This window comes from Barbus barbus (genome assembly GCF_936440315.1).
Source record: "Barbus barbus genome assembly, chromosome: 25".
In the NCBI taxonomy this organism is placed as follows: Eukaryota; Metazoa; Chordata; class Actinopteri; order Cypriniformes; family Cyprinidae; genus Barbus; species Barbus barbus.
The window spans coordinates 20,913,910-21,031,438 of NC_136753.1; the positions used below are offsets into that span (position 1 = coordinate 20,913,910).

The window sequence follows — 117,529 nt, forward strand, 5'->3', positions numbered from 1 at the left end:
TTAAGTAGGGCTCTAAAAGTTAAATAAATACAATTCATTCATTCATTCTAGAATATGCACTATATATTCCATTGCATTGTATCATGGCACATTCATTGTGAGTAACGTACAGCCTAACAAATGCTGTTATCATCTGAAACCATTATTGTACCACATTTTGTCTAAAATCTCGTTTACACCAAGGATGATAACTATGGTAACTATAAAGTTTTAATAGTAGGCTAGTTCAGATTGTGTGGGGATAGGGAACTATACACATATGGACATTTATTATTTTTATTTTTTTTACAGCTGAATGATAAAATTCTGACAGCCAATCATAAAACAGCTGTTCACACCAAAAAGGACAATTAAAACTTAATATTTAGTAATTGTATGAAGATATGGAATAATAACGATAACAACAGTGATATCGCTGGAATCACTTCCAGAACGATATTTGACAGCAAATCAGAAACCGCTGGTTCTGTTGGTGTAAACGCAAATAAGCTTTTATTCTTGGTGAACGAGTTGTAATAACTTTTATCAGAGTTCATTTTTGTTTATCAATAGATACCCATTAGCTAGAGGCCACGCAAACATTATTTTCTGCCATAAAAGAAACCGTATGGCAGACCAGAGCCACGGCTCGTTTATGAAAGCTATCAGGGATGACAAAAACATTTTGCTCATCAAATCTGATTCGTAACAAAACCAGAGTGTTTATAATTGTCATTGCGCTGCAGTATTTCTATGTGTAGACATTAGCAATGCATTTACGAGTATTAAGGATTATCGGTAAGAGAAAATGCCAGATTAGACAACTCTTTTCTCTTTCACTAAAACATTTTGATAATATTTATGCACTGTAGTAGCTCTGAAAGGATAAAACTGCATACAAATCAGGCAAGAGGGGTTCAGTTAGGACAGCTGGGAAAACATTAATAGCACAATATGACCACACAAAGAATGCAACAAACTCCCACCCTATAGAATGGGCTGTAAAATCCATCCAATAAAGCAGTCATGGGAAAAACACCTTGAGAAACACAAAACTCAAAATCGTTCAAAGCTTAAGAGAAAACGGTTCAAAAATGTAACAAAACCAATTTTCTCCTGGCACACATACAGCCACTATAGTCCAACTGTGGATTTTCATGCAGTCAGATTGTTCTGATTAGTTTAATAATATAGTCCTTGGGAAGCAAAAGCATTAGGGTTCTTGGACAGCTTTTCAATGCCCAGTCACCAAGGGACTGGGAGGATTTGCACAGCCTCAGTGTTGGACCATTACATTGGTTTGAAAGCACTTTGAGGGAGTTCACTATCCTGTCCTGAGAACATAATGCTACACAGGTTTGAAATGAATGGATGAACAAAGTAAGATAGCAGAAACCTTGAGTTTCAGTCTGAAGGATTTGAGTGGAAAGCCTATCCTTTTTGCATAAGCCTCAGTTCTGAGAGTTTTTCTGCTAACCACAAACTCTTCAATGCAACATTGTTTATGGCATTCAAACACAATACTGAGCATTATGAGTGAACAAATACATAAAGTCCATTAAAAAGCTACTACGCATCATATCGCAATTGCTGACTGAATTAACCAAAAAAGTAATTCAGAGACATGTTACAGTATCTTACATTTTTTTTATTATAACAATGACTTTCAAATTAACAATGATTTTCAAATGTCTACATGTGTGAAGGCATTTGTCTACATACTGCACTGATTTGTTTTATTTAATTTTTAATTAAAATGGGCCAATTTTAGGAATACCAGAATAATTTTCCATAAACGTGACAGAGAACAGTATTGTGGGTACCTTGGCCATCATCCCTTAAGATATGCCACTCCCTCAGCATGAGGAAACTCTAATTTAACCCCTCATTCAGTTGCTCTTTTCTTCTGTTCGGTGTTTCTGAAGTTAGTTGATCCTTGCTAATTGTTCATTCCTCTCCATCATCTTCTCCCTGGTCTCCATCCATTAGTAGGGCAGCATACTTGCTTGCGGAGCTGAATTGCTGTAGGGACAAAAAGAAAGTTTATAACCTCAATGTTTGTGATGACCAAGTAAGAGTGGTAGGAAGAAAACAAATTTTCTGATATTTCTTTCTGAGCAAGAAGTTCTACACACCAGTGGGCTGAACAACTACACTAATATGTAAGTTTCTACAATCGATCATTTTCAGGGTCTAATTTTTCTTGTAATGTTGACTACATCTGCTCAGTGAGGTGTCAGGTCCAGATGAAGTACTCACAGGAGGAACGCTCTCTTCATATTTCTTTGGTTCTGAGGCTATTCTGGGATCTTGTTCCCGTCTAACCTCAGTCCTGTCAATTAAAATCCAAGATAGGATTTAAGAATAGGTAAACAATAATATACTGAGATCACAATAAAATTAGTCGATAGTGATAAGCTCTGGATATTTCCACTTATTATGGATTAATCTAACAGTCTATCACACAGCAGAAACAAACATGACAACAGCCAGTCAGTTCATGCTGCTAATAATGTTTGCCTGTTCTACGTGTCTTTGTGTGAATGAATGGTGCGGTTTCATCTACTACAAAAACTCAAATGTGATGCTTTTGACGCTCAGTGTTTTCAGCATCTGCATCTCAATATATGAGGACATGAATGCATCAACATCTCCAGAGCTGCTCTGAGTCACTTTTTAGTTTCATTTGAGGAAAACCAGTCAAATACAAACTAAAACTCACAGATCTTCATGACAACCCACAGTTGTTCAGTTTAACTTGAAGTTATGACAGAAATATATTACTACTATGTACTAAAGTGTACTTCTCTAATTAATAAATATAATTTTTAAGCAGTCATTCAACCAAGATTTTTTTCTTCCATGTTTTAATTAATACAGTTCTGTTGTGCAGCATCATATTTGACAAATTAAAATGCAATGTTTTACAATACATTTGTTATTTTTATTGGATTACATTTTAAAAGACTTTAAATTAAACTTTAAATTAAATTGTTAAAGTTGCATTAATTCATTTCATTAGAAAAAACACATAATTTGGGGAAAAGTTAAATTAATTTCATGGGGCCCTAAATAAAGTAACTACTAAAAAAAAAACTTGTAAGATCTATTTTTATAGTTCCCATTCACTTTCAATATACAGAAAAGTCATTTAGATTCAGACACTGCTTTATAGTCAATGTCATGACTACAAATTCATTTAGTACAAAAAAATAAATAAAAATTCACATCAGTGAGGGCAGCCTCACCTGTCTGCAGGTTCTCCCCATTTGTCTTTGTCTGGGCAGTCAACTCCTCTTCCCTGTCCCCCTCCTCTCCCAATTCCTCCTCCTCTTCCCTGAGGCACAACTTTATCCCTTCGAACACCATCAACCCGGTTTTCATCTAGCAAATAGTACAACAGACAAGTGAAACTGTATATATTACAGTATATGTATACATTTTTTTTTTTTTAAGTGTTATTGTGGAGACTTTTACCTTTACCCAATACTCTCTCTTCGGGTGACCTAGAAAGACAAAAAACACACGAGTGTTATTTGTGCTTCATCATTGTGTGTTTTATATTTGTCTTTCCATAACTTGTGAGAGAAACCACACCTGTTGGGTTTAAGAGTGCTTTTACTGCTAAGGGCAGCTGAGGGTGGTCCTTCCCTCTCATTAGCACCACCGCCTGTGCTGCGTTTAGCCCAGGCATTCTCTTTAGGTGGAGGAGCTGGCATTACTTTCAGTGGAAGCCCTCCCTGATTGGAAGAGGGTGATGAACATGCAGGAGAGATCGGCTCATCCTCTTGTCCACTGAAGACTTCATTCTCTGAATGTTCACCATCTTGACTCCTAGATCCTGAACATCACAGATACAGAAGTATTTAACACTTTGTTAACTACTGTCAGGACCTTTTTCTTTTGCTTGAAAAAAAAAAAAAAGTTTTAAATGGATATGCATTCTTAGTATTATTTGTAGACCTCTTCAAACCATTGTTATTTTAGTATTATTTATATACTAATATAGTATTTATTAATATCTTGAAATTAACTTATTTGTACATTTTCACAATTTGATTAAATATTCAACAATTTCATGTTTAACATTATTAGTTTTTCTTTTAAATATTTCTATTTACCTTTCATTTGTATTTATTTCATTTTGTATTTTATTTATTATATAAAATAAAAAATCTTATTGTATAAGATTTTTATTAGTTTTAGTTAATACTGCTTCAAACACTCTGTCATTCATTCAATGCAATTAAAAGAAAAGCTACTATAGCCCTTCTACAAGGTTTCTTTACGACTGATTTTAAATACCCGTTATAAAATGTGTCAAACTGCCTCATTTATCCTTTATTAGCCATAATATGAAAGCTATAATTAATCAGGATAGTAATATTAGAGTATACCTAATACACATGCTTTGATAATTATAATTTAGTGTCATTCCAGCTACCACAGATATAATCATTGGAAGAAACAAAGTAAATAAAACAGTTTATAAATAAACAGCACACACTTTATAAAAATAATCTTTGATTAAACAACAACAAAAAAAACATATCTGGTCTCATTTCATTAAAAATCATAAGAATCAACCAAATAGTAAAGAGAAAGAGTTAACACATGCAGAAATGTATTACCTTTAGGTTGCGAGGATTCACTTCCTGTGCGTCGACGCTCTTTAGATGGCTCTTCATTCCTCCAACTCGAGTCTCTGGGGGGAAAAAACAAAAACAAAATCAACCACAAATTCTCTAAATACTCTTTCATTACAATTTAAAAGTTATGTTTTCAGAGAAAAGCGCTTTTATATCAACCCATCTATTCTCCCATTCTCACCGGTCTCGAGGTCGTCTCTCCGAGGCCCTGTTCTTATCCTCTTCCAATTGTTTCTGGAGTCGTTCTTGTTCTTTCTTCAGCCTCTCCTCCACCTCTCTTTCCTTGGCGGCTGTGTCGACAGGTTTGGCTGCCCCAAATATAGAGGAAGCCCGGCTGGAATTAGCAGTGTTACTCTGCGGAGACAAGCTTCCACTCTGTTCCTCCTCTTTTGGGATGCTCCTTGGCTTCAGGTTTAACTTGGGCCTCTGTGGAGGGCCTAGAATGAAATCTCATTCGATTAGAGACAACATCCCTGATATTAAACTTGTAACTTTAAAGCTGAAGCATGTAATTTCTGCATTAACATCATCTAATGTACCTCTCTCATCTCGCCCATCATCCCTCCTGTCTAAACGCTCTTCTCGATCTCCAAAGCGATCTCCATCATAGTCTCGCCTGAAGCCACTGCTGAATCCTCGTCGTCCTCCACCACCACGTGAGTCAAAACCTAAGACAATCACAACCTCAGCATTACTTACAAAGCAAACTGCAATTAATAACCCACCAAAAACCCAAAGAGAAATTAACTTGCACTAGCATTTACATTCATTTTGGCTATCATATGAGAAATTAAGCAATGTGAAATCCATGGACGAAACGCTACAAACCTCCACGATCATAGTCTCTGCTACCTCTGTCATCGTAGCGATCCCTACCACTGAAGCGATCACGACCACTGTCATAACGATCATCACGCCTCGGAGCATCTCTGAATCGGTCCGACTCATAGCGGTCACGTGACTCTGCAAAAATATACCACAATGAGTTACACAAAAAAAGTAAAGACAACAGAATGTTAACATAGTCAAACCAGATTTAAGATTAAATCTATTTAACCTTGACTTCCGAAAACAGCAGCATAAAGTTTCTTATAATTAGGGATGCATGATTTGGTGGGAATAAAATTCTATCACTAAAGCTAAATCAAATTTCTGTCAAAATTAACGCTGGTTTAAGCATGATATAGAGTTTGGATGTGTGGTTAACTTACTGTCACCATATCCATCATCTCTGCGCGGTCCATCATCCTGGTCCCCGCTCGGCCGTGCCCTCCAATCAGAATCTGTCTTATCAGGGCCACCGTCCATCCCACGACCACGATCTCTATCCCTGTCTCGGCCCATCATTGTCCCACTGTCCCTCTCTGGAAGAAATATAAGAAAATATAAATTATAATAATAGAAATACATTTTCACAGAGGCAAAGACAACATGAAGGAGTTTGTATATCTTCAGTTCACCTTTGTCATTGGATTGATCTGCTATATCCACCCGGATCCGTCTGTTTCCAAGATTCTACACAAATTTAATGCAATGTTAACTCAAAACAGAAAACAAAGGCAATGGACTGAGGTCAGTATTTTACTGACGACCCACCTCCTCATTTAGAGTGAGCGCACGCAAGATGGATTCAACATCATCAAATTCTGCATAACCAAAACCCTTAAGCCTCTCTGGGTTATTAGGCTCCCGTGGCAAACGTACTGCACTGATCTGAGAATACACACAAAACACATCCAGTTACACATAGCCTGTCAAGCAGCTAAGAGTAATATTTCCTGATAGGAAAGACTCCAAATGTACACTTGGAGATCCCAACTGACCGCAAGGCCCCTGAAGAAGTCTTTGATGGATTCCTCGCTGACATCGTAGGGAAGGTTACCGAGGAAGGCGGTGTAGGGTGGGCCGCGTGGCAGCCGAGAGCGGTCAATGTTTGGTTCCCGTGCTGCACGAGGCGCAGTTGGCAGGATGGAGCGGTCGATGGGAGGAGCTCGATACGTATCCTCCACAGTATGCCAGGAAGTTGAGACTAAAGAGGAGGAGAATAGAACTTGAGCAGCACAGAATATGATTTTATTGCCTGAATCGCAAAGTGCATCGGATCTTACATTGCACCAAGCCTTGCATTTTGCCTTCTTAAGGCTGGAATACACTTGATTTTTGACACAAATGTTGCCCCAATTTACAGTCTGGAGGAGACGAGGCAACAGACTTTTTATTTTAGAGTGAAATAAGTATTATTTCATTCAATTTTATTCAATAGTTTATATTTTTAATTAAAATAATAAATTTGTATTACTTCATAAAAAATGTGCAGCCCTACAAACATCCTACAACAAACCAGAAATGTATTGTTAATCATATTTTAAAATACAAAATCTCTCTTTTTTTTTTATAATAATAAATAAAAAAACTACTGGATTTTTGCCCCAAATCATGCAGCCCTACTTCAGACCATGATTCCATCCAGTCAGAGGATATTAAACATATTTGATATTTTGAGCCGATCTTAGAAGACATATTGTTTTCATTTGTCATGAGTCTCCTAGTAACGGGGCTTTTCAGATTTTTAAGTCATGTAGTCTGGAATGCACTACATGACTTTTCAAATCTGAAAAGCCTTACTTACCATCTCCATCCAAGTCATCAGTCTCATCTGCCCAGCTGGTGGTCTTTGTGCTGGGGTAACTGGGGGGTACACTGCCACTGCTATCATTCGCAAGGAAGTCATTCAGGGTCAGGGTCTTGCCCTTCTTCTTATTCTTCTTAGCTAATAAAGAAAAACAGATGCAATCAGAATGCCAAAACTGAGGTTTTTCGTTATTTGATAAATATGTTGAACCAACTAGATGACAGTAGTTTGGAACAACTTGAGGATGAGTAAATGATGACAAATGTTATTTTATTATGACAATTTTTGGTTGAACTACACTTTGAAAGGACAAAATCACTGGAGAAGTTCAGCATACTTCACCAGAGACAAATCCGTAATTTCACCAGAAGATCGGGTCAGAGTTATGTATGGAAGCAGAATAATGACAATAGTTTTTGAAAAAGCATGCTGAATTCCAAAAATCGAAAAAAAAAAAAAAAGATGCATTGCAATTAACAGTGCTTGCATTTTAATGCCTTGTATTTCCAGGGCTTGCATTTTTAGGTCCTGAAATTTAACAGTTGTTTAAGGTGTGAATATTTCAATTCAAAATATTTCACACACATTTTCATAATTAAAAATTCAATAATTCATATTCACCTTACAGAATTCACTTCCAAAATATTCAATCTGTTTAAAAATACGATGTATAATATTCGACCGGCAAATTTCCGTCTTTTTATTTCACTTTCCAAATTCGCTGCCACAAATTCAGTGGTTAAAATTCAGCAGAAAATTCAGCGGTGCACATCTGGGACCCGCAGGAATAGCAGTAGAGCACCGATGCACACCGATGCTATGTTAAATTTCAGGACCTTAAAATGCAAGCCCTGGAAAGACAAGGCATTAAAATGCAAGCACTGTTAATTGCAATGCATCTTTTTTTTTTCGATTTGTGGAATTCAGCATGCTTTATGTTTCAAAAACTATTGTCATTATTCTGCTTCCATAGTTATGAAATTTTGATCAAGTATTTTGAAGTCAAAACAAAGAAGCACATGCACGGATGAAAAGTTTACAATAAGATGCATTTGGAAAACAGCTAGGGTCAATTTTAATTTCATGCCACCATTAAAATTCAGAAGAATCTTTTAACTTTCCTACCCTACATGGGCCACATGGTGACAGATAACAGACATAGCACGACTATGCAAAAAACAGAGGCTTATTCAAAAGACATCATCTCGCCATTTGTTTATTCACTAATATCTGCTTGTTTTAACAGTGAAATGTCACTGTACTTGTAGAGGATTTTCTGGTAAAACCTCTCAACACCCATCACTAAATTGCATGAAACCCAGAACAGATGCTAGCAGCTTTCACATCAGTGAGGAATGTCACACCTTGTGCAAAAGATGCATTGACAACGCCTTGAAAGGTGACATAAGGCACACTCACAATTATGTTTGTTTACTCTAGATCTTATATATGCATTAGCTGGACCAACTTGGAAAAGCGCAGAAGCACAATTTATGATACCACTGGTGTCAAATGTTTCTATTGATTTGAAATGTCATTCAAATGTATCATTAACAAACGGTTTCAGATAATTCAATCTTTCCCCATTAAAAAAGATAAGAGCTGTACTTGCATAAGTTCACATCTAGCTGGTTGTACAAGGCTTGGAAACACTTGTTAACTTACTGAGGTATTATTTTATGTATACAGAATCATACGAAATGTTTTGGTCATGAATGACTCGATTTTAATCGAATTAATTAGTAAACTATTCAATGACTGGACAAAAAATACACTTGCCACCTACAGAACGATGTAACTGCACTGAATAAATCCGTAAACAAATCTTTTTAGTGAACACAAACTCAAAAAAACAAGCCACTGAAATGAATAAAAATCACCAACCCAACCGCCGTTCTTTAAAATATATAAAAAAAGACGAGATAAAGTCTATTTCAGCTCTATATCCACGGTTCCACGCACGTGGTGACCTCTCCGGCCCCTCCTCTGGATCGTACTGCGCATGTGCGCAAAGCACGGGTTATTAGCACTGAACTTCAGGCACTATAATTTACCATAATATCACATTTTTCCCTGCATTAACCTTAAAAATTACCACGTACATTAAAACACCCGAACGTCCGTTTGCGAAATTTCGTCCCTTCCTAAAACTCAAGATGAGAACAAGACAGACGAAGCACATGATTTGGCCGCTAGCAAACTGGCTAATTCATTTGAGCATAAGGCTTCCCCAATACAGCTAATCCTTCGTGTTTCCGTGTATTTTTCCAGTATATTTAGCAGTGCGGTTTTCAAAAAACGCACACACTGGATGCCATAACCATTACGCTTGAACCCAAGAGTGATCTACAAACTTGTTTAGAGCTGTTCCGCAAAGAAGCCTACAAATGAAGGCAGACCGCGAGAGCGCAGTATTCTTACCTGACGCCGCCATGTTGGAGAGTGGTGGTCTGGTTGAAGAGTCCCGGATGAAGGCGTCAGGGATTTGTCACGGGGGCAGGCAGACATCACACCCTCCCTCACAAGCACGAGAACATGTTTTAGAAGTTGCACTTTGTGAGGATGTGAAAACTAATAGTAATCATTTTTGGAAACAGAAATCAGAAGGCAAGAACCAACCCGGAAAACAGAAATCCTAAAGATAATGGAATAAATATTTTATACAGGCTTATTCAACTTTTCTGTTTATCTTGTTATCGTCTTGTAGTAATGTTATCATAACAGCTTTTTATTTGACTAGAAATGTATTTATGGTTTATGCTTGTCTTTTGTAACATAAGATATACAAGCAAGAAGTAGGTAGGCAAATTTACACACCATGATGTTTGTTCAGGTTCATTGTGTTTTGGAAATGGGCCTCTCTGTTTACCTTGAGGTAATTTTCAGAAAACTGTCCTACAGTTATTTACTGCGGCCAGCCCCCACTTTGAAAAACACGGTCATTCTAGCCGCCATGTTATTTTGTGGTGCGCGCATATAGCTTGTAAAAAATCAGATTTCCACAGAAATTGAGTCCGTTGCACGCCATCTGCGCTTTGGAGAAGCGCGGTCACGCCTTCTACGCCAAAAATTTAGTTGCGCGTCTATATGGCGTTGCGTGGTAGTGATTGCCGTGAAGCTTCCAAACCTTTGCAAATCTTTTTTTTTTTTTTTTTTTTTTTTTTTTTAAAGAGTGGGTCGGGATCAGGTGTCAAACTGAAGCCCAGTCTGGATAACAATAAGCTGATTAAAAAACACATTATACGAGCACTTATTATTTAATGGACTTTTATTGTTTAATCGTATTCATAATGTATTACATTTTCAATAAAACATTTCAAATGTGTTTCTAAAATGTTTTTGTTTGGAAAAAATTCATTAAAAATTCATAATTGCACCAAAGTCATGACAAATGCTATTTATTACCTCACTGTATCACATATTTAAAAAAATCATAACAAAATAAAATAAAATTGTTTTCTGCAAACTCCACCAGATTCTTGTTCTGCATCTCCCCAAGTACCACTGTGGTGATTTTCGTGTTGTTTTACTGTATCATTGTTTAATAATTGCCTACTAAAGTCATGACAAATGCTATTTATTACCTCACTGTATCACATATTTCAAAAATTCATAAAAAAATAAAATCAAATTGTTTTCTGCAAACTCCACCAGATTCTTGTTCTGCATCTCCACAAGTACCACTGTGGTGATTTTCATGTTGTATTACTGTATCGTTTTTTAATAATTGCATACCAAAGTCATGACAAATGGTATTTATTACCTCACTGTATCACATATTTTAAAAATTCATAAAAAAATAAAATCAAATTGTTTTTTGCAAACTCCACCAGATTCTTGTTTTTACACGTTGTAAAAAACGTTACAGTAAAACAACATGAAAATCACCACAGTGGTACTTGTGGAGATGCAGAACAAGAATCTGGTGGAGTTTGCAGAAAACAATTTGATTTGATTTTTTTATGAATTTTTTAAATATGTCTATACAGCAATATAAATAGCATTTGTCATGACTTTGGTATGCAATTATTAAAAAACGATACAGTAATACAACACGAAAATCACCACAGTGGTACTTGTGGAGATGCAGAACAAGAATCTGGTGGAGTTTGCAGAAAACAATCTGATTTTATTTTTTTATGAATTTTTTAAATATGTGATACAGTGAGGTAATAAATAGCATTTGTCATGACTTTAGTAGGCAATTATTAAACAATGATACAGTAAAACAACACGAAAATCACCACAGTGGTACTTGGGGAGATGCAGAACAAGAATCTGGTGGAGTTTGCAGAAAACAATTTGATTTTATTTTGTTATGATTTTTTAAAATATGTGATACAGTGAGGTAATAAATAGCATTTGTCATGACTTTGGTGCAATTATGAATTTTTAATGAATTTTTTCCAAACAAAAACATTTTAGAAACACATTTGAAATGTTTTATTGAAAATGTAATACATTATGAATACGATTAAACAATAAAAGTCCATTAAATAATAAGTGCTCGTATAATGTGTTTTTTAATCAGCTTATTGTTATCCAGACTGGGCTTCAGTTTGATACGTGATCCGACCCACTCTTAAAAAAAAAAAAAAATAAAAAATAAGATTTGCAAAGGTTTGGAAGCTTCACGGCAATCACTACCACGCAACGCCATATAGACGCGCAACTAAATTTTTGGCGTAGATGGCGTGACCGCGCTTCTCCAAAGCGCAGATGGCGTGACTGCAACGAGCTACTGCATTACATAATAAACGCCCTCCAAATCTCACATTATACCTGTTCTGCCTGTGATTTTGTATAGCTCTAAAAAGGAAACTCCCTGTTTCCACAGACCAGTTTCAATTCAGATTAATAGTCCACTGCCTCAGGGTGTCACTCAACGAGTTTCAAGACGATCTGATGTTGCATTACATAATAAAAGCCCTCCAAATCTCAAATTCAAGTTTATTTGTATAGCGCTTTTTACGATAGAAATCGCTGCAAAGCAGCTCTACAATTAAGTTTCCACAATATATTTCTATATTGCCTTAATATATTTAATTTATGGCAAAATTTGTTAATTCTGTATGTTGTCTGAGCTTTGGCATCCTCTGAGGTCCTCTGAGGGGTTGTCATTATGTTTTCTCAGGTGTTCGGTCATCTCAGATCTTTTAAGGGTTGGATCCAGACTGAAGCTTCTGTTGATGTTAATCCCGTGGCAGAAACAGAGAAACAAATAGAGACATAATTAGCGTAGCTGCTGTTCCATCTAAGCAAAAATTATTTGTTCAACCCAAGCTATAGAATAATAATAATGTACATTTGATCAGATATAACTGCAGTACAAGATTATAAGATGCATTATGTGAATGCTTGGCTAAAGAGATGTGTCTTTAATCTAGATTTAAACAGAGAGAGTGTGTCTGAACCCCGAACGTTATCAGGAAAGCTATTCCAGAGTTTGGGAGCCAAATGTGAAAAAGCTCTACCTCCTTTAGTGGACTTTGCTATAGGTACTACCAAAAGTCCAGAGTTTTGCGACCTTAGGGAGCGGGTTGGATTGTAGCGTGGTAGAAGACAAGTTAGGTACGCAGGAGCTAACCCATTTAGGGCCTTATAGGCAAGTAATAATATTTTGTAAATTAATAGGTAGCCTTAATAAACTTAATAAAACTTAATAGGTAGCCAGTGCAGAGACTGTAAAATTGGGGTAATATGATCATATTTTCTTGACCTGGTAAGAACTCTAGCCGCTGCATTTTGGACTATCTGAAGCTTGTTTATTGAAGATGCAGGACAACCACCTAGCAGTGCATTACAATAGTCCAGTCTAGAGGTCATGAATGCATGAAGCTTTTCTGCATCAGAAACAGGTAGCATGTTTCGAAGCTTGGCAATGTTTCTAAGATGGAAGAATGCTGTTTTTGTAACATGGGAAATATAATTTTCAAAGGACAAGTTGCTGTCTAATATAACTCTGATATTGTCCTATAGTTGTAAAGCACTGCAGTTTTTCTTTGGGTGAACCGAAACAATGGTAATGTGTGTGAATAGAGTATTAGCAATGTAAGCAAGATTAGCGGCAGCCGCACTGTAAATGCTAACGGGCTATAAGCTAATAGCAGACTTGAGAAATCAAAATAAAACTAGTGATAACAAGGCGCTCTGATTGGTTTTGTTTTAGAATGCTATAGGGGTAATATTCACACGTTATAGAAACGAAAATTATAGTGTGTAAAATTATTGTTAAGATAGAAAATAGACGGTAAACAATCAACTTGATGGAGCTCAAACTCAAAACACACAGTCACAAATCTCATATTATACTTGTTCTGCCTGTGATTTTGGATATCTCCAAAAAGGAAAACTCCCTGTTTACACAAACCATTTTCACTTTATATTGATAGTACACCACCCCAGAGTATCACTCAGCCAATGCTGATACTGTCTGATGTTTCATTATAATAAAATCCATAATAAATCTCATATATAACCTGTTTTGTCTTTGATTTTGGATAGCTCTAAAAAGGAAACCGTACTCGGTTACTGTCGTAACCTCAGTTCCCTGAGATACTCCACTTCGTACTGCATCTTGTCTAAAGACGCTATGGGAACACAGTTCAATCACGCTGTGCTGATAGAGGAACAACTCAATTTATACCTCCTCAAGCATCAATGCTTACGGGAAGCATAACAATAACTCCAAGGCTAAAGCAGGCTAAACTCAAAGAGGTCACGCCCGGCCTGGATAATCGTTCCAGAACTTCTTGCATTTCGGCACCCTGGGCCGAAACATACAAGTAACCAATCAGAGAGCTTGAGCGCCGTGCGGCCAAGAGTTCTCCGTCAGAAAGTTCCCATGTAAAAAATGTGCCATTAAGCAGAGAGGACCCTGGCCTGTAAGGCCGGTATGTCCAGATTATAAATCCTAGCAAATGTGGACGGCGAGGCACAGCCGGCCGCCCCACAGATCTCTGTAATAGACACACCACTAGACAACGCCCACGATAAGGTGATGCCTCTTGTGGAATGGGCTCGTACTTTGATGGGGCATTGTAGGCCCAAGGACGAGTGCGCTAGCATTACGGTATCCACTATCCATCTGGAGAGCCTCTGCTTCGTAACCGGACGCCCTCTGGCGTGGTTACCGAAGCTAACATAGAGTTGTTCCGACTTCCTAAAGGGGGCGGAACGCTCAAAGTAGATTCTCAAGGCTCTGACAGGGCAGAGCAAGGGTAACTCTCGGTCCTCATCAGAGGGAGGAAGCGCGGAGAGCGTGATGACCTGAGCTCTGAATGGAGTGGAAAGCACTTTGGGCACATAACCCTGCCTTGGTTTCAGGACGACCTTGGAGTCATTAGGCCCAAATTCCAGGCAGGCAGGGCTAATGGAGAGCACCTGCAAGTCTCCTACTCACTTGACCGACGCTAGTGCTAAGAGCAGAGCAGTCTTTAGCGACAGTGACCGAAGGGTAGTGGACGGTAGCAGCTCAAAGGGAGGGCCCTTCAGGCCCTCAAGAAGCGGACAACCGAAGTGTTCCTGCCTGGCCTGCTATAGGGGCGTGTGAGGCCGCTATAGCTGCTACGTAGACCTTGAGTGTGGATGGGGAACGTCCTTTATCCAGCAATTCTTGCAGGAAGGACAGAATCACCGATAAGTCAGATGTAGACGGGTTTTCACCACGGTCTAGGCACCACGTGGCGAACACAGACCATTTAAGGGCATAGAGGCATCTTGTAGACTGTGTTCTAGCCTCAGAAATGGTATTTAGCACACTCTCTGAGAAGCTCACGGGCTCCCGTCGAGCGGCCAAAGGTGCAGGGCCCACAGATTGGGCAGAGGGTGCCAAATTGTCCCGTTCGCTTGAGACAGGAGGCCCCGTCTCAGAGGAATGGGCCACGGGGCTGCTATGAGCAGCTGAGTCAGGTTGATTCTTCCACAGGGGGACCACCAAGAGGACCTTGTATCCCCACTCCCTGATTCACCTGATAACCTGTGGAATCAGGTCGATCAGGGGGAACGCTTAAAGGAGGAGTTTGGGCCATTCGTGGGCCAACGCATCCTTGATCTTTAAATAACAAGTCAGGTAGTGAGAGTTGGCTCTTGAGGCTAAGAGGTCTACCTCGGCCTCGCTAAAGATCTGCGGATGGAGCGTCCACTCCTCTGAGGGAACATTGCTCCGAGATAACTTATACACTCCTTGGTTCAATTTGCCCGGAATGTGCGCCGCTCTCAGCGAGTGCAGATGGGGTTGAGCCCATTCCAGAAGATGTTTTGCCAGTAGGCAAAGGCACTTCGAGGAGAGGCCTCCTTGGTGATTTATGTAGGACACCACAGACATGCTGTCCGAGCGGATTAGCATGTGGTGTTCCTTCGGGTCTGGCAGGAGGAACTGGCAGGCACGACATACTTCTAGCATTTTCAAGCAGTTGATGTGGACCAGTGGCCGAAAGTCGGTTTGCCTTCGCACAGCGCCCCCCAACCTGTGTTGAAGGCATCTGCCATGACAACCTTTCCCCTGCAATCCATTCCCATGGCCATGCCCTTTTCCATCCAGTGAGGGTTTTTCCAGGGGGCTAGGGCTGTTACACATGCCTGTCTCACCCTGATACACGTTCTGGCGTGACTATGGCTCTCATTTAAGTCGAGTTGAGAACTGTTCCCAGGAACGATATTCGTTGGCTGGGAGACGGTATGCTTTTGGTGAAGTTCACCCTGAGTCTCAGGGGCTCTAGGTGGCTGAGGAGGAGGGTTCTGTGCAATAAAAGCTCCACCTCTGACTGGGCCAGAACGAGCCAGTAATCGAGGTAGTTGAGAATGCAGACTCCCATCTGTCTCAGAGGGGAAAGAGTCCATGCACCTCGTCTCGGGGGCTCTAGGTGGCTGAGGAGGAGGGTTCGGTGCAATAAAAGCTGCACCTCTGACTGGGCCAGAACAAGCCAGTTGTCGAGGTAGTTGAGAATGCGGACTCCCAACTGGTACACTCATTTTCTGAATGTATTAGACATGGACTTCTGCAATTCAAGCTGCTTCATAGGCTCCATTTGTCTAGGAGCAAGCCGGCTAAGATGTATCTGGGGTCAGACCCATCTTGCCCCAGATGTGGCTTGGAACCAGCAGACCTGAGTCATATGTTTTGTGGATACCCCAGATTAAAAAGTTTTTGGATAGACATCTTCAGAACATTTTCATCTATATGTGACAAAGACATGGACCCTAATCCTTTGACTTCCATTTTCGGTGTAGTGCCGGAAGAAGTGCGCCTATCAGCTAATCAGGTAGAAATTATTGCCTTTTCCTCATTATTGGCTAGGCGCCTAATTCTTCTCAGTTGGAAAAAGAGACAGCCAGAGCCAGAGACAGTGTACTGATAAGCCACTCCCTCGAAGGAGAATCTCAAGAATCGTCTGTGATGGGGGGCTATCTGGACTTGGAAGTATGCGTCTTTCTGGTCCAGAGAAAATAACTAGTCCACTGGCCGAATCTGCGAGAGGATCTGTTTCAGTGTGATCAGCCTGAACAACCTCTTCATGAGGGCACAATTTAGGCGTCTGAGATCGAGGATGGGCCGGCGGCCGCCATCCTTCTTGGGGACGAGGAAGTAACGGCTGTAGAAGCCTGACTTGCTCTGAGCTGGAGGAACTCTTTCTATTGCTCCTCTTTCTATTGCCCTGGCACTTAGGAAAGGGGTGGCATCTGGCTGAAAGGAATCTCCCTCGCGTCTGCTGCGTCTTGGCAGGCTGAGCCACGGGGGTGGCAGGCTTCGCTGGCTGCTGAGTCGGCATAGGCTTAAGATGACTGGAAGCAGCTACGGAGCTGGAGCACTTGGACATGGCCTGGGACGACTTCTGTGCCTCAGTGAAACGTTCAGCAAACCCTTCGACCGCCGGTCCAAAGAGGTCGCTGGGAGAAATCGGGGCATCAAGGAAGGGAACTTTGTCTGCGTCCTTGATCTCTGTCAGCAATCGGGCACCACTAGGCTGGCCATGGACCTCCCGATCGCCTGGGCGGTGGTCTTGGTGGCGCGCAGTGCCAGGTCTGTAGCACTTCTCAGCTCCTTGAGAGTCGCAGGATCAGGCTCAGACTCGTCCATGGAAGAGAGGAGTTTGGCCTGAAAGACCTGGAGGACCGCCATAGAGTGGAGCGCTGAAGCCGCCTGTCCAGCCGAAGTTTAAGAGCATCCAGCAAGCACTGCAGTGGTCCTGCACGGCTTAGACGGGTGGGTGGCCTTTGCCTTCCAGCCGATAGCAGAGGCCACTTATTCGTCTAGAGGAGGCATCTTCTCGTGCCCTTTTTCTTCAGCGCCATCGACTGTGGTGAGGGCGGATGAAGTGGAAGTTACGGAGGCGAGCGGAGTAGGGGGCTCATCTTGTGAGGTCATCGTGAACTTCAGGGAAGAACGGCGACGATCGCTGACGAGGGGCCTGATGGCGCCCCGGCAGGAACCACTCATCCAGACGGCTGCGAGATGGCTCTTCCGGTGGAGACCACTCCAGACCCAGCTCTTCCACCGCTTTTGAGAGGATGCAGAGAAGTTCGGCATCCATCCCAGCCTTGGTGGCGCTGGGAACGGACGAAGGCAGGAGGGCGGGGTCAGCTGCAGAGCCTGACAGCTCCTCTGCATCTGAAGCTGCTAATGATATGCTTTCATCATTCAGCTCTTCGTCACTCCCCCCAAACGAGACCAGCTCACTTGCGCTAGCAGAGGGACGGTGGTCAGGCTGAGAAAAGAGGATGGGAGAAACCTCTTTGTGTGGCGAGAGGCACGCAGGGTCTGAGCCGACGTGAACTCGCTTGCGATGAGATCCTCTGCCCCGCTGTTTTTTCCTCACAGGTCCTTGTAAGGAAGAAAACGGGAGGGCGCAAGGGGCGGTGTCGCTCTCTGAAAAGAAAGCTATCTGCGAGCACAGAGAGGCGAGACTGATGTTCTCGCAGTGAGAACAATCAGATCCAGCAAGTGTGGCATCTGCATGGGATTTCCCCAAATAGGACACGCACTCGCTGTGGCCGTCATCGGCGTGCAGGGGGGACCTGCACGAACTGCAGTAACGGCGCGGTATTTGCAACAACGCCGTTTGCTCTTTTAGAAAAGAATGCGTGACCTTCGCCGAATGGCTGCAGGGGAGTGGGACCAGAAACTGCTGCAGTGCTGATGGCACTGAGAAGGCGGTGGATTCAGCCGAGCAGAGGACGCTGGTTCCAGCTGCGAGGCGTTTCAACGGCGAGCAGGCTTCCTGGATCAGTGAGAGACGAAGTCGTTGTTGTCGTTGCTGAAGGAGAAGACATCTGAGTTCCTATGGCGAAACGACCGCTTATATAGCCAGATGGCTCTGTTTTTAACACACTGCACGAACCAATGCTTCAGTCAGAAGGAAAAAAGGCTTTTCCCATAGTGTCTTTATACAAGACGCAGTACGAAGTGGAGTATCGACAGGGAATCCTTGTTTCCACAGACCAATTTCAATTTAAATCGACAGTCTACCACCCCAGGGTGTCACTAGGCCAATGCCAGGACGGTCTGATATTGCATTACAAAATAAAAGCCCTCCGCAAACTTGCATATAACCTATATTTCCCTTATTTTCAGATAGCTCTAAAAAGAAACGTCCCTGTTTCCATAGACTGTTGTTACTTCAGATTGATAGCAAACCACCCCAAAATGTCACTTATGCAATTTCAGAACTATATGATGTGTAATTCCAAAATTAAAGCCTTCCAAAAAATCTAATAAATTCGGTTTTGTGTGTGATTTCAGATTGGTATAAAAAAGAAACTTCTGATTTCCACAGACTAGTTTCCCCTCAGATTAACAGTACACTTTCTCACATTGTCACTTACACCCATTTCAGGACTGTCTGATGTTGAATTCCAAAATAAGAGCCCGCCAAAACTTTTATATACGCTGTTTTGTCTACAGAGTCCTAAAGTAGTGTAAATGATACTATGAGAAGGCATACTATCAATCTGATGTGAATGTAGTCTGTGTAAACAAGGAGGTACTCTTTTCTACTTATCTGAATCATTAGAAAGTCCTGACATTGTGTGAGTGATATTCTGAGGTGATCAGTCTGAAGTGAAAATGGTTTGGGGAAACAGAGTTTCCATTTTATACAAATCTAAACTGTTATACAAAACATCTTATTAGTTTTTGAAGGACTTCAACTTGTAATATTGCACCAGATAATCCTGACATTGTGGTAGCGACACTGAGGAGGTGTACTGGTTATCTGAAGTGAAAGTGGTCTATGGAAACAGGGAGTTTCCTTTTTAAACCAATCCAAATAGATACACTCTAAAAAAATGCTGGCTTAAATATAACCCAGCGCTGGGTAAAATATGGACGAATCCAGCGATTGGGTTGTTTAGACCCAGCGGTTGGGTTACTGCCCAGAATGTTGGGTTAAACATTTAACCCAGTTGTTGGTTGAAAACAACCAAGTATGTGTTCTGTCTAATAATCCAGCACTGGGTTGTATTTAACCCAGCATTTTTTTTTTAGAGTGTAGACAAAGCAGTGTAAATATGAGCTTTTAGGGGTCTTATTTTGGAATTATACATAAAATAGTCCTGGCAATGAGTGAGCGACTCTCTGAGCAGGTGTACTCTCACTCCGAAGTGAAAGTGGTCTGTGAAAACAGGGAGTTTCATTTTATACCAATCAGAATTGACAGACAAAACACTATTTGGAGGGCTTTTATTATGTAATGCAACATCAGGACGTCTTGAAATCGGTTGAGTGACACCCTGTGCTAGTGGACTATTAATCTGAATTGAAACTGGTCTGTGGAAACAGGGAGTGTCCTTTTTTGAGCTATCCAAATTCATAGGCTGAACACATAGAATATGAGTTTTTGGAGGGCTTTAATTTTGTAATGCAACATCAGATCGTCTTGAAACTGGCTGAGTAACACCCTGGGGTAGTGGTCTGTCAATCTGAATTGAAATTGTTCCGTGGAAACATGGAGTTTCCTTTTTAGAGCTACCTAAAATCAAAGACAAAACTGGTCATATATGAGATTTTGGAGGGCTTTTATTTTGTAATAGAAAAACAGACTGTCCTGACATTGGGCAAATGACATTCTGGAGTGGTGTACTGTTAATCAAAAGTTAAACTTTTTTGTGGAAACAGGGGGTTTTCTTTTTATAACTATGTGAATATTTTGTTATTTCTCATCAGTTATTTTCATATTATTTGGAAATTCTACATTTAATATTACTCAACATTTGAAGTCATTTTCATTTTATCAGACCGTTTTTTAAACATTTGTATTATTTAAAATGTATTTATTTATTCGTTAATTCATTCATTCATTTATTTATTCATTATTGACGGAGAAACTGGCTTAATAAATGAATGACAGAGATCGCTTTTCCTTTGATCTGAGTTTTTACACGCTATTACCGCAACGCCTGGTATATATGGAGGACCAAACCTGCAAAAACAATAAATAAATAAATACGCAAATAAATAAATAAATACATAAATAAATCCACAAAATAATACATAAATAGATAAATAAATAAATAAATGTGCAAATAAATACATAAATAAATATATAAATCCACATATTCCTGTATAAATAAATATATAAATAATTAAATGTGCGAGAAAATAATTAATTAAATAAATTAAACGAATGTTGGGGGAAATACGCTCCCCCCCCCCCCCCCATCAAATGTTTATTCATTTTTGAATGTAGTTCTGTATTTATTTTTCCTCAGCTCAACATGCTAATGAGAGGGTGTCATCAAGCATCAGAGAAGGCGGTCTTTATGCCACCATTGGTTGATTGTTATAAAAGTTCTGCATTCGATTGTTTGCCTGCGCAATGCCAGTTAACGTAAAGGCAACTGACAAGCATCGATTCAGCATTGTGTTTTAGAGAGATGGTTGAAGTCATCATGCTAACAGTTGCCAGAGACTTGTGAAGGCTAGCTGACACTGTTCAAATTAGTAGTATGCTATCTGCTGATTATATTCTCTTCAGAGTAGATTAATCTATACACTCTTTAGGTCAGTTAGCAGCTACATTTGATGTGGCTGTAGATCCTTTTGTCCTCGAAAAGCTGGAACAGGTTACTCTCATTTTAAGACATACGGGTGTCAACAGAAATGTAACTGGACGTCCTTTACTCCCTATTCCAGCAAGTGCAATTGAGTCTTATTTATTATCAGGCTTAAACAGGGTGCGAACTACTGGGGAGCTAGGGGGAGCTCGGCTCCCCTTAATAAGACATGGGCTCCCCTGAAAACGTGATTTGTGAAATTTTGGGGGGGTCTCAAAAAATATTGACAATGTGTTATTTTTACGTGCAATTTCAGTTTTGTGTAATGTGATCATCTTGGATTATTATATGTGTAAAATCGCAAAAATATTCATTCATGCATGACGGCGATTTAAACCTAATTCACTTCAATAAAGATAACTATACATGCTATTCTTGTCATGAGCATCAAGGTGTGGGGGCGCTGCGGTGCAAATTCATGTTTTAATGATCACTCGTGTTTAATACGTTAACTCAAAGATTCGTAGGAAAAATATAAACGTTGGATTCAACATTGGCCGTAGATCTGTGCCCGCAGTCCTTGACATTCTGCAGTTAGCATTATAGCATCATACAGCCACCATGGCAAAAAGAACACAAGGCAGTTTAATGGCACGACCGAACCACCTGCTGCAAGCCCTGTTAGCACACCTCCTCCGGGATGACAACGCAAGAAGTAAGTCATTGTAGAGCCCTGCATTTCTGCCCGGGCCCGATGGGCCCCGACTTTTTTACGCCTCTAGGGCCAGGCTTCGGGCCAATTTCCACGTCATAGTTCAGACGCGGGCCGGGCATCGGGCCTGTTTTGGGTTTCTCATTATTTTTATATTGTAGACATCCATCGATTAGTGATGAAAAAAATTGGCAGGCTGGTGGAAACAACACGAGACCGGGACTGAGAGCAGCTCGATGGTGTTTAGTGTCCCGCAGCAGCGCAGCTGAATAGTTCTGCATTCAAATGCATGCAATAGGCTAAAGCTTGCTGCAAAACCCCAGCAAACATAACCATGAATGTGTCTGCGGGAAATAGTAAGGAGATATTTGAATTATTTACTAATAAACTAATGTTTTCTGAGTCTGTGTCGCAAGGATGAAGTTGCTGATCCTGACTCGCCGTCTCCTCATTAGACGCGCCTTAGAGAGAAAGCATCTTTATTGATTATGATTAAGATTATAATAAAGTAGTTTTTGATTTCGTATTTTTTTATTTCGTTAAGTAATAATTTTAAGCTTTCTATAGATATATTTATCATGTCTGTGAGGCATGTATTCGCTCAGCTTCGGTTCATTTTTGTGAAGCGCTCCTGTTCAAGACGGCAGAAAGCGCATCATGTTTGTTTTCTTTGTTTTATAAAAGAACTACCTTTTGTTGGTATTGTGAGTGCACACAAATACAAGTAGACCCTTTACAGTTCTGAATGATGTATTACTCTTACCTTTATCAAAAAAAGAAAGAAAAAATGACGGCACAGGCTATTTTAATTTGTTTCCACTGAAATAAATCCAAGTGTTTGCAGGTGCCTCCATGTCCTGCAGAGCGCGCTTTAGCTCCACTCGCCGCACAAACTGAGATATAGGCTAGCGCACATTATTATTATAGCGCAGGTTTAACGTTTAAACATTGTTATATACTTGAACTGTTTTAATATATCTATAGATTTTATTTTAGGCAAGTCGTGATGATATGAGAAGGCTAAATTGATCAAACATAGGCTATGATCAGCTGATGCAGCTGGCCGCTTGGTTGTTACTTTAAAAAAAAAAAACTTATAGGCTATTTAACGAACAAAAATGCTCCAAACGTTTTTCTAAATTAACTTCATAAAAAAACAAAACGAAATATAATAATTTTGGCATTACACACAAAACTGAACTATTTTAATAGCCGAAACAGTAGTATAAGTAGGCTAGGGCCTAAATTTGAACCCCGTGCAGGGCTCTAAATCATTCTAAGTCCACGATCCCATAGACCCCCATAGAAGCAGCCCCCCACCCCGTAAAAAAAAAAAAAAAAGGTAGGCTCCCCCAAACTCCACGGTATAGTTCGAACACTGGGCTTAAGAGCACTTGAAATGGCAGAGCTATTTGGAGTTTGCGAGAGGACAATTCTGGCACAAAATGGTTTAAGGTAGGTTGAGGCTCTTTACGGTACTTGATATTACAAATTTAGTTTCTGTGTTTACATATAAGTTTATCAATGAGTCAAAAGGGATTTATCTCATTTTGCAAGTACATTTTGTGCAGTCGTGGCCTAATGGTTAGTGAGTTCGACTGTTAACTCAAAGCTTGCTGGTTCGATTCCAGTATCGGTGTGCGGCAGGAAATGACTGAGGTTCCCTTGAGCAAGACACCTAACCCCCAATCGCTCCCCGGGCGCCACAGTATAATGGCTGCCCAGCAGGGGCGTGTCTACGTGGTGGCCAGGGGTGGCACCGGCCCCCCCCTGAAATTTGGCTGGCCACCCCAGGTGCCCCCCCTACCAGATGTCTTGCGATAGGCTTGTTTTTAGTTAATTTCTAACTGCATCTGGCGTATCTTGGCATGTGTAGGCAGCTGCCTAGGATCGCTTTCTTCTCTTCTTTATTAATTTTAGGCATTTTAGCGTGATCTAAATGACAGATGTCGAGAGCGCATAATGTTACGCGATCATGTAATGCGCAAGCACGAATCTCTCCACTCGCAAGCGGATTTCCTTCACTCGCACAAAACTGGACGTGTGCTTTTAAATCTACATTGTTCTTTTATGAATTGGCTCGGGTCTCACTCAGATATTGTGTATATGCTCAAACGTTATCCTCGCATCACTGAAGACCAGAAAAGCTTTTTTTTCTAATTCAAGTGAAGAGTAGGCTTTTCTCACTAAATGGAAGCAAGCTGAATATAGTTAGCGTTCTCTAGTTATTAATTTTATTAATACTTATTTTAGTTAAGTGCCTAAATTGTAAATATGCATTTATTAAATTATTTTATGTAGTACATTTGTATTTTGTTGTTTTTGTATATAGTTATAGAAGCATATCAACCAGGTTCCAGAAATAATCACTAAGGCTGCTTCTGAAATAAGTGGGGGTGCTCTCTTAATGCACATTTTCACATATTTTGTCCCTTCTATTGCTATCAATATGCTGCTACTTCGAGAGCGAATCCCGCATAAATATGCAGACGTCATTCCCAAAACTTTGCAATGTGTGTGTGGGCAAAAAACAAAGTTCTACATTTTAAATGGATTGCTTAGAAAGCTCGCAAAGAGTGCTCATAACCAATAAAGCTGTCACTCTTTGTTCATCGCGATCTCAAAAAGTTCTGTGAGGACCAATGAATCTCACACTTTGCAATTAATAGCCTATATAATATAGGCCTATTAACATCGTGTATCCTATTGTACAGTAAAATAGCAATTTGTACATATGATTTACAGTAGATTTGAATAAATATCAAAAATGTAAAAGGTGTGCATTATAACTGACACGTAGATGAACAGTTTACAGTTAATTTTATGACTGCAATTAATTCTGCTGAAATGCTATTGAGCTTTAAATTATGGCATATTTTGAGTTTGAGCCCATTCGGAAGTGAAAAATAGCAATTTTTACATATGATTTACAGTAGATTTTAATAAATAAAAAAAATGTAAAAGGTGTGCATTATAGCTGACACCTAGATGAACAGTTTACAGTTGTTTTATGACTGCAAGTCATTCTGCTGAAATGCTATTTAACTTTAAATTTGCGTTTGAGCCCATTCGGTACAGAAAAATAGAATTTTTTTGCATATGATTTACAGTAGATTTTAATAAATATCAAAAATGTAAAAAGTGTGCATTATAGTTGACACCTAGATGAGCAGTGTAGAGTTGTTTTATGACTGTAAGTCATTCTGCTCATATGCTATTGAAGTTAGAAAAATGTATACCAATATCGCATGTAACAGACGGTCCCTAAATATGCGAATATCGAACGTCCAACGTCAAGCCAACTTTATGCCAGTTGACACCCGTATGTCTTAAAATGAGAGTAACCTGTTCCAGCTTTTCGAGGACAGAAGGATCTACAGCCACATCAAATGTAGCTGCTAACTGACCTAAAGAGTGTATAGATGAATCTACTCTGAAGAGAATATAATCAGCAGATAGCATACTACTAATTTGAACAGTGTCAGCTAGCCTTCACAAGTCTCTGGCAACTGTTAGCATGATGACTTCAACCATCTCTCTAAAACACAATGCTGAATCGATGCTTGTCAGTTGCCTTTACGTTAACTGGCATTGCGCAGGCAAACAATCGAACGCAGAACTTTTATAACAATCAACCAATGGTGGCATAAAGACCGCCTTCTCTGATGCTTGATAGACACCCTCTCATTAGCATGTTGAGCTGAGGAAAAATAAATACAGAACTACATTCAAAAATGAATAAACATTTGATGGGGGGGGGGGGGGGGGGGGGCTTATTTCCCCCAACATTCGTTTAATTTATTTAATTAATTATTTTCTCGCACATTTAATTATTTATATATTTATTTATACAGGAATATGTGGATTTATATATTTATTTATGTATTTATTTGCACATTTATTTATTTATTTATTTATTTATTTATCTATTTATGTATTATTTTGTGGATTTATTTATGTATTTATTTATTTATTTGCGTATTTATTTATTTATTGTTTTTGCAGGTTTGGTCCTCCATAGGTATATGCGCGCACCACAAAATTACGTGGCGGCTAGAATGACCGTGTTGCATTGCATTGAAACAATGCATTTTATCAGTCCACACATTTCCTTGACATTTCCTTGAGTTGCTAGTGCTGTGCTAAAAATCTTTCTCTTCACATGTCTCTATATCTATACCCTAGAATCTAGGGCCTAGATCCAGTTTTTTACACAGTGGATAAATCTTTGAGAGGCCAGGATGACCTCCACAAAATTGGTGAGGGAAAATATGGGTTGGTTTTCTCTGTGTGGAAGCTCAGTGTGGCTCTCGGATGGTACTGCAACTTGCAGTTCTACATATCAATTTTACACATCCAAATCCATAACAGTCTGATTTTAAAAATTAAATCTACTTTTTAGATGAGCATTGAGCAGTGTGTTTCATCACCTTATTATTTGTGCATCCTTGTCGTAGCTGAACAAAGGCATGCATTTTGTCCCATGAATCTACAAACACCTTTCATCCTCCCCCGTTGGTGTGATTTATAACAGAAAAGACATTACAAGCCAGATGATGCAAAGTATTTATTTAGTCATTTATATAATACAGATTACAAACAAGACCCAAATGATATTATCAAGTTATGCTATTACATATTCTGCTTGTATGATTTTGTATGCTCCATAAAATGAATTTTGAATTATTTAGGTACAATTTTGACACAACCAAACACAATAAATAAATCATTAGTCTGAAGAGGGAAAATTAGACTGTCATTACACATACATTTTGAAGAAATTAATTTCAAATGAACTGATTCTTTGTTGACTTAAAGAAATATTTTGTTGTATAACCTGTACTTGATACATAAAATTGTTGTACGGAATGTATAAACAAATAAACATATAGTGCAAGTGAGCCATTCAGAGGATCGTGCCAGCCAAGAGTTATCTACAAATACCCTGTAGAGACACAAAAATAAACAAAGCTGAAGATTCTAGACTAAAGAATTCAGAATTTGAATCATGTTTGGTTTGTGTTTCAGAATTATGAGCACTTGTTTGTGTGTGTATTTGGACTTACTGCATAGCTTTCTATAATCTGAGCAGCAGTTTATGCGGCAGCGAAGATTACAGTTGCAGAGGTTGCGGAGGTCAACTTTCTCACCACATCTCCCTTGACAAGAGGTTGAGGCTACAGCAAAAAGATGTTGTCAAGCATTATGCAGAGACGTAAGTAGTGTTAATGAGAATTCAGAAAAGAAAGATATTTTGTGTATGGACAAAAAAAATAAAAATAAATACAACGGAAGTCAATGGTAACCAAAACTATTTAGGTAACAAAATTCTTCAAAACATCTTTTCTTACAGAAAAAGTAAATGCATTCAGGTTTGGAACGACATAAATGGGGAGTAAGTGATGACAGAATTTTCATTTTTGGGTGGACTGTCCCTTTCAGGATATATGTATAAGTGTGTAGCGTATGTGAAAGAGTTACCGTAACTCGAAAGAGTAGTAGTTGCTGGTCTTAAGGTAGTAGAAGTGTTTGGGGGGCTTGTAGTTGGAGATTTAGTTGTAGTAGTAGTAGTAGCTGGGATAGTTGTAGAAGTAGTTGTTGAAGTAGAAGCAGGTGAGACTGTAGAAACAGACTGGCATGTGCTTGTAGGGTTGAAGGTGATAAAGCCTGGCTGGTTCTGGCCAACGTTGCTTGAGATCCAGCTCTGATACTGTGACACACGGGTGTAAACACCAGGTGCGTTGGGATCGGCACAGCCATAACCCCAGCTGGTGATACCAGACTGAACCCACACCAAACACTGCTTGCTCACCATTGGACCTCCAGAGTCTCCCTACAGAAAAAAAAGAGAGGAGAAGTTTTCCTTTGAGCAATATATTAAAGAAACTAATGGACATTCAGATATGAAGCATGTTTTGATGTGCTTTATCTGGTTGGTTGTTGTACCTGGCAGGTGTCTTTGCCTCCCTCTATTAAACCAGCACACATCATGTTGGTGGTAACAGATCCAGAACCCAAAAGAGTATTACATTGATCATTAGCCACCACTGGAACCATAGTCTCCTGCAGGATCCCAGGATCAGGTAAACTCACTGAACACCAAAAACACACACAACCATTAAATAGTGATGTTAGGAGTAATTGCATACGTGAATTAATGGGTTAGCATGTGGTTGTACCTCCAGACTGAACATCTCCCCAGCCTGTGATCCAGCTGCTGGTGCCAGAAGGGAAGACACTACTCTGGGCCGCCAGACAAACAGGTTTAATATAGTCATTAAAGGTGACTGTGGCAGACAGTCGGAGCAGAGCAATGTCATTGTTGTTTGTGGTACTGTCGTAGGAGGGGTGAACAATGATCGTAGTGACGTTTCTGCTGATTTCATTGGCATTGACTCCTTGCTGTGTCCTCCTTCCCAAATATACACACAGACTGGATGCACTGACACTAAACACAGTCAGAGGTACGTGAGAAAACAAAAATGTACATCTAACAATCAAAACAAAACAAGTGGATTTGTGTATTCAAGTAAATCTTACTCAGGTAAACAGTGAGCTGCTGTCAGCACCCATTCATTGTTGATGAGGGAGCCTCCGCAAAAATGATGTCCAGAAGTGTGCAGACTGACCTGCCACAGCCATGAACCCTCAGGTGCGTTCACACCACCCACAATACGGGTGTTTAGAGGGGCTTGTCCACAAACTATGAGAGAAATAGACAGATGTGCAATTCTGTAAAACTATATGATTCATATGAACATATGAAAAACAGGACAAACTCTTACCATTCAGCTGAGAAAGTGAACCTGTAGCGGAAGAGATAGAGCAGCACACATTAAATAGGAAAGATTTCATGGACATCTAGATATGTGTGACATCCTCTGATGAAGTCTCTACCTTAAGCAAGTAAAAGTCCTTACCTTGAACACATAAGAACAGGGCCAAACCGATGCAAGTTATCCTCCACATCTTCACAAACCGTCTCTTCTCTTGTAGAATGGAGTTGGTGAATTTGGTTCTCTTTGCTCTTACAAGCCCTTTATATATCCATTTCTCCAGTCTCTGCTCGCCATTTGTCTAATTACTTTAATGACGCACTAATCCATTTCTAATATCATTTTCTGCTCCTCGCCCTGTTTTCATAATGCTAATCTGTTAAACATGCGTTTTAGAACTAAATTTTCTTCTTAACATATTACATGCAAAGTTTTTTTCCAGACATTTTATTAATCTCTATAAATCAGGCTGGATGTTCACGTTATATAATAATTTATTGCTGTTTGATCTTGCTGAGAATAGTTAGTCTAATGAGGATGTGTACTCTACATCCAGGTAATTATAACATTAAAGATTATATAGTTATAATAAATCACATCACTTATATCAATATATTTTCAAAGAACACTTTTTTAAACATAACATATATTTACTAGACAGACATAGATAGATAGATAGATAGATAGATAGATAGATAGATAGATAGATAGATAGATAGATAGATAGATTATATTTAGAAATTCAAATGAATGTCGTGTTGAAAAAAATGATGATTAGCTAATATGTGTTGTTTTTCTTACTTGTTTTCTGAGATTATTAAACACCTAAAAGAATGATAGTTATTGCTTGAACTTCATGATTTATTTTTAAAAATGAAATTGCTGGAAGGCTACAGTTGCAGCATTGATTCACCTGCCCTCTGTTACACTTTTTCAATGACACTGTAAAATGTCTGATTGCCACATGCTGCCTTTAAGTCATAATTAGTCTCATTAGTGTCTCAAACTAAGTCATTTTTGTACTTATGTGTTTCGCCAACACCTTTTTTTGTGCCTGTCTGTCACAAATCCAGATAAACTTAGCTTAGCTTAATTGCTGTGTGGTGATGGATGTCTCCTCTAAATAATCAGCTCACATTCTCTCACATTGCTCTGCTTTCCCTTGTGAAAAGAAGTGCACTTAAGTGTACTTTTATAAAGTGTACTTATTGCAGAAATAATATACTTTAAAAGAACACACATAAATGCAAATTAAATATGTTATTTTCGATGCTTAAATACATTGTTATTGTTTAAAATGTTATTATACATTTTAAAGTGATATTAAATGTAATAAGTTGAACTTTTGAGTGATTTTTTTAAACCACTTAAGTGGTAGTTTTTAGTACATCTTTATATGTACTATCATAATTGTTTCTAGTGTCTTTAAAATATGGTTAAAGTGTACTACTAATTTACTAACAAGCAATTAATGTTAACTAATGTATACTTTAATGTCAGTTAACAATACACTTAAGCATGAATTAAATGTAATATTTTCGACCACCTAAATGCATGTTATTTGTAATTGATTGCAAATATATTACAGTTTAAAATTACATTAAATGCAATTAGTTGAACTTTTGAGTGATAGTTTTGAACCACTTAAGTGGGAATTTAGTATATTTTATATGTACTTTGAAATATGGTAAATATGTACTTCTCAATAAGCAATTAATGTGAACTAAAATATACTTCAATGTCATTTCAATATACTTCAATGTTATATATCTCTGGCAAGGAAGTTGAAATTTAGTATAGACTATTTAAAATTTTATTTAGAAAAAACTCTTAATTATCACAATCAACACAAACACAAAAATGAAAACTCACTACATTTATTGACAAAACAGTCTCTAAAACAAATACACAAAAATGCTTTTTGCTTATGCACAAGACAAACCCAACACTATACACACAGCTGCAACACTTTAACTAACTTATTAGAAAGAGTCTGGAGAACAATGCAAAATCACTTACATATGTACAAAAGTACCTAATCTCGCCATCATAGAAAATTTGTTTAAATGTGTAGAATCCACATAAGCTCGTTTTTCATCAACCGGTTAAAATTAACAGCAGGTCATGCAAATTCTTTCCGTTTTTTGGCCAGACAGAAACTGCACACAGGCTGAATGTAAATAAGTGTCTGTAAATCCACTCTCTGACAGCAGGTGGCGCTTTATATGGAAAAGCTGAATTACAGCTGATTCCCGTGAACAAAGCAGTATTGTGTTTAAGGACACTTCCTTTAGGTATTAAGTTACATGGAGCTAAGATGAAAACAAAATGCCATCGAATCGTTTCTGAACACAGTCAGAACCTTCAGAGGTACATTCATAATTAATTCATCTGTAGCTATAATTCCCTCAGCACTCTTAAAACCTCCCACCTTTTCCGCAGTTTTCACTCAGAATGAAACTACTCTGCTGCTGTGCGCACGTGAGACTGTTACTTAACACTGCTTTATGCTGGACGGTATTTATTTATCGTGAGTTGTTCAGATCGTGGTAATCAAATACGGTTTTAATGATAATTAAAATATGAAACGGTAATACTAACCGTGGGGAATTTCATCATGATATATCGTCAAATCGTACTGGTTACATCCCTAAATTGCACACTAGTAGCCTAATGTTTTTTTTTCTAAGGCATGTTAATGAAAATGACTTAAATGTCCTAATTGAACTATGGTCTAATCTTGGCTTGGTCTAAGCCCTGTCTGTGAAACCAGGCCACACATTCTCAAACCTTTACTAGCACCAACCTTAAACAGGACCAAAAGGTTTCTTCTAAAGTCTTACTCCAGCATTAGTGAATGCAAGTTTGACTAAATAAATAAAGTCCCAAATGAACTTGCTGGGAAGTGGTGTTTGTCAGTGTCCCAGAAGCTCTTCATCGCCAGTAAACTTAAAGTAAAGTAAAGTCGTGACGTATTGTCAAGTATGGTGACCCATACTCGAAATTGGTGCTCTGCGTTTAATCCATCCAAGTGCACACACACAGCAGTGAGTAGTGAACAAATCCACACACACACACACACCGTGAACACACGCAGTGGGCAGCCATGCTGCAGCGCCCGGGGAGCAATTGGGGGTTCGGTGCCTTGCTCAAGGGCACCTCAGTCGTGGTATTGAGGGTGGAGAGAGCGCTGGACATTCCCTCCCCCCACCTACAATTCCTGCCGGCCGGGGGCTCGAACTCGCAACCTTTCGATTACGAGTCCGACTCTCTAACCATTAGGCCACGACTTCCCCCAACTTCAAATGTCATGAAGATGCACACCATCTCTCCACAGTCTCTGTGAACGGAAATGTTCCAAAGAGGCAGGAAAGTCAGAAAAAAATTCCTTGAGGATAGAAAGAAGAACAATTGTTATAAAACATATTCAGTCATTATAAATGGTTCAGTTGAGTGAAAGCAATAGACACAGTTGAGGTCCAAAGTTTATATACACCTTGCTGTATCTGCAAAATGTTAATAATTTAAGCAGTAAGAGGGTAGAGGGGTAGAATCATTAAAAAAATTCAATTTTTGATCTGATGAAGCAGTTTATTCTGCAAGGTGTATGTAAACGTTTGACCACATCTGCATCACCTAAGAGGTGAATTACCTCAATCATCAGGGCAACATCGTAGTAGAATGCTGGGAGATGTTCCTTCAGATTTCCTGATCACACCATCTTCACTGACGCTGGGCTTTAAAAATAAATTAAAAATGTATTCCTACTACACAGGGAATAAAACTTAACTTATAATTTTCAAATAAAATTCAAAGCATTAAAATTAATTTTGTTTAGATCTGTTAAACTTTTGCTTGCAATTAAATGTGTGTTTAAGTGAGAACAACATAATGATATTGAAAGTATTCTGTACACAGATGTAAAGTACAGTACTATTACATATAAATACAGTACTCTCATGAATGACATTGTATCAAATGTTATGTCGAAAATTAAACTTCATAGAGTTAATAGCGCAAGAGCTGGTGATGAAAATCTCAACAATACGTTTTATTGGAGTATACTGTATAAGAAAGTGTATTTAAGTTTAGAAGAAAAATAAATTTCAAGTGCATTAATGCACATAGTATATATAATATGTATTATATATATATATATTATACATAAATGTAATTTTGAAGAACACACTAAAGTTGAAATTAAAATCAATTATTTTACATGTGCTTTAGTATACTGATAAATATATCTAAATAAGTGTACTTATTTAAAACACAATAAAATCATAATTATGTCAAATGTATGTTTAAGTAATACTTAATCAGACATTATTATAAAGTGCATTTTTAAAAAGTTCACTTAAATATGTTAAGACCTATTGTCATTAAAGTGTACTCTCTTTAAGTACACTTAAGTGGCCTTTAATTTAGATTATATTATGTTATCTGCAAGTGCACTTTTTAAAAAGTATACTTTTAATAATTGAAGTACAACAAAAGTACACTTTTACTGCAATTAAGCACAATTCTTTTTCACAAGGGTTTTCATGTCTGAAATCAAACTGATGTCAAATCAAATGTGTATTTTGGATCATTCAAGAATTACACACACAAAAAAAGTTAATGTAAAGGAAAAAAACAGAATATTTGATCACTTTCACTGGAATTTAAATGTAATTGTTTTGTTACAAAGCATGGCTATTTGCTTCAATTTCTAGTATAATCTTTTGCCATTCATTCTTTATATTTTATTTTAAATCTCAAAAAAGTTTCCACTGTTCTTAAAGGAATAGTTCACCCAAAAACTGAAAATTATATTTTGTCCTTTTTTTCCCATGCAGTGAATGGTGAAATGAGAATGGTGACTGCTGTGTCATTCCTAACATCTGCTTTTCTGTTCCACTGTTTGAAGTCAAATAGGTTTGTAACAACATGAGGGTGAGTAAATAACACATTTTTGGCTGAACCATGAACACCCTGTTCGAATTAGACTGAGATTAACAAAACTGATCATCTCTGAAAACAAAACTTGCATATTTAGTTCTAGAAAGCATGTTTAACAGGCTTCCATTATGAAAACAGGGCGAGGAGCAAAAAATAATGGATTAGTGCGACATTAGAGCGATTAGACGAGTGACAAGCAGAGACTGGAGAAGTGAATATACTGTAAAAAGGATTTGTGAGCAAAGAGAAGCAAATTCACCATCTCCATCCATTCTGCAAGAGAAGAGACGGCTTGTGAAGATGTAGAGGTTATGTGTGTCAGTTTGGCCCTGCTCTTATGTGTTCAAGGTAGGTCTTAGACTTGACACTTAAGGTAACCTCATCAGCTCTACATATTTCTGCCATTGTCCTTAGGGATAATTTAATCAAATTAATTTGTTGGAGGATGTCTATGAAATCTTTCCTCTTTAATGTGTGCTACTCTGTCTCTTCCACTACAGGTTCACTTTCTCAATTGAATGGTAAGAGCTTGTCTCATTCTTAAGATGTTAGTTTTTTTTTTAACAGAAATGCACATGTGAACAATCTCCCTCTCTTTCTGTCTCACAGCTTGCGGACAGGCTCCTCTAAACACCCGTATTGTGGGCAGTGTGGATGCATTTGAGGGTTCATGGCCGTGGCAGGTCAGTCTGCACAGCTCCAACTTGGGAGGTCATTTTTGCGGAGGCTCTCTCATCAACAGTGAATGGGTGCTGACGGCAGCTCATTGTTTACCTGGGTAAGATTCACATCAGTATTCAACTATTCATCCAAACCACTGGCTCTGAGGCTGTTTTTACACTATTGATTGATTCTTTTCTTTTCTTCACCTTCATCTGTTTTCAGTGTCAGCGCATCCAATCTGCTTGTATACCTAGGAAAGGAGACACAGCAAGGAGTCAATACCTATGAAATCAGTAGAAATGTCATCTCCATCATCATCCACCCCTCCTACAACAGTCAAACCAGCGACAATGACATCGCTCTGCTCCGTCTCTCCTCCACAGTCACTTTTAATAACTATATTAGACCCGTGTGTCTGGCGGCCCAGAGTAGCGTCTTTCCTTCTGGCACCAGCAGCTGGATCACAGGCTGGGGCAATATTCAGTCTGGAGGTACAAACGTGTATAAATTAATTAATTCACCTGTACATCTCCCCCTAACATCACTAATAGAAGGTTGTGTGTGTTTTTGGTGTTCAGTGAGTTTACCTGATCCTGGGATCCTGCAGGAGACTATGGTTCCAGTGGTGGCTAATGATCAATGTAATACTCTTTTGGGTTCTGGATCTGTTACCACCAACATGATGTGTGCTGGTTTAATAGAGGGAGGCAAAGACACCTGCCAGGTACAACAACCAATCAGATTATTACATGTGTACCTTAAACATGCTGCGTATCTGAAATTCCACTGGGTTCTTCTAATATGTCTTTCTGTAGGGAGACTCTGATTCTGGAAGTATATCTGAAAGTCCATTGGGTTGTTCTAACTGTATATCTTAACATAAACATCTATCTATGCTGCATTTGTATATATGTATGTGATTTTCCATTTACATTCAGGCCATGTTTGATGTCCCAAAAATCCAAAACTCCTCTCTGTCTTTGTGTAGGGAGACTCTGGAGGTCCAATGGTGAGCAAGCAGTGTTTGGTGTGGGTTCAGTCTGGTATCGCCAGCTGGGGTTATGGCTGTGCCGAACCCAACGCACCTGGTGTTTACACCCGTGTGTCACAGTATCAGAGCTGGATCTCAAGCAACGTTGGCCAGAACCTTCCAGGATTCGTAATTTTCAACCCCTTCAAGCACATGCCAGTCTGTTTCTACGGCCTCACCTGCTTCTACTACATCACCTATTTCTGCTGCCACAACTGCTTCTACTGCATTGCCTGTTTCTACTACCTCACGAGTTTCTGCTACCTCAAAAACAACTACTACTTTTAGACCTCCACCCAATCAGTGTAACTCTCTTTCACACACATGTACACATTAATGTCTTCTTATTACCACTCAATTCTCTGCATAATGCTTGTTTAAATGTTTTTTTTTGTTGTAGCCTCAATTTCTTGTCGTAGAAGATGTGGTGAGAGATTTGACATCCGCAACCGCTGCAACTGCAATCCTCGCTGCCACAAAAACTGCTGTAGAGATTATGAAAGGCAATGCAGTAAGTCCAAATACAACTGATTGACATGTTTATAGTTTTGAAATAATACTCAAGTACCTGAGACAGTAAATTACTCCAGCAGTATCTTAAAAGACCAGAAGTCCTTCAGCTCTGTTTGTTTTTGTGTTTTTGCAGGGTATCACAGGGGGTAATTTTTGGTTGGCCTAAGCTTCTACACGGCTCACCTTCTTTCTCTCTCTATATATAAATATATATGTTTCAGTTTCTTCAAACATTCTATAAGCTATGCAAGTACAGCTATTACAACAAATGTATAAATATTTCTTTAAATCAGCCCCAAATTACCAACATTTAAATGAATTTTCCTATTGAGACTGAAGATTTTTTTAAATTCATATTTGTGTCAAATAAAAAATAAAGATTTAAATTCATTTAATGTAGAAAGTATACAAAATAATGATATATTTAGATTACGTAATATCTAGCATTACTAGCATTAAGTGATAATATAATTTGTGTCTTGGTTGTAATCTGGATCTGTGTAAATGATTAAATAAATACTTTGTTTGCATCATCTGACTTGTGAAGTCTCTTGCTGTAATAAATTACACCAACAGGGGACGTTGTTTTACCTTTGCCATGTTCAAAACACACTTTATCACACACATACTGTACAACGTTTTGTGAAACCTTTTCTGAAAAAAAGGTTGTTTTTCCAAGTATGAAAAATTCAGCCAAGCCTATAATGAACACCAATGTTAAACTCATTTCTAAAATCTCAAAGATCGTATTAGTTTAGTAGAAACAAATCCTGGTGTATTACAATGCTAAATACATGTTAAAGTCATTGTGGAATATTAATAAACATGTACAAATTTTTCTGGGGAATGAGTGAGCTTTTTTGTTTAAGGCTTTAAAAAAAACACGCTAACCCTTTATTTTAAGGTGTCCTTGTTACACATGTTCCATGTACTTACTATTATAATAACAATTAATTATGCATAATTACATGCAAGTAACCCTAAACCAAACCCTCAGCCTAACCCTAACCATAAAGTAAATACATGTAGTTAATTAATAATACTCAGTACTAAAATGTATAACAAGGACACCTTAAAATAAAGTACAACCAAAAACACATTTTACATCTGTGAGGAGGTATAAGTGACATTACTACTTGATTTTTTACACTCAACATCTTCCAACAAAAATTTTCACAATTTAAAATAATAAAAATGTTTAGGAAATAATGTTGTGTAGTCCTAACATCCTTAAAAATGTCATAAAACATGAGCTTATTCAAAAACTAAACTTCATCCGTAAATACTGCTGCTGTATTAAATTTCAAGGTAACTAGGAACAAGGAAATAATAAATCATCACTACAACAGCTCATACATGTAAAATCTCACTAACAATAAACCTGCAAACAAAAGGACAGCTACCAGCAGGACTTTTCACTACAATAGCTGTTAAAGTTTGGGGGAAAAGGTAAATGACTTACTTAGAAAGGGAGGTGCTTTTTGAAAGGCAGTACATGATTCAGGATGAGGTCATGATCTATAAAGCAAGCATCTCAATGGAAAAATTAAGTCTGGCATTCAGGCGACACTGTTGACTCAGTACCAGGATTTGTAAAGCTTCACAAGCTATGGTGATAAAATGTTAGAATTTTTAGAGGGAATATAATCAGTGTAACATGAAGCATTATTTTTTTTCCACTGTGTGAGTATTTTGACCTCCAAAAACTGCCAATACATAACACCTGCAACAGAAAAGATTGGATCCTGCATGGAGTTAAAGGGATAGTTCACTCAAAATTAAGAAAAAATCTGTCATCATTTATTCACCCTCAAGTTGTGTGAGTTTCTATCTGCTGCTGAACACAAAAGAAGATATTGTGAAGAATGTTGGTAAACAAACCATTAACTTCCATAGTATTTTTTCCCCCAAGTCAACTGTTTGGTTACCAGCATTCTTCATAATATCTTATTTGTGTTCAGCTATAGAAAGAAACCCAGTAGAAGGGACCTACTTGTTTGGTGCGCCTGCACCATCTTGGGTCTCAGATATCAAATGTAGGAACAAAAAAAAAACTGCCTCAGAAAACTTCTGTATTAATAATACAGTAGGCCTAAATATTGTTGCAGTGTTTGTCTTGTTGCTAGGTCAATTGTTTTCATATTGTAATCAGTGCTGGGTAGTAACTGATTACATGTAATCTGGATTAAGTAAACGGATTCCAAAAATTAAGTACCATTAATTATAATTAGAGTATATTAAATTTTAAAATGCTCATAATCAGATTACAGTTACATTTTACTACAGACTACATGATTACATATTATTCACACAATGACAGTAAATTATTCAAAATTTATTGATTCTCCTTATTATTTTTTTCTCTTTTAAAAATTCCTTTCTAAAAATCCTACTGTGTGTCATTTATCCTTGACTGTATTCACATATAAATTTGCAAACCATACTTCTGAATTTGGGGGAGAAAAGTACTGTACTTCTCAAGTTATCAGACCATCAGACGATGTATGATGCATGATCCCCTCAATATAAAGGTGAGGGGGCACAGGGACTGATATCTCTTTGCTTTTTATAACAATATAGCATGTTTAATGATGTTTACAACAAGTTAGCTAAAAAGTAATCTAAAAAAAAACCTAAAAAGTAGTCAGTATACATTACCCAAAATTAGTTAGATTATGTTACTAACTAATCTCATGGGTCTACAATTTGTAAGTAATCTACCCAACGATCGTAATGACTTTTTTTCATACCAGAAACTTTTGGTGATGTGTGTATGTGTTCTCAGTGTTCAGCAGTAAGTTACATGTAATGGAATAACAATTTAATTACAAAATAAGGTTACACTTTATTTTAAGGTGTCCTTGTTACACATCTTTCATGTACTTGCTATTATAATAACAATACATTATGGAAATTAAGCCAAACCATATTCCTAACCCTAACCATATAGTAAGCACATGTAGTTAATTAATATTCCTCAGCACTTAAATGTATTATTACATTGTAATAAGCACACCTTTAAATAAAGTGTAAGCCAAAACAAATGTAACTGTAACCAGTTACAGTTACTGAGAAAAACATTTACTTATAAAAGTTATTTATGAAAATATTAACTGCATTAATTGAATTGACTGCTCTAAAATATGAGACATCCTATTTGGGTTTATGCATATGCTCTATTTTTAAAGATTAACTGTTTTTTTTCAAGGCATTATTAGATGCCAGTGTTTCCTATCACAGCTATGCAAAGATTTAATTTCAAAAACAGTATCATAACAATTAAACTATATCTTATGATCTTAAATCTGTATTTAACTTCAGAACAACATCAAAGATTATGTGCTAAAGTCTGATTTTGTGGTGGCTCTGCTTTAAAATTAAATTATAATCTTAATTCAAGTGTTAACCCTGCGTGCTTTAAATATTTCAAAATGATTAACAGTTGAAAAGATTTGTTAGAGATTTAGAAATGTAATCAACAATTAATCAAATGTAATTAGTTACATTAATAAAGTAATTGAAATAGTTTCATTACTTATTACATTTTTAATAGGGCAATTTGTAATCTGTAACCTATTACATTTCCAAAGTAACCTTCCCAACACTGTGTGTTCTGAAATGGCTTTAAGGGTAATATATTACAGTCAGTGCAAGTGCAAATGATTCATGACTAAATGCTTCAAAACCATGAAGCGCTCACTCTTCTGTCCGAAGAGTGTTTCGTGTCATTTATCTGACATCACAAAGCAACATTTCCATGGTACAATGAACGCTTTAATCACAACAGATCAAGATTTTACAAAAGATCACCACTCTATTACACAACACATCATGACATTTCAATCTTATGACCCCAACCGAACATTAGTATAAACACTGCTTAACAAAGCTCTAACCTTTTCTCAAATAGATTCCGGTTTGTACACTTGACTATGCATATTTACATGGTACATGATTACACTGTGATGTTGCATAAGCACAGTCTTAATATGTTTGTAATGTCTTATCGTGTTTCTTTGCACATCCTTGTCGTTGCATTGTCTGTCACGGCAAAGCAAGGACAGGAAGCAAGGATGCAGGCAGCCAGTTTATTGGGGAGGATATAGATGTAGACACAAAGTACAGCTCGATCTCCCGGATGGGTAGGTGACGCAGAGACAAGACGGTCAGCGTGAGATGCAGAGGTGAAGGTAATCCGATGAGGGGGTGATCCAGCTGAGGTAATCCAAGGTGAAGACAAGACATAGACCAGGAACCAGGAGAAACACGGAAGACACTCGGACGACATCAAACAACGATCTGACAAACAGGAAAGAGAGTGATGAGACTTTATAGAGTGGTGAATTGACAGCAGCTGGTGCAGGGAGTGAGATCAGCTGGCGCGCTGATGAGCGATGACGTAACACACGCCCACACACACACATACAAACACCAATACACGAGACATGAAGAACACAGTGAATTCATGAACCGTGACAGTACCCTCCCTCCTAGGAACACCTCCTGGCGTTCCCAGACTCCCTTACCTGTCGATTGTAATCATCAATAAGGGAGTGATCCAGGATGTCTCTAGCCGGTACCCAACTTCTCTCCTCCGGACCGTAACCTTCCCAGTCCACCAAGTACTGGAATCCGCGTCCCCTCCGCCTAGAGTCCAGAATACGATTGACCGAATAAGCGGGTTCCCCTTCTACGAGTCGCGGCGGTGGGGGAACCGGGGCTGGCGGATTTATGTGTGCATAAAACACAGGTTTAATTTTGGACACATGGAAAACGGGATGAATCCTCCTGTACACTGGAGGGAGTTTGAGGCGGACTGTCACCGGACTAATGATCTTGGTGACAGCGAACGGGCCAATGAATTTAGGAGCAAGTTTATTAGACACGGAGCGGAGAGGAATGTTCTTAGTAGAAAGCCACACTTTTGAACCGACGACGTATACGGGAGGTCTAGACCGGTGGCGATCGGCCTTGGCCTTGGTGCGCGCTCCCACCAGGAGTAGAGTCTCGCGGGCTCTAGTCCAAGTGCGATGACACCTCTGGACAAAGGCGTGGGCGGAGGGAACCGCGACTTCGGATTCCAGACTAGGAAAAATTGGTGGCTGGTAACCTATACTACATTCAAACGGAGACAGGCCCGTAGATGACACTGGTAACGAATTGTGGGCGTACTCCACCATTGACAGTTGTTGGCTCCATGAGGAAGGATTCTTGGAGACCAGACATCGCAACGTTCTCTCCAAATCCTGGTTGGCTCTCTCAGTTTGACCATTGCTCTGGGGATGAAACCCTGAGGACAGACTAACAGTAGCACCCAGCAACTTACAAAACTCTCGCCAAAATTTGGACACAAATTGGGGACCTCTGTCGGAAACCACGTCCGTCGGGAGGCCATGTAACCGAAAGACGTGGTCAACGACTGTTACCGCTGTCTCCTTGGCTGAGGGTAATTTGGGCAAGGGAATAAAGTGGGCCGCCTTTGAGAATCGGTCCACCACGGTTAAAACTACCGTGTTACCCTGAGAGGGTGGGAGGGCGGTGACAAAATCTAGAGCGATATGGGACCAGGGTCTCGAAGGGACCGGCAGCGGTTGAAGGAGCCCATCTGGGGGTCTATTGGAAGTCTTACCAGTGGCACAAACTGAGCAAGCCAAAACAAAACTGTGAACATCACGAGCCATAAGTGGCCACCAAAATCGTTGTTTGACTAAAGATGTAGTGCGACTGACTCCTGGATGACAAGCCACATTGGAACAATGACCCCACTGAATAACGTTGGACCGTAATCCCTCCGGCACAAATAACCGGTTTGGTGGGCAGCCGACCGGAGGCGTTACCCCTTGTAAGGCTGTTTTGACCTTCGATTCGACCTCCCATGTGAGTGTGGAGACAATTAGTGTCTCTGGAAAAATGCACTCGGGAGTAGACGGGCGATCGGAATGGTCAAAAATACGTGATAAGGAATCGGGTTTGATGTTCTTGGAACCCGGGCGGTACGAGAGAGTGAAATCAAAACGTCCGAAAAAAAGTGCCCACCGAGCCTGCCTGGAGTTCAATCTTTTGGCAGTTCTAATGTATTCCAAGTTCTTATGATCGGTCCATACGATAAAAGGTACCCCCGACCCTTCTAACCAGTGACGCCATTCCTCCAATGCTAACTTGACTGCCAACAACTCTCGGTTACCAATGTCATAATTACTCTCGGCAGGGGACAAACGATGGGACAAAAACGCGCATGGATGCATTCTGTCGTCCGCCGGAGAGCGCTGGGATAGCACTGCACCTACCCCCACCTCTGACGCATCGACCTCCACCACGAACTGACGTGATGGATCAGGGGTGACTAAGATGGGGGCTGAAACAAAGCGGCCCTTCAGTTTGGCAAACGCAGCCTCAGCTGCGTCTGACCACCTGAACGTAGTCCTGGGGGAGGTCAAGGCGGTCAGAGGCGCGGCTAGTTGGCTGAAATTGCGAATAAAACGCCGGTAGAAGTTGGCGAAGCCCAGAAACCTCTGTAGGGCCTTACGGGAATCTGGACTTGGCCACTCCCCCACAGCCTTAACCTTGTCAGGATCCATGCGCACTCCCTCGGACGACACAATGTACCCTAGAAAAGGAACAGACTGTGCATGAAAAGCGCATTTCTCCGCCTTGACAAAAAGCCCATTCTCTAGCAGCCTCTGAAGCACTCGCCGGACGTGCTGCACATGTTCCTGGAGAGATGAAGAAAAAATCAGTATGTCATCCAGGTAAACATATATGAACTGATCTACCATAACTCGCAGCACGTCATTGACGAGTGCCTGGAAGACCGCTGGGGAGTTGGACAGCCCGAAGGGCATGACCAAGTATTCAAAGTGCCCCCTAGGGGTGTTAAAAGCAGTCTTCCACTCATCCCCCTTCCTAATGCGGACCAAATGATAAGCATTACGTAAATCCAATTTCGTGAAAATAGACGCTCCCTGCAATCTCTCGAAGGCTGAAGACATTAACGGCAAAGGATAAGTATTCTTTACCGTGATGTTGTTCAGTCTCCGGTAATCAATACAAGGTCGCAGGGATCCGTCCTTCTTCCCCACAAAAAAGAACCCCGCCCCCGCTGGAGAAGAGGAGGGGCGGATGAACCCCGCTGCTAGAGAATCAGAAATATATTTCTCCATAGCCTCTCTCTCTGGAACAGAAAGTGAATATAACTTGCCCTTAGGCGGAGACGTACCTGGCAGTAACTCTATAGCACAGTCATAGGGACGATGTGGAGGGAGAGAAGCAGCACGAGACTTACTGAACACCTCCTTCAGGTCTAGATACTCCGTGGGCACGTTAGACAAATCCACTGCCTCCTCCTGTGACACAGAAACAGAGACAGACGGACAAGCAGACACAAGACAGGATTCATAACATTTCTTGCTCCACTCAGACACAGATTTCAGCTGCCAGTCAACTCTGGGGTTATGTTCGGTGAGCCAGGGGTGACCTAAAACAATAGGTGCGAGGGGGGAGTCCAGGATGTAAAAGGAGATGGTCTCTGTGTGGTTACCGGATACAGTGAGTGTGATGGGTTCGGTGGCAAAAGAAATGATAGGCAAGGTCTGGCCATTGAGAGCGTGGACTGCTATGGTGTGGGTGAGGGGTAGGAGGGGAACTTGAATGCTGTGTGCAAATCTGTTGTCCATAAAGTTCCCCTCTGCCCCAGAGTCCAGAAGGGCGTGGCAGTCGTGAGAGTGGGCTGACCATCTTAGTCTTACCGGAAGGAGTGTGGAGGTCGATCTAGATGAAGTCCTTTCCGCGGAGATCCCACCCGACAGTAGCCTCAGACTTCCTGCCGGGCTTGCCCCCTTAACCGGACAGTCATGGGCGAAATGTCCCGCCGTACCGCAGTACAGGCACAAGCCCTGGGATCTCCGCCTCTCCTTCTCCTCCCGAGAAAGCAGAGCTCGCCCAACCTGCATGGGTTCGGGATCGTAGACGGGACTGACCGCGTCTTTGTCGCTGGCTCGCGGTGTAGACGTTTCCCCTGGAGGCCGAGTGGGTGGCCTCCGTCGCTCCACCCGAGAGAGTCGGGAGTCTACCCGCAGAGCCAGATCGACAAGCCCGTTCAGGGTGGGGGGCAGGTCCAGGGCATAGATCTCATTCTGGACGCGATCAGCCAGCCCATGCAGGAATATATCCCACTGCGCCTCCTCGTTCCACTGACACTCCGCCGCCAAGGTCCTGAACTCGATGGAGTAGTCGGAGGCGGATCTCTCCCCCTGTTTGAGATCCGCCAGGATCCGCGCGGCCTCTCTCCCTGCAACCGCGCGGTCGAAAACTCTCCTCATCTCGGCGGCGAGTAGCTGAAACGAGGCGCAGCATGGATCTTGGTTCTCCCACACCGCTGTTCCCCATAGCGCTGCTCTCCCAGTCAGAAGGGTGAGCACAAATGCCACCTTGATCTGCTCGTTGGCAAAGGTCCTCGGCTGTAATGAAAAGTGCATAGCACAACGAGTCAGAAATGCGCGACAAAAGTTGGGCTCACCGTCGTATGCCTCCGGCACAGGTAGGCGGGGCTCTGACTGGGAGACATAGTCCGATGGTACGAGGGAAGCTGGCGGTGTGGGTGGCGCAGCGGGAATCTGCCGATGTTGAACTTGCTGGGTGAGCTCGGACACCTGCGCCACCAGAGCTCGAATAGCCTGCCCAGACTCCTTCAAGCTATTCTCCTGGGCATCCATCCGAGAGACGCTGGCTCGAACGAATTCCTCCCACGGAAAAAAGGCTGCACTTGCTGCTTCCATTAATGGTCAGATCGTTCTGTCACGGCAAAGCAAGGACAGGAAGCAAGGATGCAGGCAGCCAGTTTATTGGGGAGGATATAGATGTAGACACAAAGTACAGCTCGATCTCCCGGATGGGTAGGTGACGCAGAGACAAGACGGTCAGCGTGAGATGCAGAGGTGAAGGTAATCCGATGAGGGGGTGATCCAGCTGAGGTAATCCAAGGTGAAGACAAGACATAGACCAGGAACCAGGAGAAACACGGAAGACACTCGGACGACATCAAACAACGATCTGACAAACAGGAAAGAGAGTGATGAGACTTTATAGAGTGGTGAATTGACAGCAGCTGGTGCAGGGAGTGAGATCAGCTGGCGCGCTGATGAGCGATGACGTAACACACGCCCACACACACACATACAAACACCAATACACGAGACATGAAGAACACAGTGAATTCATGAACCGTGACATTGTCTTGATGTTCTTGAGATAATCGTTTAAGGGATTTTTTCCACATGATGACTTGCTATTTTGAAATTCTGGTCAAATTCCATTGTGTCACTGTAACTGCTTCCAACTTGCGTCATCGCAAATGTACCACAGTGACATGAGTACAGTACATATGGCTTAGAAAAGTGCTTCTGAACTGAATTTAGGAGTTTTGTATAGGTTTTAAGCCTTAATATTTTAAACTTACTATGTACCTAATACATTACAACATTTATTTTTGTAAGAATTGCAAATAAATGAATGCAGAGAATTTTAATTACCAGTATTTTGTTGGTACCTGCTAGTAATTACAATGATTACCATTTGGAGTTGTGTTGTTGTATACTGTACTTTATAGAGACACAAGACATTCTTCTCTGGATCTGGTGTGTATTTCCTTCTGCATTAAACTGAACTATCCTGCAGTGGATCCTACATAATAAATGGATGCCATTCATGCTCTAGTTGCTAAGAAAGTAGTAATTAAAGCAGATGCTTTTATCAAAAGCAATTTACAGTATTCTTGACATTAGAAAATCCCCCTGCAGCAACCACTAGGTGCCTTGCTCTAGGACATGATCGTTCCTTCACCCAGCAGCCTTCTGATCACCAGCCCTTAGCCACTAGATCACACCTGCCCTAGTTTGAAAATGAATTTAGTTTTGGGACACAAAAAATACATCTTCCAATTCGATTTAAAAGTCTTGGTTTATGCTTGAATGAATACTGTATTACTGCTGCTTTATCATGTTGTGCTGCTATATGCAGGCAAATTACAATGTTTGTTTTTGTATTTGCAGTTTTTTGATGGCATTGGAGCAATTTTATCAAGCAAGACTACATTTTCTGAACTCTAAGTCACACAACAGATCATAAAAATGCACCTTTTTCCAAACATTTCAGCATACTTATAATCATGTTTGTATAAAACACAAATTATCCTTTTCACTACACAAAATGTGTTTCATCATCTGCTTTTCATAATGCATAATTTATTTCACATAACCAAAATGTTCATAAAGTGTGTGCGTGTGTGGTTCAGGTATAACCTATGTTATGACGGCAACAGTTTTTTTGAAAATCTAAAATAGACAGTTTCGTGTGAGGTAGGGGTAGGGTAAAAGGATAGAAAATAAAGTTTGTACAGTATGAAACATGGAAACCCCAGCAACGTATGTGTATGTGTGTGTGTGAGAGAGAGAGAGAGAGAGAGTAATTTGTGAACACAGAGCAATATAGAGATGAAACAATGTCTATGTGACCATCAGACTGATCAGAAATGCATCAGAAGGGAACCGTATAGCCTGTATTACTAAACATTTAGCAACAAGAGTGATTAGAAATGTGTGCCTTGTATTATTTGCTATTTAAATAACTGATCATTGAATAGAAAGAAGATTATTGGTTCTAGTGATTAAACCAGATGTCCTCAGTAGATTGTTTTTTAAACAATGATTATGAGGAAAGAAAATATGTGTAAGAAAGCATGACATCATGTTTTGAAAGAATGACTAGCTGTGTTACTAAGATTAGAAGAACCTCAGACACTTTGATCTTCTGAAATATGGGCAATATACCCCCACACAGTGTATTAACATAAAGGCATATGTTTCCATGTCTCACTAACTTTGCGGACTGAAAAGACCGAACAGCTAGATTTTAAAATAACTTATCATAAGAGACCAAAGAGTGTAAAGTCATCAAGCTAAAATCCTGTTTTGTCCTTGTGCCCTTGAAGAAAGAACTTAAATAAAGGTAGCTCTGATTCACAAACAATAATGAATTCTCTGTTTGATGTGTCCTATATTTAGTGTAGTTGGCTCTGACTTCAGATCTCTGATTAATAGCCCATTTAAACACAATTTGATGTTACGCTGACAAAAGGCGTATTCCAAGGTCAACTTTCAGGATTCTGTATTCTTTATTTTGCCGGATCTTTAGATCTGAGATGTTGCGACGTCATAATTATGTTAGAGGTGAGAGAAGTGAAGCGAAACCTGAGAGCCAGACTGATCACGTCTACACAGCCACTAAACAATCACATTACACAAAACATCAAAGAGATCATAGACATTGTAAAGGTCAAACATAAGAACAATATGCTGTAAATCTAAAACAAATATTCTTAAGCACACAACTGGTGTCCCTATGCAAAAGATACATAGCAAGTTTTACAGCTTGAGTTTAATCTTTGGCTGACTTCAACTGTCTTGCAATATTTCGATTTTGTGCCTTCAGGTAAAACTCCCAAAATTTCAATAAAATGAAAAATAAATACACACACTGACTCACCTCTCCTGGATATGGCTTTTATGCGGAGTAATTTGGCTGCCATCTGACAATAAGTTGTCATTCGTATCGCATTGTCTCTGTCTTGGTTTCTAAAGGGTATTATATTTATCACGCCCTATATATGTATTATGTGCTCTCTTTGTGTGTGTGTGTGTGTGTGTGTGTTACAAGAAATGAAGCAAGCAGGAAAGACAGTCAGATTAAAAGAAAAAAAGGACTGAAAAAAGGAAAGAGTTGTCATGGTGTCAAAGATATTTGTCATGCTTGACATTGAAATGCAATGTGAAAACTTTTGACATTAAAGACATTTAAGTTTCAATTTCTTCTGCCATTCCACCTTTTTTCTTAATTGTTCCTTGTAAATTAACTTCTGAAAAAAAAGATCCAAATACCATGGGATCAAATGAGTAAAAAAGCTATCAATTCACTTTTTACTACAATTTAATACATGCAACTTTCCTAACAATGGCCTTACAAATGTTTGCATTTATCATGACCCTACAAACATACCTGCAATTAATTAACAATGACTAATTGCCAAATTACGAAAATGTTCTCAGTGAAGTACATGTGCTTGACAGCTGTGTATTCTAAAAAGAATTTGAAGAGGATGACAAAAAAGGAGGAGGAGAATATGAGAAAAGAAGTGGGCAGGTGAGTGACAGACGAGAAGAGCAACTTGAGAAGCTTATAGAACTATATAAAAGGGATTGTAAGAGTCTCAGAGGACCAAATTAAACACCTGCATCCAATCTGCTCATGAACACAGGGACAGTGTGAAGATGTGGAGATTAACGTGCGTCACTTTGACCCTGCTCATGTGTGCCAAAGGTAAGGTCTCATGGTACTTCTATTAAAGTGGGGATGACTGTGAGCAAACACATTATATAGAAAAACAGAGAATATGTTTTGCTTTCTTTGTGGCACAGTGCATAAGAATAGCCTAAGGCCTTTGTTAAAATAATCATGCATTAACATAAAAGTTGCAGATTAGTGTGTTGATTCATATGAACGATTCATTTGACTGGTAACTCCTGGGATGGTGAGTCATTTTAAACGTTTTATCAAAAAGCTGACTCATAAGAATCATTTGTTCATCAATCAGACTAAACAGGTTGCTGTGTGTAATCTTCAGCAGCCAGTACTCCAGTATTCAGTGTCACAAGATCTTTCAGAAGCATAAGAGCATAAGAAAAAACAATCCAAACTTTTATGGCAATGTCCATAAATACAAGTTATGCCAACCAACTAACTTGGTAACTGCTAGTTATTAACTAACCATTGTTAGTGTAATAATGTTTCACAGGGTCGTTATTCAGTGAAAAATTAAGATGAAATTGTTCTAACGTGTGCTTTATTTCTGCCCTTGCAGGTTCACTTTCTCAGTTGAATGGTAAGAGCTCCTTTCATACTAAAGACATCAGCATCAAGTCAAATAGTAAAAATGTAGAAATTCTTATGTGAACCATCTCTTTCTCTCATAGTTTGTGGACAGGCTCCTCTAAACACCCGTATTGTGGGTGGTGTGAACGCACCTGATGGTTCGTGGCCGTGGCAAGTCAGTCTGCACACTTCTGGACGTCATTTTTGCGGAGGCTCACTCATCAACAATGTATGGGTGCTGACAGCAGCTCACTGTTTACCTGGGTAAGATTCACCTAAATACACAAATGCACTTGTTTTTTTTTATTATTAGTAAAAAGGCCGAAAGAAAAAAATGTTGTCATCAAGATATTTTGTCATTGACATCCAAACACAATGTGGCAAAGACACGTATAGGTTTCAATTCCACATTTTTTACCAAATACCAAAAATACCATGTGATATCAAATGAGAAGAATTAAATTCTATCCTATATTACAAAATACTGTATTTTTGTCTCTTTTCTCATGTTCACATTCTCTGATTGTTTTCAGTGTCAGCGCATCCAGTCTGCGTGTGTATTTGGGAAGGAGGAACCAGCAAGGAGTCAATACCCATGAAATCAGTAGAAATGTGAGAACGATAATCGTTCACCCCTCTTATGACAGCAACACAAACAACAATGACATCGCTCTGCTCCGGCTGTCCTCCACCGTCACTTTTAATGACTATATTAGACCCGTGTGTCTGGCGGCCCAGAACAGCGCCTTCATTTCTGGCACCAGCAGCTGGATCACAGGCTGGGGAGATGTTCAAGCTGGAGGTACAAACACAAGCTAACCCATTAATTCATGTATGCATTTACTCCTAACACCACTAATTAATAATTACATGTGTGTTTTCCTGTTTAGTGAGCTTACCATCTCCTGGGATCCTGCAGGAGACTATGGTTCCAGTGGTGGACAATGTTCGATGTAATACTCTTCTGGGTTCTGGATCTGTTACCAGCAACATGATGTGTGCTGGTTTAACACAGGGAGGCAAAGACACCTGCCAGGTACAACGAACAAACTGATTTTTAATCCGAGCATGTACAGCTACTGTATAACACACTTAAATATCTTAATGTCTATTTAGGATAAATGTAGCTCCATTTAAGTAGCTCCAGTAATGTAAATATACACTACAAAACAAATCAGTGATTAAGAAGGTGACTAGGTGCACACTATCACGGTAACATACATGACACTAAGATAATGCAATAAACATTAATTTAACAACGTACGATGTAACAGAAATCATCTTTCTCTTTCCTCTTGTCCTTTCTGTAGGGGGATTCTGGTGGTCCAATGGTGAGCAGGCAGTGTTCAGTGTGGGTTCAGTCTGGTATCACCAGCTGGGGTTATGGCTGTGCTGATCCCAACGCTCCTGGTGTCTACACCCGCGTGTCTCGATATCAGAGTTGGATCACCAACAGAATTGGTCAGAACCTGCCAGGATTTGTCACCTTCAAGCCCCCGACCTCATGCTCCTCTGCAAGCCTAAGTAAAAACCTCTCTCAAACACCTACACCACGAATACCTATGGAGCAAATCTTGTGCCAATATTCATCAAACAAATCCAAGAAAAACTCGACTTTCAAACAAACGCAATTATTTTTTTTAATAATAATCAATGACCTCTTGGGTGATATTACTATATCTGATACTAAATTGACTAATCTTTTTTTTTTTTTTTTATTATGCAAAAAAACATACTATTTACAGGTGACAAATCAAATACAAAACAACCAAGGTCAACAAAACATACATGACAGCCAACATGTTTTGTGTGAGTGAGTATGTGTGTGTGTGTGTGTGTAAGTGTGACTGGGTGTTGGGGTGGAAGTATATAAGCAAAAGAAAAAAAAGTACAACAGACATAACAATAGTAAAAATCATATTAGTAATGATAACAGTAATAATAATAATAATAATAATAATAGCATTAATAACAAAACTTTGAGGATGGAGGGTGTGGAAGGTGATAAGTAATAATAGTAATAGTACCAGCAATAATATTAATAAATAAATAGTAAATAAATAATAATAGTAATAATAACAATAGTAATTAACTCAATTAATCATAAATGATGGGAAAGCTGGAGGGTGAGGAGGATGACAAATATCAATAATAATTGTATTAAATAGTAATTAGTAATAGTAGCAACAATAACGATAATAAACTTATTCATCAGAGACAAGGGGTGGTTGGAGGATCAGGAAGAGGACAAATAGTAATAAAAATAATAATAATAATAAAAATAATAATGGTAGTAATAGTAGTAGTAATGGAGAAATAATAATAATAATAATAATAATAATAAAGCTATAAATAGTAAGATATTGTAAGGCTGCCTCTGGGCCCTCCGTGAGCAAGGCATAAATTAGGCCCAAGACGAGAAAGAGAAAAGAGAGGAATTTTTTATTTTTATTTTTGGTACTCAATATTGTCGCTATCCATAATAAATTTGCATTTTGTTATTACAATATATCGTGACACAATATATTGTTATACCCCTGCATAGTTTTGTCTTTGCAAAGAAGATTGTGTTTATTTGCAAAACGCTGAATTTGTTTGATGAATATTGGCACAAGATTCACCCCACATATACCCACTTAAGAGAACATACTTGTTTGACTAATGCATAATGATTTGTATGTGCAGCCTCAACCTCCTGTAGGGGGAGATGCAATGAGAAGTACAACCGTAGCTTCCGCTGCAACTGCAATACTAACTGCAGTATAAACTGCTGCACAGATTACAGACAGCGTTGTGCCAGTAAGTTCAGTTATCATTTCAGTAATACTTAATTCACACTTAAAAATGTTGTTGCATTAGAAGCAAAATATCACATTATTTGGCATCTGCAAACAAATGATGCTAGTCATTTTTCTCAGCTTACTTCAATTTTTTGAGCAATTTTTGCAATTATGTTTAATTGGCTTGTCTAAAGGTGATTGTTAATTCATACGTAGTCAATGTTTTTTAATGTGTTACAGTTCTTTTTGTGAAATGTCTTACTTGAAAAGTGTTTCTTTAAAATCAATGCCACTTGCTTTGATATTTTGATAAATGACACAGGCATACAAATCTGCATATATTTTACACAGCCAATACCTAATTTTTAATTACTGCACTCATAATAAATTAAACATATACTTTGCATGACTTATATTTTTGTTTTTGTGTCTTTGCAGTGTGAGGTATGTCATACTTCCATGGATTACGTATGATCACAGGCTTATAATCACGTCACTTGCACCTAAACTGAATGATTTTTATCTGCTTGTTCGGAGAGGAGATTTTACTTGAGTGCTGCTTTGGATGTGTTGCACAGTCAGAAATGAACACAGTCAAAGAGCTGCTGCACTGACTCATACTCAGAGGTGTAAATGCATATAGTTCATGTTCAGCAAACTGTATGTTTAACAACAGTACTTGCCTCACTCCATTAGTAGAATCCTTTTCTCTTTTGCTTTTCTTTTTCTAGCTCTAGCATTAATTGTAGGCACACACAACTTTTTCCCTTTCCTTTAGCATTTGCATTTTTCTTATATAAAAATGCAATATAATTATATAATATTTAAAATAGATTTTCTATTTTGTGATTTCTGCTGACAAATAAGTGGGCACTCTTTAAGTTTTATTTCACACAATACTTCATTGCATTGTCTGTCTTTTAATGGCTTTTCCTCTAATAAATCTATCCAACATTAGTGTACTGCATCATAATGTAGCACAAACCACATATTTCGGTGGCAACAATGATGGTCTTATGTAACTGGCCCACTTTGCATTTTATTCAGGCATCATACAATTTTATATTTTTTATAACAGTAACGGTAATAACAGTTAACTGATAAAACTGGTCATGTCAAAATCAATAGTAACATAATGATCAGAAAAACTATTAGTAATATATTGGAATCCATAATGAATTATTATCTGTGGTCACACTTTATTTTAAGGGCGAATTCTTGCTATTAACAAACTATTAAATATGACTTTGGCCTCAATAAACTCATAATTTGATGCTTATTAATAGTTCAAATTAAGTATGTATAGTTTAATAGTTTAGGTATTGGGTAGGATTGGGGACGTAGAATATGGTCATGCAGAATATGTGCTTTATAAGTACTAATAAACAGCCAAAATATTAATAATAGCCATGCTAATAAGCAACTAGTTAAAAGAACCTAAAGGTTGATCTGAATCACAAACAACAAGTAATTCTCTGTTTGATGTGTCCTATATTTAGTGTTCTAGTTAGCTCTGACACCTTCTGATCACTGATTAATAAGCTAATTTAAAGACAATGCGATGTTAGGCAGACAAAAGGCGTATTCTAATGCCAACTTTCAGGATTCTGTATTCTTTATTTTACCAGATCTCTAGATTTGTGATGTTGTGATGTTAGAGGTGAGAGAAGTGGAGCGAAACCTGAGAGACACGTCTACACAGCCACTAAACAATCACAAAAAACATCAAAGAGAGACACTGTAAAGGGCCAACATAAGAACAATATAAATCTTACACAAATATTCTTAAGCACAAAATTGATGTCCCTGTGTTAAAGAAACATAGCAAGTTTTACGGCTTAAGTTTCTTTGGCTGACTAAAATTATGTTATTATTATAAATGAGGTTGGCAGTATAAGCCAAATGTAGAAAAATATTTAATCTTGTACCTTCAGGTAAGACCCCCCCCCCCCCCACCCCACCCACACACACACACACACACACACACACACACACACACACACACACACACACACACACACACACACAAACTGACTCACCTGTCCTGTGTATGGAATTTATGAGTAATTGTGGCTGTCACCTAACAATAAGTTGTCATACGTAATCAGCAACTCCATGGTCCATTGACTGTCTGTGTGTGTAGTATTATCGTCATGCCTTTTATGTGTAATGTTTTTCCTGTATTCATTACAAGAAATAAATCAAGCAGAAAAGAAGACAAACTAAACGAAAAATAGAAAGTGTTGACATGATGTCTTAAGATATTTGCTTAAATCGAAATGGAATGTGAAAACTTTTGACATTTAAGTTGCAATTTTTTCTTTATTTTTTATCTTTCTGACCCCCCCCCAAATGGGTAGTGTAGTGGATATGTGCTTGACAGCTGTGGATATAAAAAAAAATGTGAAGAATGAAAAAGAACAACAAACAATGGAGGAGGAGCACAAAGAGAAAAGAAGTGGGCAGGAGAGTGACAGACGAGAAGAGAAACCTGAGAAGCTTATAGAACTATATAAAGGGGATTTTAAGAGGCACAGTGAACCAGATTACATCAGCATCCATTTTGCTAGCAAACAGAGGGACTGTGTGAAGATGTGGAGATTAACGTGCATCACTTTGACCCTGCTCATGTGCGCCAAAGGTAAGGTCTTATGATAACCAGGAAAAAAATGCATTATATAGAAAAGAGAGAATATGTTTTTTGTGGCACAGCGCATAAGAGCAGTCTAAGGGCTTTGTTAAAATAATGATGCATTGATATGAAACTTGGAGTTCATATTCATATGACGGGTAACTCCTGGGTTAGCGAGTCTCGTTTTATCAAAGATCTGACTCATAAGAATCATTTGTATATCAAATAGACTAAACGGGTTGCTGTGGAATCCGATTCACAAATAAATGACTCTTATGAGTCGGTTCTTGTATCTGCATGATGCGTGTGAAGAGTAGCGGTGCAAGAAATACAGCGGTGATATGTCATGTCTGAAATAAGCCTACATTATTGTCAAAACTTTGGAACAATTAAGAATTTTAATCTTTTGAAAAAAGCCTAATGCTCACCAAGGCTGCATTTATTTAATGAAAAACACAGTTAAAACAGAAATACAAGCTTTGCCCACCAACAATCTTGTTAACTGAACTTGTACAGATTGAACACACTGTTTAAATAAATAGTTAAATTACACATTGTAAGAACTATTCTTACATAATGCACAGATTTCTGAATTGTAATGATCCAGTGAGATCATCTATGTAAATACTCTTTCTAGATCACATTCTTTTTTTATAATGACTTATTCTTTCTTTTTTACTGTTACCGAACCCTATAAATGTTTTACATTGTGAGCCACACCTGCTGGGCATAGAATGTACTTGCAGGACATGGGGCCAATGTCATTGTTGAATGATTAGGGGAAAGAAAGCTGCTAGTTTTGCATATTGTGCGCATTTAAACCGGTTTGCCCAGAAATGTTTTCCGCATTTTCAGTTATGTAAAGTAATGGTATAACAAATCTACCATTATCGGTGCAGTGAACTCTGGCAGGGTCATTATTAAGGGAAACTTGAAGATGAAATTGTTCTAACGTGCGCTTTATTTCTGCCCTTGCAGGTTCACTTTCACAGTTGAATGGTAAGAGCTCCTTTCATACTAAAGACATCAGCATCAAGTCAAATAGTTTATGCAGAAATACTTATTTGAGCAATCTCTCTTTCTCTTAGTTTGTGGACAGGCTCCTCTAAACACCCGCATTGTGGGTGGCGTGAACGCACCCGATGGGTCGTGGCCGTGGCAGGTCAGTCTGCATAGCACTCTCTATGAAGGTCATTTTTGCGGAGGCTCGCTCATCAACAATGAATGGGTGCTGACAGCAGCTCATTGTTTACCTGAGTAAGATTCACCTAAACACACATATGCACCTGTTTTGTTTTAAAAGGTAAAAAGAATGAAAGAAAGAAAGGTTGTCGTTGTTTTACATATGAATGCAATGAGAAAACCTTTGGCACTTAGACATTTAGGTTTCAGTTTGTTCTGCCTTTCCACATTTTTTTAAATTAACTTGTTGGGCCAGTTTGAAATTCTTAAAATTTACTATTACTTTACTATAAAACAAAATAAAAAAGTACTTAGCTGTTTTTTGTTGTTAGTTGTGTTTTGTTGTTTCTATTTCCTTCTTTTTTCTCATGTTCACATTCTCTGATTGTTTTCAGTGTCAGCGCATCCAGTCTGCTTGTGTATTTGGGAAGGAGGAACCAGCAAGGAGTCAATACCCATGAAATCAGTAGAAATGTGAGAACGATAATCGTTCACCCCTCTTATGACAGCAACACAAACAACAATGACATCGCTCTGCTCCAGCTGTCCTCCACCGTCACTTTTAATGACTATATTAGACCCGTGTGTCTGGCGGCCCAGAACAGCGCCTTCATTTCTGGCACCAGCAGCTGGATCACAGGCTGGGGAGATGTTCAAGCTGGAGGTACAAACACAAGCTAACCCATTAATTCATGTATGCATTTACTCCTAACACCACTAATTAATAATTACATGTGTGTTTTCCTGTTTAGTGAGCTTACCATCTCCTGGGATCCTGCAGGAGACTATGGTTCCAGTGGTGGACAATGTTCGATGTAATACTCTTCTGGGTTCTGGATCTGTTACCAGCAACATGATGTGTGCTGGTTTAACACAGGGAGGCAAAGACACCTGCCAGGTACAACAATTATATTTGATATGTTTTTGCATTCACATTGTCTATTTAGGATAAATGCTTAAACTTATACCTGTACATAATACCTGTACATACAAAACTGTCTATTGTATTGCACTTGTACATACAACTGTCAATTTGTATAGTGTTACTCTATATTTACTTGTTATATTTTTTATTCTTTTATTATCTGTGTTTTTTGTTCTGTCATTGTCATCCTGTTGCACTGCGGAAGCTTCTGTCATGAAAACAAATTCCTCGTATTTGCAAACATACACTCTATTGCCAAAAGTATTGGGTCACCGCCTTCTAATAAACATGTTTCACTACTTTAGTAATTTCTATGAGTACAAATCTTAATGTTAAAGCATATAATGATATTTTAGGGAACTGTGTGCTTCTAATTTTATAGCAACAGTTTGGACAGGGCCCTTTTCTATTCTAACATGACAGTGCCTCTGTGTATAAGGCACGGTTCAAAAAGACATGATTGATTCAGTCAGTGTGGAAGAACTTGACTGGTCTGCAGAAAGCCAAGTCCTGATCCTAGCTGAACTCCTCTGGTGTGACTTTAAATGCAGACCTTGAGCCAAAAACTCCTCACCAAAGAGATTTGTACTCATAGAAATTACTAAAGTAGTCAAACATGTTCATTAGAAGGGGGTGACCCAATACTTTTGGCAATATAGTGTACCTGGCAATAAAGCTCATTCTGATTCTGATTCTGAAATTAAGTAGCTTCAGTACTGTAAACATACACTCTGTTACCAAAAAAGAACTAAAATTTGTTTTGTACCTTTATAACACACTGACAATCACCAAAAAACCCACAGGTGAAATACAAAACACCATTAAGGTAACTCTAAAATACTGCAATAAATATTTATTTGACAACATAAGATGTAAAATGAAACCGTGATGTACAACAAAAACTAACACGATACAGTTATTTCAATGAAAAAAACTGAGAAAGTGTCACACAGGGAATTCTGGACATGCCTTCACTGTAAATTGTAGGATAACTTATTGTTTCCTTACAAAACTGTAATTTTAATTTTTACTGTATAGAGGTTTTAAGTGTAGCATTTTTATAGCCTTTTACTGTTAAAATGACACATTCTGTATATGAAAAACATGGGCTTCATTGCTTCTGTGGGGCAAAGGCTGAAGTAGAGAGAGCTGTCTTGATAAGAAGAATAAGAATCTCCTTTTTCTTTCCTCTTGTCCTCTCTGTAGGGGGATTCTGGTGGTCCAATGGTGAGCAGGCAGTGTTCAGTGTGGGTTCAGTCTGGTATCACCAGCTGGGGTTATGGCTGTGCTGATCCCAACGCTCCTGGTGTCTACACCCGCGTGTCTCGATATCAGAGTTGGATCACCAACAGAATTGGTCAGAACCTGCCAGGATTTGTCGCCTTCAACCCCCCGACCTCATGCTCCTCTGCAAGCCTAAGTAAAAACCTCTCTCAAATACCTACACAGCGTATACCCACTTAACAGAGCATACTTGTTTGACTAATGCAAAATGATTTGTATGTGCAGCCTCAACCTCCTGTAGGGGGAGATGCAATGAAAATTACAACAGTGGCTTTCGCTGCAACTGCAATACTAACTGCATTTTAAAATGCTGCAAAGATTACATACAGCGCTGTGCCAGTAAGTTCAAACACATTTGTTTCAGTAAAAAAAAAACAAACAAACACAAATGCACTTTTAGAAAACTTATTTCACACCTTTAATTGAAGGTGATTGTTAATGGGTGTATAAAGACAATGTTTTTATTTTCAAGATCTTTGGTAACACTTTACAATAAGATTCCATTTGTGAACAATAGTTGTATCTTTTATTATAATATAATGGATCTGAGCTAACACGAACCAACAATGGACAGTTGTGCTTTAACTTAAATAGAATTGTTGTAACGTGTTACCAGTTCATTTTATTAAATGTCCTGAAAAGGGTTTACTTTTTTTTTTTCTTTTTCATAAATGCCACTTGCTCTGATATATTTTGATACATTTTACATAACCAAAAAAAAAAGAAAAGTCATATTTTTATTACACACCATAAAATGCCTTAAACACACATTCTGCATATATATAAAAAGTAAAGTAAAAAGTAACTCTCTCTTGCTTAATCTCACAATTTATATTTTTGTGTCTCTGCAGTGTGAGGTATGTCATATTCCATGGATTATATGAAAAACAGGCAGGATGATCTTTACCTGCTTGTTCTGAGATTTCATTTCATTGCTGCTTTGGATGCGCTGCACAGTCAGAAATGAACACCAATGCAAACACAGTCAAAGAACTGCTGCACTGACTTCACTCAGAGGTGTAAATATTATGTTCAACATCTGTTAACAGAACACTTAGCTCAGTCCATTAGTAGAATCCTTTTGTTTCTCTCTTTCTAAATCTTTTCTAAATCTCTTTTCTAAATGTGTGTGTGGGGGTGGGTTGAGATTAAGTGCTTGCAGAAGTAATTTCTGATGACAAATGTATTTCTTTAAGTTTAACTTTATTTTTATGTCACACACTATATGTAGTTTTTGTATTATGTCATGTAAGTGTAATGATATGCCATAACATGTATCAGAATCATTAAATCAAAACACTGTTTTTTAATTGCTTTTGCTGTAATAAATCCCTCCAACAGGGGACGATGTGAGCACACGAAAACGTGTAAGGAGTACATAGCATAAACCACACACTTCACTGACCCTAGTAAGACACTGATAGTAATGCAGCAGGACTTCAGTATAAATTTCTGTTAGCATAAAGTCTTATCAGATTCTAGGGCATATCTGTAATAATGAAAGGGGGTGATGACAACGCAAAGTATTATAATATGTCCTAGTATCCACTTCCTATGTTGAAGTGATCCATTTACGCATTTGTCGGGCATAAACAAACCTGTCTTTCTTTACTCAGTGTGCCTTGCAAAACATTGAGTAATAATCTTACAACCTTGCCTAGACCAACATATTTGCACATTATTTGCACATTTGGCTCAATATTCATGATATAAACACGTTTTAGATCATGAACATGTCAAAATTTCAACAGGTTTACAATGAATCCAGACAAGTTACCACGATACCGCCACCAAATATAATGTATCTACTTTATAACACACTTATTTAGTGCCTGTTATATATAGGCTACTCTAAAAAATCATACTTTACTGTATTGATATGAAGGAATGTTCTGTATTGATTTATTTTAACAGGTGTCTTACCTTATTTCGAATTTCGCACTAACTTAAAATGAAAGGATAATATCCCGGGACTATTTATTTATTTTTCTATTTATTTTTCAGTGTAGCTCGTAACGTAGGTTAATGTGACAAACGTGCATCAACTAAAACGGTCCTTAACTAAAATGTTGCTATATTATTGTAATATTAATGCTCAAAAGCCAATATATTTGTGATTTTTTTTTTTAAATAGTCTATTCTATTTCCTCTTTAAAATCCATTTTCAAATTTGTCTTGGAGACAGAATAGTCCGGCTGAGCAGGTATGGTTGAGTTTATTTTGTTATTGATTATTAGAAGCAGGTAAAACTGATAACACAAATAATAACTGGCATTCCAAATAGCACAGCATGTCTAGTCTCCATGAATGATTTACAAAATAAATGTAAAATATTGCAGATTTAGATTTCTGTCCAAAGTAATAGGCAATAAATAGGTCCTTGTAAGATGACTTTGTGAACTGATCAAATTTGCCATGTCAGCCCAATAACATGCTTCTCAAGCATAAAAAGTCTTTTTTTGCACAAAACCGCCTCTGGTGTAACTCACAAAACACCAGTCACAAATGTGTTCATGTCATGTTGGAATTAGCAGAATTACAAGCTGAATCAGTTTTAGCTGTTCTATTCTGTACTACTTAAAAAAAAAAAAACATTTAAAAAAACTGGACGTCAGAGAACATTTGGAAATAATGTTTTCATAACTTAATAGGAAGGTTAGTAAAACATTCTTAGAACATACTTTGATGAATTACTTTTGCTTCTCTGTCGTAAGTCGCTTTGAATAAAAGCATCAGCTAAATGCTCAAATGTAAATGGCTGCCTATCTATCTAGCTTAGATCAGTTAGGCTGATTAAGTTGTAAATCATGCTTATCTGGAGCTTATCTTGAGCAAATACAGCTGTGCCATTATGATTTTAAGATTTTTTTTTTTGACCAAACTTTGTATAAAGATGATTCTCAACTATGTTATAACAAAATGATTCAATATACCTTTTTTCTTTATGCAAAATGTGTGTTTTCTCATTATATGATTATATAATATCTCATCTATAAACTAAATCTAATTTGCATATTAATGTGTTTTTGGGGCAACATGTAATGAAAAAAGAAGTGTAATAATGGGAGTAATAATTGACCAGATTGTCATAACAATATATAATATTTCATAGAATATTGAAATGTAAGTTCTTTCCCTATTCATTTGTTATGTCTCCCAAAATGCGTAATAAACATGCTTTTAGTCCCGGTGTCCTCATATGAGGACATGTATGAAATCAACATCCTGTTTCGTATCAGAAGGTCATATTTTGATTTGAAACACCATAACATTTTCCTGAGATGTTAATTTATGACACACAATTTAAAAATTAGACAATTTAAATGATAATTACAAAATATTATCATATTTCCATAAGAGTGTCACTAAATTAATGTCAGACATTTTTGAAGACCAAGGTGAGGGAGTGGTCATGGTGAAACATCCAAACATTTAGTATCTTTGAAAAGCCCTGAAAATATAATGTCCTCATATGAGGCCGCAGAGTCTTAAGAGGTTAAAGGATGATATAAATTTAGATTTATACAATAGTTCCAGTTCTCTAATTTGATTAGTCAAGCAAGCTGCTTTCCACAAGTGACAAAAATCTAAATATTAACCTAAACGAATCAACAAAGTTCAACAGCAAGATGTTGGCAGATGTTTCTTTTCTTTCTTTCTTTCTTTCTTGCTCTACTGGCAAAATACCGTTACTGTGTAAATTTCTTCCAGGATTGTGCAACAGAGTTGGCTCACAGTGACGTCTCAAGCACACGCACACATAATGTGTTGTGGTAAAACATCAGTACCAGTTATGAGGTTAAAGGAGACTCTGGAGGCGTGGCTGGACCGTATATTTGACAAAAAAGAGAAAATATATATGTACGCAGAGACAAATTGTACTAAAAAGGGAACAAACTAGATCAAGGAGAAAACAGAACTAGAGAATAGAGTAAAGGATGGACACCACCGCTGTTGCAAGGTAAGCCACTGACAGCCAGAAATATCTTGACTAATATCTTGACTACAATATTCTTTGACTAATGAATTCTTTCTGTGCTTTATGAGTTTAACTGTGTTGTTAATTTTTTATTTTTTACTAAAATATATTATACTTCATGTCATAGATAATTGCTGGTGAAAATTACCCTTAAATACATGTAGCATAAAATGGCCCTGTGTTAATAGCCTGTGCTTATATTTTGCAAATGTGCTGACAGACAGCTTAAAGGGATAGTTGAAAAATCCGTCATCATATAAAGTCATTCTAAACTAATTTCTTTCTTCTGTGGAACATTAAAAAAATAATAATTTTTGTAAGAAATGTCTAGATGTTTGTCCATACAGTGGAAGTCAGTGGTAACCAAAACTGTGTGGTTCATCATATCTTCTTTTGTGTAAATGGAAGTCATACAGGTTTGAAGCAAAATGAGTGAAGTAAATGATGAGAATTTTCATTTGAGGGTGAACTATCTCTTTAATTCATTATGAACTGAATTAATTTTAATTTCAAAATAATCTATACAATGCACTTCCATTTAATGATATATAACTATAGGATAAATTACTGTACAATGTAGCTACTAAGCAGTACCGCATTAGAAATATTCGTAATCACAGATGTAGTGATATTTAGATTAGTATGGAAGCAAATGTTACTCACCTTATTTTTCCCGTGTAGCGTTCCCCTTTGTAAATTTTATGTGCTAGGCCTCCGGTCTCATCTGCATTCAGCTAGATGTACAAAACCATATAGGCTATGTACAAAACAGCTCGTTTTGCTGCTTGGTATTGCAAACTGGTGTATCTTACCGTATTATTTGAATGTATTATCTTAATTATGAACAAAGTGGTTTGTAGTACAAACAGTTTTACAGTTTACTGAACTTTTATTCTTCTCGCTATTTCCCTACTGCTGCTAATGAATCATAAGTCTTGCACATACACAGAAAACAGCTTACTTCCGCGTTGAAAAATAAGTTGGATATTGCAGCTCGCTAGAAAATAAGTTAAATTGAGTAACCTACATTTTAAACAAGATCTAGGTTATTTTTCCTTTTCCAAACGAAGCCAGCGCAGAATTAGTCTCACATCTCCGAGCGACACACGATTGTTGAGTTTTGTTTCTGAGTGAATCGGTTGAAGGAGTCATTGAAGATTTGTCACTTGTCACCTATTGGTGTAACAAAAAACTAATTTGACGACTATAACTTTTGTTGTTTTCAATCAGTCTAACAAAATGAACTCTATTGCCAGTAAAGAATTTTTTGTTTGTTTGTTAATAATAATTGTAAGCAAGTAAAAAATAAATACAAAAATTGTCAATTATTTTATAAATAGGCTATAAATTGTAGATCTTTAAAAAAAATAGTTTAAAATGTAATTATGTGTGATCTCGGTTTGTATTAAGAAGAAAAGATAGTCTTAAGATAGTCCATAATGCTTGTTGTCTGTATTGCTCACACTGTTATGGGGAACAAAAACCCAAAGGTGAGATATTCAGAGGTGCTTTAACAGGATGTGGTTTGTAGTGACCATAAACTGTGGCATTCAATTTCAGAAAAATGAAACCAGCAGCTCTTAAAGTGACATGTGGACAATAAAACATGCACACCGCATGTTTGTGCTTATATAAGCACAAAAAAAAAATATATATATATGTCCTAGCCTATTTATAAGGACCTCAAAGATGTTACATTGACTTTGATGAGCTTACTGTTTTGTCTTCTCAGGATGTGGAACGGCACAGCTCTTCTAAGAAATGATACCTTTTCTTGTGCGTCCCCATCTGTGGAAGGCTACCGTTACTTCGGCGTCCTCTTGGGATCGGCTGTGACCATAGTAGGAACCATAGGGAATATTCTGACTGTCCTCGCCTTTGCTACTGATGCCAGCCTGAGGACACGTTTCAATGTTCTCATAGTAAACCTTGCCCTCACTGACCTTCTTTACTGCACGATCCTCCAACCGGTCAGCGTTGACTCATACCTGCACTTGCACTGGAGAGGTGGAGCCACGTGGTGCCGTATGTTTGGATTCCTCCTGTTCCTGTCCAACAGCGTGTCCATTATTACATTATGCCTCATTGCTATGAGCCGTTACTTGGTTGTTGCGCATCGCACCTCTCGCTGTGCCCGTCTGCTCCTGTCCCACCGTGGAGTGGCGGTGCTCCTCATCTCATCCTGGCTACTGGGGGTAGCCAGTTTCGCCCCACTTTGGCCCGTCTACGTATTTGCCCCACAAGTGTGCACCTGCAGTTTTCACCGCACTAAAGGGCGGCCTTACACCACCGTGGTGCTCTTCCTGTACTTCTTCTTGGGCCTGGGTTGTGTGGGCCTTTTTTACTTTCTGGTCTATCGTAAGGTGCGTGTAGCCTCTAAGGCTTTTCTGAAGTACAGGCCCAGTCGTCGCTCATCAAAACGCAAGAAGGCTGAATCCGAAGTGACGGCGGATGACAGTGGGATCAGTGCTGGAGCTTCAACAACTCAAAGCTGTGAGATCAGTCATGATGAGTCACGAGTGGAGCAGAATAAGAACAAAGCGCAAGAGAAATCTGAGGGCCACACAAGCACACAAGAACCAAAAAACTCCATTCAAGATGCCTCAAAAGACACAGAAACATCTTCTAAACCAACTGCGATAAAAATCCAAACCACTCCAGCTGCCAACTCGGGAGAAGACAGTGAATTTAAGCGTGTAACTCGAATGTGCTTTACAGTTTTCTTGTGTTTTGTTGGCTGTTTTGTGCCATTTCTGCTGCTGAATGTCGCTGATAAGGCGAACCGTGTGCCACAGGTCATTCATATGTTTTGTGCAAACCTCACTTGGTTAAATAGTTGCATTAACCCTTTGTTGTACGCAGCCATGAACCGGCAGTTTAACCAGGCCTACAAAGACATACTACGCAAAGCTGTACATCCATTAACCTGGATATGGAGAACCCGTCGGTTCACAATAAGATAAGTGATAACGAAGAATGTTATCCGAGTCATTTCAATCTGAAAGTGATCTTGTGCTGTAGATATTAAGTGACTTCACATATTAAGCATAATTAAACATGGAGCTGCACTCCATTCATTCTGTGGAGAACATCACAGTTCTCAAGTTTATCTTTATTCACCTCTATAAGCTGCATATAAAGCACAATTAAAGCAATACAACCAAATCTAACTCAAAATTACATGCCATATACATTTTATGTATTATGCACTGTTTTGTTTTTCATTCACTTTCTATATTATTAAATGGCTTGTACTTCTTTATTTAGCTCATCTTTGACTATAATGGTCTGTAGGCATTTCTTTCTCAAGCGGTGGGATTTTCCAGTTCCATCAAAGATCGGAAAGAAAACGTGTCATGTGGCTTTTCACCTCAAACGCACAAACTTTCTCTGTTTCATTTCCTCATTTTTCTGATTGCACATATGCTCTAATCATGCGTGCCACCACATAAGGATTCATAATGACATTAAGAACATTTGTAACCTTACGCACAAATGAACACAAGAGTTTGAAGCTGGGCGATGGAGTAAACAAAAACAGATAAGCCTCACTGCTTCGTTTATTACCTCGCATAGGAAACCACAAGAGTTTCTTAAGTCCTCTTTTGCTTGTTGTTTCCATTTTGATTTATCTACTGTTTAAGTTGGACCTCCAGAATATGAGATAACTTGTATGATTTTATTATTACTAAGAGTTATTTGCAGAATTCCTCGAAATGTAGGTGGATCTGTAACGTGTGTGTATTGCAAATCATATCAGTGTTCTATAATTAAAATACGATTCAAAATGATAACATATGTATTATAATTTCTTTCTGAATTGCTTCTTTTAAAATAAAGTAACAAATAAAATCTAAAGTCAGCAAAAATGCTTTTCCTGTTAAAGTTGTGGCACAGAACGTATATGCTTGCTTCTGTTATAATGGAGAGTAAAGTTTGTTTGAATCTGTCCAAATCCCATTTTTATTATCTATTTGAATTTCATTATGCGTTTTTATATTACCATCTGAAGTCAGCGTCCAGCTTTTTCAGAGCTAGACACAAAACCAAGCATTTCGCAAGCCCAGACAAGTGTTCCTGACTGCGTAATCTGTCAAAATTCTTAACATTGCAACAAAGGAAGAGCCATATCACAAATGATGCCAAAGATAAGGTCTCATTGCATTTGGAAATTTAAGGTCATCAAACAAAATCCCGGGTATAATGCTCATGGATCTTAGAATGGCCACAAGAGTCAGTTATTATATTATTTGTGAAATTAGTGTTTAATAACTCACGCCAATTCCAAATCCAGTTTGTAAGTCTATATATGAAATGCGTGTGTGAACACTGGACAAATCCAATTTTGTCCCTGTGTAAGGGAACAGATGGTAACCTAACTGGTTTTAACTTAATATTTTGCTTGATCAGGTAAGTGTCTTGGTTTTCAATTAGAAGGACATCATGACAGACTTTTCTCTCATTAGATGTTTTATTGGAGAATATTGTACCATTGTTAACACTCAGGTATTTCAAATATACAATGTCTTGTTCTCAGATACAAAACACATTACAGTAAGGTTGACAGTGCTTATTTACAACAAATCAGAGTTATGGAAATCATTATACGGCTTGAGATTTAGCCAACCACATGGGTCATGGTTTTGTGTTAAATGGATGAAACTCAGGGGGTCAACGGTATGTTGGGATAGCCAATGTCTTGAAAACCAGGATCAAGGACAAAGTCATCTGACTCCTCCGGCAGCATTCGAATGCCATTTAGGAAGTTTGGACAGTTTAAAAAGTCAAGCAATGTGACATCAATGTCTGGAGAGAGTGCGTCTGCAAGGATATCCACAGGGCTCTCTGAAAAGTGGAGTTGGAGGCATGATGGTGAAGTGTGGGGGGCAGTTGGAGAAAATGCATCTGGAACAGTGCACTTGCTATCACGGTCCAAAATACTGTTAAGCATATTTTCATCAATGGTAGCGCTGGAGAGCATTGGAGACTTCTCAAAAACTTGGAGCAACAAGTTATCATCACCGGCGTCAGGAAAAGGAGGAGGGTCTTTTAAACATGAAGGAGATGAGAAAGCAAGAGAAATGTTATAAACCCAAGAACATCATTACAATAATAACATCTTGTATTTCTGATACTGATTAGCTTCACTTTTTAAAAATAAAGGTTCCAAAAGGAGGTTTTCACTATCGCTCTGACATAGAAGAACTGCATTTAGCTCCCCAAATTACCTTTCAGTAAAGAACATTTTTTTTTTTAGTCTGAAGGACATTTTAATAATCTAATAAAACTTTTTACACTATGAAGAACCTTTTGTGCAGTGGAAAGGTCCAAAGGATGTAAAAGGTTCTTCACGGAACAATAAATGCCAATAAAAAAAACCTTTATTCTTAAAAGTGAAAGGGAAAGGGAAGTGGTGTGTGGCCAAGTATGGTGACCCATACTTGGAATTTGTGCTCTGCATTTAACCCATCCAAGTGTACACACAGTAGTCAACGTACACCCAGAGCAGTGGGCAGCCATTGCTGCGGTGCCCGGGGAGGAGCTGGGGGTTCGGTGCCTTGCTCAAGGGTCTCACCTCAGTCGTGGTATTGAGGGTGGAGAGAGTGTTGGTTATTCACTCCCCCACCTACAATCCCTGCCAGACCCGAGACTTGAACCCACAACCTTCAGGTTACAAGTCCAACTCTCTATCCATTAGGCCACGACTGCCCCAAGTTTTTTTTTATTTTTTATTGTTGGGTCAGCTTTAGAGATGCACAATATATCTGTACCATATCAGTTATCAGCCGGTTTTAGAGGTTCATCTTTGCCCAGTCAAACGTTTAAATAACCACTGCTGTCATCTAACGCTCAAAGTTAATCTTTAAAAAAGCTAAAAATCTAATAACACTGTTAAAATGAAATCTTTAGCAAAATCTCAAAATGAATATTCATTTTTCATAGTGTTCATTAATACAGTATAAACATGTAAAACCACTAATTTTAGTGTTTGACTTCTATTATTAATTTATTTAAGCAGAATTTCAAAATCGGCCATAACTTTCATCTTATCGATATCGGTGCATCCCTATATTATGCATGTGCATGTGGCATGCAACCTCAAGCTTCCACAAACATTTTTAAATCAGCGTTACTGTTATGGTTAGATTTGTGTTATAGAAAAACAGCAACACCACAGTCACAGCCCACCACACAAATAAAAGGTCTCTTTGTGCAAAGTGAATCAAATGCACTTGGGCAGGGAAAGAAAGAAAGGAAGAATCTAAAAAAAATGACGAAGTTGACTGGGCCTCTGAATGACAGAGAAGCATCCATAAAGGCAGCATCTATATTTATCAGAAAGCCTTTTGAATTCACGACACATTTGGAGATCATCCAGCAAATCAGATGCAGGTTAGGGTTGAGCTGATTGGATTTGGAGGGGCCGTGGAGGCAGGACTCACCTCTGTCCTGTGTGGACAGGTCAGATTCTGGCTCCTCTCTGACGCCAGAACAGCCATTCCTGCAGCAATCAAGCACAGATCACTCCAGTAAACCAGCAGAAAAGCCATCTCAGTGTCTACTAATTCCAGAGTCTTACAGTCTGTTCGCTCCAGAACTTCACATCATCACACTTATCCTCAAGTAATATTGCTGTAATGTCTAGAATGCTGTTATCTCACAATACGACCCTCACATCACATAATAACATCTAGTGATAAACTGTATAACCTCTACACAGGCAGCAATAAAACGTATGGCAAAGTACATCTTGTTTCTAAGGCCCAGATATACTTCATTTTCCATGTTCCGCTCCTTTTCGCAGATGACAAAAATTATGCCTGCATGTGTGCGAGACCAAATTTGCAGTAATGAAGCACTGAACTAAGGCTGGCCGATATATTTTGGGTTCAAAAATTAGCTGGTGATATAGAATGAAACAATATCATGATGAATAGCTATAGTAGTGCGCTTTTTATTTGCCTGGCAAATTTCCACTATTATTATTGACTATTACTGACTATTAACTATTATTTCTTCACAAGTATAAACAGAGATGATTAAAACTTTAGGAGCAAAAAAAAAGTTTTCAAATTCAAGAATCAGCCCAAACTTTTAATGAATCATTTCAAAACAACTGATTCAACTATTTGTTTCTGTTAGTAAATATTGCCATTTATGTATTATATCTTTTGTATATAAATGAAGCTGATTACATTTTCTTAATTGTTTATGATGAAACAATGAAATCTACTTGGCTACAACGGCTGCTTGGTTGAAATTATGAAAAAATCTAAATATTCACTGAAAGGCTGAAAAACTGCTTTTTAAACAACACTAAACACCAAATCAGAAATGTTACGTAATCATGCAAAAACACAACACGCAAACGTAAATCAATGAACAAACACAGACTTACTCTTTAGAGACAAAAACCAGTTTGGTTTTGAGGTACTTCAGGTAAGGATTCTCCTCTGAAACAAAAACAAAGAAAAGAAAAATATTTTTTTGGTGAAACAATTTAGTACTTGTTACATTAAATAGGTTAGTTAAAACAAATGTTATATTTATACTAAATTAAAGCATAAAGAATATTACTTGGAGTAGTTAAACTTTGGGAAGTCGTGGCCTAATGGTTAGAGAGTCGGACTCGTAATCCAAAGGTTGCGAGTTCGAGTCTCGGGCCGGCAGGGATTGTAGGTGGGGGGGAGTGAGTGTACAGCGCTCTCCTCACTCAATACCACGACTGAGGTGTCCTTGAGCAAGGCACCGAACCCCCAACTGCTCCCCGGGCGCCACAGCATAAATAGCTGCCCACTGCTCTGGGTGTGTGTTCACGGTGTGTGTGCACTTTGGATGGGTAAATGCAGAGAACGAATTCCGAGTATGGGTCACCATACTTGGCTGTATGTCACGTCACTAAATATTAATATTTATTCCAAAATAATTGGTCAAAGTGTAATATTTATATACAGTCTTAAGGGAAAACGTCAAAAATGTTTTAATTTACTTATTTATAATGTGCCTGAAATTCACCACATTCAACATAAACAACTTGCCTCCAGTCTTTTCACTGTAGTATTTGCCAAAGGCCTGGTCTTTGGGAGTGTTTGGGTAAAGGTAACACAGTGGGTTAACAGGAATATTTTCTGCTTCCATGATCCGAAAGTTGCAGAGGATATCAGGTAAAGCAATCTGCTTTAGGTCAGTACTGGTGAATGGTTTCACTGTTTGCACACTCGGAGTGCCTAACAAAAAAATAAATAATGTGTATTCAGTCTCATATTCACTGGACCCTGTGTGGCCAAATACTGAATTATGTCTGAAAGAAGTATATAGACGTGGTTTACCATCGTTAGCATACTGCACCCAGCTGAACGTGATTCCTCCATCTTTGATGCTTTCACTAAAACGCAATAGGAAAGTGCCATTCTGCTTCTTCTTTAATAGAAGTCTCTCCTTCCCCTTGCTGACAAAGCCCATTATAGACCTACAGTAACAAACACACTTGTGTTGAAAACACACACACACTTCCTGATGATTTTTGAATCCATTTCTCATCTATATATGGCAGCCATACCCATCGCTCCACAGGTCTGACAGGTAGAGTTTAACCAGGGTTAGAATGCCATCCAGCCACACCCACAAGGTGAAGTTTGTATCAGGGAGGTTCTCCTAAATCACACACAGACAACCATGAGTAAACAAAACACATATGAATACGTTCATATCAGGCATTTCACAAAGACTTGCATAACTTGAATTTACCTTACTGAACTTGGTCCAGGATATCTTACAGCTGTCATAGTTCTGTTGTTTACCTAATAAGAAATATTACATTATTAACAAATACAAGATAACTTTGACCATTTTTACTTTATATTTAGTTTAGTTACTATTACAGAATGAAAGGTGTGGCAAGTGCATACCAAAGAGCTTGATGGCAAGGGTCTCCAACTGGTCACTGTCTAGACCACGTTTCCCACAGGAGAGAAACTGCCACCTTAGCATTTCCCCAAACTGTGGCCAAGTGGCTGCAGGAGAGGTTTCAAAAAACTTGACATTCTAGACGCACATACAAAAAAAGTGAATTGTAGTGATGCAAATAATAAAAGAAAAATGATTCTATTATGATGATTCAAGCATTTCATGCACAAAAAGCAACTCTTGCTCCTGACCTTGGGATCCGAACAGAGCATGTTAAACCACAGAACAGATGCCCAAGCACTCTGCTGCTGACTGGAGTTTGAAATCACCACAGCAGGAAGGGAAGAGGTCTGGGATGGAAAAGGGAAGTATGGTCACAAAAACTGGTCTGCCAAATCTATGGAATGTTCAAACTTTACTGAGGATCTTTTGAATGAGGAAAAGAGGTTTCACCTCCAAATGGACAGACAGGTCTTGATAATCAAACTCTGTTTGAAAGGTTATTCTGTGCAGTTCTTCAGTCACACTCAATGAGAGCTGCACAAAACAAAAGAAATCAAGAGGAATCAAGGTTTATACAGTATACATTTATGTGTGTTTAACAACAGCTAGTCTCCAGAGCTAACTTGTCAATCCTTTTTGATAGGCGTGCAGTTTAACAAATGAGAAAACACACATGACTTAATAATCAGTAAATTATACACACATAACTTAATAATCAGTAAATCGATAATACTAAGTATCATTAATATTATTAAGTAGTAAGTAGTAATATTAAGTAGTAATATAATAAGTAATATAATATAATATATACACTATATTGCCAAAAGTATTGGGTCACCCCCTTTTAATGAACATGTTTGACTACTTTAGTAATTTCTATGAGCACAAATCTTAATGTTAAAGCATACAATGATATTCTAGCCAAAAACTCGTCACCAAACACCAATGACTTGTACATAAGGGTACAGTAATTTATACACGTCCAAAACGGTTGCAACAGATGGAAATACAATTTTTAAATACATGAATTATATTTCCATCTTTGTGTCACTCTTGCCTGTCTTCAAAACTTGAGAGCCCTGTAGTTTAAACCTCTATTAAAAATTAAAATAATAAAGATAATAATAAAGACGAATAAAAACACAAACTCAGTGTTAACCAACAGGTAAGAGTAATGTTCTGCAGGAACTACTTTGATCACAGTCACCTCGTCATTTCTTTATCCTGTAAAAGGCCGTTATGGAGCGTCTCATGTTTATATTCAGACAGACAATTACACGCTGTTATCCCTTTAAAGTTCCTACTCTCATAAAATATTTTAATTTATTTTAAACCTTAAATTAACTTTCAACAACAGATAATTCAGCACAATGGATATGTTTGCGCTGAAAAGCCTATTAATTGTCTCCCTCTCTACTGTGTTCTGTCCGTCTGACGCGCGTGCGCGCGCCCGCCGCTCATTCGGTATTTTAAACTTAACACAGACTGTCAGGACGGACCTTTATGCAAAAATGGAAATGCTCGCGTGAATTTGTGGCATTTATAGATAAGGATATGACCGTAAACTGAACGTTTTTGCGCTGAGGACGCACACGCATCTGTCAAAGCGCCTGACAGGGCAAGCCATTACTCTTATGCATTAACTTAAAGCTTAAAATAAAGAATTATCATGTTTTGGGCAGCTTGGATCACGTGCTTCTCCGGCAGAATCTCATTCTGTTTCCTCCACTATTTTTAGATGCATTTTGTCCATAGAAATGCATTATTCAGTGCCGTAATTTGACTAACCAGCTGAAGTTGGACGTGCACTGTGGGCAGACCCGATTAATCGATAATGAGAATCGTTGTCGATGATTTTCATAATCGATAATAATCTATTTTATCGATTAGTTGTTGCAGCTCTAGTGTCTATACAAGTCATTGGTGTTTGGTGATGAGTTTTTGGCTCAAGGTCTGCATTTAAAGTCACACCAGAGGTGTTCAGCTGGGATCAGAACTTGGCTTTCTGCAGACCAGTCAAGTTCTTCCACACTGACTTAATCAATCATGTCTTTTTGAACCGTGCCTTATACAGTTTGGGCAGGACCCTTTTCTATTCTAACATGACAGTGCCATGTTAGAATAGAAAAGGGTCCTGCCCAAACTGTTGCTATGAAATAAGAAGCACACAATTACCTAGAATATCATTATATGCTTAAACATTCAGATTTGTACTCATAGAAATTACTAAAGTAGTCAAACATGTTCATTAGATGGGGGTGACCCAATACTTTTGGCAATATAGTGCAAGTAATATATATATATATATATATATATATATATATATATATATATATTATACACACAGACGTGGTCAGAATTGTTGGCACCCTTGGTAAATATATGACCAAAGAAGGCTCCGAAAATAAACCTGCATTATTAATCCTTTTGATCTTTTATTTAAATAATCCAAAAAAAAAAAAACTTTCATCGAACTACTGAAAATGGGCAAAAATCTCACTATGAAATAAATGTTTTTCTCAAATACACGTTGGACACAATTCTTGGTAGCCCTAGAAATTCTTGAGTAAAATCACTAAAATATATGAAGTATATTTCTATTCATATTTACAATTTTGAGCACACCAGTGTGATTATGAACATGAAATTATCCAGCCATGGCTTGCTGTTTCACAGAGATATAAACAGGAGGAAAAACAAAGTCCAATTTCCCTTAATCATCCATCACAATGAGAAAAGCCAAAGAATATATTTCTGATGTTCAGCAAAAGATAATTGAGCTTCACAAATTAGTGAAGTGGCTTTAAGAAAAGAGCTAGAGCAGTGATAATTCCCATTTCCACCATCAGGGCAATAATGAAGAATTTCCAATCAACATAAAATGTTATGAAACTGCCTGGAAGAGGACGTGTGTCTATATCGTCCTAATGCATGGTGAGGAGGAGAGTTTGAGTGGCTAAAGACTCTCCAAGGACTACAGCTGGAGAATTGCAGAAAATAGTTGAGTCTCGGGTTCAGAAAACCTTAAAAAAAATTGTCAAACAGCCCCTACATCACCACTTGTTGTTCGGGAGGGTTTCAAGAAACATTCTCCTTGCTCATCCAAAAACAAACTCCAGCATATTCAGTTATCAGACAGGACTGGCACTTCAAATGGCACTGGCTTCTATGATCAGATGAAACTAAAAAGAGATTTTTAGCAGCAAACACTCAAGATGGGTTTGGTGAACACAGGGATAAAAAGTACCCCATGTGTACAATGAAATATATTGCTGTATTTTTGATGTTGTGAGCCTATATTTCTGCTGGAGGTCCTGGACATCTTGTTTAGACACATGGCATCATGGATTTTATCAACTACCGACAGATAAAAAAAAAAAAATCAATATGTGCCTGACTGACTCTGTTAGAAATCTTACAATAGGCCATGTTTGGATCTTCCAACCATATAATAATCCAAACATAAACCTCAAAAACAACACAAAAATGGGTCACTGAGCACAAAACCAAGCTTCTGCTATGGCCATTCCAGTTCCCTGACCTGAACCCTGTAGAAAATGAGTGGGGTGAACTAAACAGAAGAAGCACCAACATGGAGCTGGGAATCCGAAGGATCTGGAGTAATTCTGGATGAAGGAATGGTCTCTGATCTCTTGTCAGGTGTTCTCTAACCTCATCAGGCATTATAGAAGAAAATTTAGAGCTGTTAAACTGGCAAATGGAGGAATAAAAGGGTACCGTTAATTGTGGCAAATGTGTATTAGAGAAAAACATTTATTTCATAATGATATTTCCTCCCATTTTAAATTCTTATTCTCCAATGAAAGGTTCGATTTTTGTGAATTCTCTAAAGAATTTGTTAAATTCTTATTCTCGAAAGATCAAAAGGATTAACAATGCAGATTAATTTTCACAGCCTTCTTTGATCATATTTACCAAGGGTGCCAACAATTCTGACCATGTCTGAAAAAAAAAAAAAAAAAAAAAAAAATTATATACACACACATACATGCATACATACAGTGGGGGAAATAAGTATTCATCACTTTAACAATTTTTTTATCAAACACATTTCCAGCGCAGCAATTCACATTAAATTTTGACCAGATGTTGGTATTAACTCAATAAATCTACACAGATAAAGAAATCATAAAATTACAATCCATAAAAAAAGTTATATTTAATGAAGTGAAATAGGAGAAGAAAAAAGTATTGAACACACAAAGAAAAAGCAGTACACCAAGGCAAGACAAAGCAAGACAACAGCTGATTTCACTAATTAGTTCAACCTCCTATTTGTACAAATTAGAATCAGCCAGGTTATTGCAGGTTAATCAGTTAGAAAAAGCCTTACCCACCTCTGAATGCAAGTATACAAACATCTCATGATGGGTAGAGGCAAAGAGCTGTCCCAAGACCTTTGCAACAAGATTGTTGTGCTGCATAAAAATGGTAGTGGTTACAGACAGATTTCACAACTCCTAAATGTTCCTGTATGCACCATTGGGTCCAAGTGGAAAGAAAAAAACTCCACCATCAACCTGCCAAGCAAAGGAGCTCCTCGAAAGATTTCTGATCAGGAAGTCAGAAGGTTAATCAGAAGAGTAATCCAAGAGTCAAGGACCACTCGGAAAGAGCTACATAGAGACTTGGAAGCAGCAGGTACAGTTGTCACAGAGAAAACTATAGGCAATGCACTCCACTGCTACGGCATCCAAAAACGCTCACCTCGGAAGTCTCCATTTTTGAAGAAAAGGCATGTTGAAGCTCGTTTGATATTTGCTACAAAACATTTGGACAACCCTGTGAATTACTGGGAGAATGTAGTCTGGTCAGACGAGACAAAAATTTTACTTTTTGGCAATAATACCACACGCCATGTTTGGAGGAGAAATGGCTCTGCGTATGACCCTAAAAATATCATACCAACAGCGAAGTTTGGAGGTGGAAGCATCATGGTATGGGGCTGTTTTTCTTCTCATGGTACTGGCAGAATCCATGTTATTGAAGGGAAAATTAATGGGGCCATGCACCGGGAAATTCTTGAGGTGAATCTGTTACCATCCGCCAAGATGATGAGGATGAGACATGGATAGACATTCCAGCAGGACAATGATCCAAAACATACTGCAAAGGAGACTCGGAATTGGTTCAAGAAGAAGAAAATAAAGTTGTTGGAATGGCCCAGTCAATCACCAGACTTAAACCCAATAGAGAATTTATGGAAGGAACTGAAGATCAAGATTCACAAGAGGGCCCCGCGGAACATTCAAGATTTGAAGACAGTCTGTTTAGAAGAATGGACCAAAATCCCACCTGCGCACTGTGAACGATTAGTTTGTTCATACAGGAAGGGTCTTGAAGCTGTTATTGCAAACAAAGGCTTTTCCACCAAGTATTAAGTATAATCTCAGTTAGTGTGTTCAATACTTTTTTCCTGTGTCATTTCACTTTATTACACACAACTTTTTTATGGATTGTAATATTCAATATTTTTTCTGTGTAGATTTCTTGAGTTAATACCAACATCTGGTCAAAATTTCATGTGAATTGCTGCACTGGAAATTTTTTTAATAAAAAATGAGTTCAAGTGTTGAATACTTATTTCCCCCACTGTATGTATGTATGTATGTATGTATATATATATATATATATATATATATATATATATATACACACATACTAGTAATATTATTATTATTACTACAGTAATAAGAAATTAATAATCAATATTCTAATTCTATTCTTTAAAAAAAAAAAAACTTTTAAAAAAGCCCCTTTTAGACTTGTACTCCATTCATTTACTAACTGCTTGTTTTCTTAAAAAAACAACACAATTTTAAAAACAATGGTTCAATAAGAGCAGGACCTGAAGATTTATTCACATCGATGTTTTGTAATGCAGAGCAGAAATCAGAAGTAGTAATGTGATTAAAAACGAACTCTGTTGTCCATAGATGCCACTCTGCATTAAGAAATTAATGCATTAAGAACTCTGCATTAAGAAAAAAAGTTACAGTGGTATAATTATTAGTCTGAAACAATGACCCTGATTCAGTAAAGTGGTTATTAAAACAATTGAGCATTTGTAATTTATCCACTATTTTAATACCATCTTTTGTTATGCAATTGGGTCAAAAACTTTATATTTTTCCAGAACTTACTTGCATTTACTGATTTTTTCGTTTTATCAAGAAAATACTCCTAATAAGCCTTTCTGATCATAACTGTACATTTGTTACGAAGCGGTTTAAAATACAACCAATCACATTTTGGGTGTGCTTTGAAATGTTTACTTGTGAAAGCAAACCAAACCAAGGAGAAAATGCATTGCAATAATTTAAGCCCCTGTTCAGGAACAAAGCAAACGATCTACAGATGTGGAAATGCCCTTAATCTGCATTGACTCCAGAAACCAGTCTTGTTTCTGTTGTTGACTATCTGCTGGATTTATGCATGTTACCTGCAAAAATTTTATTTATTATACATAAGATCCTTAGAAAACTCACATCATTGATTCCTTTTCCTCCACCACCAACTTTCTGATCTTTCAAAGTCTGTGAAAAAACACATATACACAATTATTTATCATTAGCACACAATTCATAACCAACGATTTATCTTTTTATCTTTGTAATCATAATTTGGTTAAGAAAATTTAACATGGTCCCACTGCCAAATAGTCTAACATGGTACATCTAAGATGTTTTGTGCCGTCACTTAATATTAGTATTATTAGAATCAGAAAATGCTGATGGTGATGTTGATAATGTTACTTTGTTTGGCAATACATTCAAACTCACACTGGAAGGACTCACCAAATGTCTGAAATCAGCGACCATGCCCCCATTCATACTCTCAGCCATGTTAAGAGCTTTACTTAAAGTACCCAACACATTAAATTTCCGAAACCTACAATATAAACACATACATGGTATTTAAAATAACAGTCATTAATTTGTGGGGTGGGGTTATAAAAATCTGTGTAAGTGAACACTCACCCTTTTAGTTGTGAAGCAGCACTAAACAAAAAAATTGAGGACAGAGATTCTTTAAATTAAGGATTCTTAACCACCAACTGACTCATTTGAAACCATATCAAAAGATAAATCTAACAAGAATGACTCTCAGATTCTATGGTCTCAGAAATAAAAATCATACAAAATGAGGAAAGGGAGACGTGATCTTACTTGTCGACAGAAACAGTCACCTTCATAACATGGTTCAGTTCAGAAACTTTATACAACAATCTGTAAAGAGGAGAGTTATGGTCATTTTAGGCCTGAGGGGAAACTTTTTTTGTTTCTCCATTTCCATCGCAGCAACACGAACTAAACATTTTTACATTTAATCAATAAGCATACGAAAGCAGTACTGATATTTAAGGGAAGTAGGTAACGTTCACAAATATTTCTAAGTACTTAGTTCCTTATTACTAATAGGGGTCATATACAGGACGGTACACTAAAATGAATTAACATATTCTCAGCTTCCTAATGTTTGAAAGTAAATACCTGACAATAAAGCATAATAATAATCATTTCTATATTAAATGGGAGCAATAATGGTTTTCACTGTTTCATAGGTGGTGTAATGTGTAGAGCCTGACCTGACTTTAACTGAGAACTGAACATTTGTGCGCAGCACCAGGGGGCCTCGACTTTGTGGCATGGTTGGCTGAGTCTCTACAACAAATGAGCTGAAAACACACCAATAAATAATGAAGCACATATGCCTGAAGAGAGAGTCGTGTATGTGTTGTTGTGTACGTGCTTGAGTGTACCTCTTTATCAGGTGGGTCAGTAGAGTGTCCACTCTACTCTTTAAAGGGGGTTTTCGGACTGGGATGGGGTCATTTTCGTAGGTCATCTTCCCAACCAGCTCATCCAGCTTCTGTAAGAACTTCTGCAGCTGGAACATGCACTCTATAATTTGAGTGAACCTGCCGAAGGACACAAACATCTTAAAAACCGATCTGAATGGTATTTGTAAAGACCATTGCTCAGAGAAATTTCTGTGCGGTTACCATTTCTCTAAGTTTTCCAGACTTGTATCATCAGGAGCACCAATGCAGGACTTCTGTTGTCTCCACTTCCAGTCCACCAGTTCCTCGTCTATAAGCGCTGAGCACAAAACATCAGCTGCGTTCAACATTTCTGAGATATCAGACAGGAAGTTCTGAGACAATGATACAAGAACAGCATGGTTAATAAACAATTAATTTATACATTAGGTTTAGTTAACAATAATAAGCCTGAATAGAATGGAAATGCACATAAAATTTGCCAACCCTTCTGCATTTATCGAGTGCATTGAGCATCTTCTGAAGCCCTTCTACTTGCATTTTCTTCTCTTCTTCTGTGCAACCTAAAGGCACATTAAATACAAACACACACACACACATACATTAACACCACCATATATAGTGAAATCAAAGACTGTTAAAATAAAGTGTGCAGCCTCACAGTCCATTCGGTGTGTCTGATATTTAAAATCAAACTCATCCTGCTGCTCCTCCAAACACCTTATGCTGTGCTCCATCACCTGCCAAATGAAACAATGAATCATGTTCTTGAACAAACACACAAACAAACACACGCACAAATACGTGTATACTCACAGACACACACCTCTACTTTGGTCTTAAGGTCTTTCAAACTATTTTCTACTCGTTTCTGGCTCTCCAACTCCATTGCCGCTGGCTGAACCTGCAACGTCTGCACCTGAGAAATTGAGAGAGAATCAGAAGATGCTGATGATGATGATGATGATGTTGATAATGAGAGTGATGATCATGATGATGATACTTTAAGGTACTAACTTGCTGTGCAAGCTCTGCATCATTCAAGATTTCTCTCTCCTTCACCAGGAACCAATTGATAATAGTAGCAAGAGTAAAGGGCTCCTCTTGATACTTCTGCAAATAAGCAAATGTAACCCATTATCCCATAGCTGTCAATGATTAACACTTTACTTCTGTAAATGAGAACATAAATAACTATAACCATAAAGACATTTTTACCAGCTGATGATAAACAATAAAAATGGAATTATGTTCACAGAACACACAGAAATAAAAAGAACCTTATCATCAGTTGGTGTGGACAGTAACACAGTTGAGGTTACACTTATCGTGCCTGGTGTAAACAGGCCTTTAGTCTACCAGTATAGTTTTTGTTTAGCATGTTTAACATTTTTAGATCCTCAGAAATCAAGAGGGCATCGGGCATGATGGTTTTGGCAATAGAAGTACACTTACCTGAAAGTTTTGTTTGTAGCGTCTGAAATTGCGCTGCAGTAGGAAACAATCTTTCTCTCGCGCAAAACGACTGAACTGGTTGTCCAGATTCTCCAAAAGCACCTGAAATAGGAACGCGGCTTGGGAGGAGTCCCGCGAAGCACGTTCCCTGTAACACACACAGACTTGTTGATACTCCTTGATGCAGCTCTGTGCTTCTCTTCATCCATGGTTATTAATATATTTTGGAACAAAGAACTATAACAATCAATCCACAGGTTTTACTTGTTGCTCACACAGGTACTGCACTCACCAGTCCTGGCCCTCGATCCAATGCGCCAAGTAATGTCTCACTTCCATTGGGAACTCATCTCTGTTGTACAGATCAAAAGCCCTCTGCGAATACACTGTATCCAGCTGCTGCAATCGCTCCCACTGTGTCATTCTACAAAATAAAAATAAAAAACATTTCATATTTGTCGAAAGATCAAGGACTGGTCAGGACTAGGACTGTCCTGCCACTGCTTTGCAAGTCAGATATCCGAGCTTGAGCCCTGTTCCAGTGGTTATTTTCAAAAACAAGCCAATGAGAGAAATCCCAGAGTTGTTTGGAAGTTGAAGCACAGAAAAATAATGTATGACACAACTCTTCAACATGCCATTTTTTATTCTAAGGGCAAAAAGGGAGTCATATTGAACATGTTTTGGTCAGTAACAATTGTTCTTGTATGAAAAAGCACTGTAGAGATTTTTCCCCCCCAAAAAATTAGACAGTAAACCCATTTATAATGTTTCAGAAGATTCCTATTTCAAATAAATGTTTTTTTCTTTTTCACTTTTTATTAATCAAAGAATCATTTGGAAAAAAAAAATCACTTTCCACAAAAATATTGAGCAAAACTCTTAATTGAAATCATATTTCACAACTTTACTGTTTTACTGTATTTTTATTTAAAAATGCAGTATTTGTGAGCAAAATAATACAAAAAAAAAAAAACCTTAACAACCCAATCTTTTAAAATAGTGCACATCAAATTTCCAAAAGTTATAGCTATCCCACAGTTGTGGCTCCATCATAATATTAATAAAGGCTTGTCAAAGTCAGCCATTTTGACCAGAAATGTTTTTAAATGTCATTACCATCATTTCAATCATAGAATGGTATTATCAGACAAAACACATAATTTGAGCTGTGCTGGAAATTGTGTTTAAATGTCCATGATAAAAATGACAGAAGAATGTTGGACACATTAAAGTACTAGTAAATTAAACTAATGAGAAATGAAAACGTGTTTTAAGTTGCCCAAGGGTGAAGAACAGGCTAACGTTACATGGACTGTGTCCTCACAGTGATAAAGTTCCCCCATAACTTACCTGTAAGTTACACACCACTCCACCAACAACAACTGACTCAAGAACTGCGTTTCTAAACATCTCGGTCATAATAATGATTTAATCTACTAACGTTATATACAGTGATCGCATACTACACCGATACATTCGACAGCACAATTACTAATGGTGAATGATAGTAAATAACGGTCATATTAGCGTATAAGTGAACAACTTACCTGAAAAAAATCGTCTGCACTTTTGAAGAAGTAATCCTCAAACCTCAATTTTGCAAAGCGCCTTTTGCAGACATACAGTAAAGACAACAATACAGCACTGAACTGAACATCAGCTGACGAGTAAATAAACAACAAGAAGCACTTCTCAGGAAACCGACGGCACTTCAATAAATCTCCCTCCGCTGTGACTTTCTGCTGTATTGTAGAGCTCAATGTTTCCAATGCGTTGCTCTTCTGCCCACCCACTAAATCATTAAGTCTCACCCACCTTGAAACCGTCGCGTTCGTTCATTGGCGCAGACGGGGACACTGACCACCGCAATTGGTAGAATCACCCGTCAATCAAACTCTTCACAGCGGAGGGGTATTGATAGAACAGCAGCAGAAACGAAACTCGAAAGCTCTCTTCTCGCGTTCCAAGAAATGACGAAGTGAAAGTCCCGTTATGGAGGGATGAACAACCTACTACCGCGGAAATTTAAAAGACCATGCCGTCTCTTCACGAAAACATGAGATCAACATGTGAGAATACGTTAATAATACTTTTCTTTATTTTACACTATGGATATAAAACACGATTATACATTTATATAAAAAACAAGGAGTTCAAAATACTGGTAGAAACATTTCTATTTGATGTTACTTGTAACTGTGTCATAAAGTTTGGTTTTATGCTGCTTATTCTGATTATCTTGTATTCTAGTAGGGTTCTAATAGCTCCTCCCACTGATGGCCTTTAACAGTTAAATATTACCCATGTTTAACACGAGTCAAAGTCTCAGCTGACGCTGGACAACTGATGTAAATCTTGCGTAGCTACGTTATAAGTGGCTACTTGTCATTCCTGTTATGCAGTACATTTTGAAGTCTGTAGCTAAATTAAAATAGGATTTCTATAAATACCAGACTTTAAGAAATATGCTCAAAACTCAGGCATTATTTACATAATGACAAGAAAATTAAGCATGATGCTTAAAAAGGCTCTCTTCTGAAACATTAATGTTATTATAATAGTATAATATATAAAAATCTAAATATCATACAGATTTCTATAACCTTATCTAACCGTATGGAATGTTGAATGGGGGAAAAAAGGAATGCTGTTATTATTTCCCACCAAAAAACAATGCCACTTCTTGCTGATGTCATTAAATACATTTTGCATATTAAGGTATTTATGACCGAACGTATTTATTATGACTGAACATATAGAAATAGAGCGTTCTAAACATCATTTACTACAGGTGGAAAAATCCTTGAGGCCCTGGAGCAATGCAGCTGTTGATCTTGAATCTCCTCATCGGTTTCTCCTTGGTCTTTTACTGGACAGTGAGAGTTCCATCCTCCCAGCTGTTGTGGTTCATGACCAGGTCATCTTCCTCTTTCATGCTGTTCAGCAGATATTTAATCCCTGCCTTCACACCTGTTTTTAAACCAGCCCCCAATGCATAACCGGCAACTCCCGCGGTTCCCCCTGTTACAGCCATGAGGGCGTCTGTGCCCAGATCCACAGTGCTGAAGATGGCTCTCTCTTTTGCAGTGTCATAGCAGCTAACCGAAGCATAGTAAACAGCTGTTCCCAGATTATACAGCGTGGAGACTGCCGGAATCCACTCCACTACTGTATACACTCGCTCCTCTTTTTCATTTACACAGTGATGCTGAAGAATCCCGTTTCTGCGCCACCGGACAGACCCCACCTTGCAATTCTGAATCCAGCTCTCAGAGTTAGGTGAAGGCACCACACGGCTTCCAGGCCTCAAGATAACACGATAATATCCAGAATCGCCATCCTGGGTCACACCTGCACATTGGAATCCCAAGCTTCCACAAGCTTGCTGTGCTTCCTCAAGACACAATGGATTGCTCCGTTCTACGGCTTGCCCGAGAAACCGAGTGCCTTTCACCCTCACCCATCCGTTGCATTGCACCCTAGGACCAACTTTATCATCTTTCTCACCCACCACAACTAGCTGATGAATGTTAAATATAACAGCCTGTAGGTGGCATTGAGACTCAGAGTTTAGCATAGAAGCAGTTTGGAATCCACTGTGATGGACCATGTGTGCTGAATCTCTGTCTTTACCTCGCTTGATCAGCTCCAGAATGTCCTGCAAAAATTCATGTGTATCATTTTGCCCTAACACTGCATAGAGTTGCATTACCAGCGCTTGGGCTTCAAACAAACATCCTGCTGACGCCAGCACTGGCACCATTGCCAACCCTAATAGCTCCTGAGAGAAACCCTTTCCTCTCCAGCCTCCATTAGAGAGCACTGCACAGCTTGCATTGCTTTGGAGATCCAGCTGACCTTGTAGAGAGGCTGAGAGGTTTAAGACCAACTTATGGGCGACGGGAAAATCATCTTCAACTTGTGATTCTACTTGCTCTGTTTGAGACACTGAAGTGACTGAAGGCCTCGGGTTGCTTTGAGGGAGTGGAGCTCTGCCAAATACCACATCAGACAGTAAGAGGTGGATGAGAAGTAACCATTTGAGTTTTGAGTTCCTTTTAGTCATGTTGAACTGTGGAGACCTGCAACATCAAGCAAATCATGGTTTTTGGGTTGAATGTTTGGAAGGAATTGTCCATCCCCATGTATGTATTTTTTCTTCTGTGGAACACAAAAGAAGATATTTTGAAGAATGTTGGTAACCAAACAGGTTTGGGTCCCAATGACTTGTATTGTTGTCCATACAATGGAAATCAATGGCACCTGAAACCATTTGGATACCAACATTCTTCAAAATACATTTTGTGTTCCATGGAAGCAAACAAGTCATGCAGGTTTGGAACAACATGAGGGTGAGTAAATGATGTTTCATTTTAATTTTTGTGTAGCAGTCATTCTTGAGAAGTGGGACAAAACAGGGTGCAAAATTGAAAAAAATAAAACTTTGTACTCAGACAAATGAAACTACATTTATGTATCTTATATGTACTAAGCTACTGAGCTATGCTTTGATGCAACCTCCCAACTTTTCTCTTTTTTAAACAAAATGTGCTTTTTTTACCTTGGACTGTGTAATATAATTTCAACTTTATCTTTAACAGCATTCAAGATGTTTTTAACATTTCAAAACACATTCTCATGTTAGCAAACAGATTACACTTTCACATGCGACCAACAATTCCACAACAAATATAAAATATCATAATGAAATATTATCAAAATAGTCATCTGACGGAGGTGACAGAACTGACGGAGTTGACGCATCTGACGGTGGTGACGAAAACCTGAATTTGTAGTATTTTTAACTATCAAATACATTGAATCAAACAATTACTGTGTTAAAACAACCACAACAGGCAGTGAGTATGTTATTGTTTATAAAGCTTTTATTCAAGAGTCACATTTAAGTATTTTGATATATTATTGGAACACAAAATCTTGATGTGGTGACATCTGACGGTGTTGACACATTTGGCATTTCTTTCACAAAACAAATGGAGTTCATTTAGTAGCCATTTTATTTTTTCTGTTGATACTAGATGCTAATGGAACCTGCTTCAGGAGAATAAAATGATCTAAATATTTCAAATAATTTCCTCAGAAATTGGAAGATGGTGTTGACCTATCATGGTTGTGACACATGAAATATTAACATTAGGATATATGTGGTTTTGGACTTTTGGACCATACTGTATTGTATTTTTAAATGTATTTGCAAATGTATAATCCAATTCTGATTTACTGTATGAATGTTGTTAAATGGTTTCAAATTAAATATTAAATAAAACAACCACAAAAAAAAACTTCCATCATAAGGTTCCATCATATAATTCATAATCATAATAATTTTCTCAAGCATGCAGTCTGTCAGTTTTTTTAAAATCTAATTACAGAGGAAATTATCTCTTAACTCATTTGCATGTTACACATGCTTTGAAATGATTGATCTTCAGATTAATATGAGAGTAATAAGGCTCTTACCTTCTAATACTCCCAATAGTACCTCTCTGTTAGAATCCAGCCTTCACAAAAACATATACATCTCCCTCTCTCTCGTTTTGCCCCCTTCTCTCTCACTGGCCCCATTGCCCAGTGATGAATGTGACATCACGTGGAGAGGATCAATGTGTTCTATGGGCGTTTTGTTTATTTACCCTCTTGTCCCCTCTTTTCCTCTCATTCTGTCTCTGCTTTCTCTCTTGAAGACCATGGAGGGGTGCAGGGGCTTTGTGTTTGACCCAGATAAATTGCAGAATACTCGTTTCATGCCTGGGAAGACTGTGTGAGAGTGTGCATGTGTGAGAGAGAGCAGGATTGTGCACCCGTGCGCACATTTTTAGTGAAGTGATTATAAAAAATAGAAGACTTCATGTTTTGCTTACAGGTCATTACCCTCACACAAAGATCCACTTGGTTCAGTCAAGTTAAATATTATTCTTCTGCTCAGACCACATATTTGAATCAATATACAACATCTAACAGCTGCTCAGAGATCACAGATAGATATATTGCATAATCTAAATCCGATTTTAATTCATTCTGGTGACTAGTGGTGAGTCTGATTAATGCAATGATTAGTCAATCAGACTTAAAAAAAAGAAAAGAAAAGAAAAGAAAGTATACATCAGTTTTCTGTTGGCTGTTTAATTTATGTAAATAATTTAATTATTATTTATTAATTAATTTATATAATTATCTGTCACACTTTATAATAGGTGGCCTTAACTACTATGTACTTATGTCAAAAGATAAGTACAATATACTTACTGTGGTTATGTATTGCAAAACACTTTTGCTGCTATTGTGGTGGGATATGGGTAAGGTTAGGGACAGGTTTGGTGGTATGGGTGTGTCAATAGTGTAATTATAAATGTAATTACGGAAATTAACTACAGATGTAACTACATATAGGTATTTTTAAAAATATAAGTACAATGTAAAAATATGTGCATTGTATCAAATTATTAATTTAAATGTAAGTACATAGTAGTTAAGGCCACCTAATATAAAGTGGGACCTAATTATCTATTTTATAAATTAGATAAACTATTTATTTATTTATTCCAGACTGAAATAGAAAAATAAAATTATGAGGCATTGCATTTTGGACTGTGCTATATTATATTGCCAACAGGGAGCGTTGCATCATTTCACAATTCACACATAATCATTTCTCCATCATTTCCTAATGAGACCTTTTATTGTAATAACATAGAAATGTAAGTAAACGGTAAAATTAAAAAAAGTGAAGAGTAAAACTGTCTTTGTTTATTTGCAACAACATTTTTTTTTACTCTGTAATCAGTGCAATAATCAGACTCACCATGAGTCATCAGATTTAAATCCAATTTAGATTATGCAGATGTCACAGCATGTGTAGCAAAAGGCTTAGCCAGATAAACATTTTCTATAGATGACGTTGCAGATTGATGTCAGCATAAGGAAACTAACAAATCATTTGGGTGGGGAGTTGGAATGGGCAACAAATATTTTTGTGCCAAAGAACTAACATTTGGACAAAGAACTGTGGCGTCGATTTCCCAGTGTTCTGGAAACATGGATAGACTTTGGTCTATCATGACCAAATAGTATGACGCAGTTGCTGCAGATTTGTTGGCTGCACATCCATGATGCCTATCTCCCATTCCACCATATCCCAAAAAATGTTCTACTGGATTGAGATCTGGTGACTGGAGGCCACTTGAGTGGAGTGAGCTCATTGTCTTGTTCAAGAAACCAGTTTGAGATGATTTGAGCAGTGTGACATGGCACATCCTCCTCCTGGAAGTATCCATTACAAGATGGGTACACTGTGGTCATAAAAGGATATGGACATGTTGAGCAACAATACTCAGATAGGCTGTGGCATGTAAACGATGCTCAGCTGGTACTGAGTGGCTCAAAGAGTGCCAAGAAAATATCTTCCACACCATTACACCACCATCACCAGCCTGAACTACTGATACAAGGCAGGATGGATGCACGGTTTCATGTAGTTTACGCCAAATTGTGACCCTGCCATCTGAACGTCACAGCAGAAATTGAGACTCCAGAGCAGGCAACCTTTTTTCCAATCTTCTATTGTCCAGTTTTGGTGAGCCTGTGTGAATTGTAGCCTTGCTTTCTGTCTTCTTAGCTGACAGGAGTGGGTCTTTGTGGTCTTCTGCTGCTTTAGCCCATCTGCTTCAAGGTTCAATGTGTTGTGCGTTCAGAGATGCTCTTATGAAATACTGAGACCAGCTCACAGTTGTCTGATGACTTGGAGCCTAATAAATTTAGCTAATGGCTCTAGCGTCAATGCCATCATTTCTCACTTAAGTGAGAAACACAGAAAAGGGTGGGAGGAGTGAGGCACAAGCAGAAATATGCAGAAGTGCGATTCTCATTTTCACATGTCAACTTATTGGCCCTAAACACAAAGGGATCCTTAAACTTGAGTCACATGTGACACACATGCCGTGATCACACACACACATAGCATCGTATCATGTGTTAATAAACCCTTAAGGGGGAACTCAGCATATCGATTTTTGTGTGTATTCATGTGTGAGAACAAGTCAAATATCTCCCCCAGTTTACATCTGTCATTATGAATGCCACAGAGTAGTAAAATGTGTTAGATAAGACTCATAATTGGATGGTTATAATTGGATTACACAAAATGAACTGGAGTAGCCTCAGGATGGGGCACAGGGCAATGCATTATTACTAAATCAAAGAGCAAATCTCTCGCATTCATATTCACATAATCTTGTGTAAGTAATTACTGTGCCAGAGATAAGGAGAATTTGTGTTTAGAATTCTATATTTTTATTTTATTTTTACTTGTTTCATTTTGAATTATCCTGTAAATCAGTCCAGCCTTAAAACTGTGGTATAAGGCATCCAACACCAATATGGCAGTGTTAAATTCCTTGCTTTAAATTAAGCGTAGCGTTAGTTCTGGCAGGTCATGTGAGTCAAGCTTGCATCAGCTGACTCTCAGCTGATCACATCTACCTATAGGGATATGACATCTATCGCGGCATTCCTTTATAAGCACTATTCAGTATTATTCAGCAGCTTGCTTGCTCGGGAGCAAATTATCCTCCTCCATCCCCAACTCCTCCTTTCGCCACAGTCAGGATTTGGCTTCTGACATTCCTGTTGAATCAGATTCCAATCTTGAATGTGTTACACTAAATGTAATTAAGTACATTAATGATATCTGCTTGGTTCTGTTCTGTTAACCCTAGGGGGTTATTATTGCTGCTCTCCCTACTCATTCATGACAGGCTGCATCGATGGGCAGGGAGTTTTTGCCCAGAACAGATCCATACCGCCAAACCAAACTGTATGCTAAGTATCATTGACGATAGTGGTCCTGATAGAATTTATGCTGAAAACTAAAAAATTCAAGTTATATCTCTCTGCTGCTCCTTGTCATGTCATGTGTATGTTTAATGGAAAGTAATTGAAAAGTTTTCAGAAAATGAGGTCACTTTAGGTTAAGCTTTCCATGAGGATACAAAATCTGATAAAGGCTCTGTACTTTCAATGATTGCTGACCATGAGACAGACAATGAAAGTTTCTTTTTAAAACATGGACAGAGGAAACATTCAACCACTATTTTCTCCTCGATCTAAAGACTCAAAGGTGTGTTTGTATGAGAGCGTGTAGGTGGACGAAGGCTGAACGGAAGCGACCTCTGAATGCTGAATTACATTGAGACAAAGTGCAAACAAATAAAATATACTAAAAATAACTACCATTATATGCCAAATTTGGATATAGTAAATAATATAAGAAAGAAAGATGATGGTGATTATGATAGAGAAGGTTTGTTTCAGCTGGCAAAACAAAGTCTGCACATGCACTGAACTTCTTTGCTTTCAGTCTTTTATTGTAATCTGAACACAGACAATGTTATTCACATTATGTGAATCGATATTTGGTGACTGAATGAGACCAGAAATAACAGTACAAATTCGAGAAAATTAGGCTATAAGATTCTGCGTGTGTGTGTGTGTGAGTTTATTTGCGTAAGCAAAAAGATGGCAGGTGTCATTCACCATTGAGAAGCACTGACTGGACTAGTGAGTGTGGGTGTACTTCCGAACTCTTCTAATGTTTCACGTCCGCTTCAGCAACCACAAGCAACACTTTTTTACAAACGCAGAAACAAATCAGTCTTATGGGACTTCTTACTTCCACTGACAAGACTATCGTAAAGTAATCACTTGTTTTGATGGTATGGAAATGTTCAGAACTGAAGGAATCATTTGTTCTCAATGCAAACAACCGGACTTAATCACATCAAAGTCCTGTTTTCAGCAGCGGGTGTGTATACAGCAAATCCGGCTTCATGAGGAATGTAGTGCGTCGGTGTATCGTTAAGAGCTTTCCTGCTTGCTGAGGAATCAAAAGAGAGAAACAAGAATAATTTGAAAAACTAATTACAATGATCCGGGCTGCTCTATGCAAATGAATTTAGTAGAATTTCATACCCTATAAAACACGGAGGCCAATAAAAACTAATGTTAAAAGGCACTAGCAAAAGAAAGAAAGAAAGAAAGAAAGAAAGAAGTCATCTGGGGCTAGTTGTTACACCAAGAGGAAACTCCTTCCTGTTGTCATGGTGAGTATTTTAATTAATTTTCTCTGCCCCCCATCTCGGTCTCACAAGTATATGAAGTGGGAAAATTTGAGATATTCAGCAATCATCACACAGAAACAGACGAAAGAGGTCAACAGGTTAAATGTACTTTTCTTACAAAATGTATATATATATATATATATATATATATATATATATATATTACAGAATATTTCTTCCAGTTTCAGAGAATGTGAAATCTAAGCTTTGCTTAAAAACCGTGAGCATTCATCAGTCAGGCTCCTACAGATCTTAATCAAGGCAGCTTTTCTATAACTCACCGACAGCTTTGTCCTGGTGAAGGACATATCTGTAATGAGATGGAGTAAATGGAATGACCAGTATAGATGACTCATAGTCCCACTGAATAATAAGTGTTGAACCCCGACACACACGTGTCTTTCTGAATCAAAAACCTATGGAACCTCAAACACTCTTTAAATGAGTTCACAGAACACAATGCAAATAACCTTGTCCATTTGCCAACTTATGATTCTGTATATAATGAACTGTAAAGCAAGTTTTTATGCTTAATCAATGCTTCACATATTTTATAGCTAAATGAAAAACACTGGTCAATCTGCATAGACTATATTGGACTGAATTTTACATGATGTGAAACTCAAGAGACTGAGATGAGGTGTGAGTTTAGTAGTAATATAATTGACCACACAAATACGTCAAGCCTCTATGTGTTAATGGCTTTGCGTCACTAGAATATGTTAGCATCATTATTTGGTTCGTATTGGAGAGCCAGCTTGCCCGAGCTTGTGTGAGCGCAGCGCGCGAACGCTACAAATAAAGGAACGCGCGCACCTGCGAGCCTTTACAGCTCTGGAAAGACAGAAGAACTGAACATCATCCTCCTGAACTCCAGCTCATATCAGTGTATTCAAAAGGTATTGTTACTTCTTTGAAATAATTATTCTAGCTTTATAAGAAAGAAGTGTTTGGGCTGGATTTTCTAAATAAAGTTTGGTGCAGGTGTGGATCTGAGGATGTCCTGCGGTTGGTTGCTCGTGCTGTTCTCTCATGTGCTGCTGATGCTCGCGTGTCCTCGACCCTCGCGCTGTGCTCTCGACTATCCGTCATTCACGGTAAGTTCACGTTAAACGACACTTTAAAAGGATATCGTTGGTTTGTTAGGCGGACTTGCTTTATGAAAATTATAGCGCCTAAGAATCTAATAGGGGTTAGTTGTCACACTGAAGTTAGCCTACTTAAAAGTTGCATTCTAAATAGCACCTCCTCCGGTAAAATAATAATAATAATAATAAATAATGTATAGGTCTATATTGTTTTTCATCAAAATATATAACTGTAATATATTCGTATAATTATTAATATATAAATACATTTATGTTGCAGATTAACCTTTTCACACTAGCCTAATGTAGGCTATGCAAAAATTTTGCACCTCAACCGGTAAAAAAAAATAAAAATTGTAGCTACATCTATCTATCTAAAGGTTGCGAGTTCGAGCCCCCGGCCGGCAGGAATTGTAGGTGGGGGGAGTGAGTGTCCAGCACTCTCTCCACCCTCAATACCACGACTGAGGTGCCCTTGAGCAAGGCACCGAACCCCCAATTGCTCCCCGGGCGCTGCAGCATGGCTGCCCACTGCTCCGGGTGTGTGTTCACGGTGTGTGTGTGTGTGTGTGGATTTGTTCACTACTCACTGCTGTGTGTGTGCACTTGGATGGGTTAAACGCAGAGCACCAATTTCGAGTATGGGTCACCATACTTGACAATACGTCACAACTTACTTACTTACTATCTATCTATCTATCTATCTATCTATCTATCTATTGCAAATATTTACATATATTACATTATATATACTATGAATATACATTCCACAATAGCATAATATAAGTGTATTTTGATTGTGGGGTCACAGGTAGGCTATTGCAAAATCTAAATTTTTGTAGAGGACAAAATTCACAAAGAATATTCAAGATGCTTATTGTTGTATGTTGTTTCCATTTAATATTCTGTATTTATACTGGGAATATGACCACTCAAAAAGGTAACCAATATGGAAAGAATGTATGAATATGGCTAGAATGAATCATAATGACTCCATTAAAACCTTAATAGCTCCATTAATGTGATATCTGACTGTTAAATATGAGCTCAAACAGAGGTTCAGTCATGTGTGTCCACACCGGCAAACTACACAGGTTCGTACACACACACACTGCCAAAAAAAAGAGTTGGTAGACCATTTTTGCAATGTACCACTAACTGCTTTATTCTATGATTTTATTGTATTGTAAAATCAGTTTTTCAAAGCAGTTCCCTGATCTTTTTTTCAGTTGTTTTTATAACTTTAATGATCATCACAGTCTGGAGTCTTCATGTTACTGAGTCATTCGCACTTGAGTCAGACTTTCATTTGCGATCCTGTTTGTGTTTTCTGTACAGGACAACAGCAACCCCCAGTCTGAGCGCGATGAGAAACGATATAATGATATTGATTATGACAGTTTTATTGGCCTGATGGGCAGGAGGAGCGCAGGTGAGACACAGAGAAACTAATGATGAAATTAGCTTTTAATAGTATTAAAAACGCACAATATTGGGACATCATTTACTCATATAAATATCATCATTAAGGTTTAAAACAACTTGAGGATGAATAAATGACAGAACTGAGAGCTATTCCTTCAAGGTCAATGGTATTTTATGTTGGTTTTATTAACTTTTATTTCACAGGAACAAATCGTGACACAAATCTGCCATTTAGACGTAAGTTCCAGATTTATTCATTAACATGCACTTATTTATTATTAATTAAAGTAACATCAGAGCTTGATGAGATTTTTCTCTTTGGTCTTTTGCAGCTAATATGAATGACATATTTGTTGGATTGTTAGGACGGAGAAACACTGGTAAGTCTCTGATAGGACATGTAAATGGTGGTCAATATTTGTCAACATAAGAAGGGTAAATGTGAAATACGAAAGAGCAATCATTTGAGTTTAATTGATTAATAATTGTCTATATTTATGTCACCATACGCAAGCGAATGAACACTGCAGCGAATACACTGACCTCTAGTGGCCTTTATATAGCATTGTAGTAAATGAAGATTCAAGATTGTTTTATTTGTCACATACACAATTATACAGAGTATAACCAGCAGTGAAATGTAGGTTATACATTTCAGTGAATATAGTGTACAGTGAATATCTATATATATATATAATTTTTTTAAGCCTTATATTATTTGTTTGACTAGCAGCTATTCCTGCTTGGAGAGGACAGAGAAGAGGCAACATTTTCTTAAAGAACAGAAGGCAGAGGTGAGAATTTGTAAGTTTAGCTTGAGTTCAAATGAACGGTGCATTAAAGTCAGAGTTGATGAATTGCTTATGATCAACAGAAGTCATTTTTATCAGAGGTTTCTACATAATTTTATTGATTTTATTGTATTGTTGTTGTTTTTCATTAAGGTTTTGCTGTGGTGTATGAAGCCTGACTTCTTCAGTCCAGAACTCATCCATCATGCAGTTCTGTCATTCTGAAAAGAAAAAAAAAATATCTGTCTTTGTATGATAACTAAGCTAGAGTTAGTTTATTGTCAGTGCCTTCATTGTAGTATATATTTTTGGTCTTTTTTTATGTAGGATAAGAATTCTTACATTTACGGCATTAAGATTTCTGAGTACAGAATGCACCAGACTCAAATCAGACAAAGGATGTGTTGATTGATTTACTTGGGATAAAAAGACAAGATGTAGGAAGACTGAAAAATACATTATATTGCCAAAAGTATTGGGCCACTCCCTTCTAATGAACATGTTTGACGAAGGCACGGTTCAAAAAGACATGATTGATTCAGTCAGTGTGGAAGAACCTGACTGGTCTAGTCCTGATCTCAGCTGAACACCTCTGGTGTGAATATATGCAGACCTTGAGCCAAAAACTGATCACCAAACACCAATGACTTGTATAGACACTATACGGACAAAAGTTTTGGGACACCCCCTTCTTTAGAAGAGAAAAAGGCACTAACAAAACTGTGGCAACAAAGATGGAAACATAATTCATGTATTTAAAAATTATATTTCCATCTCTGTTGCAACAGTTTTGGACATGTATAAATTACAGTACCCTTATGTACAAGTCATTGGTGTTTGGTGATGAGGTTTTGGCTCAAGGTCTGCATATAAAGTCACACCAGAGGTGTTCAGCTGGGATCAGGACTAGACCAGTCAAGTTCTTCCACACTGACTGAATCAATCATGTCTTTTTGAACCGTGCCTTATATACAGAGGCACTGTCATGTTAGAATAGAAAAGGATCCTGTCCAAACTGTTGCTATAAAATTAGAAGCACACAATTCCCAAGAATATCATGATATGCTTAAACATTAAGGTTTGTACTCATAGAAATTACTAAAGTAGTCAAAAATGTTCATTAGAAGGGGGTGACCCAATACTTTTGGCAATATAGTGTATATGAGGTACATGTAAATTTTCTTGCTCATACCTAATTCATTTTACATATGCTTATTTATAGTGCTGCAAAAAATACTATTTTATTTATTTATTCATAGAAGAGACCACATAAAAAGTTTAATGTAAAATAAGTCTTTATTTAATATGCTATAGTTATTCCTCATTTAATTATTCTTGTCACACATTTGCCTCACACACTCGTTTATAAATAAAAGATTGCTGTGGAAGTACTGTACAGGACTCCCTTTGTACATAAAAGACCCTATACCGACAAAAGAGAATGAGAAAAGAACATGTATACATTTGGATTAAAGACAAGGGCATGAAATGCACAAATTCAGAAATGCAGATTCGCTTTAACAGCATTGGAAGGGTTTTGATGTTTTGATGCAATATGAATGGTTCTGCTTCATTTCTGACAAATTGTGTTCCCTGTTCATTATATAATTCACTACACATCTCCCAGAGTGCAGAAGCAAATTTCTATGGGCCTTCTTAGTCAACGCAATTTGGCAAAGCTTTGCTCAAACAATGCAACATCTCCAGAGAAAACTCTACTCCTCTTAAGATTTGCATGTCTTTCTCTCTGTTGAGGATCTATAATATGCAAAGTAAACTTTGTAAAGGGAATGTTTACAAAGGAATTTTAGCCAAAGAGCTTTTTTGAGGAAGATCATTAGCATAGTAGGAAAGTATGAGCACGTTCAAACATCTCATAGCAAACATCTCTTTGTAAATAATGGAAATTTACCACAAACAACAACTATTAGATCATACTTAAAGTGGGTGGCGCAAACTCAAGAGTGCTTTTCCTCTTTGAACAGAACAGCACAGAATACTGCAATTTCCATTGCTCTAGCACTTTCACAGAGATTTCCCTAGCTTAATTCACACCATGTATTACTGAATACTCATTGACAAGTAAAGCAATCATGTTTAGTCAAAACCGTAATCATTCCATTAACAATTTCAAAATGTACACAGAATTTGATTAGGAACGAAAATGAGGATAATTTTACATAAAGTGTACATCTGTATGTATTTGTATTTGACTGAGTCACTTCAAAACCATTCAGTTCTATGACAAAAGCAAAAGTAACTTTGTGCTTGGAGTGGTCAAAGGACAAAAGTGGTTTGCACTGCTGCCTATGATTTAACTTTCAGCTTTATCTCAAATCCTATCATACTGGAATAAAATTTGTACGATATACATTTAGTGTGCACTATTTTAAAGGAACACTCCACATTTTTTGGAAATATGCTCATTTTCCAACTCCCCTAGAGTTAAACAGTTGAGTTTTACTGTTTTTTTAATCCATTCAGCCGATCTCCGGGTCTGGCAGTAGCGCTTTTAGCTTTGCATAGATCATTGAATCGGATTAGACCATTAGCATCTCGCTCAAAAATGACCAAAGTGTTTCCATAATTTTCCTATTTAAAGATTGACTCTTCTGTAGTTACATCGTGTACTAAGACTGACATAAAATGAAAGTTGCGATTTTCTAGGCAGATATGGCTAGGAACTATACTCTCATTCAGTGTTTCCCCTATAAATATTTCCAGCAGCGGTGCTGTTACGTGCCGGAGGTTGTTACCAAGCCGCTCGCGGGGGGTCCGAGGGCATGCACCCCCGGATATATATATTTTTTTAATAACCCCTTAAACCATGACTTCTGGCAAGTTTTGTGGATAGAAATGCACATTTTGAGACATACAAACTTGACATTTTTCGATTATTGCAGCCATAGGCGTAATTTACGGGTGGGACGGGTGGGACATGTCCCCACCACTTTTTACCAGGCTCGATATTGTCCCCACCACTTTTAAAAAGTATCTGAAAAATAGAATGCGTAAGGTATATATTAAAGGAAAAGCACCATCTACAAATCGTCACTCTTCATAATCTAATTCATTCATTTAACACATTTTTCCGCCGGTCAGAAGCTTTTCAACGTCCTCAAAGATGAATATTAAGTCTCGTTGTGAAACTATCGCGAGATACGCGATATGCGTCATGGGATATGTAGTTTCCTTTCCCTATAATTAATTAGTCTACAGATCCTGTACCTCTTTTAAAATTTATTTGTAGTCTACAATGTTAATACTGTATTTTAGTCTTAAGGTCTCTGCACACTGAGTCCGAAATTTTCTCATGCGTTTTATCACATTCGCAATCTTAAAAATTCGTCACGCGCACAGAGACCTTGCACACGGAGTCCGATGCGTTTTAATTAATCCGTTGGGGAAAAATTCACAAAACTATACAAAATGTCTTCAAGCAGTGAGGATGATTTTGTTGTCCTCTCTCTTTTTTAAAAAAGAAAAAGAATAAGGAAATATTGGGTCCATCCAATCCTTAGATTGCGCAGAGAGGAAGGAGAGTTCCACCTCCTTATCAAAGAGCTGGATTATCCCGAGAGATTCAAAGTTTATTTCAGGATGTCAGTGCCTCAGTTTGATACTTTGCTAGCGATACTGAATCCACATATTAAAAAGACGACCACCAATTTCCGTGAACCAATTTATCCTGAACAGAGACTGTCTGAGGTATGGACACACAGACACACACACACACACAAACATCGAACTGCGGCATCGGAAAGGTGCGCGCCAGGCATAAAAAAATATAAAATCTTTATATTCTGTATCTTTGTATTCCGCAATTTGTTTGTCATAAAGTGCTCTCTGCTGCAAGACGAAGTGTATTCATTTGTCTGACACTATTTTGGATTTTGGCTTTCGCTTGTACGGTGGCTCTGAATTGTCAAAACACCTTCTCAAAGCATCTCAAAATGCTTTATACGGATGCGAAAAACGCAAAAAATCGAACCCGATCCGAATTTATTTTTTGACGGACGACAATTTCGGAGGCAGTGTGCAAACGTGATTGACAACGTGAGGTCGTATTTATTTTTCAACGTGCGAAAATTTCGGGCAAAAAATTCGGACTCAGTGTGCAATGTGCGTGGCTGCTTCACTAAAAAGCTTCTTATATCACTTCCACACTTTCTTTTGGACATTTTGTTGATGTTTTAACATTTATGCTATAGGTAGCAACATTTACCGTATAGCCTTTACATGTGGGGTGGGGGAGGAAAAAATAGAGCTTTTATAAAAACGTCATAAAAAAAAAAGATTCGTCAAAACAATTTCATTTATTTAATTAATAAAGGTAGTTTAACCATTTTAAACACAAATTAACTCTCATTCATGTTTTACACGAGGTTTTGCGTAGTTCAGGATTGGTTAAATTATTTGATTGGATGAGGAAACATTTTGTGGGCTTGTCTTGGCTCTTGACGTAATGTTGAGCGCGTGCATCGCTTTTAGCAAGTTGTCCGGCTGGTATTAAGAGAAAATTCATTCATTCAAGTAATTCAAAGTGGAATGAATCGTAATACACACACACACACACACACACACACACACACAATTGATTGGGGATTAATGAATACGCTGCAGCCGAGCATTTATCTTGCGTATTTTGATTGATATTAGCTACCCTGGATGTGTTGTGATAAGCAAAACGTAACATTCACATTGTGAATGTTACGTTTTGCTTATTTGGATGTTTATAGACATATTTGTGAATGTGATGCATGTGTACATCAAAGTGAAAATTAAGTGCATTTCCAACTCTGAACTCAGTCCCCAAGTAAATTCAGTTATTAAATAAACAAATAGCAAAACGAGTTGTGCGCTGTCCCCACCACTTTTCAAAGCAAAGTTACGCCACTGATTGCAGCACGTACCTTGAACTGGTCACAAACAAGATTAGGACAGGAGGATTATTCATGTTTTTCTTTTGTGTTAATTTTCAACTGTAAGGTAGAAATAGATAGTGGAAAAATGAAACGGCACAACCCAGAAAAAGATTATTTACAATTTATTGAAAATTTTATCCTAATGGCAAGGGCCACACCCAATCTGTGAGCACTTAATTTTTCTGGGTTTTTCATAGAAGATTCATATCATATAGGGTGTCATATCAGGTGAGTTTTTATTGATCGGATGTTGGGTTATTTTTTTGTGAAAAAAGGTATGTACCAGGTATCTGCATGAAGAGATTTCACTGTGCCTGGAGCTGTAGGTATACAGAAATCACGTCAATATGTCTTAATGAATGAATAATGGATCTGATTAAAATCACCCTATTCAGTGTGGAAAAGTCACGCTCACAGTTCACACTGGAGATTGGTATGCCACAGGATTTCACCCATCTGAAAAATGAATGGTATTTTCAATACCAGTGAAAATTCCCGGTTTTCGGTACCAATTTCGCAGTTCGCTTTCTCCTTTCCACAAGCGCTTGCTCGCTCTCCCGTGGCGTCTGTCGTTGCTATGCAACCATGAACAGAGGAACGCAAAACGAGAGTGCCGCGTCGCTTTCCGCCCGCCCACATTTGAAATATTTGCATATGAACGTGAATGTGAACGGCCCCTTATGGCAACGTGACATTAGCCTAATCAAAAATAATTTCCATTTGTGGCTCTTTCCTCCTTTCTTGTCAACAAGTGGATTCAGAGCCATCGCATTAGCAGCGCCGCCGGTCGCCATGTTTGTGCTTTTAGGTATGTAAGTGAATGACGTGAATGTCGTGATATTACTGATCCTGTTAAGATTTTTGCGCTGCTTAATACATTGTAGGGGAAACACTGCTCATTCCTTCGTCATAATCAAGGAACTTGTTTGCTGCCGTACCGTGGGTGCAGCAGGCGCAATATGACAACGTAGCGCCTGAAAGTAGTCCCCAGCAAGGTAACTAGCTATGATATAGCTGGGGACTACTTTCAGGCGCTGCGTAATATCATTGCGCCTGCTGCATCCACGGTACGGCAGCAAAGTTCCTTGATTATTACGAAGGAATGAGAGTTACCTTACCTTTTCCAGGCACTCGTGAACTATTGGGCCAGCCAACATGATCTTACTAATACGTATTCTTGTAACATTTTTAATGAGGTAGGCCAACTAAAAATGAAAACTTAGTCATCATTTATTCATCCTCATGTTGTTCCAAACCTGTATGAACTTTCTTCTGCTGAACACAAAGGAAGGTATTTTGAAGAACAAAACAATTGCTGGTAGTCATTGAGTATTTTTTTTCCCATACTATACAAGTAAATGTCTACCAGAAACTATTTGGTTACCTACATTCGTCACAATATCTTCTCATAGAAACTCACAGAGGTTTGGAGCAACTTTGGGAAGAGTAAATGATGACAATTTAAATTTTTAGGTGAACTAACCAGTTTCAGAGAAGGGTAATATGCCATTTTGGTGTCAGTTGAAGGACTACATAATGGTTCATTTTTTATTTCGATGTAATCTTAGTCAAAGTAAATTGTGCACGTTCAGCTTTGGCAAAGGTATTGTAGACTGTGTAGAGAAAACCCAACTGGAGCTTGAATGTTTGCAAGCTATAAAAAGCTATGATATAAGCTACACTGTTTAAATATTGTCTAAACTCAATACAAACGTGGTCCGGGGACATATGGAAATGCATGATTTTCCCAGATCAGAGCAGAGGTACTAAATTCAAGGGAATGACCAAATGAAAGGAAAATCAGGGCCCCTTTTTCTTATGGCATTGCTGTTAAATCATACATGGCGGTGTATTTATGATGACAGTGCAGAGCAAACTCATGTTTTTATATAAATAATTTTTTTTAGAAATGAATGCAAAGTATAATGAATGCAGAGGCATCCTCACTTCTGGCCTGAAAATATTACCAAATGTTATTATACTATTAAGGCTCCTACACTCATAACCCAAGAACCACATACTCGCTCTACAAGTCTAAACCTTCATGTCATATAATTCCGCACTGTCATATTTAAACATTCACATACAATTGCATTATTAAGAAGAACACACTCCCAACTATACCAGTTGAACGTATCATGCACACATTTCTGTGGCACAATATAGAAGACATTTCATGATGACACTATCCAAAAAAAACATAAAGCCATCCCAAAAACAGTTCTTTTGGAAGAAGATTTTAAATGTTACTTGTAAAAATTCCTATGCAAAAATGTGCTATAACTTTTCATCATGTTCGTGGGATTTCTTTTCTCCTTCCTTGTCTTCTGCGCCCAGCTTTTCCTCTATGTCTCCGATTTCCATTTTGTCTGGGACTGGGGCATTTAAGGCTTGTATGATACTGGGCTCAGGGGGCTGATAGCGGTATTTGTAGCCAAAGGCACGCAAGTGGTAAGTGTAGTATTCCAGCAGGTACATGTGTGATGCATCCATATAGTGGAAAGAAACAGCCAGGTCTGAGCAACACTGTGGGCCCTGAGAAAAACAGAGAGAAAGAATATATTATTATATGAATACATATAACCAGTAACTGCGTACTCGCCATGTTGTTTTTAATTTTAATGAAGTATTGATAGGTTTTTTTAGGCAGTTCCAATGAAAGTGGACTGCGTTTTTTAATATTAATAAAAAGCATCATGAAGTTATAATAAAAATATTATATAGACTGATTATAATACATTAAATCACACCGAGCTGGTTCTGGCTCAAGGAAACAGTTGCAGCATTTACTGGAAGATTTTTAGGGAAAAAAGACTTACATTCAAGTCAGTTCCTGACTCTAACTTCGAATTTAAAATCGCCATTCAAATCAATGACTTTTATGGTTTTTAGCATTCTCTTGAAGCAAAAACATTTTGGTCCCCATTCAGTGTAACAGAATGGAAAAAAGCCCATATTATGCAAATATTTTTGTGTTCAATGAAAAAATAACTATCAGAAACATCTAATGAGTTTGGTGACGTTCAGTATGTGTAAACTATGAAAAAAAAAAAATCCCTTTGTGTTCCAAGCAAAAAAAATATAAATAAATAATAATAAAAAAAAAAAATACACTTTTGAATGAAAACAAGGGTTAATACTGCAAATAATGACAGAATTTTCTTTACTTTTTAAAACTCAACTATGAGCTAGTCTTTTCTCATTTTTAATTTCACCAGGCAACAGTGCTTAAAGTAAAAAGTGCCAGCACAAATGCACTCAGTAGACTGATCTGTGCCAAAACAAACTTGTGCACACTAGGCCTGCAGTGACACAGGGATTAGTGGCTTTGACTTGAAACTCTCATAGCAAATGTTCTTGTGCGTCATTTATTTAAATAGGATGTAAGTAAAGGGTGAGATTCACACTCTCAGTGTGCAATAAATGCAAACGTAAAAAGACTGAAGTCTGATTCTTCACCTTTAATACAACTCTCTTCTACACAGGGAGCATCTTAATTTGAAAAAGTCATAATGCCACAAAAGTAGCGAGATATTTTCTTCTGTATTGTGATGTACATCCAAGTTTTACAGATCATAAAAAACTGTAGGACTGGCGCTCAGTTGTTGACTGGACGGAGGCAGATCTGAATGCAAACTTACAGTCGACCGCAAAAAAGGGGTGTGGTTAAGCTGACAAAATGAAGTCTGTCATATGTCACCAGAGAGAAACCTGTCTTTTCACTGGAAGATTTGATTATTCACTGGCTATTTGATAAAAAAAAAAAAAGAGGAAATAAAAGGTATGCATGGATAAACTGTTCTCAATACATGATACTCCAAGCAAAAAACTAAAATATTGATGAAGGAGACTACTGGAGCCTATGATGCCGTCCAGGTAGGGAGCTTACTAGGTTTTAGAATAGATCTCAGGCAATCTTCACTGAATTTGGACTCACCTGCACAATGGGGTAATAACAGTAGTTCCAATACCAGAAGGCCTTAGAAAATGTGCCAGTGAGATGGGACTCTGGTACGAAAGGATGGAATGTCTCTCTTTCCAAGGTGTCTCTGGAGTCTCCTGCCACAACGCCTATCTTCTCCATACACTTACCCAGAGCTAGGTCCTCTACTGAGCTAGTGTGAGTGCAGACTTTGGTGCGAAAGCCCTCCACAAACCTCCTCAGAGCCTCTTTGCTAAGCACGTAACCAGCGCCGCCACTCATGTAGCCCTGTTTTACATACGGCTTAAACCGCCGGCCAAAATACAGCGGGTCCTCTGGAGAGTGGCTGGCCAGTATCCAGCGCAGGTTGTCGACGACCACATAAGTGTCGTCATCCGCTTTGAGGAACCAGTCTGCCTCATCTCCGTGCTTTTCCATGACGTAGTGGAAAGCACGAATGGTTTTCCAGTACAGCTGATCCCGACCTTCCTTGGTGTTTAGGCCAACCGTAGGAAAATCAGGGTCGTCCACAGAGCTTATGAAGACCACAATGTTGCAGTGGCGACTCCACGTGGCTTTCACGTGCCGAGCTTTCTTCTCAAGGTTATTAGGGCCGGTCATGACCCAACACAAAATGCGCACATGCTTATAGAGAGCATCAGCCAGAGTGCCATCCTCACCTATGAGAGACAATGATTACTCAAAAAAAAAGTCAAAACAAACCAAAATCACATGCTACAAAGTAGACAAGAATATTTTGAATGTGAATAATGCTAGTGAGAATAAAAATTCATTTGTCAAAATGCAGGACCTTTTAAAGTGATAGTTTACTGAAAAATTCAAATTCTTGTCATTTTGTCAATCTAATGTCATTCCAAAGCAATAAGACACTAGTTAATCTTCTGTAACATAAATGAAGATTGTTTTTTGTTTTCTCATTATTTTTTCCATCCACTGAAAGCATCAAAAAGATGACACTTTAAAAGTTATTCAAATTAATTGTGCTGTTTTGTCTTCTTAAATTGAAGTGTAAATATTTTTTTCATATTCACATATAAACATTGGTCAATGCACATACAAAGAGCACATCAAATATTGTCACTGCCGAATAAAGCCCCTTTTCCACCGCAGGAACTTTACCCAGGAACTAGGGACTTTGGGCCGGTACTCGTTGTGTTTCCACTGCAGGAACCAGGATCTAAATCATTGGTCTCAAACTCAATTCCTGGAGGGCCACAGCTCTGCACACTTTAGCTGCAACCCTAATCAAACACACCTGATCCAGCTAATCAAGGTCTTCAGGATCACTAGAAACTTCCAAGCAGGTGTGAGTTGGAGGTGGTTGGAGCTAATCTCTGCAGAGCTGTGGCCATCCAGGAATTGAGTTTGAGACTATTGATCTAAATAAAGTTCCGGGTACAAATTTGCCCCTCAAAAAGTACCTGCTCGCGAGATAGTATTTTTTCAAAAGTCCGGAACTTTCGGGGGCGGGACTTGGGCGCTGAGCATGCTGATTGGTTGAGTTCTGCAGTACTGTATTTCAACCCCCATATTCTCATAATTTTTTTAAATATTACTGTTATTGTGTCATGAAATGTAGTTTTAAAAGTATTTCAGGCGAGAATGTAGTTGTTTAAAACTCAAATCTGTGGTTTATTTATAAAGACAGTGCCTATTTGAAAATGTGCTTCGCCGATTTCGGAGACGTATGCTCCATGCGATCAACGGGCGCTCAGTGCTCATGTATCCCACTGAGAGGAGCATAACCTCGGCTAGTCCTTCTGACATTTGCCGCTGGCTCTGATGTCTCTGTAGTGGTATACAGGTACTTCTAAAAAAAAAATTTATATCGTGAAAAAGGTCAATATTTTTTGTCACTCATTTCAGAAAGTGAAACCCATTTATTATATAGATTCATTACACAGAGTGAAATATTTCAAGCCTTTATTTCTTGAAAGTTTGATGATTATGGCTTACAGATAATGAAAACCCAAAATTCAGTGTCTCAGAAAATTGGAATATTACATAAGATCAATAAAAAAAAAGGATATTTTAAACAGAAATGTCAGGCTTCTGAAAAGTATGTTCATTTCTATGCACTCAGTACTTGGATGGGCCTCCTTTTGCATGAATTACTGCATCAATGCGGCGTGGCATGGAGACAATCAGCCTGTGGCACTGCTCAGGAGTAATGGAAGCAGAGGTTGCTTTGATAGCGGCCTTAAGGTCATCTGCATTGTTGGGTCTGGTGTCTCTCATCTTCCTCTTGACACCAGACCCAACAATGCAGATGACCTGAAGGCCGCTGGACCTGAAACTCGCCTGACCTGAACCCCATAGAGAATCCATGGGGTTCAGGTCAGGTGAGTTTGCTGGCTAATCAAGCACAGTAACACCATGGTCATTCAACCAGCTTTTGGCACCTTTGGCAGTGTGGGCAGGTGCCAAGTCCTGCTGGAAAATGAAATAATCTCCATAAAGCTTGTCAGCAGAAGGAAGCATGAAGTGCTCTAAAATTTCCTGGTAGACGCTGCGTTGACTGTGGACTTCAGAAAACACAGTGGACCAACACCAGCAGATGACATGGCAGCCCAAATCATCACTGACTGTGGAAACTTCACACTGGACTTCAAGCAACATGGATTCTGTGCCTCTCCACTCTTCCTCCAGACTCTGGGACCTTGATTTCCAAATTAAATGCAAAATTTACTTTCATCTGAAAAGAGGACTTTGGAACACTGAGCAACAGTCCAGTTCTTTTTCTCCACAGCCCAGGTAAGATGCTTCTGACGTTGTCTCTGGTTCAGAAGTGGCTTGGTAGCCCTTTTCCTGAAGACATCTGAGCGTGGCGACTCGATGCACTGACTCCAGCTTCAGTCCACTCCTTGTGAAGCTCTCACAAGTGTTTGAATCAGCTTTGCTTGACAGTATTCTCAAGCTTGTGGTCATCCCTGTTGCTTGTGCACCTTTTCCTACCCAGATTCTTCCTTCCAGTCAACTTTGCATTTAATATGCTTTGATACAGCACTCTGTAAACAGCCACACCTTCCAGTAATGACCCTCTGTGACTTACCCTCTTTGTGGAGGGCGTCAATGTTCGTCTTCTGGATCATTGCCAAGTCAGCAGTCTTCCCCATTATTGTGGTTTCAAAGAACAAGAGCTACTCGGAATTTATACTGTAGGGATGGTCATTAATTGAAACTCAAATATAAATATTCTAATATTTTGAAATACTGATTTTTGACTTTCATTAGCTGTAAGCTCTAATCATCAAAATTAAAACAAAAAAACTTTTTAAGTGTTTTACTTTAAATGTAATGAATTAAAGTATATGAAAGTTTCACTTTTTGAAACAAGTTACAAGATAAAAATTTTCAAAAGAAAACTTTTTCACGATATTCAAATTTTTTACCTGTAATTCACTGGTATAGTGATATCATTCGCTTTGGGGAAATCTAACAGGTAATCTTTGGTCTTTATTATTATTAAAATGAAAAGAGGCAATGCTGTTTGATGTAATATTTCGTTTCATTGTAATGTACTGGAAGTTGTGGCCTAATGGTTTGAGTAGGTTGCGAATCTAAAGGTTGCGAGTTCGAGTCTCAGGTCCGGCAGGAATTGTAGGTGGGGGGGAGTGAATGTACAGCATTCTCTCCACCCTCAATACCACGACTGAGGTTTCCCTTGAGCAAGGCACCGAACCCCAAACTGCTCCCCGGTGTGTGTAAAATGGCAGCATAAATGGCTGCCCAATGCTCCGGGTGTGTTCACAGTGTGTGTGTGTACTTTGGATAGGTTAATTACAGAGCACAAAGAGTATGGGTAACCATACTTGGCCACATGTCACATCACTTTCATTCCCTGAACTACATTTCCGCAGCTATATTAATGTTTAAATGAAAATCAAAAGAGGCAGTGGTGTTTGATATCATATTTCTTTCTATTGTAAATACAGTGAGGAAAATTGCAGTAGCCGAGGCGAGCTGACCGATGTTATCAAGTACGCTGCTCTTTGCAGAATTACCAGACTCGCAAAGTCTGAACTACCGAAGATGCAAGTCTGAAATTTGTGTACTTGCTATTGAGAAACACGTCAGCAGACTATTTACCTATTCTTTTCAGTATTTTAGACCATGATGGAAACGCAGAAATCAACAGGTCTGGGGTAAAAAAAAAATAATTCCTGGGACAAATTGTTCCAGGTAATTTTGGTGAAAAAGCAGCTTAAAATGTGCAGAAATATCGGCTACCTCAATATGCTTCCTCAGATTTGATGGTGAACTTTTGAAGCCAGACATTTATATAATACAAATAAATACGACCTCACGTTGTGTCAATCACGTTTGCACACTGCCTCCGAAACTTTCGTCCGTGAAAAAAAATTCAGATCAGGTTCGATTTTTTGCGTTTTCGCATCCGTAGCATGCATTTTAATAGGAAAGGATGGGGAATACGGAAAAACGAAAATTTCGTACTCAGTGTGCAATGGCCTTAAGGGTGTGAGTAAATGACGGATTTTTTTTGTTCTGGCGAAATTAACCCTTTAAAATGAAGCCTAAAGGCTTTTAAAAATTTTGATAAACACTTAAGAAATAATTTTCTAGGAAGTACGGAGTACTATTATCTGTTTAAATTTATGTCACATATTTATTCATAAAATCAGCATCTGGTAGTCCAAAGTTTATTACTTTTGGGATAGTTTACTGATAACCAACTGCCGATAAACCTTTCTGTAAACTTTAACAAGGACAACACATCAGATGTGAGCCCAAAATTAAAAGTAAAGTCCATCTCTCCAGGGAGTATACACAGTCAGACGCAAACATGCCCATAAAGAGTTCCTCACACATAGAAGCTTTGAACAGGTTAAATGTTTGTTCAATTGTAATAGCAGGGTGTGATATTATATCCACAAATCATATCAATAAAAGGGTGTAAAAGCTGAAGCACTGTGTCTGGCATCTGGCACTACCTGTTTTAACAAACCTCTTTTGGGAATGCCTTTATTTGTGGTATTGAAAAAAATGACATTCACAGATACTTGTTTTTTGTGGATCATAAGACTTGACAACAACATTTCTAAAAGAAAATTGAATATGACTGTTTGTAACAGTTTCCAACGAAACCATGCAAAACAAGCTGTATAATTAATAAATAAATATTTAAGTTATTCTAGCCCAATACATACAATTACCTTATAGTAAATATGCTTAAGGAGAAAAAAACTAAGATTCAAATTCTGCCGTCATTTACACAGCTCATGTTGTACCAAACCTGTATAACTTGATTTGCTACTATTCACTTACATTTCATGTTTTGCCATTCTGCCTATTATCTTCTTTCAGGTGCCACATAAGTCATAAAGGTTTGGATAATTTCTGGCCGATTGACTGATTGATTTAATATACACTGTGGCACTTTGTAGATAAAGAGTTTCACTTGTAGTGCTCATACTATTAATATATTGTGTCTACTGCTGATGAGTATTAGTTTCTACATTATATTTACCCGTATGGTGAGGATGGTTGAGGTTGAAGAGAGCCGACCTCTCTTTCTTCCAGTTCTTGTTTTCTTCTTCAATCATCTCCAGCAGGCTTTTCTCGTGGGCCTCGGGTTCAACAGACCCCAAGTTCCGCGTGAACTCAACCTGACGCAGGAGTACGTACAGGGTGCACGTGCCCACCACAAAGCCCACGTAGAACGCGGAGCGCGCGCCGAGAGCTTTCATCACGAGCTCTGAATGTTGAGAGTCTCACCTCAGAGTGACTAGAAGACCGACAGAAACACAAAAACACTAACTACTGCCAGCAGAGGTTGGAGCAGTGTTTGTCAAACCTGTCATTAGGCTACGTTCACGATTCAGAGCTCATTAATAATAAAGAAAAAAAAAAAAAAAAAACATCGGAAATAAGCCCGGTGTTATGTACGTGCAGTCTGCGTGACAGCAGCTTCGTATGATTGATTATGATAAGAGAGCAGCATGCGTCGTCATACCAGGAAACAACTGATGACAGCTAAAAGTCTTCACTGGAAAATTATGCTGGATTAAATTGTTTACATTGGGAAATTAGTTTAAGTACAGACAACACTATCAGACGTTGTGTAATTGTTTACTAGCACAATAGTAGTGAACTAAGGGGGCCTAATTGTATTAAAATAACTAAACCCTAAAATGTTCAGACGAAATACACCATATAGCGACAACTGTTCAATCATCAACTGTTGCTTTAGTTATTATCGACGAACATACAACTTTTGAATTACAAAATTAATGGAAGGTTATTTTAATCTATAAACACCCCCCTATTTCTGACAACAAAAAAGTTTCCAAACAGGCAGCTTTGCCATGATTACAGCAGAAGTACCAGAGCAAATCTTTTAGCCTTTCTTGGGTAACAAGGTGACAATCTTACCAGTCAGCTTATTTCCTCCATAACAGAAGTGAGAAAAACCGCAGGATTCGGCACCGAGGCCATTTCTGTCCATCTCAGAGCTAGCATAACAGTATAGCTGTGGTTTTCAACTTAAATCTAACAGCCTTATCGGATACATCGGCTTCAAAGTCATGTCCTGGCTATTTTCTGACCTATACAAATTTAGGGGATAATATTAGGCTTTACTTCAAGCTAACTAGCAACATTCTTCCTATGTTAACTGAATGTTGTTCACCAAGTAAAAGCCAGAGATATGGGGGCGGTTCAGTTCCGTATTATACGGAATCATATAATCAGTTCCCTTTTCAGAGGTACTCCCTGTCAAACTTTATTTCGTGGACAGTGACACACACCCATCCCACTAAGTTGTGCCGCTTTTATTTATAAAAAAAAAAAAAGAAAGAAAAGAAGAGGAAATCTTTTCGACCACAACATTCTCGAAACGCTTGAAGAACTGTGAAGTATGAACTGTGAACTGTTCGCGTCAAGACACACGGAAGCGCATTTGATTGGACGGATCGACTGTCAATCTTAGGCTAAACGATGATGTCATCTGAACGGCGAGTTATGATTGGACCACATGGATCCAACCGTGGAACACGTTCCAGCAAGCGACGGCAGGGAGCCAAAAGAATCACATCGAGAAAAGTTTTAAAGATTCTTGTGATCTACGACAAGCCAAGCCGGTTGTAAAAGGGGGAAGGGTTGAAAGCGTTAAAGTCGTGTCGTGTCGTGTCTGCTTCCTCAAATGCTTAGGAGCATAACCCTATGCGAAAATTAACAAAACGTACATAAGTTATTTTAATAACCTTTTTTTTTTTTTTCAAATCAAGCATTATTTATAACTGATGTATCCAAATAATCAATGTTGTTAAATCATTTATTACTTATTAATGTATGGTTCTTATAATAATCCTAATCATATATTCATATTCAAATATTGTGATTAATTTATGTTTATCTTTTATTTTGTTTGATTTATGTTTTTATATAGTATTTGTAGTATTCTCCAAAAATATGTAGCCTATGTTATGCACATTTTATATATGTTTGAAAGTTACAGCTTCACTGGTGTTTTGTTGGATATTGGACATCTTTCAACTACTGCCTACTGAGTAATGTTTCTCAGAATTAGTCATTAATGGTACTAGATGTTCTTTTCTAGAATCTGTGTTGTTGTCATATGTAAAATATGATGCTAAATATGCTACATTTTTTCTAAAGATATGGAAAGCATGTCTAACCACACATCTATTTTTAACCGCAACATTTGACTGGTCACTATGACCTAGCCTAACCTGACCTGTAGTGGATAGCCTACAACAAAATGCGACATAATGAATAAGTCTATTTGACTTTTTACATTTAGTTATTTAGCAGACACTTTTATCCAAAGGGACTTACATATGAGGACAACAGAAGCAATCAAAACCAACAAAAGAGCAACAATATGCAAGCGCTATGACAAGGTAGTACACATAGCAAGTGTTTATATATATATATATATATATATATATATATATAAAGAAAACAAGTAGATAGAATAAAAAAAAGGAAGCTAGTGTTAGAGGGTCAGATACAAAGAAGACTAATAAATCAAAGAAGACAGACAGATAAAACAGAATTAGAATAGAGAGTGCTAGAGTTAGAGGGTTAAATGAAGATGGAAGAGATGTTTTTAGCCGTTTCTTGAAGATGGGTACGTATTCAGCTGCTTGGCTTGAGTTGGGCAGGTCATTCCACCAAGAGGGAACAGTTAATGAAAAAGTCTGTGAAAGTGATTTTGTGCCTCTTTGGGATGGTACAATAATGCATCGTTCACTTGGAGAACGCAAGCTTCTAGAGGGCACATAGGTCTGAAGTACTGAATTTAGGTAAAGGGGTGCAGAGCCAGTGGTAGTTTTGTAGGCAAACATTAATTCCTTGATCTTCATGTGAGCAGCTATTGGTAGCCAGTGCAAACTGATGAACAGGTGTGTGACGTACGCTCTTTTAGGTTCATTAAAGTGCATATTGCAGGTTAAAAAAAAAAATCAAATTAATATATAACCTGAAAATATCATATGAACCGTTAATGCAGGATTTGAAAATGTTTTACAAAGCGTGAGGGCACAAATTTATATGAAAAGTGACGGGTAGCCACAAATAAATAAATGTATGGGAAACATCCCACAGCACGACAACCTGAGCCCAACTTCATTACTCATCGCTTTAACTGCGTTTGTAGCTGGTGCCACTAACCAGACCGATAAACAAACACAGACCGGAAGTTAACCTCAGGCCCAGGCACGTGCGCCCGATGAAACCGTCTAATAGTCATTTACTCGACTCCCTGGATCTCACTAGAGCAAAAACCAAATCTAACTTTTAATTTGAAAGCTGTCAGAAACGGGGAATATTTTGTACTTTAATGATTGTATGTTAACTTATTTATATGAATATGCTAGCTGTTTATATTACACTAACAATAAAATTGTGACGAGAATGAAAAGGCGTTTTGCCACAATGATCAGAAGACAAGATGTGAGCTTGTAATTTAAAAGTGTGAGACCTTCAAGGCTACTTAAAATTGTTTAAACCTATGAATTATTATATTTATTGTAGACCACAGCATATCGTACATTTTATTGTTCAGTCATCTTTCCCACGCAATGCATTTTTAACAGGTTTCTGAGAAACGTTTCTTTAGTAGTACCAAAATGTACAGTTGTGCATCTCGTGGTGACCTTTGAAAACCCAAAGCTGCTGTAAGCGATTTTTCTGAGCCACTGAAAATTTGACCCAGCGTTCCGCAGTTTAGACAAACAAGTAGTCCCGCCCCAAACGTATGCCACCAGGTTCCGATTGGCTAACAAGCATGGGCCGCCATCATTCTTTTTCTTTATTTTACTGTTTTCCAAATACAGGGGCTCTCACAAAGACAGTGCGATGACATCTCAAGACATATTTCAGTGGTATCTGTGTTTTATTTATTTTTTGGATAAATTGCTTACTGCAGCTTTAACCACTCACAAAAGGGCAAGTGTGCTTACATTAGAAAATAGAAACTGAAAGTATGCCTTAAATTATCAGAAATTATAACATATCAAATGCTGTAGCAAAATTATTTACAACTGACTAAAGTATGATCAAAACATTTACAACAAAAAGAGCCCTTGTCTGCTGGCGACATGAAAGCACTGGCTAAATGCAGTAGATTCCAAATGTTTGGCAACAGTTTTCGTCCAAGTTTTAAACTAAACTTTGCATCTTATATTTGGGCTGTCTGCACAAACAAACAAAAATTGAGACAAAACTGAAGCAGTACACTAAATTATTTGCTTAGGGCAGAGTCAGGCTCAGGATTTGTTGGAGAAAGTAGCTTTAGACGTTTCCCACGGTTGTGAACCTGTGGCCAAACAATATTTGCAAAACAAAACAAAACATATGAATTATGTGCCAGAACAAAATAGTGGCAGGACACTGCTTCAATTTGCATTACATTGGCTAATCTTTCATTCAATTTGCATCGTCAAGCTCTACTGTGAATATCAAAGGCATCCATTGAATCCAGATTTTCTGATATTCAAGAGCAACCAACGCAAACACAATCAATGTTTGTCCAGAGATGAGAAAATGTTAGTTCACACTGCTTTGCTAAACAAACTTTGGCATGCATGAGCACTGATGTTTTGTCTGCATGTAAGAGAGAAGAAAGATCTGTGTCACAGCCTGTCACACACAGACATGAACCGCAACACAACTGAAATGTGTGTATTTGTATATTTGTTTTAAAAAATCCAATATTGAAATCAAGCAAGATATAAACCACTCACAGATGCTCATACAGAATAATCAGAATTCATGGCAGTGGACTGAACTCCTCACAGGGCTCACACAACTTGGCTGAGAGAGCAATTTGGTTGTGATGCATGAGACGACCACGTTATAAATTTATAGTTCAGAGAACGCTGGCTGCCCTTCTTCGGGTTAACAGTGCTTGAGAGAAGAGGAAATGTCTCAAAAGTCTGCTTCATCAGAATCACTGTTTCCTGTGGACTGGCTCTCTTCCTGTTTTTCTCCCCAGACAAATTTGTAGTTATTCTCCAGCTCTTGCTGTCTCTTTTGCTCTTTATACACTTCTTCCGTACCTCCCGTCTGCACACAAGAGAGTAAACACCAATTTATTTACCTGTTGAATCAGTGTAAGAAACGAGGACATTTTTCCTTAACAGACACTGAAATGTACAATATATAGGGTGTTTATATTATAAGGGTCACATCACACATTTTTTTATTATTTAAACTCACAATAATAAAATTTTTTGCTTGCATCTTAAATTGTAGTCATAAGGTAATTTCTTCCTTTTCTCTGCCCTATTTTTTTTTTGCCGCTTTGCCTTTAATATTTGCCTTTAAATGCCACCTTCTAATATTTACTTGTTGAACAATGGGTTTTCTGTTGGGTTCAGAATAAAATTCTGTAAAAAGTAAGTATTACATTGTTCACAAAACAATCCGTGCTGAAATCTGCAGTTTGCAATATTGGGATTCTTCAGAAAATACGCAAAGTTTCAGGTGCTAACACAGCTAAAAACAGCACAAGGTCTGACCAACTTTCCCACATCCCACTGTTATTATTAACTGTTAAGGTGTGGTCAGGTGTGAAATTTCACAGGCGATAGTCAGTCATTTAAATAGAAATCTGCACAAAAAATTCCCTGAATTTACCGCATTTACATTAGAAAGCTGCTTGTTTAGAAAGTGACTTCTGTGCGAGTTTGCTTTATGCATCGCTGCACCATTTACAATGGACCTTCTTACCCTCCAAATTTCACTGAAATTTCACAAATGTGATCACATGATAAATAATAGTATCTATGAAGCTTTCTTTTTAGTACCTCACTGTGACCAGGTTTGGAATACTGAAGATGTCTCACTGATGGGTAAATGTGAGCATGCCACGTTTTTTTTATAGTGCAATGAACTCTTATCTCAAAAGATGACGAAAACTTGATTCTATAAGACCGCTTTAGTGAACTTGCAGGTAGGCGTTGCTTTTTACATGTTAAAGTATAGTTGTATGTATAGGTTCATACCAGAAGGTTGATGAGAAGCTCTCTAAATGATTTTGTATCCTCTTCAGTGAGCCACTGGTCTCCTGCTTCCTCTGTGGTTTTACGGGTTAAAATCTTCACCTCAATCTTTCCTGAAAAACAGGCCCAAAAATCCTTAGTCATCACCCAAGTACATTAACATAAGTATATTGTAAGTCTAACAATAGACAAAATAAAAAAACGATTATTTTTCATTCCCATACACACAGTTGGTAGAAGAAATAAATAGTGACAGAAATGATGCATGCAGAGATGGTAATAAAGGCTGTGGAATGCATAAAAGACAAACAAAATGCTGTCATACTCCTCAATTTCTGTCAGCCTAAACATCATTTCTACTCCAAAACCAGAAAAACTGGAGCAACAGCCACCACCCTCTACTGACAAACATGAGTGCACACACATCCTTTAATGTTGTTTTCTTTCAAATCCATTCTTAAGGCTGAAAAAGACCTCCTCCACCTTTCTCTGCAGCCACGCAAGCCAGCATCAAGGGAAAAACAAAATCACTGGCATCTAAAAGAATCGTGAAGCACGTACGTCTAGATGTGTTTTAGTGGAATAGAGCCAAAGTGAAGAAAAGTTGCTTATTTGAGGAAATAAGTTACTCAGAGCAAAGCCCAGGCAGAAGAATAGTTCAAGATTTCAGGATGAAAGATAAAGTCTTCGCTCAACTCACAAAGACACACACACACACACACAGGGAAATAAGAATACTTAGGGGTGTGTGTTAGTGTGTTCTGGCCTACCTTCGGCCTTGATGCCGGCTCTCTCTAGCTGCTCTTTGACCACTTCCTGAATCTGCTGCCACTGGGGGTCGCCCTCGCCCAGTTCCTTCACCTTCACACCCCCCTCATCATCATCATCGTTGCCCCCGGTAACCGCTCCTGCAGCCACACCTCCGCCCACCTTATACTTAGTCACCCTGACTTTTACCTGCTCGCCACTGCTGCCCACTTGGGCTTGGGTGATGAGAGATAGAGGGAAGGGGAGGTTACCGCAGAGACAGCGGAAAATTCCCCCTCCCTATTTTATGTATTATAGTCTCTCTCTAACAACATCAATAGCACAACAGAATGACACTGTGTAGTATAAGTGTTAGTGGTGACAATGATTTAGTATACAGATAAAGTATACAGTGAGCCCACAAAGTATTTGGATGCAAGCATTCAAAAGGTTGGTGTCAGTTTTTTTTAACGCAAGGATAGATTCATTTGTCAAAAGTGACCATAAAAAAAAAAAAAGATAATTTTACAAAAGAGTATAATAAATAAATAATAATAATAATAATAATGATGATAATATATATACACTGAGCAAAATTATAAACGCAACACTTTTGTTTTTGCCCCCATTTTCCATGAGCTGGATTCAAAGATCTAAAACTTTTTCTATGTACACAAAAGGCCTATTTCTCAAATATTGTTCACAAATCTGTGCTAGTGAGCACTTCTCCAAAGACGGAAGTTACAAGCAATTTAATGAGCCATTCATTCTACCATCTGTTCATTCATGCACCTGTTCACTCAGCAACCGTTCTGTATATTTACCTGGTGTTTTGGGAACCAGGTTTGGGCTGCCAGGAGAAGGGCCTCCCTCTGTCTTATGCTGTGAGTGAGTGTTTTTATGCATGTCTGTATTTTTTTCTGTTTCTGGTTCACTCTCATGTCCGGTCTTGTCTTCAAGACGGTCCAGAAGTTTCCCCAGTGTGTTCTCTAGAGTTTGCGTAGTCTGAGTGCGATCAAACTCGCCCTTAAGACCTTCGTTCTCTAACTCCTGCTGAGCCTGGGAGATAAAACACAATAGAATATATTCACTGCCAAGTCTTATGGCTGATTTTACATGAGCAGGCTGGAACAGTAATAACTCATACTTCCTCTATGATGTTGTCGAACTCTTTCTGCATCTCTTCTTTTATCTCCTCTATCTTTGCGGAGGGAACGGACAGATCTGCCATCTCATCCTCAAACTCCTGCAGCAATCTTTCATCCTCATCCTCATCCCTTTCCTCTTCCTCTACCTCTACCTCCACCTCCACCTCCCTTCCTGCTGCCCTCTCTTCTCTTTTCTCCTCCTCCTCCTCCTCCTCTCTCTTCTCAGATGACTGCTGGCTCTCTTTTTCCAGCTCGGCTTTCCTGTTCTGAACATAGAGCACATAAATTAATGGTCAATCGATACGTGTTTTCAATGGGTGAGTGGCTTTTTACTTGACACAGTGTCTTCGAAACACTTTATGGCAGGATATTCTGAAAAACATTATGCAATGACCATAGGCGATCTTGTCATTTTTGCCAATATTCTCCAGACGGCAAGATGTTGGCTGACAAATCAGCTTCTGTCAAAGCCTGTGCACAGACTAAAAAATACTTACTTTTTGGTTGCTCTCTCTGAGATGCTGTACAAATTTCATGAGGTCTGCAGGATCTGTGATGATTTTAAAATTAAATTTTTCCTCTCCAAATACTAAAGAGAAAAAGAAAGATGAACAAAATGTACTGCTTTAATTTAGGACAACTTGATTGATGCTATAATCGTAAACAGACTTAAACAAGGTCTATTTAAACTCTGATTAATTGTCTTACTGTCATTTTCATGTAATTGGCTGTCCTGAGGCTCCTGAGGGTCCTGTAAGACAGTTGTAAAAAATGGTTATGATCAGTGTTTATTAAACAAGCGTAAAGGCAATAGAAATATGGTTTATATTACAGACTGAAGAGGTGCTTTAAATAATGCTATACCTCTGAGTCCGATGTGCTTGACTCTGTGCTTGCTGGTTTGGTAACACCGTCCCAGAAGTCCTTGTCCTCAGGCTCTTCACTCACTGGGCCCACCTCAGCTACTTCACCCTCTATTAACACACAATCATGCACACACAAATGCCATACTGTTTGAATGCTGCACAGAAGCTGCTCACAAAACAAAAGAGAGAAATCTAAATAAAGAAAGTAAAACCAAGACAAAAAAAGACTAACCTGGAGAAAATACAAATGTGTGTAATATAAATGAACAGTAATGGTAACGTTAATATTACATACATAAATATGCAAAAACAAGCATCACTTCTCACCACCTCAATGTCACATTTACACCGCGCCACCCAATGTATTCATTTGTAACTGCATGATTTAGGCTAGGGATTCAGAGAGATTGTGGTTGGATAAACAAATCAAATCACTGCATGCTAACCTTTTGTTTCTGACTCTGAAAGTGGAGGCTCATCTGATTTGACTGCAGGATTCACATCGGTTTTGTCGTTCTGCAATCCTTTGTTCTTGTCATCCTTGGACAGAATTTCATCCAGGTTCTTGAGCTCCTCTGAGATCTGCTCCACTTTACGTTTAGTGTCAGCTGGAGAAAGAAGGAGAGAGAGATAGAAAGAGAAATGTCAATGAGCTAAAAATAATGCATCAATTAGAGCAGCGGTTTTCAACTCCAGTCCTCGCGCCCACTCGCTCTGCACATTTTGTATGTTTCTCTCGTCACTTCAGACCTTTGTTCTATTCGACCATAAGTGCCCTGCGAAGTGGACTTCACAGGATATTCCACCATGATTCCAGTTCGAAGCGAGCGTATATATTATGCATTCCATTCAAAGGGCATTGAAGTCTGCGAGACGTGAATTTAAATTGTATTTATTTACAGAGGTATATTTTGTCACACTTCACTAGTAAGTTTCGTCTGTGTGTTATGGCGCTGGCGGTGGCTTAGCGCAAATCCGTGAATAAATCAGTGAGTAAATAAGTTCCTAAGTGAAGTAAACGTCAAAGGATTTCTCATGCTTAGGGAGTAGGGACCAATGAACCAACTGTGTAGGGAGCATGTCAATCGGAACACAGTTCATTCATGTAACTCTCTTCTTATGAGCTGATGATCTGAATCAGGTGTGTTAAACAACATAGACATGCAAAATGTGCAGAGCGGGTGGGGGGGGGGGGGGGGGGGGGGTGCG

At 38.2% G+C, this 117,529-nt stretch overlaps 7 protein-coding genes and 1 pseudogene across 11 annotated transcripts in view; 3 read left to right on the top strand and 5 right to left on the bottom strand.

Moving 5' to 3' along the window:
- Positions 1–666: 666 nt before the first annotated feature.
- Positions 667–10,316, bottom strand: LOC306844702 (eukaryotic translation initiation factor 4B-like). 2 transcript variants are annotated; one of them, XM_079377036.1, is made up of 15 exons: positions 9,682–10,316; positions 7,258–7,398; positions 6,452–6,657; positions 6,225–6,341; positions 6,089–6,143; positions 5,840–5,992; positions 5,457–5,591; positions 5,168–5,296; positions 4,810–5,065; positions 4,611–4,684; positions 3,577–3,820; positions 3,457–3,485; positions 3,228–3,363; positions 2,239–2,311; positions 667–2,001 (listed from the first exon to the last, which is right to left on the bottom strand). In XM_079377036.1, exons 1-15 carry the CDS (start codon positions 9,692–9,694, stop codon positions 1,927–1,929), a joined length of 1,836 nt encoding a protein of 611 aa, XP_079233162.1. In that variant the 5' UTR covers positions 9,695–10,316; the 3' UTR covers positions 667–1,926. The 2 variants fall into 2 exon arrangements, with proteins under 2 accessions (XP_079233162.1, XP_079233163.1); XM_079377037.1 differs by lacking the exon at positions 2,239–2,311 and having other exon boundaries at positions 9,682–9,706.
- A 7,293-nt stretch (positions 10,317–17,609) lies between these two features.
- On the bottom strand, positions 17,610–28,933 carry LOC306845272 (serine protease 27-like; the record flags this gene model as incomplete). The annotated part of the gene is made up of 7 exons (XM_079377980.1): positions 17,610–18,082; positions 27,446–27,797; positions 27,911–28,056; positions 28,144–28,412; positions 28,505–28,667; positions 28,750–28,770; positions 28,885–28,933. 7 exons carry the CDS (start codon positions 28,931–28,933, stop codon positions 17,610–17,612), a joined length of 1,473 nt encoding a protein of 490 aa, XP_079234106.1.
- A 5,059-nt stretch (positions 28,934–33,992) lies between these two features.
- On the top strand, positions 33,993–36,037 carry LOC306845273 (trypsin-like; annotated as a pseudogene). Its single transcript has 8 exons — positions 33,993–34,029; positions 34,182–34,202; positions 34,291–34,459; positions 34,567–34,835; positions 34,923–35,068; positions 35,333–35,679; positions 35,775–35,885; positions 36,021–36,037. The product of its transcript is annotated as a trypsin-like (transcript).
- Positions 36,038–48,207: 12,170 nt separating this feature from the next.
- Positions 48,208–58,971, top strand: LOC306845274 (transmembrane protease serine 9-like; the record flags this gene model as incomplete). The annotated part of the gene is made up of 15 exons (XM_079377981.1): positions 48,208–48,256; positions 48,798–48,818; positions 48,910–49,072; positions 49,342–49,610; positions 49,699–49,844; positions 50,119–50,332; positions 51,494–51,607; positions 53,972–54,229; positions 55,199–55,219; positions 55,309–55,477; positions 55,798–56,066; positions 56,155–56,300; positions 57,534–57,747; positions 57,837–57,950; positions 58,463–58,971. The coding sequence occupies 15 exons, from the start codon at positions 48,208–48,210 to the stop codon at positions 58,465–58,467; spliced, it is 2,172 nt and encodes a 723-aa protein (XP_079234107.1). The 3' UTR covers positions 58,468–58,971.
- Positions 58,972–60,085: 1,114 nt separating this feature from the next.
- Positions 60,086–65,454, top strand: LOC306844711 (G-protein coupled receptor 84-like). The gene is made up of 3 exons (XM_079377054.1): positions 60,086–60,266; positions 61,323–61,572; positions 63,323–65,454. The coding sequence occupies exons 2-3, from the start codon at positions 61,550–61,552 to the stop codon at positions 64,551–64,553; spliced, it is 1,254 nt and encodes a 417-aa protein (XP_079233180.1). The 5' UTR covers positions 60,086–60,266; positions 61,323–61,549; the 3' UTR covers positions 64,554–65,454.
- Positions 65,455–65,842: 388 nt separating this feature from the next.
- LOC306844697 (signal transducer and activator of transcription 1-alpha/beta-like) lies at positions 65,843–85,356 on the bottom strand. Of its 2 annotated transcripts, none has more exons than XM_079377019.1 (25): positions 85,244–85,356; positions 81,310–83,844; positions 80,052–80,183; positions 79,760–79,907; positions 79,322–79,417; positions 79,131–79,223; positions 78,966–79,044; positions 78,791–78,867; positions 78,527–78,678; positions 78,284–78,442; positions 78,110–78,199; positions 77,691–77,750; positions 77,502–77,522; positions 77,319–77,412; positions 77,010–77,057; positions 70,951–71,034; positions 70,749–70,847; positions 70,500–70,635; positions 70,339–70,391; positions 70,151–70,245; positions 69,921–70,060; positions 69,630–69,818; positions 68,990–69,044; positions 68,034–68,092; positions 65,843–66,636 (listed from the first exon to the last, which is right to left on the bottom strand). In XM_079377019.1, the coding sequence occupies exons 3-25, from the start codon at positions 80,180–80,182 to the stop codon at positions 66,254–66,256; spliced, it is 2,541 nt and encodes an 846-aa protein (XP_079233145.1). In that variant the 5' UTR covers position 80,183; positions 81,310–83,844; positions 85,244–85,356; the 3' UTR covers positions 65,843–66,253. The 2 variants fall into 2 exon arrangements, with proteins under 2 accessions (XP_079233145.1, XP_079233146.1); XM_079377020.1 differs by having other exon boundaries at positions 66,036–66,636; positions 79,121–79,223.
- Positions 85,357–98,170: 12,814 nt separating this feature from the next.
- On the bottom strand, positions 98,171–108,942 carry LOC306844714 (glycoprotein-N-acetylgalactosamine 3-beta-galactosyltransferase 1-B-like). The gene is made up of 4 exons (XM_079377058.1): positions 108,464–108,942; positions 107,559–107,816; positions 102,065–102,729; positions 98,171–100,662 (listed from the first exon to the last, which is right to left on the bottom strand). The coding sequence occupies exons 2-4, from the start codon at positions 107,776–107,778 to the stop codon at positions 100,405–100,407; spliced, it is 1,143 nt and encodes a 380-aa protein (XP_079233184.1). The 5' UTR covers positions 107,779–107,816; positions 108,464–108,942; the 3' UTR covers positions 98,171–100,404.
- A 2,108-nt stretch (positions 108,943–111,050) lies between these two features.
- LOC306844701 (protein OS-9-like) overlaps positions 111,051–117,529 on the bottom strand; it is an 11,239-nt gene continuing 4,760 nt past the window's right edge. The window contains exons 7-15 of one of the 2 annotated variants that reach the window (XM_079377035.1): positions 116,767–116,928; positions 116,319–116,428; positions 116,163–116,205; positions 115,952–116,043; positions 115,454–115,720; positions 115,131–115,365; positions 114,330–114,479; positions 113,563–113,672; positions 111,051–112,621 (exon numbers count right to left, since the gene is read on the bottom strand). In XM_079377035.1, coding sequence (XP_079233161.1) covers positions 112,484–112,621; positions 113,563–113,672; positions 114,330–114,479; positions 115,131–115,365; positions 115,454–115,720; positions 115,952–116,043; positions 116,163–116,205; positions 116,319–116,428; positions 116,767–116,928 — 1,307 coding nt within the window. In that variant the 3' untranslated portion in view covers positions 111,051–112,483. Of the gene's footprint in view, positions 112,622–113,562; positions 113,673–114,329; positions 114,543–115,130; positions 115,366–115,453; positions 115,721–115,951; positions 116,044–116,162; positions 116,206–116,318; positions 116,429–116,766; positions 116,929–117,529 lie in introns of both variants that reach the window. The other variant, XM_079377034.1, reaches the window with a different exon arrangement.

Coding starts and splice junctions, on each gene's coding strand:
- LOC306844714 (XM_079377058.1), bottom strand. CDS start 107,778: ATGAAAGCTCTCGGCGCGCGCTCCGCGTTCTACGTGGGCTTTGTGGTG. Junction 102,730..107,558: donor CAACCATCCTCACCATACGG/GTAAATATAATG, acceptor TGTCTCTCATAG/GTGAGGATGGCACTCTGGCT. Junction 100,663..102,064: donor GTTATTACCCCATTGTGCAG/GTGAGTCCAAAT, acceptor TGTTTTTCTCAG/GGCCCACAGTGTTGCTCAGA.
- LOC306844697 (XM_079377019.1), bottom strand. CDS start 80,182: ATGACACAGTGGGAGCGATTGCAGCAGCTGGATACAGTGTATTCGCAG. Junction 70,848..70,950: donor ACCTGTCTGTCCATTTGGAG/GTGAAACCTCTT, acceptor TTTCCATCCCAG/ACCTCTTCCCTTCCTGCTGT. Junction 70,061..70,150: donor TCAGACCTGTGGAGCGATGG/GTATGGCTGCCA, acceptor TTGTTACTGTAG/GTCTATAATGGGCTTTGTCA.
- LOC306844702 (XM_079377036.1), bottom strand. Junction 6,658..7,257: donor TGATGACTTGGATGGAGATG/GTAAGTAAGGCT, acceptor CCTCCTCTTTAG/TCTCAACTTCCTGGCATACT. Junction 3,486..3,576: donor AGCACTCTTAAACCCAACAG/GTGTGGTTTCTC, acceptor TTGTCTTTCTAG/GTCACCCGAAGAGAGAGTAT.
- LOC306844711 (XM_079377054.1), top strand. CDS start 61,550: ATGGACACCACCGCTGTTGCAAG. Junction 61,573..63,322: donor GACACCACCGCTGTTGCAAG/GTAAGCCACTGA, acceptor TTGTCTTCTCAG/GATGTGGAACGGCACAGCTC.